Raw genomic sequence first — 138163 nt, 5'->3', positions numbered from 1 at the left:
GTTGAATTTAAGGAAAAGGTCATCACAGAATATGAATATCTCTTGAAGATGTAAAGATAATTTTCCGTTAAAATTTTACAGAAAATTTTCGAAACGCCCCATAGACAGACAGATATATTAGGCGTTAAATTATAGGTATTAGTCTTTGACCAGGAATGGGAATACTGTCCTTGCAAAAGCAGTGCTCTCTGTGACATGTTACCCACCTAATCACAAGTCTAGCAATGTTGCTAGGAGACTTTATGTCCAGACAAATGGTAGACTAATAGGCTCTGAATTATTCAGCATCAGCACTGGAGGTGATGCTGTTAAGAAACGTTATATCAGCATGGAAGGCCTATTTTCTTCCTGAGACCTTTGCAAGCATAAAAATGGGCTGCACAGCTAAGTTCAGGTGAATCCATTTATGTATAATATTTCCTCACCTTCACCCTTAGCAGTTCTCATTGGAGGGCACGCAGACAGAAGTGCTTCTGTGTTTCCTCCACTCTCCTCTCTTTTCCACACCATTGCTCAAGGTTTGCTGTACAGTATATGCATGAACCCTTCCCATTCCACTGGCACAAATTAATCTCCACCACCTGTCCACCTGCAACAGACCTCCTTCGTTACAAGGGCATATGCATTTATTTCCCCTCTCCCTGCCAGGTAAAATATATGGAGATGTAATTTGGAGCTGTCATCTTATCTGCTGCTTTTCATGCTAAACAAAATATGAATCTCAACTGAGCGGCAAGCTTTCTCTGTACTTTAACAGGATGAAGAAGTTGTTTTCAAAAGACTCTAGAACTGTGACTGTAAATCTTCAAACCATTGCAAACGTACAAATCTCTAAGGCAGGTTACGCATGTGAATGGTGCTTTATAGGCTAAGTAACACACACATGAACATGGGTAGTTCTAAAACATGGGTTTCCATTTCCTTTAAAATTAATGTACAATCAGCACAGTGTACAAAAAAAATTCACAGACACAGTCAAAGCTAAGTGTGCATGCAGCTTTTTCATTTGAACAGGACTGACCGGTCTTGGTACAGCCACAGCTACTCAGTCAAATGTAACAATGACTTCTGGACATACGAAAATGCTCCCACTATTCTGCAGAAAAGCGCATTATTCTCAAAAATGTTCCACCACCTTGAGGTCAGAACAGGTCTTGTCCATTCCACACATAAACAGTTGGAAAAGGTGTCTTTTAATGCATAATGACACAAAACATACAGAAGTTGCCTTTGGATAGACACTGAAGTGAATAAGGGGAGTATAAGAATCCCCTGAATGGAATTTCCCAAATTTTGAAGACAGTGCCAACTCACTGTCTTGCCAGCAGTCCAATGTTTGCCTTGCTGTCAATAAAAGAAAGGGTGTGTTGATAGAATTGAATTTGCTTTTAACTCGGCTATTTCTCTGAAAAATTAAATACTTTGAGTAAGTAGCATGCATACTACAAGCCTGAAACTCCCCATACACAGACCAACCGGTCAGCATTTCAGTGAATTATCATCGTCTTCTCATTTCTTACCTGAATTATTTTGTTGTTCTGTTTGTTATATCTCGTCTCTTGCATCTGCAACCCGGCAGTTTGAAAGAGATCCGTCTCCATTTGGCCCTCAGACACTCATTTTAAAAAAGTGGCAACGTTTGCAACGGAGATAATAACATCAACAAAAATGATAACGTGGCCTATTGTAAAATTGTATTTGTTTTTGTGCATTTCCACTTTTCTTTACGACGTCAGACATAGTTTCAAGTTTTAATACTGATTTTATTAGATTTTGCTATTTGGAGTATGAACAAACCAGAACTTCTGATGCAGCAATTAGCATAAAGTTGTGGAAAGCATATTTTTCCTTTCTTCACTGTGCATCATGCAGTGCATTGCAAATATTTAATTGCTGGTTTAAATGCTGTTTTCTTTCGTCTATGGTTTTGTTAGGTTTAGTTATTAAATACTATGTGGTTAGGGTACGGAAAACATCGTGGCTTGCCTTAAAGGGGAACTCCGGTAAGACAGATAATGCCTGCATCGTCAATGCCCCGTTCACTCCATTAGATGGATCTCGAGGAATATGAATATCTTCCGAAGGACGCCGACTTTCACCAAACTGTTCTCGATGAGTAGATAAACGTTTTTCATGCCAGAAATAAGGTCTAGGTTTAAAAATACCGGAGTTGCCCTTTAAAACACACCTTCTCATGATATCCACTGTGTACAGATCTCCCTTACCTGTCTGTGGGGTGACCCATCTTGTCCTCTCTGACAACATGTGGCGGCAGGAAAACTACTTGTAATTGGCAAGGCTATGGAGAAGCTTATGGGTTGGTGTCATTTGACCGCCTCTCCATTGTTTTAAATATGTGCCAATGTGAAATATGTCTGTAGGACTAGTCTGTAAAAAGTGCTCTCTTAATTTTGAGCAACATGTCTTTGATTAACCTCTTTTTGAAATATAAAAAAACCAACGTAATTGTGCATTAAAGAGGTTCAAGATCACGACATCTCCACATCACACATTTTGAAGCAGTAAAGCAATTATCCAAAACAAATAAGAATCAATAGGCAGGTGTTTACACGGCGTGGGGATGAATTGGATTGTTCGGGCTCTTTCGCAGCCAAACAAAACAAAAAAATAATGATGAATTTAAAAAAATGACTGCTGCTGAACCAACAGTTTTAGCTTTTGGCAAACTTTTCCTTTCACAGATCAACAATAGCAATAACGATATTACTATGATAGGAAAATCTGTTTAAAAGGCACTTTCATCTTTATTGTTGGCATGTAGGACAATCTCCTTAGGCTCACATAACAATGCATGAAAGGTACATACTCTTTTCTATTTGTTTAAAATATACTCCAGCTATCGCAGTACTAGACTGCACGTCTGTATCAGACTGATCATAAAAAGATAATTGGCTAAACTTGGCACAGTCTGCGTACAGAACCACTGGATATTTTAGCCTATTTTTTTATTCATTTTTCCGTCAACCAGAGGGATGACGGACACCGCTTTTTCAATGTAAATCTTTTATTAATAGCATAGTTTCACGTAGATTTATTGAATTTTACAGAAATGCTGTGTAATGGCAACCTGACCGTAACCAAGGAAAATAATCATAGTTAAATGAGTATGATGACATTTTGCCTCCTGACGTTTATAACCAGTGTACAGAGTGTCACGCCTCTGAGGAGTATATAGTGTTGGCTCTGACACCAGCTCGTCCCTTAAGGGTTGGAGGTAGCTGCAAATCTCAAAGTGGCTGCTTCAAATCGAGCGGCTCGAGTGATGGATGGCCTCCGGCATGATGTATAGCCACTGCTTTCTTCTCACAAGCCTGCATGGGTTGTGTTTGGTCAAGTGACCTCCGCTTCCTGTGCCTGTCCCTGGAGCCCCAATTTGCTGTCTGGGTGTAAATATGATCCATTGTGCTACACAGCTGATACTGAGTGATGGGCCTCATTGTCCAAAGGACGGAAATCAGATTGTCCTATGTTTGCTCCAGCAGTCTTTGTACTCCTCAGAAGAGATGGGATTCACTCTTATTGCATTTGTTGATTGAATGATAGAATTCACACACTTTAGCCTTCACAATAAAGAAAAAAAAATCAATAATATAGAGTGCCCCCATTATTCTTCATTATACTTTGTATATGTACGAACCTATATGTTTCTCCTCTGTTAAAAGATTGTGGACAGTGCCAAGGACAGTGTCAAGGACATTATTTTAGAATATTGGTGTAGTTTCTGTATGCATACTCTAATAAAAATGTTCAGCTCTACCAGAAAACAGCCCTTGAAATGAGGGTGACTCCACCAATAGAAGCCAGACACAGCTTGACCTTTTGGTGTCCAAACCATTCAACAGCTAGCCTGTGCACTGCAGGAGCCAAATATGCAAATTCGCAGTTGGCCATCAAATAGCTTTACGATTCTTACTTTTGCTGCTGTGCACAACAGTTCATACCCCGCCACTACATAATGGGTCACTGAACTTCCATAATGCAGAGAACTGCCAGGCGCTGACACAATACATTTTTCCCTTGCTATAGCTACTCTGGTAAATACACACACTGAGAAATTAGATTTGGCAGGTCACTCAACTCGCCCTCTAGGGATCTGCAACAGCAATGTCTTTTTTTCTTTTTTTTCTTAAATTCTAAGTAAACCGTTCACAACAAATGCTGATGTGAAGTATTTTACAGATTTGACCATATCCTTTAGCCTGCTCAGATGTGACAGGAGCTGACAAAAAAATCTCACCCTTATATCCAAAGATGTGTAACGGTAGCAATGTAATTTCATCCTTGACTTCAAGTTATCAGAGACAATGAATTGGCATGCCAGCTGTGCAAATTCTTTGAAGATTAAGATCTGGGATGAATTTCGAAACATGACACTTATTTTCATTTGATTTTTACCGCATCACTTTGGCTGAGATACTGAAAAGAAAATTAAAGAAAAAAAGCACGTTGAGGTGTCAAAGCAGAAATCTGTTCCCTTTCCTAATTAAGTAGTTGAGGAACTGCAGCTTTTTTTCCTCACTGTGTGAGTACATTTTCGTGGCATTAGCCCCACCTCCAACTTTGCCCAGAGCTGGAAGCACTGTTGGAGGATAAAGTACTTCACACAGCTCTTCCAGATTATTCATGTATGTCCACTGCAGCTCCCTTGGCAACAGCGGAGGGAAGGACCAAGTCATTCAACACATACTGCTTAAAGCAGAGAGGGTGTTCTATGAATGACATGCACAAGAGGAATGAGACATCATTCCATCTAAAATCTAACGGTGATGCTTTTTTCTTCAACAATTTTTGCTTGGTCCATTTATCATCAATCAATAATCAGTTCTACTCCTGTATGCTGTACCACTGTTAAGACAAAGCACAAAGAGAAGCTTTGTAATTATGATATTTTCTGCTTTCACACTCACACACACTGTGCAGCAGCAATTGAATTGCCTGCCTAAATAAGCTTCATGAGACGGTAGCTCTGGTTTTCCTTCTGATAACCTGTAATGAAAAGGTCAGGAAAGTATTTGCCCAGCTTAAACTTTAACGATCAAAGTTTGATGCATATCAGACAAGGACAATCCATTGAACCTAAAGTTTTGACTGACAGCTTCTGTCAAGTCATTCCTGCAGTTAGTCTAAATAATAATGTCATCATTAAAATCTTTATTTTTTGTCAGATCTGTCATCACTGCTTGCTTTGAATATGAAGTTAATTTCCAATATTTTTGATGATTTTTTATGACTCTGACTGGACCTTTGCCCTAGTGATGTCATTTGAACAGAGCGCCATCTTCACAAATCGGCTTCAGAAACCTCACAGACATGACTCCCTGAGTCTTTTCAGTCTGTGTACTACTAAAAAGAAATGTTTCACTGAGGTTAGTATATGCATGCCATTGGGTGAGAATGTGTTGAAATGAGTCTTATTAGATTGCTTATTGGTATCAACTGAGGGAGAATTTGACCACGGTCCACATTGCAGGCTTTTCCAAAGAATCAGTCTTATTTGTATGACATTTAGGTGAGAGTTGGTTGAACTATCCACTGGTAGCATAACCAATTTTTTTGTTAATTATTCATTTTGCAGTTCTGCATATTTGCAGTGATTCTCCCGGCTCCACTCTCTCTCAGTGTCCAAACATCTCCACTTATCCAAATAAAACTGATGAAGAAACAACATTGTCCTTCTTTTTAGACTAATCAGAGAAGGCTGCATGTATGATATCTGAGTTTTGCCAGCATATGTTTGGTAATCATGATGTTAAGTGTTTACAACTTTGCAGAGGGAAAGTTCAGCCTCAGGGCTGTACACATTAGAAGAGCTGAGAATAAATGACTAAAGTGAGAACCAGTGGAGGTTGTAAGGAGCTTATCTTCCAACCTTTCCCTCTAATCTCCAAAATATGTGTACATACTCATGCAAATGATACTCACTGCATTCAGTTTAAGTTGTTACTATTTATTTTTGCTCTTTATTAAAATCTAAAATTAAATAATCAATTTAAAAATTTTTTTTTTGTCAGTGAGCAATCTGTGATTTCTTTTAAAATAAATAAAAAAGAGATGCTTGCGCTGTTTTTAAATTGCATAAGTGGAATGCTTTGTTCATGTGTGAAAAGGTCATGCACACACTTAGACATACAATGGCGGGAATCCTGCTGTTCCACCAAAATTACCTTCTGGCAGGTGTAAAAAATTGCTCTGTGAGAGCACCTATGCAGGTTGATTGTACACCTGTTTGTCCATTATACAAGTGCCATTCACGCCAGTAAAGGCAGTGGCTTCCTCTGAGTATCTCTGCTGAGTCTCAAACCAATAAATTCTGTGCCTGTCACCATGACAGAAAGCTCATCACGTTAATTCAAAAGCTGCATTAACTGAGCTGTAGAATTTTATTCCTACAAGACAAGAAACCTTTATTAACTTATCCCAGTTCTATTGCGCCAGCAGACTTCTGACTGTCATTTAGCTTTCCCTGAAAAGCAGTAAAAAATTAAATTGGCCCTGTAAGATATTGAGTTTGGACTTCCCCAGAGATGCATAAATATTACTGTATATCAATGAGAACACAAATAGTTCCTGCAGCAACATCCACTGGCTTATTTGAAGACTTATCTTTTAAGTAGTATCACATTATCTATCTTGTATTACAGACTTGACCACCCAAATGTATTATATACAAAAGCAGGGGAATAGTCAACATTTTTTTGACGGAAGATCATTTGAATTCTTGAATTGATTAGGGACTCTCTACTCCATCTTTAATCTCTCAACAAATATAGAGAAAACAGGAGTTTTTAACCCTGTTTTATCTGCTCTATCATAAGACTATGGTACCCAGAATATGCTACAAAGCACAAGCTGTTTTGAGCAAATTTCTACATATTTTGTTATATTGTTATCAAAAATACCATGTGGAGACAAACATGTTCATCCCTACTTATTGGCTACTTGAGGAGAATTAGTTGTTCACTGTAATTCATTTAGTTTACTCTGAGAGGATTTATTTGTGCCTTTTAAAACATTTGACATGAATGAGATCCTTTTCCAGTTTACATTACATTCAAATGAATTAAATTCTTTATATAAACCATGTTCAATGTATTTGCCAAAGAATAAATAATTTAGGTTTTAATTTAAAAATGAAAATATGATTTATATTAAACTTATGCTGATAAGAAATTTCAAAACCAGCATTAAATTAATTGCAAGGATGTGATAAGTTTTTCAAATTAAACATCTTTTTAGGAAACATGTGCTGCTGCCACATCTTTCACACACTTTTACAAGTGATGCGTTTATTTTTGGATCTGTTTAAACACCACTATCTGCTGAATATTAATAGTGCTCTCAAGGTTAAACACAGGGTAATACGTGTCCTATTCTAATGAATAACTAAGGGATTATGTATAATGCATAAGACTGACTGTTTTCTGCTTGCCTTTGTTTCAGGTGGCCATGTTGAAAGTCACCCAGGAGGAATTGTTTCTTAATAAACTGTAATAGTTTGAAAAATAAGGAACGTCACATTAAATAAAATTGTGGTTAAAATCAGCCTAATCATCACAGCAATGCTATGAGATTCTGATAATTTTCTACAGTTTGCTGCTTTTTAAATATGCAAAAGATCAAATAAACTGAAAGTGAAGTCATAGCAAAGGGTTAAATTGGGATCTTTCATGTGGGCTGTTTCAGGGTTTCCATAGGTGCAAATGTGTGGGCTTATCAGCGGCAGTGACATGCAAATTCTTATAAATACAGAAGCTTACATATGAAAGAAAAGCATAGAAATGTTACATCTATGGCCTGCTATTGCAATTCGTTAAACTGTACCTGAGCAATTGAACATTCTGATCAGATAACTCGTCTCTGAATGCAGCAGTGTTCAAAACCACTTAGGGATGGCAATAAAACAGTTTTGTAAGTGCAGCACTACCACCTCAGGCAGAGAGGATCCTAATATGATTTAGATTAAAAAAGTTTCCACCGAGCATTCCAGAGAAATTAATGATGTTAAAGCTAGGAAATGACCAAGCTAACCTTTAATACCATCATCCGTCATTTGATTTTTTCTGATATACGATCCAGCTCAAGCCCTACCAGCTAGCTAAATGGTTTAATTTGAATTAGAGTTTACCTGCATTGTGCTGATTTCAAATTATTTTAATAGATTAGCAAAAGTGTGACACTATGAATGTGATTAGTGGCTACATTGATAAAATTGCCCCCTGCTCAGATGTAAAAGGAGTGCTGAATTTTGCAATTTGGGTAGAAAAGGCTTTACACATTACAAATAAAGTGAGGAGTACCTCTCTGTAGCCTGCGGACTGGATGCTACATGTGAGGTTTAGCACATTCCTGCCTGGTCCAATAAAAGGTGCCTATAAAAAGGCGTTTAATGCATGCCAATAAATGTTGTGTTGGATTTGTGTCGTTTCACGCAATGTCCTGTAAGAGGAAGGCACCGTGTCCTGTTCTTTTATCCTAACTCTAACCATTTGGCGTGTTATTCTAACGCCGTAAAATGAGACACATTACAAGCGTAAAAGGCAAATAAATGACACGCGAAAGGTGCCTGAAGTGGCGTGCTATTTAAACTCATTACCATGTTGCACACTCGTATCAGAGTTTGCTTTGGCTGATATGATCTTTCATGAGAAAAATAGGTCACTTGAACATTTATTTTAAACAGAGCAGAAAATGAACTGGGAACTGTTGGTTGAAACAAACTATATGGATTGTTATACTGATGTTATAGCTGGCTCATAATAAGTCTGCAGAATACAATGACATGTCATGTCTAATGTCAACACAGAGAAGACTAACTGATGTCTTGGTACTTTGTCACATGTTTGTGTTAATTCAAGATAGTCAAACTCATATAATGAATGTTTAGATAATTTCTGAGCAACTTTATTTTAATTTAGTTGAATTGAGTGACATTTGAAAGTGGATATTGTAGCTCAATTTAAACTCTGGTTGTAGCCATGATAACTAACACCAGAATTACAGGCATTCCCTGCACACTCCATCTCTGTCTGTACTGTACAGTGTTCATAATTTAAGTATTTTCTGTGAGCTCCAATCCATATTCAAGAGGACTCCTACAATCAAGGATATCTAAAGCCCATTTATAAACAATTTCTCAACCAACACTTTTCTCCCCATCACATCACCCAATGCCAGTCTCATCTCCAAATTGTATTTTATGAAAGAGATGGTTTCTTGAGAGGCAGGAGCTGGTGAAATAATGGAGGGAATACATGAGAATGGCTTCAGGCTCTGGGTTGTTAGCTAGCTGAGCGAAGCTGCTTTTCTGGACTAGTTTGAAGACCCCTGGGCAGCCAGTCCATGTAAACAGAATATTTATTTAATCGTCCTCTTGGCATGTGGGGCTGTTCCAACTGAAGCAAAATGTAGTGCATGGATTTATTTTACTGTCTCTACTGGCACAACTGGGCTTCCGATCATACGTAAACCTTTCCCTGCTTATCGATTGGCTGGTTTATTGATTTAAGGAACCATGTCAGTGGAAGATGCTGCGTTTAGTTGGTTGATGAAAACATTTTGCCACTCTGCTATTCAACATGGTTGAGTGATTTGAGATGTGTTCTTTGTGAATGTTGGAAAAAAAAAGCATTGTTTGTGTGTTTTTTTTGTGCTCAGTCCTATCTTGTGACAGCACATGTCTCGCCCCATGTTGTGAGTGCTCCCACTGAGCTGTAATAACACACCTCACTGCTGTCTGAAATATTCATAGCCAGGTAAGCCCATCACTGTGAGTCAGTCACATGGATTCCTTATTATCACCCCCTCCTGCTCTCATCCCATGTCGCTTTATTCCACCTGCCTTTTGCTGCACCCGACTCACCTCTCAGCTTCTAGCAACACCTTGAGCTGGAAACGCCAATGTGCTACTCTTTATTGATTTTTTTTCCCTGGCTTTCATCTGGGTAAATGTTTGCATTTGATAAGTTTTATTCTTAGAATTCATGCTTTAAGTAGAGATCTGCGAGAACCTACCCATACTGATAAGATATCAAGAGATACGATACAATTGAGAAAAAAAGCTGTATCAATCAACATATTACAAAAATGTTTTTTTTCCCAGGGTTTTGATAGAAAACACACTAGTTGCCATTACTTAAAAACTAAACAAACTTTGCTGCTGCAGCCTGGGTTGATATAGATCCCGTTGCTATGGGAGCATAGAAACCAAGATTAGACCAATGTAATGACTGACAGCTAACACAACAGCCTCCAAAAATGTGTAGACATTTAAGTCTTACAGTTTAACTCACGACTATTCTTATGAATACTTTTTTTTCCTTAAAAAACTTTTCTTATGGTTTTCATAAGCATTCTGTCATTCACTAATGTTTACCTGGGAATTGCTCTCTGATAAAAGCAGAGACCACAAATACTCAAGAGCACATGTTCAAAAGCTGACACAAGTGCAGAATAATTGCTTATTGCATTTTCCTCTGTCGCACAGCTGAATGATATTACAATGTGCAACAGAGCTGTGCAGAAGGTTTATTGGCTGCTGAAAGTTCAGAGGCAACACAAAATAAAATAAAACAAATCAAAACAAAACATAATTTCCCTAATAGTATGAAGTAACCCAATTTGAAGTCACCTGGATGACTTTGACCAATTTATACTCAGTTTCCCTCAAAACCAATATCCAGACAATGAAAGAATCTGACCAAAATCCTGCTCTCCCTGAAGCGTCACCGACAACAACAATTTGAGTTGGTTTGCATTTTATTTGGATCCACAGTTATCTGCAGTGAGACCACTCCAGGCCAGTGAGATGGTTTGTCATTAAATCCTTGGCTTTGGCATGTTGAAGTTTCCTTGAATAATAACCCAGACGTATTCCTGAGTTATAATAACTAATGTAAGGTAGACAGTACAAACAGTGGCGGCTTAGTATTCACTTTATTTATAGAGAAAAAAACAAAAGAAAGAACATTTTTAATCATACATTTGAATTAGTTTATTGGCAACAACTTTGCAGGCAAAGTGCAGCATTTTTTTAATTGCTTCTTACTGCGGTGCAAAACTGCTATCTAATTCTGTTCTTCAATAATTTACAATACACATTACTGTATGACACTATAACATTATATTACACTAGGTGGACTGCATTTAAATCCACAGTATGTATCCACTTTTCAGAGCAGAACTTGCTTAAGAAAAACGTGCACTTGGTTTGAAAATATGAACAACGATACGCTGCAGCCTCAGCTATACTTCAGCTCTGCCCCCAAAGACCCTCCCCGCATATGAAGTTGACATGTTTGTACAGGGTAGTAACCATGGTTACTGCCATGGTAAAAGTGGCAGCAACTGACTCCTCCCAGTTCTGATAGTGTTTTATTCTTTCTCTAGTAGCGCCAGAAGGACTTGTCAGCTACATTCAATGTCTCCCAATATGTTAGGACATTCACCAGATATATCGTTACAAGTCAAAGTACAATTGTTTGATTGTTTGTTAGGTTCCTTTTAAGGAGACATACAGTTGAGGGGTGTGTCAGTGCAAGAGGCAATGGGACAGAGACCCATCTAACACAAAGTTTTCCACAGTCCTCTCACTATTCTTTTGCAGTCTCTCACAAATGGTTATGTCCATGAATGGCATTATTACATTTTGTAATTGTGAACAAACTTAACCTAATACACATTTCCTTGTGAGACTGGACTGCTATTGTGATAGTACTTCTACTCCTCAGTCCAGTGGTCAATGTAGAATCGCTTATTAACCTGACATGCATGTGTTAACCTAACCTAACACGTGTTTGAACTCGTGTTTGAACACCCTGAGGAAACCCACACAGGCACAGCAGGAGCATGTAAACTCCACACAGAAAGACTCCTGACCTGCAGCTTTCTTTATCTGATCACTCATTGCTAACCAAAGAATTATGTAACAAAAAATAAAATGAAAACTGCAAAACCTAATTTTTAGCAAGAAATGAAAAAGCTCTTGATAATTTAGATAATTCACTTTACAATTGTACCTGTAAGACATGGCATTCTCTTTTAAAGGTGTATGTTTTTCTTCTGTACAGACACTATATGACTTCTGAAGCAGCATACTGTGCAGATTTTCTGAAAATTTACAGTGCCGCTTTTCTGTGTAGCTCCTGTGAGAATGAGGGAAGGATAAAAACACAGCAGCTGCTTGTAAAGCAGCCTTTTCTTGCCAGATACATAGCACTCATCATTGCTCCACACCTGAGGCCATTCAGTGAGGTCAAAGTCAACCAGATGACCTCTGCTGGGCACCATCAGTTAGATACAGGCACAAGGCAAAATGGAATTGCATTTTTTTTATTATAACTTTCAGAATGTTTTGTAAGGGATATTTTCTAGGGAAGATTTACTGAGCCCTGCTGTTATTTACCAGCACTAAGGCACATAGAAACACTTGGGAGCAGCAGTCACAGTTTTTCTGTTTTGTTGGAGTGGCTGAATATAAAATATTTTGCTTAAGGGCACATAGATAGCACTTAAGGGAGGAGTTACAATCTAGACCACTGTGTCTCCTGTAAATATTGAGCAGATCTGGCATCCTTTCTGAGCAATATTCACATAAGTAATCTGTGTAATGGGACACAGCCAGTACAGAGTCAAAGACCTCTGAGAAAATCAACAATCAAAAATTAAATCGGTCACAATAAAATGTAATGCCTCCATGTTAGTCCTGTTATCCATGTTATTTTATTCTTAGAATGGTGTTTTAAGACATACGTTTATGCTGAATGAATGAATGCAAAAGGTTAGGTATTGATCTTGCGATTTCTCGGGCAAGGGACAAGCTAAAAGAGTGTTGTTATCTCGTGTTATTGTGTGACACCAATGTTGGCTGTGTTATGTGAACTAGATTCCACACCATTAAGGGCAACTTTCACTGTGACAGCTGTAGTAGTATTCATTTGGTGAAAGTTACTTTATCTTTGTATATCATAACCTTAAATTTTCCTGCATTTCCTTTGGTCATGTTTATACAGCGGTCTTTTGTATTATACCATGTCACTGTCATAAGCGGAGCACAAAAAAGGAGCCCAAGAGTACCATTGGAGCCGACAGAGAAGTATTTTATGTTTTGAATAACAGAAGAAGAGACAAGAAGCACAAAAATACAAAAATGGGCCCAGATCATGCTTCTGTTGACTGTTCCACTGAGCGTAACACAAGGAGGCCATTAAGAACTCAAGTACTCACACAGTGAGGGAACATTAAAGGAAATAGTGAAGCATGAAACTAAGGAATGCAGCTGACAAAACCAAGCACACAGCTTCACCACACAGAATGAGATATTTTCTGCTGAGATGTCATACAGAACATTTTTCAAGAAGTTCAGATTGTAAACTCTACATCATACAACGAAAGCAGTGGTCACCGACCCTGAGATATTGCTGTGGAACTGTTGTTGAAGGGTTTTATAGTCTTGGATTCTGGGCTGACAGAAGTGAGAGTTAAGCATCCACAGTGAGATATGATCAGGAATACAGAGACAATCTTATGAGAAAAAAGCTATTAAAAATCAGGACAGGAGAGCAATGTATCTGTGAGTATGAAGGAGGTGCAGTGGAGACTGTGTGGAAAACATGAACTCAGAAGGAAAAATAATGAGAACTAAATGTGGATTCTTTGGATGAAGTTAAAGTTGCATTTAGTTGTTAGAATTTATAAAGGTGTTATTTCATATTTTACTTTAAGATGTACTATTTTGACAATGACAATAGAGCTCTGAGTCCTTTGACAGGATTTAAAATACTTTAGGCACATAAAAACAACATGTTTTTGAAGGGTGGAGGCAACAGATGGAAGACAGTTAAAAACAAATTAATGTGGGTGTGCAATCATCACACAAAATTCCACTGTGGCTAATCCCTATTTCACGAGAATCTTTGATTACCTGCACATTCCCTGTCATCAAAAAATGCTGGTTGACTGCACTGATGTGTTTTCTGGCTGTTTTTAGAAATTCAGTAATGTTTTCAAAATATCTGTAAATAATAAAATCTGCCCAACCATCCAACAGCAGCACTTTTTGAAATGATTTGTTAAACTGGCAGCTCCTGGAAAAGATGAAGAAAGGGTAATAGAGTGACCATCCATCCTCCTTGACATTTGTTATTTCAGAAACACTTCAAGGTCCTCTATTACCTCTGTGTAGCCGTCATCACAGCCTTCTGCAGGGTGCACCATGTACTTCTTCAACGAGATATATGGAAAACTGACTCCTTTCAAAACCATTACCATTACGTCAAAGTGTCCAATCTCAAGCAGGAAAATTTTTCTACAGTCACCATAAATTGTGTTCATTACAGTCAAAATAGTTCTTCATGGCAACATGCTCACTTTTGCAAAACAATGCTAAAGTGGAATTATAATTCCTATCATTCTTATAACTCCTATATGCTATCACTGTACAGAAAAGGAGATTTACTACAATTATAACTCAGATGTTGTCACAGACAGAAAAAAGTAAGATTACATCGATTAAGAAAATATATCTGTCAACATATGGTACATCAGTGTTGATAAGCTTTATGGCATAGAGTACCAAAATGTCCTTTGTGTCTTGGCAGGGTTCAGTCAGCTTGTCACATCTGTGATAAATGTGTGTGTGCGCGAAAGCAAGACGGAGAAAAGCAGAGCGAGAAGCATATTTTAGTTGGAAGGAACAAAAGACATCAAACTCTGTGTCAGTAAAGTGAAATTGCCTTTCGAGCCTTTTCATTTAAAACGTCTTTCCACGAACAATATACTTTTTAATTGTAACCGAACATGTGTTGCAATACAATAATGGTGTCTAAATTTAATTTAATGGTGACTTGAAAGAAAAAGAGAGAAAAAATTCAGTCACTAGCTTCCATTAGAACAATTGCAAATACCTTTTGAAGAGAACAACATAACTTCCCGTCATCTCAGTTGTCAGCTTGAGTCTCAGAGCACAGCAGTGATTGCGGGCTGTAGCTCTTTGGAGGCAGACAGCACCTTTATGGCTGAGAGTGGAAAAAAAGCCATTGAATTGAGGAAAGTGAGGTGAACAGTGGGCAAAGATGAAAGCTGGAGCAAAAGCGGCAAGACTTGCATTTCTGTGACTCAGGGCCTGTAGGATGTTGCTGTCAACCCCCACACACAGCACAATGGAGTGTGTGTGTGGAGGGAAAGTATGTGTATACACGTAGGCAGGGGCACATCCGCTGTCATGTGCAGCCACCCGCCTTCATCTGCACTTAACTTCTCATTAGGGGCTTGTGTGACATAAGGCGACAACCTGTGACCATCTAACCGGGGTATGTGTCTGATGCTGGTGGGAGGGGGAGATCGGGGAGGATGGAGGTGGAGTTGTTTGTGTGACTTCTTGTCACTTGTCAGGTACCATGGCCACTAGCCTTGAGATACTTGGCTGTTGTCTGAGAGTGCTTTATCATCGTGATAAATGCAGCCTTGGAGCCGTGCACTATCAGCATGCTCAGAGGCATGAGACACACTCTGACTAATGAAAAGAGAAGGTCAAGGAGAGGGAGGAGTATAAAGAGAGGGAAAGAAGAAAATGGTGAACAGAGACATGGATGTGGGGGAACTTGTCACAGTATCCATGGAAGGTTTGTGTGCGCGTGAAAGATGAAATGCCAATTTTCTAGACTTATAGTATAAAAGTTGGTGTGTGTTCCATCTGGGATAATGGAAGTTTTCTTCTTTGTATGTTGTCTTCTCAGTGAATGGTTGGATATTTAGCAGCTTAAAGCCCAAACATGCTCTTATACTTATGGACAGAAAGCCACATAACATATGTCTCTGTGGTGGCAAGTGGAAAAATGTTATCGAGGCAAATTAGTGTTTCTTCCTGCAGCAATAATTTCTTGCTTCACCCTTTTCAAAACATTCACTGCACCATATCTGTGCCACTATGGTTCTAATTACATTTGACAAGAGGCGTTACATTAATTTTCTTGTACCTGTATTACTGAGGACACTTTCCCCCTATCTTGAGTCTTATTACAGCAGGTGCGGAGAATTTATAGTGCAGTGTTAATTCTGGAGTCATCAAAGTGACAGCATTGAGCTTGGGAATCCTTTCAGGCTCATTACCATAGTCTGCTGAATCTATTGGCGCAGCCCCGCATGACTGGGCAGAGGCTGCTTCAGCCTAGCCGTCAGATAGAGGCAATGATCAGGGGGTTAACAGATGCTGCTCAGTCTTTGGGGTCACATTCACTATTCCCACCACTGGGACTCAGATTGAGCAGAGTTAACACAAGAACCATTCACAATATCCTGTGTTGACATGCGAGACTTCCCCACGGTTTATTTTAGAAAGAGTAAAATGGGCAGCCAATGAAAATAGTTCTTTTTCAGACTGCTGGACTTTTCACCGATTGTTTTTCATGAAGCAGTTAGGGAAATTCATTATTTGAGGTCAAAAGTCACGTGAAGCTTGATGTACCTTTTTCCCTTATGTGCTGCAGGAAATGGATGTGTATTGAGAGCTTTGAAAAATACTGTCTACTGCAAAGCAGAACGGCTCAGAGGGAGCTATTCTCCAATACATGGTAATGAGGAATGTGCAATTAAGTGGGCTCAGCAAGCAGGAGGAGCACAACAAAGGGGGATGGGAAAAGGAGGGAGACAGAACAATGTTGCAAACTACATTGAACTATTTATACCGCATAGGCATATGAGCTGAGGAAATTTGATATTTCCTGGGAAATTGGGTCATCAGCAAGAAATGACCAGAGTATAGCTGATTGGAGTGCAAGAAAAACAATATATTAATGACAACCACAGGCTTCTCACAGGGGGTTGCAGATCCCCAGGAAATAGCGAAGCCTCTGTTTACTGGAAATATCATCAGTTTTCCCAATATTGAGAACACTTGCAAATTTACCAAAATAGATTTTTCTAGAAATATAAAACATTATATTATGCAAAAGTAAGTGAAGGCAATTTGTCTTCATAATTGTAATGTATTTTTTTTTTGTTTTGGTTTATATGTTTTGAAATCTTTACAATTTGAAGAATGTATTTTTATTCAGTACTTGGTATTTTGTTCTTTTTGGTACCGTGGGCCCTGGAGCAACAATTTTTTAAGGGTCCCTTCCTCCTATTAACTGTGGCCCCATTCAATTGGCATATAAATTAATAAAATTTTATCTGTATAGCAGAACACATCAACAAACCCACAACTCTACAAATAAAAGTCATACCATTGGAAGATCATTACGAAACTGTTATATCGTGCAGTAATTAGGTCATCAAGAGGTAAAGTCTTTCTTATTGTTAGTCAATAGTCATATATCCCACCCATAATTATTGGATAGGCATGCTTATAAACACAAACACTTTCAAGTCCAAATCAGGGACTTCCCATTCTATGTTTAAGCCTCATAAGGTATAAAAATAAAGTATAAAATTCTGTGTGGAGGTTAATCTCATGAATGCGTGGCTTCTCTCTAGGTACTCCGGTTTCCTGCCAGAGTCCAACAACATCCATGCTTGCTTAATTGGTGATTCTGAATTGACCGTATGAGTGGTTGTTGCATGGTTGTTTGTCTTCTTTGTCTCTATGTTGTACCTGTGATGAACTGGCAGCCTGTCCACAGCGTACACTGCTTCTTGCCCAGTGAAAGCTGAGATGCACTTCAGCACTCCTGCATGATACAAAGTAGGTATGAAAAATGAATGATTTAAAGGCTCTACTGTGCACTGCTTTCAACTAGACATGTGTGTTTTGAAATGAATTATAAATGAATGACTAAATTAATAAATTAATTAATAGCAAAAAGTCAACTCATGTTTAAGCATTATGTTGTAAATGTTTCAGAAGTGCCTTTGTCTGTCATATATGTACAGTGTTTACAGTAAAATTACAGTCCTTCTATAAACTTTTATTCAAAGGATATCCAACAAATTTGCTTGCATATCATACAATACATGCAATGAATTAAAATGAGTCACATCATTACAAAAACGTATATTAATTGTTCTATTATTATAAATTTGCAACATTTTTTAATGCCAAACTGGGGTCTGGGATTAGATGACAACAGTCAGCTAATATTGATGGCTAGGCTAAACTAAAAATCATATATCGAATGATAACAGGTCTGGGCCTAGTTATCATTTGCCCCTTCGAAAATTTGCTCTGGTGGTCAACCCAGCTACGTTAACTAACAACCACAGATGGGAGAAGCTTCCCTTTAAGCTTTTCAAACAGAAATACCTGTACCAGGAAATCTCACCCCTTTCCTCCAGGAGCCAATAGATAGAACAAAACATGGGTGTGTGCTAACCTTTCGGAGCAGGTGTCCTCAAGCATCTTGTCGTTTCACTCTCTAATTCTACTACTGCTGCGGCTGGAGAGGTTTTTGGTGCTGATAAGACTTTGCAAGTAATACTTGCAGCTTGTGTACAGTTGAGACTACCCCTCTTTTTGTTCTATCGTATTGGTGTTTCCTTTTTTTAAACTAGTCTTTAACATTTCCATCTCATAAAATATGATATGAATATTTACTGAAGTCTAGGTTTAAAGATCAGCTACTCATGCACTAAACTGCAAGAACAGGGACATCACATATTTGACTGGCAGGCGAACTGACATTGATGTGTCAGTCTGACACCAATCCCAATCAGTTTTATCCCCCTCACAAGATTCCTTCACTGCATTCCCTGGATGCACACCCACACACAACAGTTGGAAGTAGGTTATCACACAAAGTCATGCATAATTTTTAATTCATACAGTGATTCTTTTAGTTGGTCCTTTATGCCATCCGGCCCTGGGGCTTGAGCCTCAGTAAGCCCGTGCATTAAAACTCTGCTGGTCCTGATGAATATGTATCAGAACTGGACATGTGTAATTTTTGCAAATGTAACAGTCATGCATAGTAATCACCTGCAATCCGCAACACATAAAGACTCTGAGCACAAGGAATTTGGTTTCTTTCCTCTTTGTCCAAACTCTTGATCTGCAGTAGTTTGTCTGTCCTCATCAGAGATATGCATAATATTCTTCAAAATGCTTATGGTGTTTGTGTTTTTTTTTAACGAACAGGTGAAGTTTTTCAAATAAAAAAATAATAAAAAAAGATTTACCAACAACAACAAAAAATATTTGCAAACAGCATATTTGTTCAGATAATCATTCCATCTTATTCTGGAGATATAATTTGTGCGATTTTGTTAGAAACACCATAAAAATTACAATTAAGTTAATCAAATGTTTCCTAATTTTGCTGTCAATTATTTCATAAAATGGAACAAACAAGAAGCTTTCAGCTTTCTCTTAAATTATTCTTTAGTCTACGAAATTGGGTACATCTCTATTTTCTTGGAAAATTAAGGCTTTGTGTTGCAGCTTAAATGAAGAGACTCAAAGTTACTTTGGTGATTCAGTCGTATAGACTCGGGGAAAAAAATCAATGTAACTATATGTTTGCATAGGTGAAAACACATGAAAACAACAACAGTGAAAAATGGGTAATCTATTCTTTTAAATTATATTGAGAATGGCATAGAAAAAAATCCCAAAAAACCCGTTCCAGCAATCATAAAAAAAAAAAAAAAACACTCAGACAAAAACTCTCATAGGGAATCAATACTTTGAGAGATTGATGTCCCCTACAATTTTGAAGACAAAATGAACAATAAACTTTTCTGTTCTTTGAATGTTATCTGTTGTTGAGTAATAGTTTATAGCTCTTCAAAAAAAGAAATATCTCACTCTGAAACTTGAAAAGAATTCAAACCCTACTAGAATTTCAACAAAATTTTTTTTAAAAAAAAGCAAGGATGAGTAATCAACTAAGGAATGGGTTGCAACAGACAAAAAAATGAGCTGTTGCTAACGGTGCTGAATCGAGAATGGATGTTAGTTTTTTTGCCCAAAAAACTCTGAACCAGGTGGTGTCCCTCAGTCTTACAATCTCTTTCATTCCCACCAGCTGATAAAACAGACTAATGTGAGAGAAATAGCAGTAAATAACGGTGAACAATGAACAGATTTCACTTGCGATAATTGTGATTGTTGGCTGAAAGGGGTCACGGTTCTGAACTTTGAATGTAATGCACAATGAATTAGTCCCACATACATTTGTGTGTAATGTTGCTGTGATATTGCTGCTGTCTGTGAGTGTGACATGGGTTGTAATTTGAAGGTTGTAATGCTGCGTGGGTAGGCATTCATTGATAGCATTTGGCACACAGCCTTGCTTGGGTGAAGCACTTATTAGCAAAGCCAGTCAATCTAAGTATTGCAGACATTGCCCTGAGTCAATGGGAGTGTGTTTGTTAGCTGAATATGCAGTATAATAAGCAGTATGTCTTAAGCAATCTAATGAACAGCCATCATAAGATGTTTTTACACAATCCTGCCATCTAAGATTACCTTAATGCTTGTAAAAGCTTGCTACCGAAGCGTGCCTCATTACCTTGGGACATTGGTCATTTCATTTCAAGGGTCTGATTTTCATTAACTGCTCTGCCCCCCTACCCATTAGCCAAATGAAAGCTCGGTTGCAACCATCTGGCTGCCAACTAGACCTCAGGGCTGCTTTATGGCTCCATCGAGCTTCACTAAAGGGAAGGTTGCACTATTAGAGCTTTTTCTGAGTCAGGCCACAGGGAGTTATAGGAGCGATGCAAGAAGTGATGTCCATACTTGGGGATGTAGGAAGGGGAGAAACTGAGATAAATTTAGAATAAAAAGAGAGATTGGTGCAGCGACAAAGAAGACAGAGAGAAGCAAAGTCAAATATAACCTGAGAGAAAAGTCGACATGAAAAATAAGAAAGGAAAGCAGAGACAGAAAAAGGGAATTCTACAAAAGGAGTCTTTGTGTAAAGAAAATGGCATTCATGACATTTCTGCTTATTTCCAGGTTGTTTAGTCCCAGAGGTGTGACAGAGAACTGAGCTGACAGATGATAACCCAGACTGTTTAGCTTATGGTGTGATAAAACAGGTGTACATTTTACTGCCTCCACTGGACACATTTTATTTTGGGAAATAGTGGTCTAGTTTTGAAGTAGCATCTGCTAACATGCACTGGTTTAGTGTCTGCAATAAATTCTGACTTTGGTTCTCTTCCAATGTTTTTATTTCCAGTCTCATCATAATAACTCGTCTTGTCTTAAAATGACTCTAATTTTGATACTGTTTTACTATGTGTTGCACAACAATCAGCCTCTGTATAAAGGTCAGCCTGCTGTATCCTCTCTTCTAAGAGCAATACAACTGCACAAAAAACCATCTTGATGGGTAATACATTAAATAATTTGTTGCTTATGTACCAATTCTGAATGCATGACTTGAACTGAAGTTACTGTCTTGATGAGTTTGTGGGCAGATAGCAATTATTTTAGTGGCTATATTAAGCTTCTTTTAATATAACAGGCTAATATGACCTAGATAACTGAAAGGGGTATAACGATAAGCATGGCATATGCGATCTTCTATCTACTCCAGGCATGAAGAGAGGTAAAAAATATTTCAACAAGCTTATCTAAGTAGTTAGTTTTCAAATAATCGTTTTTTTTGCCTTACTCAGACTAAATGATGAGATTAAGATGAGTAAAAACATGGTTTGTGGCAAATACTTTGGTGACTAAGAGTTCAGGTTGGCTTAGCGTATTCTTATTAAATGTGCTTGCAAGAACAATGATGTAATATTTTATTTACTTTTTAACTTGCAAAGACTAGGAGGTCAGAGGTCAATGTAAGTCATGCACATCCAGTCCTTAGTGCTTGTAAGAGTTGGTTTTCCTTCAGCAATTTGGTCACTTTCTGACAACGTGAGGCAGAACTAAGGTCCTGTTTTAGGATTTGTTTCAATATCCCATATTATGTGCAATTACAGGTTCACAATCCTATTTTGAGGGTTTTCTAGAACAGCACAATAATAATAAGCTTTGGTCCTCCATTAACAAGCAGTTTGCAGTTTTCCACATGCTATGCATTACTGCAGTACTTCTTACAAAGTTCTGTCCAAGATGCTTTGTTTTTGACCCCATCTTTTTAAGGCTCCCCTAAAAGGCCTACTGTGCCCAGTCTTTGTTTGAAGGGTGTCAAAGTAGTCACAAAGCAGACTTAATGAAAATGTTTTATACAGTGATGTGGTAACACATCACTAGCCAGGACTACAAATAAGGCAGTTGAGGAGCAGTGTCTGGTGTGGGAGAGAATTGCTTTCTTTGGGGCGGATTTTAGGCACATCATTTTATTAGACATTTAACATAAAAGAAAAAAACAACAACTAAAAAACAAACTAACAATAATGATAATAATGATAATATGTAATTGTTCATGATGCCTGCCTCATGCTGTTGTGGCTACACTGTCCAGACTTTGGTTTACCCACAGTCACCAATTTAGAAAGCCCACTTTATCCATTAAAGGCCTGGATAGATGTACTTCACTGACTAGCAGTTAGAGCACTGAGACACAAACTAAACAAAAGGGACAAAACACGTCACCTATGACTCAAAGCATTGCATGGTTATTTCCAGCACCCGGGGCACATCTCACCTCAGGGCCTATCATGCACAGCAGGGTCTAAGCTTTACTGAGAATTGAACTGAAAAACTCCCGTGGGCACAAATGCTACACAGAAAGGTCTATAATAAAATTTGGGATAGAAATGAAAAGCATTGCAATTTATGGCAATGGTAGTGTGAATAAGGTGATGGCATACACACATATGGGTACACTCAGTCCCCATTCCTTTTCTATGCAGAACTTCTGTGTTTAATTAAAAAAAAAATTATGACGATGTATGTTCAAAACTCCCCATTTCTTTAGCAGACAGGGATTATTATAAGCTGCAAATAGTTTGAAAAAGAAAATGTTTGATTGTCTTTGCAGATTCCATTCTCATAGTTTACTCAAGATAACTGTGTACTTACTATATACTTTTATGTGTGTGGTTGCTCTTAAAAAAAAAAAAAAACAACAACCAACAAATCGATCGATTTGACCTCACCAGACCACACGTTTCTTTGCCAGCTACGACCCTTTAGGACTGGGCTGGTGCCCGTTTTGACTGCCTTCGCTATACCTGATTGGGACGGTGTTGAAGAAAATAGATTGGTTTATGAGAAAGTAAAGAGCAAACAAAGTCATTTTAGAGACAACACAGAAAGCAGGAATCTAACCTAACTTCGTGGAGGCGGTTCCATCAGCGGACGCTAGGAGCTGTCCGCGGTGCTGAAGCCTCGGCTGCTTTTCCTCTCTATGTGCCGACAGCTCACAGAGGCAGGAATCCGCTTACGGAGCGTCCAAATTAAAGAGGGACCTCCGCATTCCTCTTGGTTATTCTCGACTGTCTTCACTCTTCGACTTACTGAAGAAGCAGCCGGTGCGCCTCTGTTTGTATTTTGCGGACGTAGAAAATTCTCGCCGTGCTTGTTTTTCTTTTCCCCATTGGAAGTATTATATTTCGAACACACGGACGTCCTCTGTTGCAACGTGAAGAGCAAACCTCGACTTTAGTAGACATGTGTTTGAGACAAGATTGCCAATTTAAGACCCTCTTCGTGGTTTTGGTTCTTGCTGCTATCGTCGACAAAATGAATGGGCAAGGTAAGAACTTGGGTCGTACGCACTTTGTGGAGATTGTTCCGTACACTTCCCTTTGTCAAACTATACAGGGCGAAGACAGAGCTCAGTGCAGGTCTGTGACATCAGGTTTACGACAGATCTACAAGTGTGGATGTGGGCCAAAATTAGATTTGATATCTTTGTTAAGTTTATAATGTGATGGTGAAAATGTGCAAAGCAATTAAAACTACATTATGACAAGGCTAAAAGTTGGAGACTTTTATACTGTATTTTCTCATGTGTTATTTTCACCTAAACATAGTGCTATCATTAAATCTAACAAGAGGGATGTGGTAAAATAAATCCCTGTACACAGGGAACATGCCCAATTACAAGTTTTAGATTCTCATATTTTGCCACTGAGTTTAAAAACCAGTTACATAAGAGTACTGTTAATCACAACTGTGAAAGCAGCCTGGTGAGAAGAAAACTTAATAAGACACTCACAAACTAAACACTATTATGATACATATTCGACCTAACAGGATCAATTATCTGGTCGTGTTTACACGTTTATTTCTCTATTGAATCCCCGGGGTAAACAGTCAGGAAGTGACTTGTTTGGGCACTGAGGTCTGCGTGACAGACGGTGCTCCTTAATAAGACTCTAATCCTCTGGAATTGCGAGAGATTATTGACCAAGCTGTTTGACACAGTTGAGTGGGAAGCGGCAACGGACTCATGCACAGTGGCCTTGTCCTAATTATTTCCCCAGTGTGGGTCTGCCCTCTCCTCATCATTATAACTATGTTTTCTGTTGGACAATCTGTGTTTTAGCTTGTAAACACTGTTTTGCTCTCACTCTTTATGGGAGGTGAAGCACGTTTTTGTCAAGTAACTGGACGGAGATAAGGACCACGATAAGGACCAGTGTAGATATTATTTGCACAGTAGATAGGGAATTAAAATGGCTCATAAATAAAGGTTAACAAGATGATGCACAAATATTGGTAGCAGTGTAGTAATAGTAGTATTTTCCACCCTTGAGCATTTTTGTATTAATGTTATATAGAATTTTTAAGAAGGACAAAATAGTAGGTAATATAATGAAGTTTGATAGATGACAGAACAATTGATTATAAATTTTTACATCTCCTTTAAGAAGCCTTTTATGAAAATTGTTTCATGATAAAAATTAGCACATCTACGAGGAAAAACTGATGACAAAGCAATTCAATAACTGATGAAATAGGTCTATGTTGCATTGACTGATTCAGTTATTATATCTCAGCCCAATGGAAACTGAGCTACAATTTTGCACTGGCCTGAAACAATATTTTACACTCCCAACAAAACAGCAGCTGACTGAATATGGAATAAGAGAGAAAGGTGCTGCATCAATGCAGGCTAGACTTTCGGAAGCTTACGTGAACAATGATTAAAATTGAGTTATATGTGGTGTAACCTAACACACCCAGAAGACATCTGAATCATTTACTTTATTAATTATCCTGTTTTAGTAAACATGCTCAGCAGTGGAACAGAGTGCAATAATGTTATGGAGATATGAGAGTGTCTTCGGAGTCACAATTGTAGAAATTCTGAGAGCACAAAAACTCAAGGGAGAGCGGAAATGCACAGCACAGTATTTTTATGGCAAAAACATTTAGCAGCTTCTTGCAGGGAAGTCTGGCGTTGCTTAGCAAGCCAACAATCACAAACTATTGTTAAACTCTCCAAGGTGGGCATGTTAATTTTTTAACCTTTAGGGTTTGATAGATTGTCATTGTCATACGGTTTGCACTCCATCACAAGAACAACTGGGGTTTCATTTTAGGAGAGATCTTACTCTCTCATTTGTGGCATTGCTTGTTGTTATGAACTTTCTTCAGTCTGCAACCCAATTGGGAATATGGACATCGATCCCATCTATTTCATTGTCAGATTCTGGGAACTGTGCTTTATTATCCAGTGTACATGCTCCATTTTCACATTATGTATTTACAGAAATCTAATTTCAAGTTAATAATTTCACTAATGTGTCGTTATGTGTAGTTATTTGTGATTTACCAAATAAATAGCTAAGCATTCTATGTTCCATAATTGCTGGTGTTGCCCTAATTTGCATACTTTCCCTTTTCCCTTCTAGTTGCAATGTAAAATGATAATTTCATCAGGAGTGTTGTGCAGGTCATACATGTTGTCACTGTACAAAATGAAATATTATGAATATGAACCTCTTTACACCCCCTTCCCCCTCTTTGATGAACATTTAAAAAACATCTGTTAATTTTTTGGGTAATCCTGAAAACAAACCCGACCAACCACATAACCCCTTTGATGGGTGTAAAATAAATAAATTGCTGACTTTAATTATATCAGAGTAATATATTGATAACCTGAGCTTTGGGAATTTTTTTCCTCATGAACTTCTGTCATATTCATGGAAAGCATCAAACAGTTAGCAACATATTTCAACAAAAACTGACAAATGGGAGTACATGCATAGAAGAAATAACTGAGTGAGTTAAACAGGAGTGACCATGTGATGAAAGACAGTTATTTGCAAATTAACTGCTATTAGCCCTCCACCTTGTGATTGTTTTCACAGCTAATTTCCAGCGAGTCAGAATGAGAATCATTATAATTCTACTTAGAATATTTCGGTTAATGTACAACGTTAATTGAAAAACATTAACAACCTGAAGTGGACAGCCCCATCCTTTGCCTTATACCAGGAATTTAAGTTTAGTGTTTCACGAAGACTTATTCATGTTGTGTGCAATTGTCAGTATGACTCAGATGTCCTGTGTAGAAGCATCATACACCTGCAGCTATTTAAATGCTGCTTCTCTTTGTCTCGAACACGCACAAGTGTAGTGATTTGTGATGCCATGTAGGTCATATGTCGATGGCTTGTATGTTATCAATTTGCTGGGTGTGTAAAATAAGTAAATTCTGCAAGATTTAATGTTATTCAACTATATATTTTAATGTAAATTAGATTTTTTATGATGTGATGATTTACAAGCAGAATGACGGATGCACAAAAACAAAGTTTTTAACACATGATTATCAGTTCAGTTACACGTCACTCCTACTGTACAAATGAACTCTCAATATTTGGACTACGATAATGAAGAAAGGAATAAATATTTACCATGATTGACATAAATAGAATATATGCTGTCATAAAGTGGAACGCATGCTATTTTAAGAAGATGTTAACACCTTTACATTTCTGGATTCTCTGGGAGAGAAGCTGGTGGAACGCACACCATACCTTGCAAGCAAACATTCCTAATTGCTTTAAAATTTTCATCTACCAATTCAACACTCATTAGAAAGTCATTACCAACATACCAGCCCAGTAATAACAGATTTGTCAAAGACTGCAAATAAATATATGTAAAATTCTAAAAAAAGAAAAGAAAAAAAAAACTATAATGAGCTATTTATGCATCCATTCTGTTCGGAAAGTTTTTGGTGACTCTGGTTCAGCACTTGAAGTTTTTATATTTAAAAAACATTGAGCTGAGACTGTTAGGCTCATGCATACATAATATATCTACCTTTTAACATGATATGGAGAGTTGGGAGTTGGAGTTAGGGCTGTTTTATGTGTCCTAGAGTTCTCCTTGGTATTGGAAGAGGTTCATATTAAAACAACGCCACTGACTGATACTGAGATACTAAACTCACAGTGAGAATGAAGCACATTTCCAGTGGTGTGCTTTTGTACCGACACCTGTTATCACTCTATCAAGCTGCTTTTATTGCAAACAAAAGTACTGTGAGTGCTTTTTCAACTCAGTGGCAATTGTCATTAATGTGACAGGTTACAGGACAAGCTTTTTATCTTCCAACATTGAGGATGTTATTCACAATAGGTGATGAACATTTCCGGGATGATGGGGATAAGACTGCAGAATTCCTTCTTTGGTTTGATTGCTTCTTTGAGCAGTCTTCTGGAAAAAATCTGAACACTCTATAATTCCATGGGAGGGAACACAAATCATGCAACACCTGTTTTTTGAATTGCCAGTTATTAACTTCATCAAGGGCTATTCAACATCTGTGAGCTGTCATAATTAGTTTAACTTTCCCAAGGCCTGTCAATGGTAAATGAGAGTCATTATGCCAGAATGCCCCTCTTCAAGGCTTGGCGCCTGCCTGCCACATCCCCTCTCTGTGCCTGTCGTGGTCTCTTTCACTGCCTCCTAGGTGGAGCTCACAGCTTGGCTGAATGCTACTCATTTTCAGCTCTTCATGTGCAAATTCTCCCTCGCTCAGTGAGAATGTTCTATGCATCCTAATTTAACTCATTGCTTCATATGTTTCCTTCCTCAAAAGTGTGCAGCTTTGTTTGTCGACGGAAAAAGACTGTTTTCAGAAGCCTCTTTTTGGATATTTTCCCTGTTTTGCTTAGAAAATAACTTCAAAAGCCAATTTTACCCCAGGGATAAGAAATCATTGCGTTCTTACAAAAATCAAGATGAACCTCAGCTAAATCTTAAAAGGAAACAACAGTTCAAATGTAAAATTACAGATGCCGATGTGCACATGCTTTATAAATACAAGATTTGGTCATTTTGTGTGAATAGTAAATAGACAAGATCAATTTATCTTATAATACTTCAAGTTTCCTGTATTCAAAGTGGCATAATGCTCGTTGGTCAGTTATGGGAAAGTGTTCAGCATTTGAATCATATATTCACACATACATTTGGCTTGAAAACTCCATCATACCACTCCAAGATTGCAGGCATAATAACCCTGAAAATATGCACTTGAATGGTAATTATAGCACTGGCTACAGCAATTAAGCAACATAATCACAATTGCTGCATTACAAAGACCAATTCCTATGCATACAAAATTACAATTCATCGATTCAAAATATTCACAGATTTACACTGTTCGTTCTGCTATTTGTTTGTAGATTTACTTGTAACGCATTTAGATCTATTTTCACCCAGCCATCCATTTTCTATACCTGCTTAATCTTGGCTGCGAGGAGGCTGCAGCCCGTCCCAGATGCCATTGGGTGGGGGGTGGGTACACCTTGGACAGGTCGCCAGTCCATCACAGGGCCAACAGAGACAAACAACCACGCACGCTCACACTCACTGCTAGGGTGAAGTTAGAATCACCAATCAACCTAACGTGGATGTTTTTAAATGGTTCTATTATTACCCAAATAATAAGAAAAAAATAGAAAAAAAATAGAAAAAAAATTGATGATAAATTGATGAAAATGATAAATTATTATCTTTGCCTTTGAGTTTGATACTGCAGATAGTCTTTTTCTTTGTACAGTTTGTGTTGTTGCTGCACTAATACTATCAGTTCTTCTTGAAATCCCTAAAGGTTTGTTCCTGGAAGGTAATTACAACACTAGCTTCAGCAATTAAGACACAAAGTTCATGACTGGTGCATTGTAAAAGATGAATAAAGCCAGTTTTTAGTTCTAGCACATAGAAGTTACAGTTCATAGGTAGAAACATTTTATTTTGTTTTGCTTTTTGTTTGTATTATTATTTTGTCGAACATTTAGATCTACAATTACCTATCTATAAATGCTCAGAAAAAGAAAAACATTGATTTCAGAGGGAATGCAAGAAAGGGTTTCCTTCCTGATAGCATTCACATGACACATCACATCCGGTTTGTTTAATCAGTCTGACAGTGTGGATAAACCAGAAATGGGTTCCTACATCTTGATAATTACATGAGAAGTTCCTCTAGCAGCTTGTGTTTTGTCTCCACACTATCATTTCGTCAAAGATTAAATGTTACAGGTTTGCAATAAAATTGTCAGGTTGTGTGTTCAGCATGGGAGAATGATTTCCTCTGGATCAGAAGGAGGCGTGAAAGCTCCCCATCAACGTAGAGAACAGGGGCAGGACAAAGAAAAAAAACTGTATCTGGCTAATTTGTTGTTGGTGCATCCTCATTTCATTTTGTCAAGTAAGGAGTACCCCTCTTGCAAAATTTTTAAATAAGAGATGTTCTACCATTTTGTCAAGGCACAACATCTCAGGTTTACTTTGTACCTGTTTTGCCTTTGTCCCTTTGCCTTATCGATCCCAGCAGTCTTCCACAGACAATTTTTTTTTAAAAAAGTCAGCGGTGTTAGCCTCTGAGAGGCCAAGCCTCCTTTCTGCACCTTTTACACTCTGCCTGGCCATGTATATACTTCCCTAATCTGGAGTGGCGGGTTTTGCGGCTGCAGTGGGTATGGCTCTCTGAAACGATTAGGCCTGGGGACAGCTCCAGCTCTCTTCCCCTCTTCTTCATGCCAGATCCCATCTAGAAAGCATTTCATCTGTGGCAGTGGAAAGGCTTATATGTAAGGTCGCAGAGTGCTGTGTGGAAAGCAGCAGGTAATAGGCTGTGTAATGTGTTTGGGGGAGTAGTTTTAGTATTCACAGTTAGCGCTGACCTCTAGCAGGCAGAGCCACCCCCACAGTAATTTCCACCGAAAAGATGTAATTGAATTCATCAGGATGAGTAAACATATTATAAGTAGCAGAGAAAGATAACAATGTTGTGGATAGATCAAGGAAGGGGATAGTGGCTCCATGAGTAATTGAAAACAGTCAAAGACAAACAAGAACGGAAAAGTGTCCAGGGTGCTGTCAAAAGTTGTTGCATGCACACTTATAATTCAAATGCTTTTCTTTATTTCTGATTTTACTCACCCAATGTATGACTATAATAACAACTGATCATAACATCATCAGAATAGTGTTGCAGTAAACAAAACATCTCATAGTCTGAGCCAACAGTTAAAAGAAAGGGAAGTATCACAGACATACATCCATTTCCAAGTCAACACTTCAGCCGCACAAAACAGAGCAGAGGCCGACATTGTGACCGCAAGCTTTGTTCTCACCACTGAGATATATTGGAGTCATGTCCCAGAGGACCTTGTGTATAATTTAGAGGTTCTAACATCGACCGCCATCTCTAAAATATAGAAGATTGTCAGTCCAAGAAACTGCTGGGTGGCCGGGCAATTGTGTGTCAGTCATACAGCATCTATCTAGGCTTCGCTTTTGGTGATCGAGAACCAGCTCATTGAGGCTGATTTCCTCTGTTAGAACAGCGAGTAGGCTTTTAGGAGGAATACTTAAGACTGAATTACTTAGCAGGAAACTGCAGCAGCTCTGTTAGACCATGTCAATGACTGTTGGACTATAGCTTTTAGTGGTAAAGGCTGATGTATGTATTGGTGACATTTCTGTGGTGTGTTAAGTGTACTACATGGTAAAGTACTCTTCAGGGGCTTCCTACTGTTGGAGGAAAAGACAATTAAACAAAACATTTGAGAAGGACACTAACTATTCTCTTGCTTGATGTTTGCAATTCTAGTTTCACTTTAAACAATGACACCTAATACACTTTAATGTCTCTAATTTTCAAATTTTATTAACGTTTAAATTTGACTCAGCGTGTAATAACGGCTAAAATAAAAAAAAAATAGCCTTGCTGATGTAAAGGTTAAGGTTTAAGTGATAGTTTTTATATCTAGACAGTGTTTTGTGCCCTATCGCTTTCCTGAATTTATCTTTAAAAACTTAAAACTATGAAGTGATTGCATTGCAAATGTGGACAATCTCCCACACTGTCTTTTTGATATTAAGAGTAGTCAAAATGTCCTTGGCTGGCTCAGAAGTTCAGCAAATGTACCCTTTTTGAATGTCCTCAAACTTGATAGTAAATAGCATCTATAGCATTCAAACAGTAGCTTTCATATGGTGGATGAATAGACAATAGATACTGACATTAGACATGAATCTCTTCCACTTAATAGCTAATAGTCCCAGCTTTGATTTTATAAAGTTTGCTTTTAATGTGAGGACATGATTTTTGCATGGAAATAGCTTTTTATTGTTCTGTAGTTGTTTCTGACTGCTTTGCAGCTGCTTTTGAGCTCCTGTTATTCAAACATTAGATTGAACTTACATCTGTTAATCACTATTTAAGAAAATAATAAGTTCACATCTCCTACTTTCCAAGATGTTTATGTATTTAGCAGACGCTTTTATCCAAAGCGACTTACAAATGAAGATATAACAAGCTATATAAAAAGTTAACAATAAACTACATAGAAGGAACCCACTAGTCTGACTATGTCAGTGGTGACAGAGATCAACTAATGTCAAAATGTCATGGTTGCCTTCAAGTTTGATCCTGTGCGTCATCTTTTCCTTTGACCAGTTGTGTCGTTATTACACTAACATTATTAGTTGTTGGTCACTTTTCTAGTTTTTGTTGTATAGAATTTATCATAAGCCTTAATAGACTTTACATTTAAGATAGAGAACAACAAACACAATCAGCACATATTCTGTTTATAATGCCTGACATTGCACACTTTGAATTAAATCAGAATTATAAAGGAAAACAAGAAAGGAAAAAGAAGGAAGGCTTTCTAACAGTAGGATATCATTCTTGCAAAGAGTGGACAAAACCTTTTGCACAGTATAAAATGAAGTACTTGAGCACTGACTGAGTGAGAATAGGCCAAGTGATTTTGTGATGATAATTGTAGTACTAACCCCTGTGGTGAGGCAAAGTGCTAACATCACTCCTCTGTCGGATATATGAGAACAGTGAACTGCCTGTTGTAAATCTGGGGTATATTTACTACAGTTCAAGTAAAGTCAAGGAAATGTAAATACTATGTTCTCATACAATAATCATGTAAAGGGGAAAAAACCTGCTTGAAAACACAAATCAAAGTGACAAATGTCTCACCAGTATGAGGATGTGTCTAGGAGGCATGTTTTATAAAATGAAATGTATAGAAAAAAGTATCAGTCCAACAAAACCTGTAAAATAACATGTACATTTTACTGTACTTAAAGGCCAAGAAATATTCTAATCAGTTCATATCCTGCATTTGATCATTGTCTTGATTTCCCAACTCCTCATGAATCCTAAATCATTCTTTACCAAGTAAGAAAATGCTGAGACTATAACTTCAACTTGTTTGTATGACTGCAAAGTCTAAGTCAGTGTTCCATTATGTAGCAGTTCTGGTTGCACATGTGAAAACTTTGACCCTCTCAGTCCTATGCTATTATCTTTCTATTGATACAAGCTCAAGTACCAAAGATGTAAATACTAGAAGGATCAGAACTACAGGGTGAAATCACTTGGCAGCTTTATGAAATCAAAAATGCATCTTGCAGCTATCAAGCGGGAGACTGACGCTGACAACTTGAAATGACAGAATCTTATACTGCAAACATGGAGGGATGAAAAAAAACAGGTAACGTTCAACAGGTAACGACAGGAATTGAACATGAAGGCAGACAGTTATGAAAAAAAGACAGATATTGTAGGACTGAAGGAGAAGTCGGAGGAAACAACTGGTGAGAGAGTCAACAGGTCAAAAATAGACATTAGGGGATGAGTTACAAGTGTGCATGTCAAGGGAGCTCAGAGGATACCTGGTGAACATATCACAGTGGGAAAAACATGTAAATAATTACATTTTTCACAGCTGGATTCCATTTAAGCAACTTCAAATGTGGGTATTCTGGCTCTCTCACTTTTCTGGCTTACTTATGTTCATGAAAAGAAAGGAACAAAGCCATTGTTACTGTTATCTGGCTCCAGTGCTTTGGGATCTTGTCATTTGTCTATTTACCACTCTGTGGCCTCAAATTTACCTCAGTATGAAATCTCTTTATTGGTTAATTTTATAAATATTTATATATGTATTTAGAGGTGAGGAATGAAGGGTCTTGCTGGAGGAGTGAGGACAGACGGCTGTAATCTTTGTGGAGGGATTTGGGCTGTTCGTCATGCACATCACACCGATGTCTGTTTAAAATGATGGCTTGGAAGCAATGATGTCTTATCCTGGGAAATGCCTGTGGCCTCTACTCCTCCACTGTCGTGTCTTTTCCTCACCACCTCTGGTTGCATCATAGGTGGGTGGGACTATGATGCAAAGAAAGGAAACAAGGAAATAATAAAAAAAAAAAGAGAAATGAGAGGATGATCTTGTGTCCTGTTATGCAGACGGTAGCCAATAACATTGCACATTTGGATAACTAAGTAAAACTAAATTTGGTGAACTGAAGTGAACACTACTGACCAATCTTTTCACTGCATAGAATGGCAGTAAACAGTAGGACCTGCATACAGTAGGACCTCTCAGTCTGTTAGCATACCCATTTGCAGAATCTGTAAAGGAAATATGCCACGTTGGAGTAGCTGTATGGCAACAATAACCAATGTGTTGTGCTGCCTATGAATAAACTGGTTTTATGATTTTTCTCTCCATCCTACATCATGAAAATAGTATAGGTTTATTGCCCATAAAACTCCATGTATCATCAGTCTGCATATTGTAAATATTGCTGACCGTAAGGTGCAGTCTAATACACACTGAAAAAAATAAAAAACACCTGAGATTTATCCTTTCTAACATGGAGCTGTTTCTCTTTTCTTTTTTTTTTCTTCAGCATTAGGAGGTGAGTTGCATCTTGAACACAAAATTCGGTGGAACCTGCCCTGCAAGAACAAAACACCCAGATGTTTATCTGCAAGTAGTCTATGGAAAAGTGAGAGAAAAGATTCTGTAAAAGATCATTTGATGGCATTTTCTAAGCAACTATCCATGCCACCCTCACATCATGGGTTTTCTCTATTTTAGTCATTGTATTGGGCATGAAAGGTTCGGCCACATCCTGTGTTTTTATCCGGACAAAAGAAGTAACATTGAATTTACAATCGCAAGGACCGCTGCTGAAATAAGGCCTGTGTTAGACTCTCTAGTACACAGTCTCAGTCTTTTATTATCTCCCAGTGTTGAAGCACATTGATTTTTTTTTTTTACATTGGTCATCATCAGAAATGTGTGTTTTCCCCTCTTCTTACACTAAAGTCAGATGAAGACGGAATAACATGTATAAAGTATAGCGCATCAGCTTCTCATTTCTCATAGCAAGCGTCAGAACATCGTCGATGATCGTAGCTAAGATTGTACGCTTTGTTTTAATGGCAAAAATTGCATCCTTGAATCCTTGATTCAACTGAGATAGTAGGTTATAAACAATTTGAGAAAACAGGCGCAAACCTGAGAGCACAGTTGCAGAGACGGTAAGAAAAATAAGGAGAAGTGGTGGGTAATCTTCTTCATTCTGTTAGATAGACATCATTTAATACGCCACTTGCTGAATGTTTTTATCTAGAGTGCCTTAACAAAACCAACAGAGCATATTGGACCCTACATAGCTCAAAACCCTGACCTGGAAAATGTTCGAATTTATCACAGTTTTCATTCAGCGCATGTTAGATGATTCCAAGCAGACAAGTGTCGTGTTATTTCATGCCTAGGTGTGCACAATGAGCAGGGCTGTTGGCAAATAGCCTGTCAATGTCAGTGACCATTCCGCCTTGAAGGTGACATGTTTGTGTTTAGCTGAACTTATTATACATCCTTGTCATAGCAGTTTCATTCGGCGAGTAAACAAATTGAGAGGGTCTGGAAGGTTTTAGCAGAGCTGGAAAAAAACTCATCACAAAAGTGCACCACTTGGCTCCAGTGCAATTACCTTCTGTAAATGAAGCCCAGTATGTCCTGTGAGTCGTTCACCCTCTGTGCAGACGGTTTGCACGAACACTGTGTCAACAAAGCAGCACGGGCCTCTGTGTGGAAGGTGCGAGACTGTTTACCTTTGTTGTGGTGTGGATTGATGAGGTAGCTGAGGCAGAGGCAGGGGCATGATGTGAATAGTTGGAGTATTACTGTGGAGAGAGGTGTTTCCCCTCCGAGGCGGCTAACTGAGTTTGACAAAGCTGTTTCTGCTGGGAGGCTGCAGGAACGCTCCCTGGCGCCGCTCCAGGAGCTCCGGCTCTGCATGTAGATGCACATTTGAGGCAGTGATGAAAGGTAACACAGAGACAGGAGGGAGGAGGCTGCTTCCAGTAATACAGTTTTCGTAGAGTAAGTCAGCCTATATTGCATTTAATATTTCATAAGCATGGAGAGAACACTGAAAGTAGATAAAACATGGTTTATCAGATGTTCTAGATCCACATCTGGGATATTTATGTGTTGTTTTTATCAATTCCACAATTGTAGATTTAGATATGATTTTAAGACTTATAAAACATCACATAAACAATAAAAAATAGTATGATATCTATGGCTTGAATTATAATCGACAGCATATGTGGCCTAAAAAAAGCATTGACAGATTTGAAAAAAAATAGTAAGAACTGTAGTGTGTACTCCTTCTAGTCCACGCTTGGATTGCCTGCTCATGTTGATTTTTATTTCTCTTATTTACTGCAATAGATTTTTTTCAAACCTGTCTTTCTCTTGTTAAATTATTGAATCATTCTGCTTTTGGGATCGCCTTTTTGGATGGCACATCCCTGTGGCTTTTACAAGGGCCAAACCACTGTGTGATTTTTGCACAGCTCTGGCTGCCAAGAAAATTGGATTAAATTTCTGCAGTGATTTTGGAGTCATTTTGTTCTGCAGTCTTTCCTTTCATTGTTCCATGTGAAATCTCTGTCTGAGCACACTTTGCTATTTGCGAGGGGGCATTAGTGGGTCATAACTGCAACCATGTACCGCCCCCCCTGCTTTAACCTCTGAAACTCTTGGAAAGTTGACTACAGACTTCATATTTACTCCACTCAGCTATAAATGAAAGCAGAGATAAGAGAAAGGTTTCAATCCAGCAGAATTTGTCACCGTGTAAACCAGTTGGATTTGTGAGTGCACATTTCATCTCACGGCAAAATCCAGTCTGTCCAAGCTGATTATGAAGGCAAATATACGAACACATTTGAAGGCACGAGTTCAAACATGTACTAAAGGTATGCAATATTTTTTCTTTGACCGTACATGTCACAATTTACAAAAAAGGGTGGCTGTACAGGGATTATGTAATCTCTAAAATGACTAAAGTATTGCAATTGATCATTATAATGCATCTTTTACCAGAGAAACAAAGTATCTTATCAATGATCCTTACTGTTGGCAAAATAATAGATTTTCAGTGTACATCACAGTATCAATTTAATCTATAATTCACTTTCGTATGTTGTAGTTGAAGTGAAGAAAACTTCAAAGATTCACTCTCTACTCTCTGCAAACAGGTAACAAAACATTTTGACGCTGAAATTCTCTCTCAAGAATGCGTTAGACTCTTGAAAGTAAAATTATTGACCTAGAGGCGCTGGAGAAAGAAGCACACAGGGGTCATGTTCACTCTTTTCATTGACTCATGAATAGATCCCTTGAATAGAGGAGTTTTAATAGATCCACAGGGAAAAAAATGATCCTGTTGTTTCCATGGCAATATGTGTGAGGACTGTTCGCTTGCAGCTAGTAATCCCACAAATAAACAATACTTGAAATATAGCAAGTACAAAATAAGGAATCCTTTGTCAATCAATTAGAACATCTAATTCAGGCTTAAATAAATACCTTAGCTGATAAAAATGTTATAGATAGAAAAATATCAGCTGTGATTGTTGGATCAGAGAAATGGAAAAAAAAGAAAGTCAATGCATACAGATCTTCCATTACGCAAATGGATATGGAAAGGCACTTCACTGTGTCTTCACTGCTCTTTGTCTCAGGCCATCTGAGGATTTGATGAGTTTGAGGACAAACAGCCCCTTGATCTGAAGGCTCAGAATCACAGAGAAGATACATCAAAGCCTGCTCCGTCTCTCTCTAAGATGCTTCCGTTAGAGTAGGGAAGATTGAGCGAAGGAAGGGAAGATAAAGGAGGAGTTCAGAGGGCAAAGTTTGTGTGTGTGAGCGTGTGTACTCTGTGTGTAATTAGTGTGATTTATTTTTTGGCCAGTGTGTTGGATGTGAAATGGATTTGCTGAAAAAGACCGCAGAAGAAAAGCATCCCATCAGTCACAAAAGCATCTTGGTCTTGTCAAACACTGTGACACAACACAGGGCCTCTTAAATGATGTGTGCAGGTTAGAAACTAAATAGTTAGAAACTAACTTGCAGCTGCTTCTTGAATCATTTGAGAGATTGTCTGATGATTTTATTCACTGCTCAGATTTGCAAGGCAGTTCAATTTCTCAGACTTACATTAAAGTTTCCAAAAAATTCTATGAGAAGGCATATCACTTTATGTCAGTTTAACCAATATTAAAGTTGCGCATTTTTGCATTTTGGCATTTTTTAAGCTCTGACAAAAACTGACACCTGCTAAATACATCTTCATCAAAGCATGTACACCTTTGCAGTTTCTTGGCTGTGTTCATTGTTCAGTTAACGATTAAGCAGAAAGCTGTCCTTGTGGCCTTTATTTGAAACACTTCCTGTGAGAGAAGCTTCTTAAATTAATTATGTTTGCCTAATGAATAATTAAGCCAGGGGAAAGATAATTTGGTGTTATGCAGCGAGCCAGGCCATTGTGCATGTAGAACTGGTGCTCTGTGTGCCTGGCTGATTTCACATTGGGAGTGTGAAATGAGAATTAGCGAGCAATTTGCCTCCTGTTTCATCCTCCACCATGACTAAAACATCACCGCTGATTATGTCTTGACAAGTGTCAGTGCTGCACGCCTTTTTGTTAACTGTACCAGAGACAGGTTGTTTACGAGGTCCCATTATCGTGGCTTTGAATTGGATATTGTTACTGATTTTCAGTTTGACTAAAAGCAGAGTATGTGCCATGCTTGTACCGACTCATACGATAAGTCTAAGAGTTGTTTTTAATAACAACAGTCATGAATTGACAGAAATGCCTTATTTTCTGTGGAGGGGTGATGCAGATAATAGAGATCAAGTCATGAGAGAAGATATTTGATTGTCTAAGTCATGTCAATTGTTACAGCTGAATAATATATGGGAGCCACTAGTTCAGGATTTAACATCAAATCCTGTCAGGTTGTAAGGTTTGTAGAGCAATTACTTTTCTTTTGAGTTGTTGTTGCTCATTAAACAAATTATTTATTTGCTTATTTGAATATATAATCCGGTAAGATCACAAAATCCCTTTACATTACTTTTCTTGCCTTCTTCCACTTGAGGACATATTTTTTCTCTTCACTCATAGTCTTCTTTTTAGAAAATGTGGCTCAAACTAATTTCCTGCAACAATTTTGATAGTTTTTAAAAGGTTATCTAATGCTTTGACAATATCTGGGCTACATTGCTTACTTTAGATAATATAGTAAATCTAGTACACAACACAGACTGCCAACTATGTTCTCTGCTTATAAGATAGACACCAAGTTTGGATACAGTTTCACAAGGCAAACACCACTGACAGTTTCAATTTGCTGCCCCCACTGATTTGAAGGCTCAATGAGTCACTCTCTGAAAGAAAAAGGAGGGATGGACAGATACACACAAACACACGCACGCACACACTCAAACCCTTTCTATCTCCTTGTCTCTTTCTCTCCTCTTTGTCCCTCCCTGATTATAAAGACTTGCCAAGAAATCATTGGCTCAACAGAGGAAGGGCAAATCCTCTTCAGCCAATTTAAATTCTCCTGAGTGTATGGAGCCGACTATTCCAAACTAATTAATAGACATGTTATGAATAAAAACACTTTGATTATGAAAAGAGGTTGCCCTTTGCCTCCTTTTAGGCTTGTCATTAGTATGAGGACACATGTGGTGAATAGCTGGAGTGTTGATACCAGCTGCCGGAGAGGGCTGCAGATGCCCCCTCTTGATTAAATTTTTTGCTCCATGTTTAATTCAGGCCCGACTGCGTGGACCTTGTGTCATTGCGTTTGATTAGCTCTACCTGTACCAACAGGAGGGCTGGGGCCAGCAAGACCAGGAGGTCAAGGCCTATTCTAAGGGCAGGACACAAAGACATGCAACTATGGAGCCCTCTCTCCTGTCGGTGCACTTCATCAGCCTCTCCCTTACTGCTCTCTCAGTCAAAGTGATATACAACACAGGTCTTCCTGTTCTATAGCTCTGCTATAACTTGCACTTGCTTTATTTACGTGACTGCCTTACTCTGTGAGCTTATAGTACATCAGATCCTCTTTTTCTTTTTGTGTACCAGTTACCAATAGTTTACATGCAAAGTAAGAGTTTAAAACAATGTTCATTGTTTAATAAGTGATGCTTTATAACAAACAACGTTTGCAGAATGAATAATTTAACAGTTAAAATGCTTAAAAAGATCTAAAAATATCTAATAACTGTGTATTACAGTAGTGACTGATCTGCTGGCATTTTAGTTTCCAGAAGGGAAACACATCAAGCATGCTCATGCAAACCCAGTCAGTTAACATTTCTTGTTGGAGCTGTTAGCTTGTTTTATTGATTGTGTGGTACTGGTGCAGCATCTCAGAGATATGTATGGTGTCCATGTTGTTCTGAATGTCTCTATGGTGCCTTATGTTATACTGCAAAGAGGTTCTGGCTGTCAACATGTGGTCCTCAGCTCGACTGACTCGTCCCAAAGGGGAAGCAGACCCCCTCCTGCAGGAGCCATCTGTATCTCGGACAAGGCTATCCATCATCCACACTGCAGCGCTCGATTTAGTTTTTTTTTTTTTTTTCTAGACAGCTTCAGGCAGCACTGAACAGCTTTACATGTACATGTTGGTAATGAGAGCCCTTGAAACCTGCCTAGTGGCTCTCAAAGCCTGCCTCAAGGGCTGAGGGGAATCAATGAGTCAATCCCAGAGGCTGCACACACACCCGTCCTCCAGGGTTTTGCCAAATGTGGGATTCAACACTACCCATCTTGTTGTGAAGACAGCAATACAAACTTAGGAGAAGATACTGATTGTTACAGTGTCCTTGCTTGAAGGTTTGGTGGTAGATTAATTCTACCCTTCCTCCATTAAGTAGATTGCTTTATTTGTTGATTTGTATACATGTGGTGTTACAAAACCCTCTCATACAACTCCAAAATCCTTTTTTTTTTTATCAATGTAGAATTTCATATGCATAAGCATATAGTGGATCATAGTGAAACAAGGACACAGAAATGTTCTTTTTGTAGAAACTCTGAACTATAACTAATATGTATCTTGAAAGTAAATGGTCTAAATGTCAATTTGAACAGATGATATTTTAATCACATTTTAACTCTCCTTGGGGGAAACCCTGCGTCATATTTGCAGCATAAAGATGGATGTAGCTGTTAAGGATTTCACAGAATATCTTACCAAGTATGCTGACATATAGCTCACATTCATGAACATATGTGGAGCAATAGTTGTCGTGAAATTAGGAGTATGTGCAGTCTGTGACATTTGTTAATTCACACTCGAGATTCTGCCATAGGAAAGTGCTTCTCATTCATTTCTACAATGCAAACTTTTACAGTTACCACAAGTTATGAGATGAAATGTCACTGGCTCATTGCTAGAAAACAAATGAATGGAAGTACTAAATACTGTCCCCGCCTTTGATCCTGTGTAGCAGACAAAAAATTCTCAGAACCTCTGAAGAACCCACAGCAGTTAAGTGTTATCTTTTATAGTCATTCCAGCCCTATTTGATGTTGCACTGGCAGTACGTTTATCACTAATGGCTGTCTGAACCACAATACAGTAGGTTGAGCAGGCAGAATCCATTTTGTGTCTGTTAATTCAATCTCCCTCAGCTGACTGCTGTATGCTGATGGTACTCCCGGGGGTCACACGGGCTTTGGAGAGTGAAGATAGAAGAAGGATCCTCTTGGCAGGGGTCGTGAAAATGTCGTAGCTCACTGCCCTGGCTAGATGAGGCTGTGTTACATGCCAGCTTGGCAGCTCAAGACAAGATAGTTGCAGCTTATCATATGTAAGCTTGGGGGAGTAGGCCAGTGGGAATCCCCACATTTTGTGTTGTTGTACTCAGTCCACATCTCTACAAAACAAATCTCATTCTTCATGGTGGTGTGTTGAGCTCTCACGCAGTTTCTCAATAATCACACAAACTGGTTGGAGACATATCTAAATCCCTCTCCCACAGGTTCCCAATTCCTCATACAACTTGTTGTAATGTTTTCTGAACCACATACAAAGTGTGAGCAGTAAACAACTCCAACAAAGCCAGCGATATTTTACCGAGTCTGTGAGTAGGTCATTGTATGGATAAGATGCAAATTTTAAAAAAGAATTGTTAAATAATCTCAGAACAATGCAAAACAATGCAAACAATTAAAGTGTTGCAGAAAAATAGCAATGAGGCAAACATTTTTTTAAAAAATCAATAAGAATAGAGTAATCAAACTGATGCAAAAACAAACCCCACCCATAGAGGAGCCTTGCCCCTCTACATGTTTGTACCCGCTTCCATAGACAGATACTACATGAACTTTTTTCTGTGCTGAGGATCAGTCTCCTAATGTTGCACATTGGTGCTCCCACAAGAGAGTTTCAACGAAGTAAACCCACACAAGAACATGTAAAATGAGGAGAACATGTAAAGTATCAGCATATATCTATAAAAATCTTTAAAGCATGCGGGTGAAGAGCTTAAATTCATTTTGCTCAACTTCTTCAATCCATCTTTTGGGTCTGAGGGAATATTTGATGAAGTAAACACAGACCTGAAGCAGTTCCTGGAAAACCCTGTGTCTTCATTTAAAAGAAGCCTTCTAAATCTTGATGGTTTTCTTGCAAAGTTAAAAAACCACAGTACAGTTAATTTTGTTTTAGCAAAAGGTACTTAGATGCAAATCTGTACAGACACAAGATGTAAAATGAGGAGTCGATAAATCATGGCTTTGTGAGGGGCAAAACATTTTTAATCTGGATTACTAGAAAGCTTTGGTTTGGTAAATACAGTAGGATGGTGGAACAGTGGGACGCTTTGAAGCCGATTCTGTTGACTTTCTATCACTGCGTCTAGTTCACATGATTTGTGAGCTGATGTGTTGTTTCTATTCTCAGACAGACACACTTCCACAGGGGCCCTTAGTTTTGTTTTGATCACACAGGAAAATATCCAGATATTTTCCCTGTAATGATCCCCATCTTCCCCATCTGTGAGATTGACAGCAAAACTCCCTGTAGACAAACAGCTAGTCGTAGTGTTTGAAATCTGTGGGAACATCATAACAATATGGACATATGGAATGCTTAACGTAAAGCATTAATCACATGTTGAGAGCTATGCTTAAGACAACAGCTCTCCCATTTAGGAAATTGATTTAAGTTTTGTGCTTAGTTGTATGTGTGTAGTTCAGTTATAACAACCCATATAATTGCTAAACACAAACCACAGTAAACTTTGGGTGCTTACTGGAACCTCCTCCTCATCAAATTCTAGCCAACAATTTTCTATGTCAGCTATGGCGAATGCACCCAGGAAGAGTAAACCTTGTGGGCGTGTGTGTTCATTCAGAGTATGTCTTTGTCTGGGGAAGTGTGTGCTTTTTTTCAAGGCGCGTGTGAGCACTTGAGCATGCGGCCAAAGCACTGGCACTAATAACACAAATTACATTTCTGTAGATAAACATATGGAGATTGCAGGCTGTGAAATTGACTCCAGGCTGTGAAATTAAAGAAAAAAATCCCAACTGAGGTGATAGCTGAGGTTGTTCAGGGGCGGAGCATATCGCACTGTGCCTGTACATTCACTGCAATTCAATTATTGCCCTTGATCATCTTCTTCAGCAAGTCTGATGTGGTGCGACTCTGCGATCCAAGACACTGACTCGATCTCAGAGAGATGTTTGATTTATTTGTTCATTAGGAACTCTCTCTGCAGGCTCAGACCTCTCATCAATCCCTGTTCACACTCAACAAGCACAATCAGCTCATGTCCTTAATAGCCAAAGAGAAATAAAAGAAAATTGCCACGCATCATAAACACTGATAAGGCCATACCCTGCCAAAATTTCCTACAAACCCATAGCATGGTAATCCCATACAAAGTGGATTGAATATTAAACAGTTTGGCATGTGGGGGGAAGGAGAGGAGGCCACTGAAATGCCAGGAGGATTAAGTCAGAGCGGATATAGTGCTGCAGTACTAGCATGCTATACTTGAGTTTCTGTTTCTCAATAATAGAAATGTCAGGAAGGGGAAAGAAAGGCAAAAGAGGGGGTGTCCTAACTGCAGGCCTTAGAAGTAAAAGCTGGTGCACAGAATTCATCATTATTTCTTCCCACTCACATCAGCTTTAAAATGGCGTTGAACTTTGATGTACATGCTAAAATGCTGTCGAGACTTTTATTCATATGGTTCACAAGAACACTGGTTAATGATTGTAGTTATGTGTGATGCTTTTTGTTTCCAAATGTAACAAAAAGCGCCCCCCCCCATGATGACAAATAAATGCATCTATTCTGACTAAATGTAATAATTTAATTCACATTTTTTTGAAAAATCCATTCTGCAAAAGAGTTGTGGAGGGAAGTGTTAGTCTTATCATTTTCATGCTTTATTTTAAAATTTTTGTATCTTTACCTGAGCGATGACTTTGTCAGCATCATTGATGCCTATAAATCCTACCATAGAGGAGATTAGTCGGTGAAAAGCGCTGCTGCCCGCAGTAATTAAAATTCTGCTGGATGGCCAGGGTTTCTCCTGCCACCATCTCTTTTGAGCATCACTTGCTTCTCTGTATTACTTACTTTCTTTGTCCCTTTGTCCTTCTCAGTGGTTTCAATCAGTTGCCATGCATTTTAGACCTGATTACAGCATTCTTTTCACATCAAGTGGATGATAAGCAGGTAGAACAAAGGGCCTTTGTCTTGAAAAATTATCATGAGTGACCGCCATCTATTTGAGCAGTTTTTAAATCTCATCTCGGGGATCATACGGGTGTAGATTATAATTTGAAAAGCAAAGAGAGATTAAAATTTCTATTCTACTGTGGCTATTCTTCAGTTCTTATTGATTGTGGGGGTTTACAGTAACAGCAGTGAGAGAATGCAGAAGATATATTTCGACCATGATAATTTCACACATAAAAACATGCAGTGAGTTTTCTTTAAATCTATGTTGTGTCAGGTTTGCACAGTATGATGTTGACGGTTTGATGTGAAATAGATGACAGCAATTTGTTTAATTTTTTCCATGTCTTAAGCTTGTCCAGCATTTCTTTTTTTTCCTTGAAAAACATGAGCCATATGGTTTGGTGCTGATGCTGTCTAGAAATGAATTTCTGCCAGAGAAACTACTGTTGTGGCAGGCTGGCTGTCTTGCTTAGTGAACATGCACTACAGCTCGTGGCTTCCCAATTGCACTCAATCACAAACAGAATAAAGTGCCGTTGTGCCTATCTTTGCTGCATCAGCAGTATGCAAAGTCAGTACAAATTCTCTTTCCTACGTCTCACAAACATGTCAATAATTCATCATTTTCACAACAAAGTTGATGCGTTCCGTTTGGACTTCACAGCAATGGAGTAACATAGGCATTAAGGATTTATGATCACCTTTCTCAATTTAACATCAGTGCAAAAGAGTGCCTTCATCTGATAAATGTTTAGTTAGCTGAAGTGTTTTTTAACATTAATGCGGGACAGCTGTCAAGTTTTGGTTTTACTAAGCGGTGTGGCAATACTTTACAGTATGATTTTGATTCTCACATGTGCAACACAATACAGTGTTGTGTGATATTACTTAATTTACATTTCTCAGAGCTTCATTTTGGACCACAGTATATATATGAACTGCAAGTCTCATGTATCTTATAAGAAACATTTCACATAAACAGAGTGTAGATCAGTGGCGATGGGAAGGCTTTTTCAGACAAATGTGTTTCTGCTGGTATTTCTCACCTCTCGGTTGGTCACATTAAGTCTTTTTCTGCCAGACAGCCTCTGGATCCATGAAAAAGACAACAACACATTAGTGTTTGACAATGGTTTGTTACAGATGTGCTTTTTATGTTCTAAAATTAACGCAATCACATGTATGAAAGACACAAAAGTCATATCAAGCAATCTGTTTTATAAGGCACTACTGCCACCTTAGCTCAGCAGTCTGCATTTTGAAAGATCTTTGAAGACACTAATCTGCACAATGTTGTGAGCTGTGCGACAGACTTTTTATTTGGACTGTACAAAATGGCACCATAATTCTCTGTCTATTTAATTTATTCTTGCCCTGTTCCTTACCACTTGTTGCCTCAACTGTCAGTAGTTTATTTGCTTTATCACCTTATCGAACTAACCTTTGTCCCGGAGTAATGCCGATAGTGTGACTGATCAATGAGCCTGTGTCTTATTTATAAGTTCTCCACAGAAATATGAGCAAAATTCTGGCATTTTAATCAACGACCCTGTCAGTTCAGCGAGAACCTGATTTTGTTTATAGCTTTGGTGACCTTTTTCAGAACCATAAAACTTTGTTGGTGCCAATCTCTGCAACATTCTGGGGTCATCGCTTCATCAGTTATCTCTCTACTATAACAGGAACATGACCTAAACTCTGTCTGTCCTCAGCTATCAGACTGAGAGAGATAGATGGTTTTATCTGTAAATGTAGCCATTGCTCTGCACATGCTGACATAAATTCCCAGCTGATAAGAGAAGCACTTTACAGGTGAGTCGGCAGGTCACGGCTGCTACTGTTCTCATCTGGTGAACATCTGGCTGCCCTGTTATATAATTGCTGAATAATGTAGTATTTGATATTAAATGAACTGCTGAGACCCTGCTGAACATCAAGTAACACACACATTTTCTTTTTACAATCATATGTTTAAATACCATCTATGTAGACCAATCAAGCAGCAATAACATTATCTATTGGTACGAAAAATAAGCCCAATTTCAAAAGCGCTATGAATATTTCAGAGGTATGTTTTATGGTAAATGCCCATTCGAGAGCTTCTCATGCTTGAAGGACCTATTCTTGCAAGAAGTGAGTTGATTATCACTCTGGTACTCTGAGGCACGTTCGCGTTCTTAGACCTCAGTTAAACAAGTCAGCTATCAGTGCTAATTACGCTAACGCTGATGAATAATGAACAGTAAAAAGTATGAGCTGAAGAACAGTGTACTTGTCTGAGCAGGAGGTTGCTTGGATTAGAGGAGTGCAACACAAAATTCAACCCCAGTACCAACAGATTTACAGTGTAAAAAAAGACCCACAGCTTCCACCTTTTACAAAAATGGAGGGTTTCTGTATGACTTGCTAAACCTATATTTCATTGAAAATAGTGCAAATGAAATGTTAGTTTTTTTTAAGAATGGATGACAATTTTTCATTTAAAATCAGAATGACAGCAAAAAAAAAGTTGAGACAGGAGCATTATAATTTTTATCATTGTCAGTATTTCTTCAAGAAATTGAAATAAAATAATGTAGTTTCGAAAGCCAAATGTTTTCCCATTCTTGCTGAATCTATAATTTAAGTCACTCAAAAGTTTGGTGTCTCCTGTTTTGTCTCATGATGGGGCAAATGTTCTCAAACATGAAAGGTTGAGAATGTCCTCCTTGAAATCTGTTAATGTGGCACTTGTTCATACTGGAAGACACAGCTGATAATTACATTTAAAAGACAACTCTCCTGTGAACTATACTGCATGTGAAGGTTACGAAATAACATCCACAACGCTGACAGTAGGCATTGTAAAAACAAATATTTTAGCCCTAACAATGGTTATTTTCTAATTTTCCAAAGTTAACCAGTGAACTTTAGCCATTAAAACTTGTTGTGTTGACATATAACGGGGAAAATGGTGTCCATAAGGGTGACAGTCAAGAATGAAAGAAAGAAAACAATTTGATTCATCAGACCATAGCACAGTCTTCTGCCTTAGTCCACCTTAATTGAGCTTGGATCCAGGAGAGGAAATGGCATCTTGTTTATGTTTTCTTGTGCATGGCAGAGTTTTAATTTGCATTAGTGTATGCATCAGTGAAGTGTGTTCACTGACCATGGTTCTCAGAAGATTTTCTGAGCCCATGCAATGATTTCAACTGGAGGATCATGTTTGTTTTCAATGCCCTGCTGTCCAAAGCCCTGACGATCATGGCCAGTCAATGTTGGCAATACTCTATTTTCCAGATTCTCATATAATTTTATGGACGTTATGATTGATGATGAAATCTCCAATTTCTTTGAAATGTTCCATTGAGAAATGTTTTTCTTTAGTTATTGATTGTTGGTCTGAGCAGTTGGTCTTAAACAACTGAGAGTGAGAAACTTCTTTAAAACTACATGAATAGAAAAAAGAGCATCTCTCTCTCTGAGATGTTCTTTTTTTCTACCAAATTATGTTACTGGTCTGTTACCAATTAAAGTAAGTAGTTAAGATGAACCTTTTCAAATTTTTCTGCTATCGAGCTGCGTTACTGTAATTTTTACATACTGTCTTGTGCTATTTTTTAATTTAGTACAAACGTCTAACCACAAAATGATAAAAATGGATTAATGTCCTTGGACAGAACTTTTACATTACTCAAGCTAACTGAGTGAGTCAGTTGACTGAAATAGATGCGACTGAAGAGATTAGACAGAAATATTGCTGGATGTCACAAAATAAATCGCACAACATTTGTCCACCTGCACGAACACAATGTTTTTACTTTTGCGCCTAGTTCATAATTAAACATGAAACCGAGGTATTGCTTATTTGGCTTACATGATCTGTAAATCATCACAACTATTTCTGTTTTGCACAAGTTGCTTCGGCTTTTAGGAAGACTGCTGCAGCTTCTGTATAAAGGAGAATGTTGATTTAGTGATATGTTAGACCTTTGGGTCATTTTCATAATTTTATCATTATGAAAAAAAAAGAAAAACAGCCTCAAGAGCAGAGGCATGTGCAAATATGTTTGTGTTTTTTGCCTCCAGAATATTGAAATATGGGAATGTATGTTTGTTGCTCTCCAAATTAGCTGAAATCTCTGTGTTATTTTCACTTTAATTTTTCTACGTAGAGAATCAATGAAGCTGTGATCAAATGCTGCTGCAAAATAAAACACTCTTTCAGTCCCTGCTGAGATCAGTATTAGCCAGCCTGTCTGTGGACAGCCATGCACGTAGGTTGTTGTCCTTTTAACCTTGTGGTTGGCACAGCTCGCAGCACTGACACTCTGATGTGTCAGAAAGCTTGAATCTACAGCTCCCTTCGGGACAAAGCAGACAGGTAGCTCGGGCTGTGTGAGGATGGCTGGCTGACTTTGTAGTGATGTCAGCCGATGCTGTAGCAAGCACTAAACAGTGACTGTTATATTATTTAAATATTAACATTACGTCACAGGCTGCTGGTGTCAAGACCTCAGGCCATTTTGAAGACTGGTTTTATACATATATATATATAAAAAATGTGTTTATTCTATTCAAATATTTTCTTATCTCAAGAATGAGTAAATAACTAATGGGAAGTGATGATTTTAATGGTTGCTGTGTTGTTGTTTTCTGTTCATTTCACCAACCAAACATTTTGTCAGCAACACTATTATTAAAGAAAGCTTTTTTTCACAGGAGGTTCAGCAAATCAGACATTAAACAATGAGAAAATGTGTTTTGCATTCACAGTAATGCTTGTTTCTTCCTTCCTGATAAATCTATCAAGATCAGAACCCGGTTAGATTTTCAATGATGCTATACACCGCTTAGCCCCGTGCTACTGTGAAAACTGCTTTCCATTCTGATTAACCATCGAATGTAAACAAGACCAGATTTACTTTGGGACTTTGCACTTACTTTTCAATTCCATGGTATTTGCACACATAGTGCCGATAAAGGTTCCTTTTATTTGTTTCTCTTAATAACCATTTGAAAATGTATAACATTTGAAGAGAAAATCGTTGACAAGTTTTGGTATCAGGACTTCCAAGCCTTGCAGTTTTCCATATCTCCAACACACACTCAGACTCAGTGATACATCCACTCATTTTAACGTGCATTGTATTGCACAGAAATAAGGAAGGAGACTGTTTGTAAGGTAGGAGAGACTTTAAATACACATCAGCCTTTCATACAGAATTTAAGTCACCCTACAAAACGAGGCACCAAAACAAATATAAGATTAATTGTTTCACACGTTTGATGGATGAAAGGTAATGGATAGTAAAACTGCTAACCAAAGGGGATTGAGGGATTTCTGATCCTCAGGATAATAGCTGTTTCATAATCTAGGCTTCTTGTACAGATCCATATTTAATTAATAGCTCATATGCCTCATTTAATGTCAGAGATAATTTCATGATACGTCATAAAAGGACTAGAAATGCTGCTTTCGTGCTATTTCAATTTCTCCTTGTTATATATTATGGGCAAGTTAAAGAAACATAATATTTTATTTGACAAATAACTTAACCTTGTGCTTAAGTTGTTAAAAGTGCTTATATGAATAGAAATGCATATAAGAATATGTATTTTGATGAAGGTTTAAAGAAAATAGAGAGAAAGTGATAAAAGATAGAATAACATTTAATTGAGCTTGAACACAATAGTTAAGAACCATATGGTAACATGCTAAACTCTTACTTAAGTAGTGGCTTTACATACTGATGTTAAGAAAACTAAAATAAACAACTACAATTTATAATTGATGGTTAGTTATGATTGGTATTGAAGCATGGCTTAATTAAGGCTGTGTATTTTGGGTTCATGTTAACAGCTTCCAAATGCTAATGTATGAATGATGAACTTGGAATCAACTCTGGTCATTTTACCTGCTTAATTCATAATGGAATAATGATGAAACGGCCAAGACCATTTTCAGTTAATCGTCAAATTACATTCCAGTCTGTAAAAAAGGCTGCTTTACATATTGTGAAGCTGTAATTCTCAATCCTTTGTACCAATTTGAAGTCGAATACACTTTAAAGCTATGAGCCTGCACCTTAAACTCACATTTATTATAAACTGAAACTTGATTAGGTGTTGATAACCGTCTGAGGACATGAAGAAAAAAAAAATGTCCACAGATGCCTGAACCATATTTATAGAAACATTATTGCTACAAGATCATGCAGACAATCATATTAATCTTTAGTTATTTTTTTTATCACCGGTAACACTTTGTTACATTGTCTTCCTCAAAATATAAACTACTCATCTACTATCAAATATGTTCCCCTTCACTGATAACTTTATCGAGACCTTTACCATAAATCTCCCTCATGTGGGGTATGTGGTGAAGCTGTGATGAAGGCTGACATTTGTGATAAATGCACTGACCATAAACTGTCAAATCATAGCAGAACCTGCCTCCCGGACGCTCCTGTAGTTATTCTCTGCACCCTTACACGCCTGTCTCGTCCACGTTACTCCCCTTCAGCCCTGCGCGTGACTGTTGTGTCGGACACACTTGGTCAGAGTTCACTTTGACAGGAGCTGAAGTGAGTCATATAGTAGCCAAAGGCTTTAGCAGCCAAAGTTAGTCACCACTAAATATCTCCTGCCCTCACTCCTCATGACCCCCTCTAAAATGGTCTCAACTACAGGAGCATTTTTGGGACATACAGGCCCAAAAGAGATAAATATATACAGTCATACCACAGAAAAGTTGAAGAAAGACATGGTACTCTTTTATTTTGTTCATCTGTTGCTCATCTGCTCGTTTTTTTATCTGTGGTTGATGAGTTGTCACTCTCCACTAGTGTTTTGTCCTTTTAGAAAATACACTGAATTATTTACTCTGCTTCATGCATGATATTGCTCCTGTCAGTCCACATCACTTTGAAAAACAGATAAGAGAGAGTTTTTGGGTCGTGTTTGTGAAACCTGCCAGAAGATACAGATAAGCGTTGATGGCTTTTTGAGAGATTTTCTTTGTCATTGTGGACCTGGAAGTTTTTGTTACTGTCTAGATGTTTGTATAAGTGTAAAGTTTTAAAAGGTTTTCTTTTTTGTGTAAAACGTCCCTGACTTTCTGGGAGATTAAGTTCCTCAGACTATACTAAAAAAGCAGTGTATTGTTATACTATAGGAGCAAGCTCACAATAATGAAACATTAGAACATATTACCATCTTGAGAAGCTACCAACATAAACAGGGAAGCTGAAAGAGCTGCTCTCGGAGACCTGACAATGAACAATGTATTTTTTTTTCCCTTTTGCAAAACCAGACCTTGTTGTCAGGCACAACAACACATTTAAAAGCAGATAGGTTTGATCTTGCATCATAACAATAGCACTACATGGATGATCACATTTTAGGAGGTGAAAGTGGGACTTGCTTGTGTGTGTGTTTATGCTAAAATCAAGAGCTGTTAACTTCCCATCCTACTGCATAGCTAGTGAATTAACAGCTTCGGTGAGTATCAGCTTTGATGTATGTCTCTCACATGTGGGATCGCACAGCAGTTTGTGCTGGTGTGGGTGTGGTGACCACCTGCTGTCTTTAAAGTACCTCGAAGAGCTGCACTAGATTGTCAAGTGGATTCAAAGAGGGGCATAAAAAAAGACATAAAAGACTCTGATAAGAGAAGACTTTTCTCATAGTTAGAGCAGTGTCAATTGTGTTTTCTACCAATTAATACTTCTCCAGGTTCTTTTAGTTCAGTATAGTTCAGAGGGAATCCAGTCATAGTCCCTTGAATCTAAAACAATACATCAGAAGACATGTACCACTGCATACCACCTGCTGTGTGACTGGATTTAGAATGCAGATAATAAGTTGATAAGTTGAGCCACAATGCTGATAGTCAGCAGGCGTTCATGCTAAGTTAGTATACGGCATTAAGGCCAGTGGAAAACCATTTCTTTTTTATTGTGAAGAAGAGATAGATTTATAGCATTGGTTGGCTTTACCATGCATTTTATCACCCTATCACATTTACATGCAAACTGTTTAAGCCCAGTTTTGTTGGGTATGTTAATAGTAATAAATTAGCATAAATACTAATACTACGAATAATAATGATAATGATAATAACAGTGATGATGATGGTTATTTTATTATAATAACACATGTACAATTTATTACAAGTTCTAAGTGTTTGTACTTAATTGACTAATTACTTCACATAACTCGAAAATGCAACATATTTGCTGAGAAAGTCTTACACTGGTGCTTTAATGTGAACCATTTAGAGTTTTCTGTAATTTGCATTAATGTAACTATAAATAAAACTAGATTTTGGTCCAAATTGTGCAACTGAGACAAAAAATGTTATATCTTGTCTTTAATTTATTGAGGGAGACTATCTAATATTACCAATCAATGACTGTCAAAAGCATGTGGCTTTTATTATGTGTTTTGACTCTGTATTGCATACAGAGCAGCTTCAACTGTGAGGTGTCCTTGAATGAACTGCTTACTTCAGGTCCTATCATATGGTCCCTATTAGACTTAGCCATACTAAAAAGCTTACTTTATTCAACTTATCCAGTCTTTAGTGCAATGACTTTGGGTGATTCTGCTATAATTCTCTTTAGATTCAGTTCAAAGACAGATCCATGTGTTGTCTTTCCCAAGTTGAACAGCAAGGTTGATTCCTGAAACCCTTTAGTTATTCAGCATTCTCCTACAAGGGAATGCATGAACACTGATATTAGCCTATTGAACAAAGGCCTATAGATTCTTAGAGGTTACATTGAATTTCTGTGGGACATTCTGGGCTTCACACACGTTTTCCTAGGACTGCTCTTTGTTGATTGTCCGCTCTATAACTACACAATCACTGGACTGGGAATTGATAGAATTCTGCATGGGCATTCTTGTGCAAATTCTTCAAGTTGTGCAACTTACACATTACAAGACATTTAGTCACAGGGAAGGAAAAACCTGATGCATTCATTTTTATTTATTGTTCTGAAAAAATTACACCATGGCTACACTCTCGGCTAACAACGTGATATCTGTTTGGAATAACCTAATACACAATATGCTCTGTCCTTGTCATTTTAGCTGATGAAGATGTGACTGCTGCCACCACTGGTTGATCAACATATTATTTCAAACTTATCATAGGAACTGCAATATTAAGAAGAACATCTATTCATCCAATGAGGCCAATTAATCAGGGTCCTGAAATGTGTGATATGTTCTTACATGAATGGTGTTACTTATGAGATATTTCTATTTTGGTTCAAAGTTGGATTGACTTAAGGGGAAAAAAATCTTAGCATCAATCAGGAATGAGATATCAGACTCATATCGAATCATTTATATTAACAGTTCTAGTATGATACTTAACATTTTAAAAATCAGGTTGTTTTAGGGACTATAAGTTTTTTGACTGACTTTTGAAGAACTATGTGTAATATTAGTTCAATAAGGTTTTTATTTTTTTTATATTGGAAATAAAGGTTGAAAAGACGGCTGCCATAACACAAGCAATGATAGAAATGCAATGACTCATGTGTTATGTGCGAAATCAGATGTGAAGATGTGCATCAAGGTTAAGAATTAGTGGCTAACTCCAAACTATTTACATCGGAGGGCGTGGAGCAAGGGCTCAGTTAGGTATCAATGCATACTTCCTCCAGCATTTCCTCCAGTGTAAAGCTTTCGACTGGTAATCAGCCTTTGCTTGCAGGGAACTATAATTAATATAATTGGATTTCTGATGCAACAATTTAATGCCACCCACATAGTAGTTCAGCTGCATGAGACGGAGTGAGAATGAAATACCCCCTGATGAAAACATTATTCATGTTGAAAGAGTAACTGGAAAAAACATTAAAAATGTATATTAACAGAGAGATGACAAAAATGAATGAATGGGCACTAAAAAAATATTTTCTGGCCCTCAAGTCCATTCAAGCTAAACCTTTAATTTTCACAGCTTTATTTTTTTTCACTCTGTGCTCTTCCACACAGATTTGCTCTTGCGCCACATGTGTTTGTAGATCCTCTTAGGGTAGCCAAGCTTGAAATCCAATTTGGTGAAGCTATAAAGCACAGAAAATAAATAAATAATGTAAAAAGTTTACCAACTGTGATGATTCTTTTCATTACCCAGAGGCCAATTGAGACCAATTTCTCAACTTTAGTTGCACGAGAGGTGGTTCAGTTATTGTTCACATGAAATCAGCAATGCAAGTTTCATTCTAAAAAATACCTGCTTCTTGGGAGACTTCATCTTCTAGGCTTTGTTTTCACATTTTGGTAGAATTCTAGTTGGAGCTGTATTGGTTTCACCTTTTCCAATTACCTGTTATGGTCATTTATAGGACTTCATAGTGACACCACATTGCCCAGCAACAGTTTATTAAAGTAACATACTGCATGAAGCAGGGATTCGAGTAGAAAGGCAAGCTCTTGCTGCTGTAACATGGGTGTTTATTTGAATTAAATAAGACGTAATTCTGAAAATGAATGATTATGAGTCTCTGGTTAGTTTTTTCCCTCTTCTTCACATATACAGAAGTGAGTGCCATTTATGAGTCTATATAACTTTTCTTCCTCATGCGAATGACAGAATGATTGCTTGTGGGAAGATACTGACTTTTAGAGCTACAGGCACAGAAGTTTAGCCATGCAGACATGAAGTCCACTTTGCATTAAAATATGGATATACAAAACTTAACAACTACATCTGAAATATGCGTACAACTGTGTGACTCTTTTAGCAACAAAAACCTGACAAAAAGGTTAAAACCTGAAGTGAAAGTAATTCTTTGTGACCTTTCCTTCTACGTGTTTGTGAGGCTGCCTCTGCCTCACAGCTTAGCAGATTTGCCTTTATCTCTTATCTGTGGCAATTTCTTGTTTCGCTTTCTCTTCTTGGACCTCATCTCCCTTTACCCTTTTGTTATGTTGTCAAAACACAGCGGCAGTAATATATATGTTGGAAGAATCGCCTTAAACTCAAATTACTCCAGTGACTGACTGGTATGTTGAATATAATTGTTGTGATGGGAAGACACAGTTTTAGCTCCAGATTGCAGTAGAGGTAGACAATATGACATATTGCTTTTGGAGAGAGAGGCTGTTAACCTTCAGTTGCTCTCCTTCTTTTTGAGACAAATAAAATAATCTAGATTTGATTTGTGTCTGGTTGTTAAACTGCAGATGTGGCATTATTGAAGAAAGAAAAGCTAAAGAGCACCATGCAGACTGATCAACACACCAATCAATGCTGCATAGCATCAGTGGACATCATTACTGAAGTCTTTGGCTGGCTTCTTATAATGGTAGATTAGCCCTGAATAAATCCAAAATTACAGTATATGTGGCAAAAAATGGCTTTTCAAGTAATCCGCTGTCCTAACCTTGAGTTCAGCTGACATAAAGAAAAATAAATAAAAAGGTCTGCAGAAGAGAGAAATTATTTGCACTGTTTAGACTTTCTGATTTTGTTGAAGAGCCTTGATCAGCTGCAGGCAGATGAGCTGAAAATAGGTAGCAATTATAAACATGTGTGAGGTATTAATCAACAGCATTAAGACAGATTAAGTGATATGCCTGAACATCAACAAGCCTATAACACATGAGCACTGGGCTAGTGGTGCAACACATGATGACAGTGCTTTTCTAACAATTACTTAAAAATAGCAGTCTAGTTACGAAATATAACTGGAAAAAGTACAGATAAAAAATAAACAATCTATACTTATGGAAAAATATAGTATATATAGTTGTTTGTGTGAAAAAGACCTGGAATTACCCCTTTAGCCTACATCATCATGCTTCAGCTTTAAAGAGTCCTGTATCTATCAGACCTCTACAGGAGGCAGCACCATCCATCACTGTCAGTGTTAATATTGTTTCCACTCACCTCCCAATAGGCAGCTTGTGTTTTGGTTTACTGCGTTTATTTTTTGAGACTTGTGTACTCACAGGCCCTCACCTAGCTTTGCTCACTGCCATCCTCCTGCCAAAACCCATAAAACTAATTTCAGCATTACATGCAGTCAGCATATCGACATGACTATTAGAAGCTTTTTTTTTTTGCAGTTTCTCTAACTCTCTAGACATGGCTGCCATGTTGTAGTACTCTGTTTCATATTCTGATTCCAGTTACAAGTTAACTTTGAAAAGTTGAAGTTGCTTAGATTTGATGCTTGCTGAATATGAAGACTTGTTCTCTAACTGATGAAAACATTCTTAAAAAAAGACTGATAGGTTCTATTGCCCACCTGATATGTTCCCATGGCAGACTGTACAATAGCTACACTGCTCCACAGTGCAAAAAACAGCAGTTTCACAATAAAGACTCAAAATTTTTCTCACTCATTCTTCAGTTTTCTACTCACCTGTCACTCACCATAGTTTAAGTAAGAATTAAGATACATGGTAAGGTTTAGATATTACAAAATACATAGTTAGGGTGAGAAAAATCCTTGGTGCTTTTACAATTCATGGGTTGCAATTCCGATCATGTCATATGGATGTTGCTCTACAAAAAATACAAGAAGTCTTCCAGGCCAAATAGAAGTCTTTCTGACCAAATAGATTGTTTGTTCCTTCTCATAAACACAACTCATAGCCATAGCCTTTAAGCTACCACCCCGCTAAGCATCAGGAAGAAAATATTTTTATGTAATTTTAAGGTTTTTGTTTAAGATGCCACAAAGTCAAACATATTGGACTTTTTGGATGTCTGATTGAGACCAACAGATGACAGATTATTTTTTCACTTTAAGTTATTCTCTGTTAATAGCATAGCATAACATCACTTTACTAAAACACGTTTCTCAGTTGCTGGTTGGATTTAGGCTATGACATGACTTGGAAATTAGAAAACAAAACTTCTTGCTATGTAAAAATACAATCATTTTACAAAACTTTTGCAAACCTTTTCCCTTCCTAAGCGTTTTCTAGACAACAAAATCATTTTTAGAAAAATTACAGAAGATTTTAGCATGATAGAAGGAACTAAAATACATTCTTTCTACTACATCTGCCACATTGATGGATGCTATGTTTACACTTCACATTGAGTTGCTCTCGTGAATACTAGAGATTTTTGGTGAGACCTTACTACTTGACCAAAATAAAAAAGCATACAAAGTTAAAGTTGACACTAATTAAACTTTAAAACTATCAAGAAAAACATGGAACACACTAGTATAGAAGAAATAACCTTGTTGTCGGTCAACCAACAAAAACATGCTGTCGAGCCTCATCTTTTGTTCAGATGAGATTTTCCAATATGTCTGTCATGTTTAAAGGGAAGTAAAAAACACCACCCTGCAAGAGTGAACATTTAATTGTAGGGGATTATATGTGAATGACTGATTTTCCCTATAAGAGTTTCAGCTGTCATGTCAAAAACACACTGTGTCTGTGCACTTTCCAGCTTTTATCTTTTCTTCTAGACCCTAAAAACAATTACACTTTATTCTGCTTGCGTGCTTCAGCGGAGTGAAAAGAAAGTACTCAAATTGTTTTGATTCTAAGTGTACAAAAACAGTAACAACATTTTGGACTTAAACTCAGTTAATCATTTTCCTTTCTTCCAGTCCAATGAAACACAAAGGTCAAGATTCACACTTGAATATGATCACCATGATCATGGAATATTCCTCTCTGAGGTGTGTACATTCTAAAGTAAGTTTTCAATAAGACAAGCCAAAGGAAATTATATGAAAAGAAAACCAAACTCTATTCTCAAAAGGTGTAAAATGTAAATAAGAACAGAGATCGATGATTTGCAAGTGGAAGAAAACGATGAATGATTTACAATAGAACATAGAAAACAGGTTAAATGTTGAAAGTGAGAAATTTTGATATTTAAATGAAAAATTTTGCTCATTTTGAATCTGAAAGCAGCAACACATCTAATCGTAAGTGGTACGATAGTGAAACAGGGAGGAACATGTTGCAACTACATTGCATTAAAACAGGCGTGATTCTGTCATTAAACTGCACTGCATGGGTATAGGGACACAGTTGTCTCCACAAAATGCAGGTTAAAGCTCTATCAAGCAAAGAAAAGGCCACGTGTGAACATGCTCTGTAAATGGGACCTTCTTCTCTGAGTCTAAATTAATCTAAAATGGAACATTTAAAATGACAATTTAAGATTACTTTGGAGATCATGGATATATTGTCATCCGGACCAAAGAGACGAGGAACAATCTGCCTTGTTATCAGTGCTCAGTTCACATGCCTGCAACATTCTTCTTCCAAAGGTTCAGTGACTTGTCTCCAGGCATTTATCAACTGCTGTTAATATAAAACAGGATGCTACATAGTGGTAAACGTGGCCATGTCCCAACTTCTTTGAGACATATTGCTGCCATCAAATTCAAGATGAGCTGATATTCTTCATGAAATAGTAAAATGTGTCACTTTCAGCATTTGATATGTTTTCTGGGTTCTGTTGTGAATAGAATATTGGTTTAGGATATTTACAGAAAATTACTGTTTATAATTTACATTTTACATAACATCCCAGCCTTTCTGGAATTGAGGTTGTATGTTTTCATACAGCTTATTCTATAGATTCGCCCACACTTGGCAGCCTTGTAACCTTATCACAAATCACTGATGAAATATAATATTCAAGTCATGACTCCCTAACAAGCTCTTCATGGCAGAGGAAATGAGCAGCATTGGCCTGAAGCAAAGGTTCAGAACACTAAAACCACAATTTGAGATATCAGACCAAATGCTCAGGCTGATTTTCAGAGAAAAGTGCCCTGAGTGCTGTCTTTATTGTCATCTTGAAACATGGCTCAGTATGACTATTATCATGGCTCGCTTTGACACTTTTGAGTTTTCACCACTGTTTGAGTAACAAGAAGCAATATCGTCTCATGTGAGAATGGTTTTGGACCTGATATGCAAGAGAAGTATGGTGGCAGCAATATAACAAGTTTGAAGTGTTTGTCAGTTTACCATGTTGGTGGGGGTGTACTGTATGTGTTTATGAGTACACAGGACTTCACATTTCACAGGAGTGACAAATAAATGTAAAACTCTAAAAGGGTAGATGAATGGAACAGCCAGGTGAGAAAAAAGGTACAAGGCTATCTAGTCTGGATTTGAAAAGACACAGATGTGCATCTGTTACAGCAGGAAGAGGACAGATTTCTACTTTTCATGAGTCTTTGGCCGTTGAATTAAAAATGTTTTCATAATAATTAAATACAAATTATATTCTACATTAGAAAACACAGTAGATCATTACAGTTGTTATCCTGATACATTCTAATAAAAAAAAGCTGCTGTGGATGAGGTTTGCTTATAATTAGCACTGAGAGAAAGTAAACTAAGATAACAGTGTAAATAGCAGAGTGCCAAGCAACACCACTTTATCGACTTTTAAACTTTCTCTTAGGCCAGGGCAAATACTGTCATAGTTGCAAAAACCACTGACTGTACAAGTGTTATTAACTTGAGCATAAGAGGATTGTGTTTGTTGCCAAAAGCCAGAGAGCTATCTTGTTGGTGCTTCAATTTTCAGATGGTCTCTGCTGTCTGATAAAAACTGAGGAAGCTCCTGAAGCTAAAATGAGTCATTCTTGTTTTTGTGTCTGGCCTGTGACTAATTCAGCATGATAACAAGAGCCTCCCTGTGAGATACAGATTATTGACAAGTCTAATGGCCAACATAACCATGTAACTTTATAGCAAGTTCACAGATAAGGTTGAAAATTGCCAACATGGGTTTTTTCAGTAGTGTTTTCCTTGAGCTGATGGATTTGTTATGGGGCTGGGAAATCATTTGAAGATTGCCAGACTGTGACATCAATCACGTTGCTTTTAAACCGAACACTAATGTCTGTGGTGTCAGGGGGGGAGCCAGATGTACAACCTGCCCCGTTAAAGACCACTGGCAATAAAACATGTACATGTGTCATATTTTTTCCTTGACATACAAATTCCGACTTTACAATAGATTTGGCAAGGATAGCACAATCACAATCACAAGTTTTATTTGTGATCATGAACTCCCATTACTTCACAAGAATCGTTAAGACACATTTAACACATTTCCCACAATTCTGTACAGTAATCCATGACAGATTTTAGAGATGTAGGTCTTATTTCACCCACAGCTCTGTTTTCACAGTAATTGACTCCACCATGGAGTAAATGGGAAAAAAATGAAAAGATGAATTACTCTAATGGAAGGAAATGAAGTGTGAAAAGAGACATTCTTCCCAGTATTTTCTAGGATGCAGAGCATTGGTAAATTGAAATACAACAAGGACTGAGCTTCTGTGTACGACAGGTCTGACACAATTACAGAAGAAGATGTCATTTTAATTTCCGTCACATGTGGAAGACACATTTATTCTGTACTTCTCAGTTAAGAAAAACAAAACATGAAATTGGAAAATGCAAAGACAAAGTCCAAATACGGATAACTGAGCGATACACAATTGAAATCACTTTCAAAATGACCAATTATAATGCATTTAACTGCTCATCAAAGAGTTCAGACTTGGTTAAGTTTGTCCTGCAGTTTGAGTGCTGCACAGTAAATCTCATGCAAATGGTAGAGCTGGTTAGCTCTGTTTTTGTTCTGCTCCAGTTTAAAGGTCAGGGCTTATGAGCGCCATTAAGGCACCGTTTGTCTAAAGCTTCTCAGAAGGACGGTGCACAATGAACCGGAACATAGACAGGCCATAATAAATGAAAGAGAAAAGTTATGGTTCCGCTCAATGAAGTCAAAGGGCAGATGGAGGATAAGAGTGTATCTCATGGTAATGGTAAATGGACTTGTACTTGTATAGCGCTTTTCTAGTCTAACTGACCACTCAAAGCGCTTCACTACATGCCTTCACCCCACTCACACACACACTCATACAGCACGTCTTAAGATACACATAACTACGTGCTTTCTAATCATTCACACACATTCATACCCCCAATGATACACTGGGGGGGCAACGTGGGGTTCAGTGTCTTGCCCAAGGACGCTTCGACATGTAGCCTGGGGAAGCCAGAGTTAAACCACTGACCTTCCGATTGGTGGGCGACTGCTCTTCCTCCTGAGCTACAGCCGCCGCTCATCTTAACATATTGTTGTCCTCCTAATTCTGATACATAGACATTAGAATCACGTCACAGTCATGGATGAGTTTTAAACTTTATTTTACTGTGTGAGGAGTCAAATTATGACTTTTTTTTCAGGACAGCTTGTACCACTACCCACTTCATTTGATTTTAATTTCCTTCCCTCAATCTCCTTATATATATATATATATATATATATATATACATACACACATATATAGCATATATCTATTCATTAATTTTACTAGTGGAATCATTTATCAGTGTCGCCCCATTATTTATCATAGACTTTTTATATGACTTTATGGAAGCAAATGCAGAATCAGGAAAGGTTGCTAGCAGAAGATTTTTCACCTTATGTGTTTAAGGCAATTTATGAGGACAAACCTCCATTGAGACCCCTAAAAGGTGTCAAGTCGAGTAATCTGAGGGCCTTGTATCTGAGCCTCGTGGAAACTGCTTATTGATTTGCGTTTCTAGTTGCTCTCTGTAATAATAGGGAAATAAAGCCCCTGGATGTTAAAAGATTGATGTCAATCAGCTGCTCCCCTGAAGTGTGGCTTGTCCTATCTTATTAGCACCTTCTCTATGCACTTAAAGTGCACAGATGACTCCATAGAAAGGCACCCACAGTGAGGAGGCTGGCGGTTGCCTCCTTGAGGAGCATTTCCTGATGATTGCTCACTCTGTGATCTTAGTCCGGGCAAACTGAGCAATTGTTATGGATCCATTCAGTATCAGGGCAAAGGACAAGCTTGTACCTTTGCTGTTATTATGCACATCATTTACAATTTATACTTTACATTATTTCCCTTTGAGTATTAATAAGATATTATTATTTTTTTATACATAGGGTGACTGGACACATTTTTATCTTGATCAGGTTCAGCAGCTATAGGACTGCAGATATGTATTATAATTTGAGTTTACTAGAAACCATGTAAGCAGACATTATTTCTTGAGAGTGGCAAAAAATTTGTCTCCAGCAACACAACGTCTGACACATTCCTGCTTAGCTGTGCACAATTTCCTGGTGCCTGTGTTATCATGATTATGCTGTTTGATCCCATAGACACTCAGCACTGAGCCAAGATAGCCTAATATTGTTGTTAGATGTACACTAGAAAAAAAAAAGTTTTCAAAACTACTCTAACCAAATTGCATAGTTAGGCTATTCTATGAGATCTCTTTTTTTGTAGCAAATGTAATGATACAAAATTAGTGTAATATATTAGTTTAACATTTCCTGAGTCTTGAAACATTTTGGAGCCCCTGTAAGAATGATATCTGTTTTCACAACAACAAAGTGCACATTACCTCAGGGGACAGAGACAAGTTTTTCTAAGCCATCCTGGTAAAATAATCCTGGTTATATTTTGATGATTTTAACTAATAAGTCTGATGTTCTAGACTTTCAAAACAATGTAAGCTTAAAATATGGGGCTATGAGTCATTTTTGCAGCATGTGATAGAGCAACTTTCCTCCTCTGAGAGCACATTAAGGCTTCTTTCCTCTCATATCCACATGGAGTTTATCCTTAGTATGTTTTACTGACTGTCCTGTACAACAGTAAATTGTGTTTCTTTGTGCCATTGTGAAGAATAAGATAACACTAATCTAGTTGTATCATAGTAATTACCCCCTTTAATTTATGAATGAGTTCTAATTAACTAGCCATAGCGTCATGCAATGTGATGCAGGCACATACATAAACCCTTGAGTGTGCAACATGGTTTCTACTTTTAGATGTTTGGGTCTGCAGCTCTAAACTAGTCTAAGAGGTGCAGAGTAACAACATTTCTCACAAAAGTTACCATCTGCCATCCCTATCTGATTTATCACAAATCCTGTCAAAAAAATGATTTGGTGCAGCCTGGTAGTGTGTCACAGGTTGTGAAAGCATGACTCCCACTCTGTGAACCTGACACAACACATCAAGATCCCTTTGTTCTGTGAGTGTATTGGTTGGGCCCACTTATGACAGTACATTATACCTTATTGGAGACATTTAAGCGCAATGACTGCAAATTGGTTGGCAGTGAGGTGTAATTTTGAAATGACAAATGCAGAAAACTGGCTTGTTGTTTTACTAATATGATCATGTACTGATACAGTACCACGTAAACATTATTTTGTCGCTGACTGTGGTGAGGCCATTTTTTAACTGTTTGGTGAAAAAACTTATGTGGCTATTGATTGCGGACATTATCTTATTCTTTTTCATTTGGAGAGAAATTATGCAAAAACCCAAAGCGACACAATCAAAACATTTATTTGGCCAATTAACAAGCAAAACTAAAACCCATGACTACTCAACAAATGACAGTTAGGTTTAATTTTGTTCTCTGAAACCTCTACTATAACTGCCCAATTACACCTCAAAGAGCAGAGCAGTATGGTGGCAGTACTTCTCTTTTCTGTAATCACCAGTGAGGTCTCCTACCTGGACATATTGATCCCGCATTGATCTGTGTATGAGAAACTCTAGCTCAGCCCAGTTCTCCATTTTCACTCTCCACTCGATATTCTAACTGAAGGACAGCAACTTGGTGGTCAAAATCTGCACCTAGAGGCAGCTAGAAAGACAGAAATAAGAAGAAAACAAAAGGCAGGCTTTAGTTTATAGTCTGATGCAGCAGTAACAATAATCTTGTTGAAAAATGATTCACCAGTTTTATTATGCTGTAGTTTGTGCTTGAGATTCCTCTGTAATTTGCTCTCATGAAGTAAGAGGGGGGCAGTCTTATATGCTTCAATCATTTATGTAGACTTTTTGCTAAACTCTTTATTCACTCTGGTAGCGGGACATGTCAAATATGCTTAGCTTGCCTTTATAGTGCTGTTTGGCTGCTCTTGTTATGACAGAATAAGGCTACAATGAGATGTTTCTACTCCATCTTAGAACATCAAAAAGTCTTTGAATTGCTTCTGCCGCCAAGAAAGATGAATGTGAGGTTGTCGCGTCTGTCAGTATTAAATGTAAAACCATGTGTCAGTTCTGTCAGCCTGGAACAGGCTTTGTAACAAAATTGTTTACTCTGCCTCTTGAATAGCCTGATCAAACTTTTATTAGTGTGCTGGATGCTGTTAAAATGACTCAGCATCAGCAAAATGTTGCAGGGGCTTACGATTACTTTAAAAGTATTACGAGCAAAACAGAGCTTCCTAGTGGCAGTTAATTTTCATTTTTATTTATACACCTCTTCCTATTTCTAACCTTAATGCATCTTTCCAGTTATGAGAATCACTGTAAAATCAATAATAACAAAGTCCATTTTGTAGGGTGAAAATGGACTTGCCAGATGCCATGTTTGTCACTGGGTAAGATGACTTAAGTATATCTTAAATGCCAAAGAAGCTATCTGAGACTTTGAGTCAGCCAACAAACTGCATGCCTTACATTTTAAAAGTAGAAATTAAATAGGCATTGAAAACAGGATAACTACACCATCACCCCAGAAACATTTATGAGGAAAAGCCAATTAAGTTTACTGAGAAATGCATTAAAGATACTATTGATGCGTTGCCTTTGCCCATACTTGTTACCGTTTTGCTATTCAAATTACCTTTGCAGAATATTTCTAATTTCATCAGTCATCAGACTGGGGCTCCTTCATCTGTGCTCATGGAGTGTTGTTACAAAAACATTCTCATTGGGATATCTCACTCATTTGCTGCCAGTGTCAACAACATCCTTTCATCTATAAAGGTCGGCTGGCAGCTATTCTGCCTCATTAAGACAAACCGTCACCCCAAATGCAAGCTAATTAAGGCGTCAAAGCAGAGAGCATTGTTTTATGTAGACATATGTTAATGGACACATAAAAGGATGATATCAAATCCCTTGTTGTTTTCATAAAAAAAAAAAATATTTTAGCAGTTGTATTCTAAACACTTTGTTTTATATAATTATTGTTGGCTTTAGGTAAATTTTTACAGCATATTAAGTATAAGATGAACTGTGAAAATACATAACAGAAAAACTTGCTAGAGGAAGATGAATTTATACCGACATTAAAGTAAGATTTAAACATTGTGTTGCTGAGTAGTCATGGTCAGGTTTATTTCTTCGCACCCATCTTAAAAAACTGACTGAATTCCCACTGACACACACCTGAATGGTTAGTTGGCTCTAGAATTTGAAAACCTTAGAAAAACCTTCAACTTCAACGTTCATAAATAAGTCAAAATTCTTTAAATAAAATACAGTGTCGAATATTCGAGGACTTGGAGTGGTAAGAGCAACTCATTTGTAAGATTTCTCCTAACAGCAACTGTGAGAAAACTGGAACAGATAGTAAAACGTTTGTCTTTTTGGATGCACAAGAAAAACAATTTGGCCACAGAAAATGCACAACATAAACTGATCATTTTGTCCTTCTGCAGCCGATAAAAAGCTCTGTTGAACTTTGAAATGATAATTTTACTTTTCCATACTTTTATTGATCTATTTTTTTAGGCATTCTACCCCAACATAATCTCTTAGATGCCGCAAGGGACAGTGTAGTTGATTTGAGCATTTTAAATCTCTCAGTTTTTTAAAAGAATAATCTTTGAATAATCTGGTTTGTGTTGTTTGTCTCTTCCTAATTTATCAAGGGCATGCTGTGTTTTTTTTGTTTCATTCATTGAACCTAGAACTAAATATGTTTTTTGTATTTTTTTTGTTCTTTTGTTTGTGTCAAATTGGCAAAAAACATCTGCACTTATTATTAGAACTTTTACTGTTCATTTGATGCTTAAATGTCCTCTTTACAAGTGCCATTGTAACAACAGTGTGTGAATGGGTGACACAAGAGGACTGCTTCTCACCTTATTAAGCAGATTTTGGCAGATTATAGGTTACGATAGTAGTTCATTGGACTGTAACATGTTTGCTTGATAAAGACGTTACTATTTTCTCTTATTCTTAGGTCCAAGGGAAAGTAACGGCATCAGTAAGAGGACACTGGACCGAGACAGGGACCTCTTCACGCACTTATCAACACAGGACACAGAAAGCGAAGTCCATTCAGTCACAACTGTTTCGCCAGTGAACATGCCCAACCACCATCCTGTCTTCAAGGGCCTGCTGCTTCCTGAGCACCTACTTACAAGGGACTTCCAAGGGGACCAGCATTTCTTTAGGATGGATGGCTCTGTAGCTGCATATCCCACCATGCCAGGCTCTGTGTCTGCTCCAAATGCAGGGGATGCTGTCACTCAAATCGTGCCCCATGAGGATGCTCCAGCCTTCTCAGATGTCGCCCCTACTGCCACTGCAGCTGCCACTGCAGCTGCCACTTCCCCACTGACCACATTTTCTCTCACAACACCAGCACCACCAATGTCTCTCCCACAGAAGAAGTCAACTAAGGAGAAGATCAAGGGGTCAGACAAGGTGGAGCCAACAACAGACTCCATCACTACTCAAATGACACCTAACAGTGGAGGCACAGGCAGTGAAAACAAGCCGATGGCTTCCTTATCCTCACAGGAAAGAAACTTTCCCAGGGAGACCACCGAAGCACCCATCTCAGTAATGATGGAGAAAGGGGAGATAGGGGACACAACACTAAAAAACAAAACCAGGCCTGATGATCTTATTCCCAAGATGACTTCATCCTCTCAAGAAGAGGGTACCACCATGGTATCCACAACTGTAATCACAACTACCACTATCACCACCATGCAAACATCAGGTAGGCATGTTCGTATTTCCTTGACTTTAAAAGATTTACTGCAAGCAGAGAATTCAAATTACGTTATGAAACAAATAGCATTAAAAATCCGATTTTTCACTTAAGTAAATTCATAAGTGGAGAGAGAATTAACACATGCATCCTGGAGGACAAGACAGGAAAATTTAGCAACTGATCATCAACGTCACTTCTGTTCCTTTCACATTCTGCACACAGCTCGTCATCCCTCCACTTGGGATTACAGAGTTGCTCATGTGTCAAAAACAATCTGATTTTTTCCTGATGTGTCCCGCCTGCCCTTTCCACTGGTCATAGAGGGCTGCAGGCTGAGATAAGCATTATCAGAGAGGATATCTGTCGAGATAGTTGGAGGGTTGTGGGGGCAGAGAGACACAGGTGGGCTGTCAGAAAGATCAGTGGTCTGGGAAAAAGGGAATCACTTTTCTTTTTACTGTCTCCCACAGAGCCATGCAGCATGAATTTCACTGACCCTGAGGGTAACATCGAAATCTTACAGCAACTTGACGCTGGCGTGGAGTGCAACTACTTGATTACTGTCTACCTGGGATATGGCATTGAGGTTCAGGTCAGTGTTAAAGGTTCACTCTTCTATTAGCAATTCAAAATAATGATTTCTTATTATCTTTTTTTTTTCGAGAACTTCTAAAAACCTCAGAGTATTCCTGTCCATTTGAAGTTATAATTTGTGCATATGCTTTAATTTGAGCAAGTGGGTCTCACAGATAGTGTCTGAGAGACTGTTAATTTTCCTATGATTTTGAAATCTAATTTTATCTACTTTAAGATTGTTTAAATCATTTAGGTTTGGGTAAGTGGTTATCACCACATTAGACTGTGTTGTGACAAAATCTAAAAGCAGATTTATTTCTCCTGTACTCGGACTTTAAAAAAGCTGTAATCACAACCCTGAGGTTAAATAGTATCTGAGAATTTGAATTTGCAAATTAGACATTTTTGGTCTCCACTAGCCCAGAGGGCATCATCTGAAAGCACCACTAATAAATTGCAAACTTGTTCAGCTGTTTGAGGTTGGGCAGGTAGGGAACAGTGCTTTATCAGAGCCTCTTTTAACTCAAAACAAACTGTCAGTACAGGGAAATGCAACAGACTGAAAGCTGAGATGGACTGAAAATGAAAAAATAAACATGAAAATAAACCTGCAGGCTGTTAAACCAAAATAGCAGACAAAGCTGGGAGAAAGCTGGGAGGACGTGCATCATTATCCATGCCAGAGTGACTAAAAAATAAAAAATAAATGATTCATCTTTAATATAAGAATATTAATGATGGTAATTTTAACCGGAACTGTGTTGTGTGGTTGCTTTTATACGACACATATCGAATTAACATGAAGTCAGAATAGAACATTTTACTTATAGAGTGAGTGGCTCTGACATATTTTTGTTTAGTTTCAGCTGAGGCATTATTTGCTGGTCTTGTGTGGGTTGATAGAGATAGACAGGCAAAGAATTATTGGGGTGAGTGGGGAGATGAGGGCACAAGAGATGGGGTCTGTCTCAGGTTGAATGTTTGCTCGGTGAATTTCTTTACAAAAGGTTATAAAAATTAACTGTCAGCGTGTAGTGTGTTCCCCGGCATCTGCAATTCCTCAAACGCCTCATTTACCACTGGAGACTTAAAATGTGCAAGCTTTGTCTTGCTGCCTCTGGAGGGCTAAGATAAGTCTTGACAGAGTATATGTTTGAGAGTGTGCTTTTCTCCGAAGGCGTCCTCAGGGTAACTTAAGTAAATCTTGAACCACTTATAAGAAGACACACACTTACCTGCATGCACACTTAAGTAGTCACGTGTTTGATGTAACAGCACTTAGCTTTCACAGCTTCTCCAGCGCAGTTGGCAGCAAGTTTCTTTGGTGACTTTAAAAACTGCAACCAAGTGGGATATGGAACCTTGAAGTAAGAGGTAAGAACCTTTCAGTAAGACCATGTGAAGATTTCTGCTTGGTCTGAAGCTCTGCTTGGTCTGAAGGAAACACGTGATGCGAGTACAACTTCTGGAGACATTACAGGGTGGAGGGACATAGCTTGTAAAAATCATATTGCGGCAACGTAAAAAGTGACACCTTTCTCATTTACTGACAGCAGCGTGTAAAGACGTTGTGTTCCTGTCACATTATGAGCCCTGCTAACACAGCTCATGTGAAATGATTGAAGAAGCATTATTTGAGAGGAGAACTGAAATAGATGTGTTCTTTTTCACATTCCAGGTCATACCAGGCTGCCCAAACCATATATATTTTCCTGTCACTTTTGCCTAAATTTTAAGCAACCTGTGAATCGGAGAGGAAAAAATTTAAACTAAAGCTGAGATCTTTTGGTTGAGAGTCTTGCATTGACTCCACAAGTTCAGCCAAATGGCTTGGTATTGATTGATGCAATTCACTGTGCCGACCACAGGCTCAAAGACCAGAGACCCCTCTGAGTTTGATCAAAAACATGAGCAAGAAATAAGCACCATCAGACCCTCTCTGTACTTAGTCAATACTATTTTTAGCTGTCTGGCAGTTTGCAAGCGAAGGAGGGTGAAAAATGTATCAGGAGAATTTACTGCCCTCAGCTTTACTGTTCAACCCCTTTAACAGCATATAATGCATTGCCCCAGCTGGTGATTCTGACCATATTATGATTTATTTGCAGGATAACTGTGAGAATATTAAGAGGTTGATATAGTACAACTTTCAGCACAGAAATAAATAATTGAAATAACACTAGGAGCATTTTTATTAAGGACTTTTTGCTCTTTTTCTTATACAGTAATTAGGTGCTGTGTATCTGTCATGTACAGTATTAGATACTTATATGTATAGTGTGCAAAGCATTTACTATAGAGTGTAAACTGTTGATTTTTTTCTGACATTTCCCAGATGTTAATATTAAGGTTAGCAGTGATGAATAGCTTTAAAGGCAGGATTGATAACTTTATCAAAGGAAAACTAGGTTTATTTAAGCCTCAATGTTGATTTTAATTTCCTTGAAACTGTAGGTACATCTAAACAGAAATATAAATAGTTATCCTTTGCATTTGCTGATATTGGTTTGGGAAGTTTAACTGCTAATAATAGAAACATTAGGTTAACGTGTTGTTATAATATTTTATCATTCAATAAAAAACATTTTAACCCACCATATCCACCTGTATATTGGTGGGATTTAGATTTTGGAAGTGGTGGTGTGGAAAATGGAAGTTATTTGACCAGTGAATTGTTAAACCACATCATACTTCTATACCCTTCTCCTCTTCTTCACCAAAGTCATTTTTCCAATAAATTCTTAGCACAGGACAGATGGAGGTTTTCTGTTGCTGGGCTGTGGCATTAAAGTACTTAAAATCTGTTTTAGAGCTGTTTTATTTGATCAAATAAATCTGGGTGGGTGAGCTAGCTATCAACTCTTTCCAGGCCATCTGTCTTTCTCTGATTTCTTCATCTTCTCTGCTCTCTGATCTACCTACCTGGGTCTTGAGGAGTTACTATCCGAAGCTCTGTGCAGTACCTGACTGGTCTGTTTCATGGAACATCCTGCACTCTTGCTGAAAGAGAATGCAATGTTAAAAAAGCACAGGGGATAGAAGTCCATGAAGATTTCTCCACCTGCCAAAAAGCTGATGACAGCAGTGTTCCAATCTGCTGACAGGCTTAAACCAACATATTTCAAGGGAATCAATACTCTATATTTCCTAATTTTCTTCCTCTACCTTTTCCCATGACTTTTTCTATTTTCTCTAATCCCTAGGTCATATTTCTTTACTTTACTGGTTTTCTGTTTGTTTGTTTTTTCTTCAGTTCTGTCTCAGTCAATTAATTAATTATATCAAATTAACATTAATTTACGGGCCTGGTGTTTTTGACCTTTCTAATTAACTGTTCAACTCTAATAAATTCTAATAGTAATTTGCTGATTACACTGTTCAAGAAAAGTCGATGCGATATTAGGATTTAAATAACTATACATATCACAAAGCTTCTGGACAACAAATCTGTAAGTACACATTCCAAGCAAGACATTCATCAGTGCTTTTTGAGTCAAGCCAGTGTTATGAATTTTAAATATGAAATGTGTGAGCAGCCACAAAAAGTTTTGTTTGGTCTGTTAATTAAAATATATAACATATAATAAAATAATGGCCATGAGTCTCAATGGAGAAAATTATAGCGTCCGAGATTTTCAAACTGAGATGAGTGAAATTTGTTTCACACAATTCAAAACAAATTGGAATAAAAGTTGAGAGCGTATAATGAGCTCAAGGCTAGATGTGCAAATGAATTACACCTAAGGTGAGGCTTTTCGAGGGGGGATCATCAATGAAGCGCCTCTCTAAGGATTGAGACGTTACAGAGCATGCCAAGTGTTTACAGCTAATCCTGACTTGAGGGTTAACGATTGGTATTTGATGCTGCCTCTACGACCACGCTCCTCTGACTCCAATCAATAGTCATGTTAATAAGCGGCACCAATACTTGACACACAGGCCCCTCTCAGTGCCAGTTGAATTGCTGTATTGATCCTTGCACTCTCATTTTAATTCCAGTATTTCTTACAAAAGAAGCAAAATGCTCAAGGCATTGACCCTGGCAGAGGGTGGCTGATGAGCGAGGGAATTAAATTTGTTTTGTTGGTGTTCAGTGGCTGCCAGTGCTCTCATCATATGAAAGGACCACAAAAAAGTGTTATATTTCCAACAAAAGCAAGTGTCGACACTTTTGTAAAACCAAAAGTCTCTTTAAAATTCGCTGATGAATGTAATCCCTCTTTTTCACCTTTGACACCCAGTGACTCTGTTTGTCTGCAGCACAAACGAAACAGGACATAGCAGATATGTCACAGAGAAACTGGGCCTGACTGAGTAATGAAAAGCAGGACAGGCTTGCTGCCTTTAATCAACCTGAGATGAGGCAAAGGGAAACCTTCATCATGCTGTGCTGTGGGCGAGTAAGCCAGGACATAAAGATGGCCGGTTTCATCTTGATGAGCTCTTTAGGGTGTCGGGGCTTTGCTGAGATGAGTTTTCATGGGGCCCAGCCATCCCGAGAGAAATGCTTTCAGGTGACACTAATTGCTCCTCCACCCAGCTAGCTGTCATAGAAGAAGAAATCTGCCTGGCAGAAGACTAAGTTCTCTCCAGCTCTTTCAGCATCGCAATGAAGATGGGAGTTAAGATGCATGTTATGCAAAGATGCACACTGCAATAAATAAACTGAGCTGCCAAGGCCCGGGGGATACCACAGAGAGAGGGCCTGATTTATCAGAAAGCAAGAACCTCATCTCAGAGTGTTTTATGTGTGCTTCACTAAAGGTGTCTGGAAGAAACCAAATTAGAAAAGATGATCGCTATAAGGTTGTTGAATATGGTGATATCAGCGGCGTAAAATGGTCCCCAGCTCAGATGGGACATAAGTGACAATGGGCAAGTTAATTTTGTGTTCATCTGCTGGCTCCAGCATGTTGCTATTAACATCCAGCTTTTGCTGATTGGTTGGAATCCATTGTTTTAGACATTGGATACAACAGGATATGGCCTTGGCTTTTTAAATTTTGTTTTTTACAGAGGTGAATGTTCAATTAAGATAACATTTCTCTCATAATGAATACTGTAAGAGCATTTTTTTTTTCTTTGTAGAAATTTATTTGGAAATACACAAAAACACCACCTCACTGTGGTGCACCAAGATTATTTAAATGCAAGCCAGAGATAGAGGGGCGAGGAGGAAGGCCCATTACCAGTATGTTCCACAGTATAATCCAGTGGGTTTTATCATGGTAATGATGACATTGCAGCTGGTGAGTCCAGTGGCTGTTGATTCATAGCCCCCAGCAGCTGGGTCATTTATTTCCCTTGTATTGTGTTACTGTATCATTTTGATTACACTTGGCTCGTTTCTGCCTCAGCAATAGCTCCTGTGAGTCAGTGCAAATGTTCATTGCAGAGCACCACCAGATGTTTTCAACAATAAAACATCAGTCAGAGCAGGTCTTGGTGGATAGTTCAAGCATCTTGCATATAGCACTAGTAGATACGTTAATACATAAGCAGATAAAGATGGCAAGTCATGTGTAAAAATTAGTAAACATTTTTGACTGATTTTTGTCAGTTTGAGAGCCGAGCCCATGGAGAAAGATTTGCATTATTACTCATTTAATAGTGGATTAGTAACTAGTTCATAGTAATTATTTGGTTTACAGTATCTCTCATGTGAGACTAACTGTGTGATACAAGGGCTGATTCTAGCCACAGATTAAACACCAGGTCAGGCAGCTGTCTGTTTGGATGTGATAGGATGGATCTTTATCTCCACTCACCGTTCAGTCCAATAGTTTAGCACAGCAGCTTACTAGAAGCTCTCTGTTGGATAAAGGTCATGGTCAGCAAGATCAAGCTATTCAATCCCACAAATACCATTATCCTTTCAAACTGTATTTGAGTTTTTTATTTATCTATCTTTTTACTGTTTGTACTCGATGTGCAGTTCTCGCACTACTAAATTGTACTTTGGCCTTGCAGGATCTGTGTTCATTACATTGGTTTGATTGAAAAGACGGTGGCTTCAGAGATGACCTTCTCTCTTCTGGTCCTTTCGTTTTGATTAGTGAAAGGGAAATGAATTATTCGAGGAGCTGCTGGAAAAAAAGATCACCTGAAGTGAAAGTGTGCCATGTCGAAAAAAACGTGTTGCATTTCCCCCACTGTTTAGAGTTTTTTTTCCATCTGCCGGGAAAATAAAAAATAAATACAATAAAAGCTAAAAAGTCATTCTCTCTTCCCTGAAAATAATTCTGAAAATGGAACAGCATACTGTATAGATCCTCTGATAATGTTGTGGTTGGTGCAGAAGTGTGCTTGGTCAGCCAAATCCTCAGTCCCACAAATGTGTCTGCTGAAGCAGAAATTCCAGCTACGACTTACAATAAGACTGCTCTCATTACAGTCTGGAGCAACATGCATGTGTATACCTGCAAGCACACACGTATATAGATGTACATGTACAAGTGTGTGTGTGGTTGTGGGTGTGTGTGCGTGTGTGTGTGTGTGTGTGTGTGTGTGAGAGAGAGAGAGAATGTGTAAGAGAGAGACATTGAGTAAAAAGTCCCTCTGGGCATTTGGCAGCAGCACTGGTGAAGATAAGGTAGTTTGAGGCCTCCTGACATGGCCAATGATTCATAATTGAGGCAGGACAGCTGTTGCTGGCTGCACTGACAGGTCCCAGGGTGGTTGACAGATGATAGGGCCCTCCGGGGCTGAACTATCTATCAGTCCAAATGTTCGCTGTCCACTATCTGCTCACCTATCCTTCATAAACCTCCTTGCTATATGTAAACGATGTTGTCACAGACCCACAATCTAGTTGAGTTTACTGAATATGGGAAGCTGTTGTACCAACGCTCCCTGCATATGAGTGAGGTGGTGTTTAACTGTGAAAAAAAATATAAATAAATATCATTTATTTTTAATTTTTTTCTACAATCTACATCTAATTGAAATCAATGTCTCATTAAGAAATATTGCCAGTCTATGATGTGTAAAGATCATCTGCCAGTATAGCACTTTTTGAACCATGTAAATATCTGATCTAGGTGTATATTAAATACACTTAAGCAAAGATAAGCAATTTTGAAGCATCACTTTCCATAACCTCAATAAATAATGTTAAAAGTAAACGGATACATAAAACTACGAAGGCAAAGAATGATAACATTTTTATACAGCATATTTAAAAAGATTTTCAAACCAAAGCACTTTATTACAGTAAGAGAAAAAGAATGCATAAACATATCATATTAACAAGTAAAGAGGCTTACTACAATTACATTGAACACACAGTGTATTCACAGAGAATATTCATATGAAAGAAATAGCAGATCTGAGGGAAATTAATATTAGATTAGATTAGATTAGATTTCCCTTTATTGTCCTACAACAGGGAAATTCACATTATTATAGCAGCAAGAAAGATCCTAAGCCCAGAAGAAAGATAAAGATAAAGAAAAACAGTAGAAACACACAACAGCAGATAGTAGCAACAACAGCAGCAGTTGTACATGGGCTGGTGAATTGCACAGTGGAATATATTATTATTGCTATTAATATTACTACACTATATTATTGTTAAATACTACAATATAAAAACATGTAAACATCAACAATATACATGGTCTATTTTTTGTGCGAAACTGAATCTTTGAAAGACACTTTAATTTGAAGTTTGATTTTATTGGTTTTTAAACTGAATGCTGAATAAATCATGTGAATATCTTTATGGTTTTAAATACATTCAAGACACGTCAACATTTACTTTAGAATCACAAACTTGTACACACCATTGCAAATGATTTTGAATGTACAAATTGTACAACATCGATGGCTTATGATTTACTTTGCCATTGGTTAAGAACAAATGTAGAAAACTGAACCAGAAGTGCAAATAACTAAAATGATACAAGTGTTTAAGTTAAGATTTAACCGGTTTACTGTGGCTGCTTATGAAGATAATATATATGCTATATGTATTGATATAAATTTTAAAGTGACCAACAACTCGTCAGATTTTTATCCGAATAATAAAACTCACAGCAATGAAAGACTTGCTTGTGTGTTTGGATGAGTGTGCTAACAGCAGTCTACAAACTTCAGCTTTTTTCCTTTTACTTACCATTGGGAGATGACTCTGTTTTTTTAAACAGTGGAAGAGGTTTGCTGTGTTTCCCGGCTCTGTTGGCACAGGTCACCTGGATATCTTGCAGCGGATATTGCTCTCCTGCTTATCCAGCTTTAGAAATCTGACCCATTTCTAAAGCACAGATGTTGTATGACCTTCTTCACCACAATTTCCTCACCTTTGGGAGATGTTTGACTCTCCTCACTGTCTTTTTGTGTGAATGGAAATTTATTTGGCGCTGAATGTGTGAGCCATTGTACATGATCCATTAAAAGGGGGGTGCTGAAGATGAGCAGATGAGGACTGACAAAAAAGTGAAATCTCAATTTATCCTCGTTGTTTTTGGTGTGATTTATTTGTCATAAGTGTTAATCAAATGTTTCATTGTCCTGCTCTAGTGACACATTTGGAAGAAATACGACCTACTTAGACATTTAATTTCTAATTAAGTGAAGAAGCCAATTTACATTTACTAGTACGGCGATAAATATGTTCATGTGTCTTCATACAAGTTCAAGCTGCAGATTTCCTCACCAACTGGAACCAGAGAAGCGAAACCAACACCAGTGCTTGACAGGTGTTCAGACAAGAAAAATAAAGGTTTTCACTGTTTTATCACAGCAGGAGTCATGAATTTTGACAGAAACATCTTTATTTTGAAAACGTGTGCCTCCTCTGTTTTGTCTGAAGGATTGTTTGCTGTTGAAACAGCTTGTAGAAATTCTAGTTTTCATGAATATAATGCAAGATTTTACAATCAAGTTGTTTTCTGAAATGTATTTCTGAACTCTTTATTAGAGATGGAAAATAAGTGTAGACTAAAATAACTGTTTCATTACACATGAAGCATCATCATAGCATTGGAAATTGTGGCTTAATGTACATATTCAAATACGTACATGGTTTACTAGTGGGTTTTGCAAGGACAAACATTCCTGAGGGAAAGTGTCTGAGAAAACCAAAGACCTCCAAAAATATACAAAGATAGCTCAACTGGTCAAGCAAGCACCCCGTGTACAGAAGCTGCAGTCCCTCACTGCAACCGGTCTGGGTTCCAGTTCCAGTTTTGGCCCTTTTGGCCGCATGTCATCCCCCTTCTCTCTCGCTCTTCCCCCATTTTTAGGCAAAATTTTTAATAAAGGCCGCTAGTGCCAGAATATACTTCAAAACCAATTAAATTTAGACCAGCTAAAAATGTAATCAAATGTAATTTAATGTAATTTTTAATCATGAACAGACAACACAGAGCAACTGGCTGCAGGGGAGAGTGGACTGTTCAGGAGGATAATGGACTTTCCACAACTTTGGAATAGCTGAGCAATTATGGAATAGCAGCCAACATTCACTGACCATCAGTCAGTGCCCAGTGGTGTAGGCTACAGAGACATGTGACAGTATAGTTAATGGTTTCAAATATGTATACATATACAGATATGTTTAGCTGTACTTACATGGTTACACTACATGCTTATGCTTTACACTATACTATACACTCACTATACATGCACTACTTGCTAATAAGTAGAGAATCCACTTCAAATAATTAACTCCAGCGATACAGAATTTGTTGCAACAGAAATGAAGCACAACAAATGCTGCATCAATGTAAGTCTCGACCTTTTTACGGAAAATTTCATACATGCTCTCCGTCCCTGGTCATCACAGGCACACCTGGGGTAAAAAAGGGTTAATTATTCCACACAAATAAAAATAACACTATTCAGTTTTTTTTTTCTTTTTCGCAGGGCTTAAATAATAAGATTACCTGTCTTTCAGCTTTGTTCTTTGAGTATTCCATTATGAATGTTAAAATTAAAAAATAATTGCTCTGCAGTTCATAAGGAAGAATGATGAAATTATAAGCTGGGCAAATAACCAAAGGAACCCGATTTGCACAACTTTCAAGTCGTCTATGTTAACTCAGATAATATGGTAAGTATTTGCTATTGTCGTTGCTCCTGAGAGAATTTGAAATTTGACATCTAAAATAATCTGATATTACATTTTTCATTTTAGAATAGGAAAAAAAGACACAGACCAAACATACAACTATTAGCTATTTATAGCTCTTGGTATTCTCATTTTGAAAGAAAACCATAAAACTAATGTTGTGATTAAGTCTGGAAATTGAAAAAAAAAAATGAAAATTTAAATTAATAATAATAATAATAATAATTATTATCATTGTTCAAATCACAGCTTGACCCTGAGCTGGATTAGGCGGGTATAGAAAATGGATAGATGGATTATCATTATTATTACAATTATTATAGAATTGATAATATTAATAAATTATAATATAGATAATAATAATAATCCATCAAAGTGGCTGATCTCATGGATTGTTACAGAAGAAGTCACCTCTAAACTGTCCATTAACCTCTCAGTACTCAGTGGCTGTTCCTGTTCGACTGAGTGACAGTTACGTGACCAAATTCATTTAGTTCCCACTATTGTGCTCGTCCTGCCCACTGTCTCAGCTTTTCCAGGCTGATTCCCTAACACTCCTGCCCATATATCACCTCAGGGACACCAGCCTATGGAGGGCAACCCTTTTTCTGCCTCACAGCATACCTGAGACCCCTGCCTATAATAGTATTGGCTTTGAAAGTATGTCAAGAATTCCACTACAAGATTATATAGATTTGTCTGCCCTGTTTCTGATGGGGCACTTGTCTGTCAGATTACTTTTCCACCTGTTTCAAAGTTGGTTTAAAATAATAAATTCCCACAAATCCTAAACTTTGCATGCATCCACTTTATAGCATGTTTCAGCTCATTGTTTCACGGGCCATCTCACAGCTTCCTGTACTCCCTCGACTCATAGTGTTTCTTTTGGCTGTAGCAGGCAGCTGCTATCAGAGCATGGAGGACTCTAAAGTCCCACTGTTCTCAAAATAATGCAGCTTCAAACTAGCTAAACACAAATGAGCATCTAGCAGCTAAATTACACCTGAAATCCTTAAGAGGTATGCAAAATAGTGAATTTACACATTGACTATGACAGAAACATGAGGCCGATGTGTGATAACTGTTTCTCAATTACTACATAATATGCAACTCAAGCAGGGTTATTGTATTGGCTTAAAAAAAAAATTACATAAGTTGTTTTCTAACATGGGCTGAAGCTCTGAAATGGTTAAGAGATGTTTCAAAGGGATGATGTGTGACTGCAAATATCTGCTGCAGTTACTCTGAACTTCTAGCTGTGACGTTCCACCCAGTCCCCTGTAAAATTTCCAAAAGATCAACTGGTGAGAAAGAGTTTTGCAGCCATTGTAGCAGTTAATCTTCCAGAGCAATTACTGTGAGTGCGTGATGATAAGAGCTGCTGTATACTCTTTTCTGCTGACTTGTATACTGCTTTCCATTCGCTTCTCGCTATTAGAGGACTAGATAAGTTCAGATACATGTGGTATTGATATAGACACAAAAATGGTCACCAGGGAGCCTCAGCCACCATTGTGAACGTGTTGTAAAGAAAACAGAGATTTCCGTAGCGTACGTTTTGCATCATGTCCTGCCTCCTGTGTGCTCTCGACAGATGCTCCCCAGCATTCCCTCTTTCACGTTTCCAGCTGAGAGACCTCATTTTCAAGAGAAAATCTCGCTTGCTGTGAAATGCTTGTATGAACAGCAACTGTGGAAAAAGTCTGGGCAAAATTGTCCGCACATTCTCCTGAATATCTCTGGTGTTAGTGTGTGTATTCGTGTGTTTGTGGGCAATAGTGAGGGAAACAGTTACAACTATGTAAAAAAGAAGAAGAAGATAAGAAGAACCAAGGCCGGATTACATTTACAAACTCAAGGTGAAATCCTTTTTCTTATTTGTCAAATAGAAAAATAATCACGAGCTGCTGTTGGACTACCAGCCCTATTTCATAGTTCTACAGGGAGTGAATCAAATGTTGCTCCAACTGATGTCAGTACTCTATTATCCAGGCAGTTTAACTACATGCAGTACTCCTGAGATTCCCTCACCAGATTTAGCTGCAGATGCTGCTCAAACTGTTGAAAACATAAAGCACTGCTGACAAAGTTGCTTACTGGCATAATGAGAACACAGCAAGAGGATGAATCATTTGAGTAACAAACCATAAGTAGAATGACCCACACGGATTCCACAATTACTCAAAAACATATCTGCAGTCTGCAGTTTAAAAAAACATGGCTAAAACGAATAAATCACCAAGTGAGCTAAGTAACACAGCAGGTGACCCTATTTTTCAGAGCAACATTATTAGATTAAACTTTGTCTTGGAGACACAGCAGTGCTGGTGCTAAATTAAGATCCCATCTTGTGTGAACTCAAGCGTCTTGCTGCAAACAAACGTGTGTAATGTGGTTTTTCTATGGTAAGAGTTTCAAAGGATTAAAATATACTAGTGATAGCTGTTCGTATTTTGAAATTGGAAGCAGTAAGAGATAATAAATGTGCTAAAAGATGTGCCAAAAGTATGCATTCAGTATGTCCTTGAATAAATCATTGTGGGTCTAAAAAAAAATCTTTGAAGTTGCAAAGAATACGTTTGTTAGTCGACACTGTTACCATTACATTGCACTGTAAAAAATGCCTCTGTTTAATCCTATTGCACTGTCCCCTCTTTAGGTGCAAAATGTGAGTGTGCTGGAGGGGGAACAGGTGACAGTGGAGGATACAGGTGGCCAAGAACCCTTCATTCTTGCTAATGAGTCAGTTTTGATGAGGGGCCTTGTTCTACGCAGCTGGAGCAACCAGATCTCGATCCGTCTACGTAGCGATCAACGGCTCAATTCAGGATTCCTTCTGCTGCATTACCAAGGTGAGCCAGCATTCATTCAAACCTTTATAAGTCTAGAAACTATTTGCGTAGTCTTACCTACAATAGACCAGAGGACAACCTTTGAAGTTATGTTAATTCCTTTTTGAGAAAACCTTTATTTCAATGCAGACACAGAGATCTTAATGAACCTATCACAAACCATGCTCAAAGACACACATTTATGTCTCACTTTTTTTCTTTTTGTGCTTGTGAAAAAGAGTCCAGTCTCCAGGCATCTTGTAACACTGTCACAATATAAATAATCTGCAGCTTTAAAGGGTGGAAAACCCTGCTTTTGGAGTTTGTATCTTAACTATCCACTTTCCAGACTTTACTTTCAAACTTCATTTTTGCTTTCAGATGCTCTTTACTTCAGCACTGATAAGTTGCCTTTTGGATAGGTTTAAGAATGGAAAAGTTGGAAAAAGCATTTTCTGTGTTCATCAAACACTTTAGTTTTAACCAATCTTTGCTGTGAGACTGGATTGTTCCCTCACAGACGTGCAAGCAAGAATGAGAAGGACATGCAAAGGAAAAATAGGAGTGACAATGATTAATTTGTTACATCAGGCTCTGTTCACAAAACATTGACTGTTGACCATACTATAATTCACAGTAATTACTGTATCTAAACTGTAGTTCATAATGATGTGGCCAATGACGTGTACAACCGTTCTCCATTTACATTTTTCATAAAGTCATTCAACCTAATACTGTGAAGACTGAATTCCATTCACCACTGCAAAGATTAAATCTCTAAAGACTATTTAATTAATTCTGATCAAAGAGTACATGACAACTGTGTGTCAGTGGCAAAGCCTGTGGAAAGAAATATTACCATGTTTTTGGTGAGTATGATGGGCCATAATTTCTCCCCTTCCCGTTTCTCGTTTTCTGCATGACATTGATCTTCCATGCCCCTAAGAATGTCTGTTTATCTTAGCAATAACACAAAGCAGCCACCAATTACATGCCCCATCGATTTTAGCTGATGGTGGAAGTTGGTGGACAAAACATTCATTCCACCACATTACTGGGGCCCTTTGGTCAGCTAGAAAATGAAAAGGACCATCAAAACAATGCTTCTGATATGAAATAAACAGCGCCTCTGTGTCACATATATATGAATATCACACAATGGTCAGGCTGAATGATGGATCTTTACAGATTATACATAGTGATGCGGTGTTGCCCGACACGCATGGTGGTAATTGTTATTTCACTGTTAATATTTTAGCATAATATATTACATAAGTAGATGTATTGTTCTGCTTCATTTCTCCAGTTTGCCTTGCGATAAACCCTATTTATGGTATTTATATTTAGCAAAGGAGAAACTCCAGAAAAAGTTAAATTACAACATCTCTGGGTTTTATGTCCAAAAACAGATTTTACTACCATTCTGAATCTTTAAACTATGATTATTTTTAAACCATAAAATCACAATATTATGTCAAGAGGGAGAAAAACTAAGTTACTGGTTATTGTTATTGCATCTTGGATACATAGCTTTACGTGGAATGCTAACTGTATAACCCTCTTTTTTAGGTTGTGAAAATCGATCACTTAAAACCAACATTTTTACCAAACGAAAAAAGAAAACAATATCTGGATCTGCTCTAGCTTTTTCAGTCCAATTTACTGTGGCACAAGCCTTAATTATGGTGAAATGAAAACTAGTTGAAACTATAAGCTAACACAGCAAATATTGGTGGAAAATTTATTGCAACCTCAACCATCAAGAAACAGCAAATTACAGCCATGAATCAATATTTCCAGGGACTCATTAATTATGAACTAGGAAACAGTTTCACATAAACAACTGTCTGTGATGTTATACTTGTCAGAAATTTGGCATTTGACAAAAAATTGAATTTCTGCTTGGTGAAATAGATTTAGCTGCCATAAGAAAAAAAAAAGGAATTAATAGTTTATTTGTTGAGGAAAGAGACACATTGGAGACACAGAGGATATTTCAATTTGTGTTCCCCTGCTTCGTAAGCCGAGTATCACCTTGTCCTTTATAATGGGTTGTGAGTAATGTGACCGGACAAGCGTGAAGAAGGAGACAGAACTGTGGAGAGACGCATCTTAACTCAGGGTAATTAATATCTGCTACAGCGCTAGCTCTTCCTGTGATGGCAGACTGATGGATGCCTCTATAACATCACTTCTGTGCCTGAAACTTGGGACATGATTAAAGGTGTGTTTTACATTTCATGCAATGGATGGGCCTCACCACTTTCATTCTATTTTCCAGTTCTTATCTTTTTTCTCAGTACACACACATATCTACATGTCTTCATCTGGAACTGAAGCATTTATTGTCTGTAGTGTCTTTTCAAAAAGAACTCCGACTCTCTGAAGCTATAATACATACATGTACTTTTAAAAAAAAGACATATGCAACTCAATCTTCTGAGAATTATGTTGCCATTTTATGTTTTGAGAAACCAGGATTAGGCATTATAGGCACACTTCTCAGCCAAAGGAATCAAGTGTCTCAGCAATCACATATACAGTTGTGACATATTTGTGCTTAAGGGCTTTTTTGAAGGACAAAATATGTTTTGAACAGGTATATTCTTTATTCTAAACAGGTTTTCAAATACATACAGCTGACCAAGAGGCTTTGGTTTGAGCTCTAAAGCTCAGCAAGTCCATGTGTATATAATAACAGAACCCGAACAGTTATACACCAGTGAGTATGTGCAAATTACAATAAATTTTCACATCAAGAATGATTTCTGTGCATGTTTTTAATAATTTGTTTCTATGTTCTAGGCATTTCGTTAATACATTTTTGTTCATTTGTGTACTTAGAGGGATTTTTTGTGTTTTTTGAAGCGGGGTTGTGTGACGTACTGTTAGAGCACTCTCTGTTTGGAGAAGCTGGGAGCAATTCTCTTGGGGGAGTCTAGTTAACAGTCACTGAGAGTGAGGACAAAAGAAAAATGAATTTTCTTCACAAAACAATATTCGTTTCTTCACAGCACTGCATGCACTGCAGCTGCCTATCGTATCCTGCTGCTGATCAGCTAAATCCACCAGAAGCTATAAAAAAACTTGTTGGATATCTTCCTCCTGGGCTTTACTTCTGTAAAGGTTTAGAAGATGTCCATTTTTACTGTCTTGTAATTGTTGTTTTGGGATTTGAATGGCGACCGGCAGTAGGATACTCTAGGTAGCTGCTGTGCACGCAGTGATGCAGAGATGTTCAAGATAGCAAAAATTCTTCTTATGTCCCTCCTCTCAGTAGCCGTTAGGTTGGCTCCCCCACGGGAACTCTTCCCTACTTCTCCCAACAGAGAGTACTCTGCCTGTAAGTAAGGTGCTAACTAGTCATAAGTAAGTAGCACAACCACACTTTGAAAACCCAAACTATCCCTTTCAAATAAGCACAGGCTGCACAAGGTCAGCACAGCTAACCAACTTTTCATTTTAAATTCACGGTGAGGCAGCTTGGCTCCTCTTAAAAGTCACGAGCTCCCCTAAAAACATGATTTTTGAAATATTGGTGGATCTCTGAAATATTTACAATATGATTTCTTCATGCATGTCTATTTTTATGGATCGTGTGTGAAATTAGAAATAAAGAGTGCTACAGAAAAAAAACAGCCTCCCCCTCTCTACTCCCCAAAACCAACATCTCCCCTACTTCAATTTTTTTAGATATTCTTACCCAGCGCTTAATATCTTCCACAAATAAAAAGTAAAGACAGCAAAAATATGGAAAGTAAAGAGACACCTGAACTTTACAGTACTTGACAGCTGATTTTACAGAATACATGGCAAAACAAGCATACTGTCAACGCTTTCCTGGTTTGTATTTGTTTGTTTCATACATGAAGGAATATGTTTGTCCTCATAGTTCACTTGTTTTGATAAGAAACAATCATAACAGAGATGTTATGATGGATAGTTACTGTGTACATCTTTCTCCTTTTCCCAATCTGGAAAGTGATATACAACTAACCCTTTTTTGGTTCTACCTCAGAAGTTCCAAGTGAACCAAATCTAATACTACACACTGACATGGATACTGCAGACTGCTGACTTATTAGAGTGAAATACCGGTGGGGGTACCCAATAAAGTCTCTGCAGAAGCCCACACACACAGATACTCTTCCTTAATCTATGAAGTTATTTGCAAGTCTGGCAAATAACTTACAATATAGATCACAGCATTCTACTTATCAATTCTAACACTTATCAACTCATGAAAATACCAGCAATCCCAGGTCCACTTTACTCCCAGCTTAACTATGATAGGATTCACAACTTCAGTTCAAGCTATAACATATCATAATGGCTTTTCCAGTCCAGTGATGCTTAACAAGAATTATTGATTGACATTAACTAATACGCTACATCGACAAGTGGGAAGACCAGAAGATCCCTACTACCGGCAGCTATTCACCATTTGCCACAAGTTCTGAGTGGCATTGATTAGATTCTGCCTTTAATCCAAAGTTATTTCTCTTTAATAGCCTTTATTGAGTAAATGACCATTAGAATCGAGGATTTAACCCAACCACATAAATATCAATAGGCCATATCAGGGTAGAGCTATGGTGCGGCTTTCCACAACTGAATCACTTTCCCTGAGACAACACTATTGATCTTTCTGTAAAAGGCAATGCTTTGATGCACCAGCCTGGACATGAGGCTTGGATACAATGACAGTCACATCCTCCCACATTTCACCTACCAAGGGACTGCTGTTATATCTGTATATCAAAACAATAACTGACAAGAGATGTCTGGTCATTGGAACACGATTCCATCTCCCTGGAAACACGTTTTACTTTAAATGTCAATGTAACACAGAATAAATAATATCCCTCAAATAAACCACTATTAAATATAATGCCAATCTACACTATGTTCATTGTTTGTGTGGTTCTCTGTCACCCCATTTCATTATGTTCTTCCCTTGCCCTTCCAGATTTGATTGAATTGCAGCTATTTACCTGAAGGGATTCATTCCGGCAACACTCACACACACAGTTACACAATCACAACATTAGCCTGCAACAGTTATTAGAGCTAAAATGGAATGCATTATATTTGTTTGTCCAAATACATTGGGTAACTCACTATTACTAGCTCCCTCAGCTATTCTATTCTGCCATACTCAACAACATTTATCCTTTATTGGTTCAAGAGAAGCATTCTCGATTTTAACTACTCTAGCAAATGAAGCATGCATACAGCTAAATAAACATAATTAAAGGGAGGAAATGGGTGAATGCAGGTGTCACTCCAAGTGTTTTTCTTAATATCATTGCCAAAGTTTGTTGCTTACGATTGGGTCCTTAATTTTAGATTTGTTGACAGCATACATTTTTCACACATAGGTCAGTCTTATTCTTACTGTACGACCTGAAACTTTTTATTAAAAAAAAGAAATAGATATTAGATTTTTAAAAATCCCCCCGTGTTGAGATGCCCCCCAAAAAAAGCATATATAAACAGAGACAGATTCAAAGCACGTAAGAGCAAAAAAGAAACCTACTCATCAAAATCTACTAAAATGACTTAATTAAAACATAAGAAGTAAAACAGTGAAAATACTAAGAGTGTTAAATGTAGTTAAAGCTTAAGGAGAGCAAATATGTCTTCAGCTGTAGCTGTCAATAGAAAGGGCACGTAATTGACAGTAGAGGGTTGTCTTACAGCTATGGAGCTGCTGCTGTGAAGGCACAATCCTCCCAGTTAACTAATAATGACCTTCAAACATTGGAACATGACTTTTGATGCTTTGGGAGTCATATCATCTTATTCAGTAACAGCAAGTTGTTCAAAGAGCCTAAATAGGGATGTTTTACAACTGATTTGTAAAAATAAGAGTGAAAGAAAATGCACACTATTTAAGAATTCATGAAATATATTTAAATATATTTCTGTATTTATTGTCTTTTTGTAAAATCTTCAATAATATCTGAAATATTTATTCATGCTTGTTGAAGTACAAGAATTTCACCTGAATGTTACAGATTTGACTGTTTCCTCTCTTCGGGACCTCTAAAGGATGCAATAACACAAGGCATAAGATTCACATCTGTTTCCTGTGGCTCTACAGTACCAGCAGCTAATCTTCCTGGCTGTCTGCACTGTGGATCTATTATTTCTAATGGCAAAACAATCAGACTTTATGGCCCAGCACCACATCTACTGGAATGAAAGCAGCACGTAATTTAATACTTCAGGAATTGGCTCCACAATTTTTGCCTCTGGCTCCCCCATTGTATGCTCAATAGGGATTTAAATGCTGCTATGATAATGGCAATAACTAGGTTCATTGGAGCTAGTGATAAACTATGAATGGAATAGATGACCCAGGGGCAGTGTGCCTTGTCCCTGTGGCTCACTGATTTACTGCAAAGTAAAGGTCTGTTTCGTTATGGCAGAGACCTGTGGTTTGTCAAAAAAAAAAAACATAAGTCAGTAGTTTCGCAAACCTCTACTGCCATTATGCATTGAGGACTGTTTTCCCCTCATGTCAAGTTCAAAGACAGGTAAAATGACATCTTTGAATAGTTTCAAGGTAAAGGCACAAAACTTTGCCAAAGTGTTGTTTTTCATCTGCAAATGTCTGGCTGAAATGAAAGCACTTCAAAGCCAACCTACTGCACATTGTCAGATTTCTTTTTTTGTTGTGCTGTTTAACTTTCAATAACCCAGCATCAATACATGCAACCCATTTTCATCCTAAAGCCTCAAATACTGCCATGATGTCAAGGCCCATGATATTTCTAGTGTCCTTTGGCAACTGCCAAAGGTCACCCACTGCGGCAGTATTAGAAGCTTGGAGGAAAGGCTCAAATGACATTCAGGAGTATTTACTTCTGAATAAATGAAAGCGGTTGTAAGGTGTATGAAGAGGGGTTGGGGAAAATTACAGGATTCATAATGATACATTTTTTGTCTCTGTTTTCCTTTTTTAATAATTCCAATTTAATTTTTCATTCAATCAGTGTTTGGTAAGGTTAATGCATCTAAACCACTTTAAAGTTGATTCAATGGCAGTGTTAATACAGTGGAATACCAGTGCTTAAGGTGTGCTCTTACATCGATCTTAATTCTAGACTGTAGGTGTTGCTACTCATAGAAAATGACAGGAACATTACTGGATGTGGTGATCATTCAGCTACACTATGTCAACCGCTCTGTTTGGTGGTGTTTGTTCGTTTTTAGGTTATGATGGTTCCACATTCTGTCTTTAAAGAGGGGCAGCTACCTCCAGCTTGACCAGTGTTTTTTAATGTGCCACTCATGCAGCACATGGCTATTTACAAAAAGTGCAGACAAACCGAAAATAGCGTGAATCTGCCTGATATGACACGCAACTGAAATTCAACTTAGGTGATTATTGCTGTTCGTGAGGTCAAGCGCAAAAAACATAAATTAGCATATTGGCTGATTGTTCTTTTGCAGTGCTATCTGGACCAAGATTTACTTTCATGTAACAATGCCAGACTCCACCATGTGGACAAACCCTCTATTTTAATGTCCTGTTTTAAATAACCAAAACTGTGGGAGACAGAATACTTGTGATGTCGCAGTGCAACGCCGTCTTATTCCAGAACAAATATAATTACACTCCTCCACTGCAGGAAAGTTTCATTGACATAACATTTTATAATCATGATTGTTTCAAGGCTCCAAATTTGTTCCATGCTTCCATTTCCCTTTACAAATCAGAGCATATCTAAATTTTGCATCACACGATGTTGTCAAAAAATACATTTTTGCCACTTTTAAGATCGGCAAAACACTTGAAAGGGGTTTGTAGGACATAGCCATCGCCCCTATTCCACAGACTGTCACAAAAAAAGACCCGAGTTAGAGCGTGATTCAGCCCAACGTTTCCTAAAGTTCTGTCACTCGTTCAACTTTGATGGTTAGGCTTACATATTAGACATGGTTAGGGTGAAATATTTGAGTATGAGAGTTAGGGTTAGGGTTAAACATTGTGTAAACCTGGCTGCACTTTAAACATTGCACCACATAAAACATTATCATCTCACAAATTTAGAGCCTTAATTGTAACCATAATGGTTTTTTTGCACAGTGGACAAACGCAGCTGTTAGAAAATCTGAAATGACACTGAGCTGTGACTGTGCCGATGTTTTATGCACAGCTCAGTGTTAATTAGAAGTCCAAACAGTGATGATTTATGATCCAGCTCTCCTTGAAAACAACAACCTTACCTGCCCCGAACCTTAACATAATTCTATAAATACCAAGCTACCTTAATGAAATTTGCATAAGTATATTGAGTAATTAATACAATGTGGCCATAACCAGTTATTACAACAATAACTGCTACTTACAATGATAGAGCAGAAGCCTTGTTTCCTTTTAGCAATTGCCATGGTGTGTAAGCTGATCGATGCAGAGAAACAAAAATCATCCTTTCAGTGTAACCAATAATTTCACTGTCCACTGTTTTAGGACATTTTGTGTTAGATTTGCTTTGTCTGAATGAAACTTTTAGTTTCCTTGATAGTTTTCATTGAACCAACTGCCCTTATAACTTTGCAATATTGAATCACAGACACAAATCAACCATCCATGACACTTAAGTGGCACTTCAGTACATAGAAGGTAGAGCTTTTAGAAAAAAGAGAAATGTTCTGTGTCAATTTAGATGTCTTAAAAGTGGGTAAACCTTTGACACATCTTGGAACAAAAGCTAGCCAATCACTAACTTTGCTAACACAACCAAAAATCAAGCAAGTATGGGCAGTGTCAGGGACCGGCAGGGTTTCAAAATAAGTCAGTTTATTAATATAAACAGCTTATGGATCTCCAGAACAGAGCAAAACAAGAGGCTGTGAAAACCTAATACACTTTCTTCAATATCTATACTTGAGGTTAGTGTAACTATAAAACTTATCAAAACAAAACTTACTCCACTCCAGGAGGAAAACAGAAAGGCTGTGAAATGGTAACAAATAAACTTTACAGGCTCTCCTAGAGAGGCGTAATAAACAAAAGACGCTCTCTCAATTAGCGGAGGCACAATTACTAATAACACAAAAACTCTCCACAAAGGGAGGTACTATGAAACTTAACACGTAACACTAGGCTCTCCTTTAACGGAGGCACTATGAAACATTATCAAAAAAAAAAAAAAACGCAACACTCTATCGTCTATGAAAGGTTCTATGAAACTTTAACGAGGATGAAAAAACACTCCTTAATGGAGGATATAAAACAGACAATGAAACTTACGTGATCTAAACTATGACTATGGGTGAAAACTTTAACAAACAAAAGTCACTCTGTAGGAGAACCGCTCGACTACAGGGACATGGATTCTATGGCTATGGATTTCAAGAACACTAGGATGAAGAACACTGAAAGGTTGTGACACACTGGCCCAGGACAAGGGAGACGCAGACTATTTGAATACACGAGGGACCACGGGGAACAGGTGGAAACACTTTGGAATCAGGGAAGACAATCAGACACTTGACACAAACCTGAAACGAGAGGGAAGTTAGTATTTCAAAGCAAAACAGGAAATGACGAGACAAGACATGGTTCAAAACATAAAACGTGACAGGCAGATTGACATAACTATGAGGTATTTGTCAGCCGCTCAACAACTGTATCCATATAATCTATTTTTCACCACCTGGAAGTCTTAATATGCTCAGTGAAGAGGAATCAAGTCGAAATGCTAAGTCCAGCAGGAAGTTATTGAAATACGTTTGAGTCAGAGTAGACATTTCCAAAAATACTTTGGTATGCTCAGCCAAATTTACTGTCCAGCAAGCAAAAGTTAAGTAGAAAAAGTGAAGGAATTGAAACTTGGATGTCCTTAGCCTTTAGCTTAGTAATCAGCTAGATCTGCAGGTCCTCCTTCGCACACTGCTTCCTCCTGACTTAATACTGCTTGAACTTGTTCGACCAGTGTCTTTCTGCAGAGCCTTGCCTTCTCAGTGGTGGTAATATGCTATGCTATACTCCCCAGTCATTGCATTGCCGCACTTTCTCTGGATGATTGAAGTTAAGCTGTATGATACCAGAGTAGGCATTACATTGGGAGAGAGGGGAGTTAAAGAGATGTAATTAGCCATACTACAAACCAGTGAACAATCAAAATGATTTTAAATCTATTGATTTCATGAACATTTTATATATGTTTGCTTTCAGACGGGAAAACCTATTTTTACACACCTTCTTTTTGTTATTTTCTTCATGTTTAGCCTTTGTTTAGCCTTTGTATTTACTCAGGTGAGGCATGACATACAAAAAGATTTTTTTTCTAACACAGCTCCACAATCATGCTGTTATTGTAGCACAAGTCATAGTGGGTCCAATTACGTGCTAGTTCTGTTGTTCACACAAGAAGTTTAAAAGTTTTGGTCTGGTCATTAAAGTGCTCACTAATGAGGTAGAACAGTACTGTTATTAGACAGAGGGAGAAGGTTGTTTAATGGCTTCCATTAAAGACCTTCTTAGCGTACTTCATTATCTATGTGAACTCCATCCCATCCTACACCATTTATTTTGAAAAACAGGGACCGAACAACAATGCAAAGCAAGTCCAGAAACATTGATCTTACCTTAAAGCAATCGTGACTCTTTGACAACCACTAGAGAGGCTATTATTTCTCCAGCTATCACATTACAGACCCACCTTGATGTTCATCTGATCAGCAAAACGTCAGTTTGTCAATGTTTTTGTGGAAGCACCACTCTGAACAAAAGAGCATTGCTAATTACTGTTGCGCTACAAACATCTCTGAATGTTTGCGTTCTGAATGTATAGGCAAACCATAATTAACAGATGGAGACTTAAATGGAGTTTAAGGTTTCTTATATATCATCTCTAATTGTGTATGTGTGCTTGAGAGGGAGACTGAGGAAGATAAATGAAGCACTGTACTTGATTTATATGCAGAAATAGATGAAAAACAATTTGCCCCCCTACATTATATCCAAATATTCGTGTGTGTTCAGCAGTGGTTTGGAGGATAGACAACATGGTCAACAATGTGGCTGAACAGCAATAGTTACACACTGTGCAGAACACATAGGATTATGTTCTGCCGTCAGTTAACATTGCTGACGCTTTTGGCCAGAATCTGGCTTTCGACAACATGCTGAATTGTCCATACACTAATAATTCAATAAGCTCTTGGAAATTATGTATCTACAAAGATGATTACAATGAATAAAGACCTCACCATTCCATTTATTAATTTTAGAACATGCAATTAATTTATTTGCACATTGATAGAACTCATGATTATCACATTATCTGACAAGGTTCAGATGTAAATTCATTGCATTACTCAACTTGTCAGTTTTTTAACTGACAAGTTTAGGCATTGATAATAGGAACAAAACAAATCATAGCAGAAATTACTACATTACTAACAAAACCAGACTGGCACATTTGCTTTATATTCAAGTAACTCTCTTCATATTCAAGCATGGCAATTTCTGGTGATTTAAGGGTAGTCCAGAATGTAACGAAAATCTTACTCTATGATCACTTTATGTTAGAAGAGCAGATCATGTCATTTGGTTTGTGTCTATATCAATTTATTTTGTGAGTAGTTTAACTTGAGTCCACCTGTTTGTGGCCATTTTGTGACTGTCACAGTCAGGCTTTGTCCCGATGACGTCCCCTTGTGGCTATTTTTTGTCCTTTTGCTATACTAGTATTTCATTCTGCATCTAATACATTCATTGGTCATTTTGTCCATATTTGTCATATTTTGTGTACACTTATATGATAATTTTGTATGTCTTTTGCAATAATTTGGTGCCATTTCTGTCTCTTTCTGGTCAATCTGTGCTTTTGAGAAGCAGAAATTTGCACTGGCCCGAGGGGTTAGGAGGCCCGCTGAACTTATTGGTCTGCAGGCCTGTCTGGTCTGTCTGTTTTGTCAGCTCATAGATTCTCCCATGACTGTATTTTATTAAAGTTGCCTCTTTTGTTTCTCTCTTTCTCCCAATTTCTGATCCTCTGCTCTCCAGCCTTTGTCCTCAGCTGTACATTCCCCAAAGAGCCTGCTGGTGGTGAAGTTTCAGTGACTCACCTCCATGCTGGTGGAGAAGCTTACTTCAAATGTTTCACTGGATACAAGCTGCAAGGTCCCAAAATGCTCACGTGTCGCAATGCAACCACACCTTACTGGAGTGGAAAAGAACCCCGATGTGTGGGTAAGACAAATCAGTTCTTTGGCGAGACCCATTTATTATTGCTAATTTTGCAATAACAAAACAGGTCAGACTATTTATACAACATGAAATATCTAGCGGTGGGTTAGTGGAGCACACCTTCAAAATGTGGGCTAATATTATATACCTTAGAGCGGTTGATAACTGTGTTAACTACGTTTCTGAAGAAAACACATATTTAGATTTTGTAATTATTTATGATGTTAATTATAATGTTTTCCAAGAATTTCTATATTTGAGAAATATTCAAATCAGTTTTTACAATTAAAATCATGAGAAAAATAATTAATTTAAGAAGCTAAGTAAATAAAATTAATTGAGTCTTATTCTCATCAGCCTTTCTCGAGAAAACAGGTAACTTTGATTAACGAAGGCTTTCACCAGTTTGTCTCCCACTGAGTTGATTTAGGAGGCCAACTGAGTGTGTTTACATGTGATTAGCAGCACAGGGAGCTATTCTTTGGAGATGGGGCAAAACAAGGCCATTGGTCCTGGCTGCCTTAATTAGAACTGGGCCACATTGCTGTCCATCTCCTGCTGGTAAAGGCTCATCTGTCTGTTCCGGCCTTTCACTTTTCCTGCCTGCAGCTGCTCTGAACTGATAGCGTTACTGCTGCCATTTTGCTGTGCTCTTCTCAAACAATCACACACCCTTAGACCCAGGAGAGCCGCCTAGTGTAGCCCAGCCACAGTCCACTGAATATCGATGCAATCTGTGCTCAGACAGTGACTTTTCTCTAAAATCCCAGTTCCATAGTTGGTTTCATTACTTTTCTCATCTAGTTTTACCCTCCAACTCTTTGTCCTCTTTCTCCCTTTACTTACTCTGTTTCTTCTCATATAGCATCCTGTGGGGGAATGATAAAGAATGCCACCTATGGTCGCATCGTCTCTCCTGGTTTCCCTGGCAACTACAGTAACAATCTGACTTGCCACTGGGTACTGGAAGCTCCTGAAGGCCATCGGCTTCATATTCACTTTGAGAAGGTTGCTCTGGCGGAGGATGATGACAGGTGGTGTATTCGTGTTTAGAAACTCTAACATGCATTAGGATGAATGCTACACACAATAAGAGTGTGTTGGAATTTGTGAATCTCCACCTAATAGAATACGGTATGAAGCTTTAAACCCACTTTCTGAATAACAGCATCCCTGTGAATAGAGCATTAAACTCTCAAGCGCTATAAATGACAAATTTCTTAGAAGAGTAAGGTCAATTTCAAAGAATCTTTTATCATTCAGATTTTTTTTAAAAGGGGATAGAGTGGATCAAATTAATTGAGGGGACTAGTAGTGAAACAGTGAGATGTTAGAGACAGAAATTGCATTGCGTTTTCTATTAAATCTACTAATCCACACGGCTTTTGTAATGCACGGTCGGTCACCTCATTACAGAGTGGTGTAAAGCATTATCACAAATGATTTCAACCACAAGTACAACATAGATTTAGATCTTTTGTATCTTTCCCCTACCCCCTACATAAGTTGCACTGACGTCTTTTCAAATGTGTTTTTCTTCTCTTTTTCTTCTTATTTAGGTTGCTGATAAAAAATGGCAACAACATAGACTCTCCCCCTGTGTATGACTCCTATGAGGTGGAATACTTGCCCAATGAGGGTGTGCTCAGCACTGGACGCTACCTGTTTGTAGAATTCACCACAGACGGGACGATGACTTCCACTGGTGCAGCCATCAGATATGAAGGCAGGCAGATGGCGAAGATTGTAGAGTTTTCTAAAAGTATCCTTGTTATTCGTGCTTGATTTAATTTGCTTTGTGTCCACAGCTTTTGCAAAGGGGATGTGCTATGAGCCCTTTGTGAAGTACGGCAACTTCAGCAGCAGCGACTCCACCTATAATGTGGGAGCAGTGGTTGAATTCTCTTGTGACCCTGGCTACACACTGGAGCAAGGTTCCGTAGTGATTGAATGTGTGGATGCACAAAACCCACAGTGGAATGAAACAGAGCCAGCTTGTCGGGGTGAGTCCGCAAATTGCATGTGCTAAAGATAACTGCAGGGCATTAAGTCTGCACTTAAAGCTTCCACTGGAGAGCTTGGTCAGATATGACTGACCTAAGAACCCAAGGCTTTCATTTTGTTGATTATTTTAGGAGTTAGTGTCTTTTTGTTCAAATATTAAATACTACTGGCAGTTAACTATATCTTCCAAAGCTGCTTTTCTCTGATCCATGATAAAGCTCCTCTAAAAATTCTAACAATGAATTACTTTGATATATGTGCTTGCAGGGCAGATTTTAGAAGTGCTCAAGATTAAAGTCAAACAATAGCATCCCTCATTTGAACACTTTCATTGCACAGACTCTACACAGTATTTAATAACAGCCTGCAAAATCTTCTCCTCTCTAGCACACTGCATAGAGATGAAACACAACACGCTGACCTTACATCCAGTCTTTAGTGCCTGTGTGGTCATTCTATCTTAGAGTGAAATTGAAAAGCTTCTTTCTTTCTTATTTTAGATCTAGGAAAATTACATTTTTGCTCTTGAGTGTCATTGTCACCAAATGCCTCATTTTTAGTGTAAAGTTTTAAAAGGATCATGTCAAGGAGCTAGCACATTTAATTCCTCTGTCCTATAAAGCCATGGTTCATTTAATCAAGTCTCAAAGTAGCTCCTGTATACTTCTTAAGAGTTGTTTGATCTTTAAACAGATTTAAAACTAAAACAGTTTATTTCTCAGTGTTGACTTGTGGTTTCTGTTTGTTACAGCTGTGTGCAGTGGGGAGATCACAGACTCTGCTGGTGTGGTGTTGTCCCCTAATTGGCCTGAGGCTTACGACAAGGGGCAGGACTGCATCTGGGGTATCCATGTGGAAGAGGACAAAAGGATCATGCTTGACATCCAAGTGTAAGAGACTAAACCCGTGTGTAAAACTAAGAGCCACACACGGAAGTCATGGAGTAGATCAGGTTGACCTGGCAATGCTCAACACTCCATCTCTAGATATAAACTCACATGCTGTTACTTTCTTATTTGTTCTTATACCATCACAGACACATATACACACGGGGAAGTGTTTCAGTGGTGGCAGTCGTTAATTAGATTTTTTTTTTCCTATTTTACATCCGCTACATTAAGAATTCTGTGCTGCTTCCAGCTCACTCTCTGACCAGATTAGCCAGTAAGCCTCCCTGCTCTCACTTCCCTGGTGTCTGCCTCAGAGTTGGCTTTGAAATGAATATGCTCTGGCAGTGAACTACTCTGAGCCACTTATCCAGTCTACCCAACTGTAATTCAGCACACATGCACACATGTCAAAATGTTTCACCTTCCCTCATCACTCCTACATGACTGTCCCCTGTACTACACACACACCTACATGCACCTGTCTTCTCATGTCTGCTCCAATTATTGCTCTTAAATGAGGTGAAAATGATCACATCATCTCGTTTCCTTATGGTATATGGAACATTTTGCTGTGAACAAAGCAAAAGTGTGTGTAGGAAAATCTATATCATTGCCTTGTTATCTTATATGGATTTATCTGTTTACCTCGGTTGAATGATTCTTACAATATTACCATGCACATCCATCCTAAAGTGAGTGCAAAAACAATACAGCATAAGTGATTTGTGTTGTTGCCTGAGGCGAGTACAGACGAGAGGGCACCGGGAGGGTAAAATTAAACCAGGGGGAATACTGCCTGAGGTTGTAACAAACAGAGCCACTGAAAAGTCTCAAACAGAGGCGGCTGTAATCTACTGGTCACATTGGTCATTTATTTTTACAGAAATTTTCTTCCGTCAGGTTTGTATATATATATATACATTCTATCTGGATAGTCTAATTAAATTTCAATGATGACATGCAGTGCAGACAGTTGACAGACAGTTAATTAACTAAACAAATGCAATCATCACCACCTTCATTACCACGCATCTCTTGTGGACCAGAGCATGTAGAGGTAGGCATGATGAATCATCTAATTTGAATCACTTTATTAGTTCAAAGATTCATATGTCCAATACACTTCAGTACAGATAGCATCAATGTTCGCAAGGCCCAACATTAACAAGGCTCTGATTTAGTGTCAATACTGTATTCGCTCTGTTATTAGTCCACTCTCTTCCCTTCAGTGTTGAATTATGCTCATATAAACGTTAAGGAACATACTGTAGTTCAGCACCGCACTATTTATGAGCAAGACTGTTTCTGTGTCTATGGGTTATTTATAATATTTACGACAAAAGTTTTGCGAGTTAAAGGAGACGCTTCAGTTTATTAAGTGCGCAGGCGACTTCACGGCTCTCGACACGTTGTATTTTTATTTCTGGATATTTCTATCGCATTTTTGTGTCTGTATCATTGAAGTGCCTTGAGATGACAGTTGTTGTGTTTTGGCGTTATATAAATAAACTGAATTTAATTGAATTGAACTTTAAAAGAAAGTAATAAAATATAAATCATAGCTGAGCTTAGATTGGACCTCTAAATCAAAGTGAGGAGAGATTATTGAGAGGTTCTGATTCCAGTCAGTGATGGCAGTGATTCAGAGTAACCTTTTCAATTTAAAAATTCATTGGTTTATTCTTAGATGCACCTCAGTGAATCACTATGACAGTCTAAACTGTATTTTTGTTGTTTTTTATTAATATTTTGTGCTATGGTATTTTTTTTACTCCCCACTAGTATTTGGATATCAACTGGGCTTTACCTTCTTGAGTGTATTTTCCTTAAAAATAATGAAATTACTAAAGGAATTCTATGCAATTATACACCTGAACTACAATACAATAGATTTTTTAAAGGATTACAGTGTGAGTGATATATTTCACTAAGATTGTCTTTCATTTTTTCATGTTTCTGAATTAAACATAACATACACAGCATGATTTCCACAGTTGTAACACACAAACGTTTTTTTTAACTTTGTTGGTGGATGGTTTGTACACATGCCCAGTTTTAAATGCCATGCCATTGTTGAAGTCCACATAGTTTCCCAAACTTTATCTCTTAGGCTTACAGGACCTGATATATGAGCCGGCCATGATTCGGACAGATCCACAAACCAAAAAGAATAACAGTGCCAGAGGATACAAAAAAAAACACAATGTCTGAATGCAACACAGGGCTTTATGTGACCCTGCAAGCCTCTTTGTTCTTTGAATGCAGATTAAGATTTAGTGATTAATGTCTGATGTTGAAAGTCAACCAGTGCATCTAGGGTAGAAAAAGATCAGAGGAGATTTTTCCTTGTTGAAGTAAACAAGTTTGATTTGAGGTAATCTGATTTTCATTCAGAGATTTGCTTTGAAATTGTACAAGACTTAGATTTGTTTTAATCCCAGCCACATGAGGCTGCTGACTGTAAATTAAAGGTACTGTGGCCGACTTTAGATTATCTCACAGTTGGTCAGTCGTGGCTGTCATGGCAGTTGAAACAGCCTACTGATCCCTGCAGACCCTACCATTACCTTTGTGTCTGTTCCGTTTAGTTTGTGAATAGCATTCCTGAAGGCTTGGTCAACATGTAATTTGTGTCAAAATGTGTTTGTGCGCAAAAGGCTCTTGTGGATAAGAGCTGTCTCATTATAAGGGTGGGAACACACTTTTCCACATTAATGAGAATGTTTTCTGTGTTATCATTCATCACTGTGCCTGTGCTGGCAATTACAGAGGAGCAGTGTGCATAATGAGGACTGATTAATTAATTTAGGCCAAACAGGAGGGCTGGCTCTTTGCTAATTAGCATGGAGCATGGCTCGAGCAAGAGCCAGAAACAAGAGGTTACAGCTGATATCCCCACCTGTGGAACACACCTTGTAAAATAGTTCACATGTGGATTTTCATTCAAAGTGTACTGTGTATGTTTCATAGTGTGAAAACACAATAAGGATGTCTTCTCTATAGTGTTTGTTTATGTTTATTGATCAGAATGGAAGACTGTTTAGTTTGGATTTATAGAGTCCTCTGGTGGACAATCGGAGAAATACACACTATCCACAAGACAATATGTGCTTGGGTTAAATACCTAGAATTTATTTCAACCTAGAAGAACAAATCAAATGACAAATAAGTGTATGAGCAGATTTAGTATATTGCCTTTGAGAGCATGATGCATAAAGCAATTTCTATTCAGTTTGAGTAACTAGAGATTAACTGTGGCTTCTTTAAACTTGTCAGGTCAGTGAAGGAGACAAAATGCCTTGAGGCTTGTAAAAAAAACAAAAACAATTGTCTTCCCCTCATCTGCTGAATAAAGCCAGTGCATTTAGTATTCAAAAGAGTCCATGGAAATTCTTTCAACGTTCTTCTTGAACTTTGCAAATAGCCAAACTATGCAGGTAAAGGAAATGTTTAATCAAATGAGACCACACTAATCAAACATTGTCATCATTATTAATATTATTATTTTGTTGCTTAACTGTGTTCAACCATTTTTGCCTCTGGCAAGCAGCAAGCCATGACGTGTATTCAGTGAGAATTGCCGTTCTCAGCACTGTAATATTTCAACAGTTAACGTTAATGTTACTCTAAATTAGAACAGAAACACAAAGTGATTAAATAGCTTACTGATTTTGGCAACACAGAATGGGAGATGACTGCTTTACAAGCCTTGTTGGAGAAACTATCATAAAGAGGACAGGTGGGGTGACATTTGGGCGGTGTTATTGCCAGGTGACGGCAGAGAAGGCAGCTGTGTAGCCTGTGGTGACCCACCCATTAGTGCCATGAAAATGTGGACCAAAGGTGCTGTGCAGTCGGTATTCTTATGTGGTGTCACAAGGGCTTTGAGTACAAAGATAGATGGGTAGCTTGGGTCGATTAATCCATGTTTGACTGCTTAATTCTTGATCATTTACTGTGCACAAATTCTATATCTTCTTGTTGAGGATGGTAAAAATCAGCAAATGGAGTTAATAACATTGTATTATTAACTGACAGAAACACATCCTTTAGTCATTGGATATTTGAAGGCAGGAGACCTTTAGAGAGAGGAAACAGTGAAATACAATACAGTACAAAGCCTTGAAACATAATCACCGGGTGGAGGATAACTTGAACAGAAGGGAAGTATGAAATACAGAGAAAGGCAAATAAAGATTGGCTCTACTGTTCCCCTATAGACTTCCTAGATAAAAACCATTAAAGTTTAATTGAAATTTAATAATATGAATCAGTCCAGTTTTTTTTTTTTGCACAACCACTCATAAGAAAAAAAGAAATACATCACAATTGCCAGTCAGTCCATGCAGTTGCGAAGTGTTTACAGGATGATCCTTTTTTTTTTTTAAGAAATACACAAATACACAAATTCACAAGGATAAGCCATTAGTTTGAAGACCTATCCATATTCAGCCAGGACTGTATGTGCATGAGTGTTTTCATTGAGGTTTATGAGTGGAAACTGTAATTATCATCCCTGTCACTTCAATCCACAGCCACTGATCAACTGAGACGGTCAAAGGTACACATTTTCCCTGTAGTGGTCTATTGAACTACCATGTCATTCAGGACCTCATTGCACTCAAATTCATGCAGCTGTCATAAATGAATTGTCTCCAGCAGTAAAACCTTGTCCAACTCTCCCCAAAAGTAAAACCGATTCATTCTGGTGATTTTGGTCTGTTAGAATTCCACCTTTCTGCTTTATGAACCAACTGCTGCTCCTCCCCATGGGTGCCGATGATGACTCTGGGGATCATATTATCATAGCTATACAAAATATTTTTACTTTATAAAATGTATGCTGTGAATATTTCCCTCCACGTATGACTCAGGTTATATTTGGCAAGACTGCACCGTGTTTGAGCATAGCATTACAAATGTGTTTGTCACTGACTTAATGATTAAGTGACTCGAGATGTCAGCCAGTTGAGTTTTGGGAATTTTCCGGCTGGTTGTTCTTATTTCAAAATGTTTTGGCACAACTTCTTTCTCAGAGCCTGCGTCTTAGCACACACAGATGACAGATTGAATTATGATGAGAGAACTGAATGCTCAAAAGTGTGGGTCTGATTCACAACATTCGATGCTAACAATGCTCAGTGTCCATTCAGTGAAATTTAAGGAGAGCAATGCAACCAGTGTCACATAGTTGACATTTTTTAGGTAAAATTTTCCCTTTACAAAACAAACAAACAAAAAAAAAAGCTTGAAGCATAAGAAATACTAGACAGTGTTTTGACAGACATGGTACAGCAGGAAAGCACAACAGTGTGTTTTTCAGACCAATCAGAGAGAAAGTTAGAAATGTATTTAAAATTATTCCTGTGCATACCGCTCAGAGGAATCTCCGTCAGTCAGTTTTGTGGCACCAGCACAAGCTCTTCTTCTTCTCTGCCAAGTGCAGGCAAGAGTTATATGGTAACAGGAATGCTCTTGTGTTTTTGTCACTCTGAATCTTTCTCACCCTTTCTCTGGTTGTACAATTTCTTTCCTCCAAAAAGTTGGTACTTGGCTGCAAATGGAATTTGAAGTTGACATTGTGAATAATGAGAATAGTAGTTAGTTTGGTTAAATTTGGTTTAATTGTTTAAGTCATGTTTTTATGTATTGTAAAGGTTTTTCGTTTATTCTTCTTTGTTTGTCTTTTATTGTTGTTCTAATAAGCAAAGTTTAGTGAATGTTACCCCAAACCCCACACAGTCATACGGCCAATCATCATAGCTGTTTTGACACCTGCGTTAAGTAATGTAAAAGCACGTTCACAACAGTTACTGTTTTTAAATCTGCCGGGAATTACAGCTTTTGTGGATTATATGATTTTCCCTTTCTTCTGAATAGTAAATACCAAGCTTTACTGTTGCTGTATAAAGAGACAAAGGATATAGGTAAAAGGTTAATGTATTCTCAAGTTAATCAGTGACAGCAGAGATTATGTCAGATTGTAGCATCATATATTATATTTATTCATATGCAAAAAGAAGAGTGTACTAGAAAATATGTGGATGTTGAGAGAAATCATACCTTTAAGTAGGTTTTTAAGACCTTTTACATTTATGTAATTTTAGTTTCCATTGTGGCCTTTTGCGAGATAAAGCATTATCAAACCTAGTTAATCCTTTGAATTCGTCTTAATATGATCATTTGCCCATATATGCACATTAGTGCATATTCATGAGGGCAATCGGGGCTAGGAGACATGAATTATTTAGTGTTTACTTCACATAATTTCCGTCCAATATAAACAGAATAAAAAATTTCAAAGTACTGCTGACATTGCCTTATACAATCAGCTTTTGCTTTCATCAGCTAAGAAGATACCACACATTTGAAAGAGCGGCCTCTTAGCAACATACAAAACAAATAGACCACAGAGCCATACATCATTCTGTATGTAGGTAGGTAATATCTATCCTTTGTATTCATGTGTGTGTCTGTGTGTGTGTGTGCCAGCCTTAACTTAGGTAAGAATGACCAGTTGACCTTCTATGATGGTGATGACCTGACAGCCAACATCCTGGGCCAATACAGTGGCACACGGCCACACTTCAAGCTCTACACCTCCATGGCAGATGTCACTATTCAGTTTCAGTCTGACCCTGCTACCAACATCTATGGCTACAACAATGGCTTTGTGGTTCACTTCTTTGGTAAGACTGTAATAGCCATGATTATTATCATTATTGTATTTTCTTCTTTTTATCATTAATCTATCATTTGTTTCTCATTAATAGCAATCTATGATACTGTCTTTTGACTAAATTTACCTAAGTGTATTTAAGTGAAACTAACGTAAACCTGTGATAAGAAACAGATGAGAGACAAAGAAATGGGAAACACTAAGTAATATTCTTACCTTGTAAAGAACCAAGCAAATTTTTTTGCCGTCTCTTTTCCTCTTGCTTTCCTCCCTTACTATGCTTCTGTTAGTCATCTGGTTTATCCCAGGTGCATGGGATTAGGTAACAAAAAGCAAAGAACAAAATAATTGGGTACATATCAACATCAGCTGGTTTAGCCCAATAGTATGTGTTGCTAATGCTGGCCATGTATGCTGCAGTTAGGAAGACACAGACTGAATGGTGCCAAAGCACATGCCGAGTTCCTCTCAGCAGCCGTCACAAGCCTTTATTTACATTTCCTCTCCAACTGTGGCTGTTCAGAGTACAAAGAACACACAGTTGTGCAGTTGTATTAATTCACAGAGGGTGTTACATGTTAATGCTTGGATTTATCTTCAGAGTCTTTAACAAAACATTTACAGTCTAGATGCTATAAGAATGGCAGTTTAATTGCTCCATCATGCAGGAAAAATGTAATATTACGGAAATATTTTTGTTTCTCTAGAGTCTTTCATTAATATGTGCACATTCCTGCATTTCTTAATTTTCCATTTGCAATTTTGTCTCCTACCAACACAATGCCACCGCTCCATTGTCATCAGAGGTGGCAAGGAATGACACTTGTCCAGAGCTGCCTGAGATCGCCAATGGCTGGAAGAGCACGTCCCACCCTGACCTCATCCACGGCACTGTTGTTACCTATCAGTGCTACCCGGGCTACACACTGGTAGGCTCTGAGATCCTCATGTGTCAATGGGATCTCACTTGGAGTGGTGATGTGCCAAGATGTGAGGAAGGTAAGAGGAAGTGAAGAAGTATTTCTTAAAATTTGTTCATACACTGCGTGCGAGCAAGAGTAACACCTCATCATGCCAGCATAATTAATAGGTTTCATGGTGGGGCAAAAAGATTTGGCCCAGTTATGTGGGCAAGTTATGTAGAAATAAAATAAATAGCTTGTAAGGCTGTTGGTCACTATTTTCAAAAATCAAGTTTGGAAAAATGTATTAGAAACCTTTGTACATAAACAAGTCAGTCAGACAATGCTGAAGGATGATGAGACGCCACATGAAGCACTGACTCATTAACATGTGATGCTTCTGCTGCCTCACATGGGTTGCAAACAAGCATGTGAGCTGGCAAATTTGTTGTTGTGGAGTAAGACAGTTGCTTTGTACAAAGTTGACCAACAGACTTATCTATATCCCTTACTTTATCATCAATGGTACAAAATGTAGCTCAAATTTTCATAGGTCAGCTTTGCTTGCTAGTTTATCCCTTTGTTGTAGCAATATAGTGAAAATCATGCAGATCAAACAGACACCACCGTGCCCTTAGCTGGATCACTGGCTGGACTGCTAACAGTCGAATGCATCCATTGATACAGTCTATGCTTTTAGAGACTTAAAGATTGTATTTTTATAAGTTAAATGATTTTCTGATGTTTGAAGCTAGTGTGAGATATAGCCGTAGCTACTGGTTACAGTTTATCTGCTGAAATCTCTGAACAAATGCTCATTGGGCAGGCTGCACTGTGGATGATTTAGACATTAAGTTTGAACAAGAACTGTAGATATTTTGCAACTAAAGCGTTGTTGCTGAATGTTTAAAAGTAATCAAACTAATAACCCTGAATAAAGTTCTACATGTCAGGATTTTCAAAATCTTCCTGAATTTGTCTTTTTCCACTCATATTCACACACCTGCAACTAAATGTTGCTTCTATGAAGCTCTTATTTAGTATGTAACCAACTGCAACACCTTAAGTAAAAATATAGCTTCTGAGCTGAAAGTGGGAAAATGGAAAAGTCATACTATTGCTTGCCTTTATCTATAACAAATGATCATATTATTCAATCACTTATTTTTATTCTATTACTGTTTTCATTAATATTATTGTCTTGTCTTTACAGCTCATTCTTTGCTAGCTGCAGTATTAGATTAATTGGTTTTATGAAACTGATAATTATTTGCGCTACAATGACATTAAAGTTTTTCTTATCTTTGTGCGATGCATTCACTGGCCCTTTAATTTGTAACATATGTGAAATAAATACATTTTGCTTTTAAAAAGCTTCTACATTTTAGTTTTTTGTTGACAGCAGAAAGTAGATATTTGAATTTTATATTTATTTAGGTCCACTCTCTTAACATACAGCTCATGATGTACATTTGAGGAAGAATTAAATCTAATGCAGTCCTAAACATCCCGTCCTGTCACAATAAAGACAAGTTAGATAAATTAGCTGCCTTTAAAAAATCTATTTACAATAAAATAATTTATTAATATTTTATCTTTATTTGAAAGATATTGTATATAATCAAAATACTTCTGAAATTGTTTAAACTCTAGAAATGATATATATATATATATATATATATATGTATATGAAATAACATTCATATGACATGACTATATCAGTTCCAATCAGAATTAATGTTTGTTTGAGTCAACAAACTTAAGTATCGACGTTAAATATTCAGCAGCAACGACTGTAATTTATTAAAAAAATTTCGTACTGTGTCATAGATGTTAAATCTTGACAAAGTCCAGAGAAAAATAGACCAGTTGGTGAGGATTGCAAAGCTTAGCTCTGTGGCCCACTCTTCTTAAATTCACAACCAAAACAGTAATGACAGTAGTGTTTTAGGATTTCACAAGCTTTTGAAAGTTAAGTTGGTTAAATACTCCTTTAAACCTCTTTTTGGTACTTTAAGTGGCCTCAAGTGGCATTACAATAGGCCCTTTAGGTGTTACAGATTTACTCTTCTGTTTTTCAAGAGCATAAATATGAAAATTCAGCAAACAGTTATTTTCTCTGTCTGAAACACAGTCACTCTGCTACTATCAATATCATAAGCTGTGATAAAATCTTTAGATGTTCTTTTTTTTGTACCATATCAGTTCTGACGTGTCAGGATCCTGGGAATGTGGAGCACAGTCGTAAAGTGATCACTGGCAGCCGATTCGCCGTTGGATCAACTGTGCAGTTTAACTGTAATAAAGGCTACATCCTGTCTGGCTCCAGTCTCCTCACCTGCTATAACCGAGATTCAGCCATGCCCAAGTGGAGTGACAGGCTGCCCAAGTGTGTCCGTAAGTCACACAAGTCTGAAATACTGAATAATATATATTCACTAAAAGGCATACATGCAATTACAAACACCCACATTGTGTGAATATTTGATAAATCATCATTTTAAGCTCAACCATGTTTTATTATGTAGAGTTATATTAAATATATAGAGTAAAATTACAAAATCGGACAATGTTGCCTGTGTTTTTGATGTTAAAACTAACGTGAGACATTGTACTTGAAATACTTTCCTGTTCCCCAGCTGAAAAGTATGAGCCATGCAGGAACCCTGGTGCCGCTTCCACCAGCGTGCAGAGCTCTGAAAAGGCCTTTTATCAAGCAGGAGAGACACTGACCTTCTCCTGCCACACTGGCTATGAGCTGCAGGGGGGAGCCACCATCTACTGTGTCCCTGGACACCCGTCTCAGTGGAATAGCACTCCTCCTGCCTGCAGAGGTGAAAAATACCAAAGCAAGCTTCCTTTTTTAAAATACAAAGCAGCCTGAACAATAATGTCTGACACTGTTTGAGTAATTTTATAGTTAAGTATCATATTTACACTGTGCTCTGTGATAAACAGTTCTCTGACCAAACTGCAATTGTGTCTTTGTAGCATCTTCATCACAGTATGTGAATGAACGCAGGCTTGATGGTGAGACATATTTAAAAAATATTACTAAATCATATTGATATTTTTTGTTGTGAACATTTCACAGAAATAATGCAAGTTTTTGTCCTTTTTCCTTCTCAGTCGTCAACATGGATTATGGCATGGAGGGAACCAATGTTGCCCTTGCAGTTTTTATTCCGACAGCAGTCGTTTTGGTGGTTGTTTTGGCGATTTATGTCTACTTTGCAAAGTAAGTAATAACTATAAGCTTTGAATATTTAATTTGTGATCAGAGGAGGCTTTACAGGATGTTCCCTGTTTCTGCACTCTTTGCTCAGACTCCAAGGGAAGACTATCAGAATGCCGACATCTTCACCGCCGTATGACAACATGACTGAAGAGTCAGCGTTTGACAACCCTATATATGAGAGCGGAGTAAGTACAGATGTCATGAGCATGCAAGACGTGGATTCACAGAACACCAGTGTGCTGTCCTGATCCTCTACCATCTGGCTGTCATCCTGTCGTCATCTCACGTTTCACCAGCAGAGAGCACTCTCCACCTCCTCCTCCATTACCATACTAATCATCAGTAAGAGCAGCTGGTCTTAACTGATGATGATGCTCATAAAGGTGTGACAAAGGGACTATTTCCATTTCCCTTCTGTGATGTAAGAAGTCATTTGCATGCTTGATTTCCATAATTCACCCATTTGGAGGACAGAGAATTAAATGTCGAGCTTACATTAACCATTATCATTTTCCTCACTCAAACCTGATTTATACCTATTATTGTATGCTGCAATCCACAGGTGTGTGAATATACATTTGGATCTAAATTATTCTGTAGAGATACATTTGTAATGGAATGTTGTTTATTTTATACTCTAACTTGCTGTGTTTAGTGTTTCCTATTGACTCACGAGTCACAAAGATAGACAATATATACACAGTAGCACCAACTATCACATTCCCATGGCAGATGTGTGAATAGCGACACTTTCCAAATAGGTTTTCTCTGTTTATTATTCTTTTTCCTCTGCTTCTTCAGCATTGGCAGACCCGTTGTAGATACTAAACCTTGTCAGTATTTCCACTTTGGCTCTACTACAGAACAATTTTGAGGTGAGGTCTACCTTTAACATTTGGAGCACCTTATGTTTACTGCCTTCTTTTTTTGGCTACCTCTCTTGACATTCCACAAATTGTGTTTCAGTTTTTATCTAAAACCACATTTATGAATTTATAGACTACTAGTAAGTATATATATTTTAAAAAAAAGTTTGGGAAATCTTAACAGAAGGCAAAAAGCCTGTTTGTTTTTTCTCAATTCTTAACACTTTTAAGCTTTTTTTCCCTTTTGGTTGACTTAATGACAGCCTAAACATAGCCTGCTATTCATAGGTTTCAGTTAAGCTCTTGTGCTGTCATAACGTTCCACAGTTGTGTATGTGACTGTTGCATTTGTGACACAAACTGGTTTACCATCTAAACTCGTATTGCTCATTCTGCTTATATGTCAAGTCAGAAAGACATTTCTGATGTTTGCTGTATTAATAATGAATTATTTATTTGTAAATGAGGAGTAGATGCAGTTGATTTTTAATGAAAAAATGTATTTGCACTTTTCAAACTGTAACACTCTCAATTACTATAATTCCATTTCTGATTGATTGTCTGTCTGGACTTTACAGGACAAATGAAAAAGATTAAGGGGAGTCCATTTAAAGACAAGAATTTCTCAAGTTTTGCCTTTTGGGACCCTCTCTGCACTGCTCATCTTTTCCCACAACCTGGTTTTGTTCCCATTTTATTTTTGGTTTAATCTCCTCTTTTGTTTGTGTTAATGTAAATATGTCTTTCTTTCCACGGACAAATCTGTGAATCTGTGTAACACCGTGGTGATATTTTTATAAAGTAAGTTGTTGATGACCATTGGTGATTGTATGTTTTGAGTACTTTTTTGATGGCCTAAGCAAGTGGGAGTTAGAGACTGACAGAAATGATGTTTTGATTTTTGAGACCAGTTGGATAAATTCCCCATCACCCAACATTCTTTGGAAAATTCTCCATCACTCCTTTCATTTCTTTGTGGGTGTATGGGGCTGCTATTTGTAAATAAACTGCCTGTCTAATATGAGTGCCTCATGACTGACTATAACCTGAAAAATCACATGTGAAAATGTTTGTAAAATGGAATCTTTGGTTTCAACTATAATTCTATGTTTCTTAGCTGTACACAGCACTCAACTCTATGTTCAGGTATTTCCATCATGTAGTGTGTCTTTAAGATATTTAACAAATGATTTTTCCACCAGCTGATGCGTGGTTCCAACTACATATAGGCTCAGAGGATTTCTCAGATATCTGTTTTCATTTGGGACATTTTCATTTATGATATTATTCACTTTAAAGCCTGCTTCATAGGATAAGTAGCAACATGTCCATTTGTTCCAGACTGTGGTTGCACCTCAGCATTAGCAGACCCCAAGATAATACATGAGAAATCCAGTGACGCTGTAACACTGGACTCAACGTACTGATTCGGGTAAACATCAAATTGAAAATGTCACAAAGTGATTTGAATAATGCAGTATGCTGAATAAATACAAACATCTGAAACAGATGAGTGTTTTCTTGAGATGAACTTGTGTTGCACTTGCTTGTGATGGAATAGTAGGTAGAACTCACTCCTCTGTGCTTATACTTTCTACTTTAATTCCTCTGTCAGCATCACAGCTGCTGCAGTCACACCCAGAAAACCAAATCATCTCTAGAATTCCCTGGATGCTAATAAAGAGAAAAATTGTTTAAATTATTGGTACTGACTTATTAATGACCATTTTTGTGTACAGCTGCAACAAACATTTAAAAATAACTGCTGCCACAGAACAGAACAATTTTCAACATCTTAATTAACAAGTACACTTTTCATGCTTTGATGAGTGAAAATGTTTGCTGTGAAAAGAAATCCATCTAATGCAATTGATATTAATCGTAGTTGCAGATAAAATGGCCAAGTACAAGAGGCAGTACCATTTTTCATTCTTATCTGCATGACTGGAGCGCGCATGCTTATGCCCAAGTGAAACCAATGAAATACTGTGTGAACAAGCACAGGCAGTTATTTACCTCTAGATGGCAGCAAGAATCCAGGTGTGCACGTGATGTACAGTTTATGTTCTCAAACCTTGTACTGATCACGATCAGCTAATATGAATAAATCATGTCTTACAGACACATAACTGTTTAATGTCTCGCAACAATTTTCTTTCTTAAAAACCCGACAAGAAAAGCTGAAAGTCTAATCACATCATGGAGAAGAGGAAGATAAAGAAATGGCTGCTATGGTGGGAGTAAACTTTTAATGGAACTGAATGTAGGCGGCAGCTGAAAGTAAAAATTCTCCAATAGTTTTAAATGAATGAGGTGCATCAGGAGATAAGCATCGAACTCACTTCATTTATAGTGGGAGTTATATTAGGAAAAGACCACAAAGATACAAACTGAAACAAGTTACTGAAAGCCAAATTCATACACAGTTTAACATGATTCACGATGGCTGACTTTGAGCTCTTGACAACAAATTGTATGGATGATAAAGTCACATTAGGCGATGATTTCTCTTATCTTTAAACAGTTCCTATTATTTGTAGCCACGAGTAGCTTTGCCAATGTTTTGTTTTTTGTCCTGTTTGTTTTCTCTTAATGTAATTTTCCAAAAGTCCTCTTATTTGATGAGGATTTTTGCTTTTTTTTTGTGGATTTGCGTGGGGGAGGAACAGTATCAGCAGGTGATTTCACAGTTTCAGATGATCAGATTTCATGTCATGGTATATCAGGGATGAGGACTTTTTACATCATGAACGACCGAAATAGCAGATGAATAAAAATGAAAATTAATCAGTGGATTTAACGTGTATTTTTTGCTGCTTGGTACAAAAATAACAAAGTATTCTCTTGTGATAATTCACAAGGGTTAACTTTACTCTGTCCTATCAGATTGTTCTTAGATTCCGCTCCTCTTTGTGAATTTGCATTAAGATGAATTATATACGATAAAATGATTTGCTGTATATGAGGTGCATCCAGCAGGTTTTATGACCATGTCCTGGTTTTTTTGTTTTTGTGTTAGTGTTTATGTGGGAGCTGGTTTGTCTCAGCGGATTATTTGGAGGCAGTCACCCATGATTTCAGCTGAGCTTTCACTCTGATGCAGGGGACAGCGAGCAGCTTGAGCCATTAAAATGCAAATTTCTTGTGCAGTTTGAAAAAAGGGGCTGCAACTGGGGATCTACTCATGTATTAGCTTGTACTCTGTAATTCACATGTTTATCACTAACAGAGCAGCCCAATGTCCGCTGTCACAGGCTTGAAGATTGCCAGTGTGGAGGGAATTAAATATATAATAAAGCACAATAGAGAGAAAGTAAAACATTGTTTCATGGCTCTCTGTTAATTACTGCTGTTCAAACCCCTTTGTGTGTGTCTGTGTGTGTGTTGAGTTAAAGAAAAGACTAAATTAGAAATACGTTTGAACTGAAAGGCTTGATTTATCTTGATGGTTAAGTGAAAACAACAGGCAAATTATGCAGTCGGTCATGAACCACTGTGGTACATCTTTTTGCTATTAAACTAAAACATAGGTGAAACTGCATTAACTATGTTATTATGTAGCTCAGACTTTATCTATAATGCTTACAGTGGTATCGCACATTAACTCTGTGGCTCAACACTGAAACCAAGTTGGGTGTTTACACTAGTTTTTGTCCCCTGAGTACAGATAGAGGAAGGCTTGCTGTAGGAGTGCAGGTGAATATCCATCCATCCATCCATTTTCTATACCCGCTTAATCCGTCGGTCGGGTCGCGGGGGGCTGGAGCCTATCCCAGCAGTCATCGGGCGAGAGGCGGGGTACACCCTGGACAGGTTGCCAGTCTGCAGGTGAATATACTGTCACAAAAAGTAAAGAAAAGAAAAGAAAAAGAAAAAGAAGGGAAGGCCCTTTGTGTGAGCTCCATTGTCTTCAAATGTGAGTTAGTTTTACATCATGACCAGCAGGTGGCAGCGTAGTACAAAGTAAGCCCTCTCAGGAGGATCAGCTATGTATCAAGTGCATCGTGAAGACCATCTCCAACACTTAATACTCCCACAGTGCACCAGTCGCTGGCTGTGGAGGGCTCACAATTAAACTGAAATGCTCTGCTCACAATCCAATGGAGACTAGGACATAGCAATTAACCCACTAATACAGCAGACCATTAGACCTCCCTCTCTGTGACGGCAGCTCCAGGGCATACAGTGCGCTTACCACTGGGCTGAGGAGTAAATGTGGTTTAAAGTAATGACCCATTACAAGAGTCTTGTGTACAGTATTCGCAGAACGTGGTGGTAAAATTTAGGCGGCAAAAACATAAGAGTGAATATAGTCGTGTTATATGTTTCAATATAAGCCTAATTTTATGCATTCAATTTTTACCTGCTGCGAGGGTCCAGATACACCAAAACAATGATTAACACATGGAAGTGTTTGATAGCTATTTCCCTCAACTGAACTCGCCATATAACAGATTAGTCAAGGTTCTTTCATCGCATTTCGTTTTAGAAAAAAGTAAAATTTTCCTCTCTGTTGGTTGCTGTTTTACATTTGTAGTTTAATCAGATTTATCATGACTTTGATGGTTCACCCAGGGGCTTTTCTTTATTTTTTATTTTTTATCAACCTCTGTGTTTCTAGATGAGACTGACAGACAGCTCTCCCTCCCTGGGGTTTAATTTTTTTAATCCATCTTTTTATCTGATTAATAAGCTATTGTGACTGTGTAGGAGAAACAGCAACCCAGCAGTATAACCAGGCCATGTTTAAGCTGTCTCACCTTTAAGCTGTCATTTGCAGGAGAAATGAAGGTTGGTGCGAGGGATGGTTGCTCCATCAAGTCAGCCCTCACAAAACTGACCTTTGTTCATATTCAGCTACAGTGTATGGATCACTTCTTTTTATAGAGTCCTTGACTATGCACAAAAAGCCATTCAGAAGACTACTGTTGTGTTTTTAATGACTTGTTTTTATACCTACAAAGCTTGTTTAGCCTTCCATTGCATTTCATAAAATAATGTTCATTAGAAGTATTTTATTGGTCTAAGATTGTGCTAATTTTTATTTTTCAGCTGATGTGGAAGTGTAGAAATACAACATGAATAATTTAAACATTAAGTTTATTTGTGCTTTGCATATTCAATATGGGTTGATAGTTTATGCTGAGACTATGTACATTGGTTTCTTTTTTTTTACGCAATACATTAACTGTAAAACCTTTTTCGTGAAAGAAAATTCTCCAGTTTTCGGCTGTACAATTCTTGTGACAGTCCCTTGGAAGCAGCGGTTAGAGAAGCAGGCAGCCATGTCATATCACAGACAGACTCAGTGTTATTTTTATTAACTGCTGCCTCAGGAAGCCATTTCGCACAAAACAAAGGGTAAACCCTTGGCACGCCTCTGGTGGTGCTTGATGTGGCAAGATGCCAGATCTCACTCTTCAGCATGTGTAGGGGGTCTGGGCTTTTCTTATGCAACGAGTCACTGAAACTCATGTAAACAAAAAGCTGCTTGAATTGGATGCCATGTTCATCCTCTCGATTCACTAATGACTTACATTTCTCTTCCAAGAAAAGACCGAATAGAAATTCCACACAAACATGTAAGACATGAGCCAGGACAGAAAAAAAAGAAAGAAAACAGGCCACGCTGATTAACACGTTTTGTTGAAATATTCAATTGCACGTGTTGTATTGTTCTTCGTAATCTTTTTGTTATGCTGCAAATCATTTTTATGCCGATAAGTATCACTCACTGCCACCCATTCTGAAAGGCGTTTTCAGATTGATCTATAAAGTTTAAATGTTCATCCACAGCTGACTGAGCATGTTTGACAGCTCAGCCTTACTCAACATGAACTATCTTCTGTTTCAGAGTGGCTTTAATGTTGTGGCTTTTCTGCACGTCTTCCTATAGTACTTCTGGTGAGACACTGCCAGAGACTTGACCAGCTGAATGTTAAATGCAAATGCAACACATTTCTCCATTTCAATGTAAAATGGAAGTGAGTTTTATTTACAAAGACCTGATGATTAAACTTAATAATGTAATGCAAGCACTAATGGTCCTGGTGATGAGAAGGTGTACATTGATGATAAACGATGACAGACAAAGGCGGAAAGCAGCACTGATAATGGCAAATAATTTAGGAAAGGTAGTTGCTCTATACTGGTGATATCTTTAGGTATTTACAGCTGTCTTCTTGTGGCTCATGATGATATAAAGCACGCAGAATGAAAAGGTATGCACAAAACTGAGTGTAAGAATAGATGAGAATATAAATGCATGCCTGGATGGATGTCTACTTTAAAAGCTGATGATAATGAATGTAGAGGTAGTTTGAGACAACCAACACATGGTGGTTGCCTTGGTTGGTCTTTTTGAATCAAGGGGTGGATATGTGTTGGTGCCCAAGCAGATGTTCTTTAGTGTGTCTGCTGTATAATCTGCATGCAGTATGTGTACAAGAGCAAATGCCTGTGTGCACGTGAGGCAGAGAAATCACATCAGTGTATTATCTGAGCTATAGCAAGATAGGAGATGTTTTCCTTTCAGGATGCTGGGCAGGATTGAGATTGAGGGATCTGAACAGAGAAGGGACAAAGACGTGCAAGCCAGAGGGCGGAGGGGAGTGGATGAGCTGGTGAGATGATAATGCAGCATGACACCTCTGAAATGAATCTCTGGTTACCATGGCAAAAAAGAGGGACAGGACAGTCTCCCAGGAGCCTCAAATAAAGCCAGCTGTAAATGATGTTTGATTAGTATTTAGATCATGTTCCTGCTGCAGAAACATTTTGTCAGCTGTTTGTGCATCAGTGCCACTGTTTTTGCTCTGTCTTCCCCAGTGTACATGATTCTCTGCAAGAACTATACAATCACTACCGCAAAATTAACTCCAAAAATTCTCTAGTTATAGGAAGGGCCACTTATCAACCTCCCTGAAAAATAGCAATTGCTGTATCACATTTGTATTTTTTCTTGCTTTAAACACAGTGCATATAAGCATTGTCCTATCGTAGTTTATCTATTCCATATGCAAATAAGCAGCTCACAATCCTGTTTAATAGAAGCTTAAAAAAGAGAGGTGTTGGTGTGCCACAAAACAAATGTGTCGCAGGGTTGCTGTCTTTACTCATGCAACTCAGCATGTTAAGTAGTTCATTCAGTTTATTTTAACAGGCATCTGGCTCATTTTATATGTAAACACAATGATGTGAAAAGCAAAGCCACACTTTCTAAATGTATTGAATATATAAAATAGTTACACGTTAAAGTCGGTGCAAGAGGTAATATCACCAATGTCAACATAAAATGTGGAGCAGAAAATATGGCAAGTGCAAACTAATGTGAAGTAAAGCTGTGAAAAAGTCAGGTCTGTTTGGCCTTTGCCCCGAGAGCAATCCACAATGTCTGAATTACTGACCTGTATAAAAATGAGAAAAGTCCACTGTATCAAATTTCCAGATTGTTTGCTCCATGATCAAGCAGCTGGAGTGGTCTTTTTACTGCTGTCTTTGCATCTCTCTGTTCTCTTCTGTCAGCCACCCCAACAATGGACTGCTTACTAAGCTGGAACTAATCACATCTGACTGCTATCTGTCTCCATCAATTACGCACTACCTGCTACCATACAGTGAAAAAGATCCAATGACCAGTCTGTGTGAGCAGTAAGTACAGTTATTCTTAAGATGTACCAGTGATTATTATTCCCAAACTAAACATGCTCATTGCTTTTTAATGATGTTAATAAGGAAAGGATGAAGGCGGAGAGGTGGCGAGGTCTGCCTCAGCAGGTGCTGGTGGGGGAGTCAAACACAAAGCTAATGCTGACTGGCAATCAGTCACTCACACTTCAGTCATTCTGTGCAACAGTTATCAGCTTTCCTGACTTGCTTTTGACTGCTGGAAGGAACGTAAACAAAGGCCGGAGTGCACTGCACAATCAGAGAGGATTACTATTGATGATGTACGTCAATAAATCAATAATTTAATGCTAATTTTCAATGACAACCAATAAAGCTGTTATCTGTAGCTGACTTTGTTAACTGAAGAAAACGATACTGACTAAAGTCAAATAAAATTATTACCACACACATCAGAAACACTGAAATTTTAAGTATTGTCATAAAAAAGACTTTTCTTATTCACAGTTTTCTTTTTTTTCTTTCTTTCTTTCTTTTTTCTTTCTTTTTTCTTTTTTTCTTTCTTTCTTTCTTTTTTCTTTCTTTCTTTTTTTCCTTTCTTTCTTTTTTTTCTTTTTTTTCTTTCTTTCTTTTTTCTTTTTTTCTTTCTTTTATTCTTTTTCTTTTTTTTCTTTCTTTCTTTCTTTTTTCTTTCTTTCTTTATTTCTTTTTTCTTTCTTTCTTTCTTTCTTTCTTTCTTTCTTTTTTCTTTCTTTTTTTCTTTCTTTTATTCTTTTTCTTTCTTTCTTTCTTTCTTTCTTTCTTTCTTTCTTTCTTTCTTTCTTTCTTTTTTCTTTCTTTTTTTCTTTCTTTTTTTCTTTTTCTTTCTTTCTTTCTTTCTTTCTTTCTTTCTTTTTTCTTTTTTTCTTTCTTTTCTTCTTTTTTTTTCTTTCTTTTTGTTTCTTTCTTTTTTCTTTTTTCTCTTTTTCTTCTTTTTTTTCTTTCTTTCTTTCTTTTTGTTTCTTTCTTTTTTTCTTTTTTTTCAATTTTTCTTTTTTCTCTTTTTCTTCTTTTTTTTCTTTTTTTCTTTTTTTCTTTCTTTCTTTCTTTTTCTTTTTTTCTTTCTTTTTTCTTTCTTTCTTTCTTTTTTCTTTTTTTTCTTTTTTTGTTTCTTTCTTTTTTTTCTTTCTTTTTTCTTTTTTTCTTTCTTTTTTTCCTTTCTTTTTTTTCTTTTTTCTTTTTTTTTTCTTCCTTCCTTCCTTCCCTTCCCTGTACATCAAAGACCATTGACAGTCATATTCTTCATCGCCTTATGTTCTACTAATTCACTGTCTGACCCTTGTTGCATGTATGGGAGATGTCTGACAAAGACAGATTACACAGCCACAACTTAAAGGTGACTGCCTTAGTCTGTGTTCCCTAAAGCGCTGGGTCATTGGAATCCATCATGGGCAGTAGCACCGATCTCCACATAGACAAATCACACAGAAAAGACTGCAGCAGATGGGCGATGCAACTGAGAAGAGACAACTGCATCTGATAAGATGACAAAAGGAGACATGGACGGGACGAAGGTGTCATTTTGAAACTCTGCTGGGAACTAACGCGGTGATGGGACACAGAGAAGAGGGATGCAGTGGGGTGCTGAAGCTATGGTCACACAGGCATGTGTGTGGGGGGAGGAGCTGGGTGGACATGCATGAGGGCATTCATCATTATTGGCTTGTACTTCCATCCCCTGCTCAGCCTGACATAAATCATGATTTCACTGTAATAGATCCCCTCACTGCGATGGAATTGAAGACTGTGTGGTTTATAGCAATTTCACTCTCTCATCCCTCATCCTACCAACATTTCAGTAAAGTACAGTGATGCATAATCATTATTAGCCATTATTTATTTTGAAATTTGTGGGATGCCAGGTAAAGCGTGATTTTAGATGATTTAATCTAGAGCTATGAGGTGCTAAGAGATGTAAACAATCTTGAGCATGCAAAGTTTGTGTTTAACAAGGAATTGTGTATTAAAAGAAAAAAGATTAAAGCTTAACTTAACAAAAAGAACAAAAAAGGAAGGATCACACTAACTTGACTGAGCAGAGCAGGTAATTAAACATTAATAGCTACACTGTTGATTTGAAGTTCAAATTCATTTGTCAAGTTCTCCACATTTAAACCATTAGCATACAGTAGAGACTGCTCTGCACTTGTGCTATGACAAGGAGTCCTCTAAAAGTGACATTTCATGGGATAGAATCTAAGTATCAGTGTTTTTTTCTTTTCTTCTATTTCACAGCTCTTAAAATACCAAAAAAAGATAGTTGTTTTTCAAAAGTACCCAAAATAAAATCAGCACCTTGATCATTAAAAGTCATGAATAATTGATCAGAGATCTTTTTTATAATTAAGCATTAAACTTTAATACATTCTTTAATATGTTAACCAGAGGGGACCACAGACTGTTAGGTGAGTGCTATGATTAATCACTAAGCAGGAAATGCTCTTAAAATTATACTGTTATTAGTCATTTCATATTATAGTTGTAGTACGATATATATCAGCAAGAGCAAAATTAATTTTAGACAGATGTTGAAAAAATATGATTCTTTATTAACAAGAATGCTTCAATAAAAAATACATTACTCTCATTGGATGGCTGTAATTATACAATGGTCAGTCTTTGTACTTTTACATCAACTTAGTGCTACAATGGTATCTCAAGCTTCAATGGGTTTTACAAGATGTCCTCATTTCACTATATATATATATATATATATATATATATATATATATATATATATATATATATATATATATATATATATATATATGTATATGTATATGTATATGTAATAGCATTTCAACCCTTCACTAAAGTATTTTTGAATGAATCAATATTACTTTTTACAAATGTTTAAAAGAAAATGGAAACAAGCATTCTCATAAAAAAATCCTTTGTTGTATTAAAACAAAAACTGTTATAAACCATCTAAATGACTTGTCTGTGCTTACAAGGCCCAACAAAATGAAGTGTTTGAGTTAAATGCATCTTTAATGATGTTAGCAGATCTCTGTATTCTGCTTTTATTTACATTGGATGCTGTTTCTTATCCCTATCAAGTATCATGACAGTATAAACAATAATGAATGCTATTCAAAGTGCAAATTGTCTGCAGCGGTGATGAACTTCAGCTGACTAAATGAAATGACTGCAAAGAGATGGGGGTCAAGAAGATGAAGCAGACTAACTTCTTGCCAGGCTTAGTTGATGAAGCTCCTGGATTAACAACATATGAGGGGATTAATTATGAGGCCCGTACATAGAGAGTCTAAATAAATGATTGCAGGGTTAATTGCAGTGTTCTAAGCTTTGGGTAATGGACTGTACTGCTTTAATGATAAAGCATGAGCCCTTATTGAGTTCACTTCGAGTCTTTTTTGTCTTCAGTTTTACATCCAAGATTGCCACACTGCTATTGATATCAGTGTTTTCCAAGATAACCCAATCAAAGGAAAATGCTCTCTTTTCTTTGATAATTAGCATAGTTATTAGATATCTTGCTATGAATATCATTATGACTGAGAAGTGTATGCTTTGGGTAAACCCAACTGAGGAATAGTGCTGCAGGGAGTCCATCATCATGACTGCAGTTTAACTACAGAAGTAAAACCATGACAAGGAAAAAAAGACTGTTTCCAAATATATAGTGCTGCTTCTGAGTCCTTGAGGTATTTTCTTCTCCATTAACGGCAGCTCATACTCTGACAACCAGTTCTCAACCAGAGCACGTAACACATGTAAAGTCATTATCTCCCTGTTAAAGATGGATGAAATAAAGACAATATACAGTACTGTATATTTCCTATGTGATGCAAAGAAAGCAGCCAAAGTTGGGCTGGAAACTGTTTTTGTTGCCGACACATCAATATTCTGAATTTAAGAAATGCATCATTTATAGCCAAAGATGCTGGAAGCTTGCAGATGTAGACTATTGCCTCTACTGACATGATAGATCTATGAGATAATAAATCATCAAGCAAAGAATATATGCTCTCACAGAATTGTAGAAAGCACATTGCTACAGACACTCTCTAAGTCAGAAAAAGTAAAGCCACTTTAGTACGGTGTATGACATTGTATGTTGTGGCACTGTCAAAAATTTGAGTGCTCTCAAATTTTGAGTCAGTGCACCTTAAAGAAAATGTTTGGTCCACCTGTCCAACCAATGCAAAAAGTTAGTCAGGAGCCCTGTTATTGAGCCACATACATGTGAAAAAGGGTTACTTTAGTTTTCTGATAATGATGCTGGAATAACTTAAATTTAAACTTAAAAAAAATCATTTTAACCCACCTTTAATCATATACTTCAGCCTGGTCTTAGAATAAAATGTGAAATAGTCACAAAACAGAAATGATTATATGGCACTTAATTACCTAAAGTGTGTGTGTTTTTTTCTATGATACTCAACTGTAAAGGTAAGTTTTTTTTTTAAGTGAAATGGATACATGTCCTGTACTCGGTTGTGAATTAATTATTGGATTAAAAGATTTGCGATCTGCAACTTTTTTTTTAATTGTGTTATAATAATGATGAAAGGAAGTCACTTATTACAGAGGGAAGGGAAATCAGAGATATGATGGTAAATGTGCAAGAGTTGGAAAGAGATATAGTGCCATATTTCTTTTGAAAAAACACTGAGGTGTGGTTATGCATTTCCTGTGAGGAAACCTGTGTATCAGGCAGATCTTTCTCATTTACCCCCAGAACAACTCACTTATGCTTAAATATTTTTTGTCCCGGAAAACAAACATTTTTTGACACAAAATTCTTTGTGAGGAGATATTAGAAACCAGCCATGTTCAGAATGTGAAACAAATCTGTGTCAAGATGAAGGCCACTCGAGGAAGACAAGTTGAGTTAAAGCCCTGAGATGATGAATGCTTTCAAAAGCTGGTGGGCAGCATATCTCACACAGACACACACTGACAACAGAGTGATCCAATGCATTTGCAGATGCTTTTCACATAGATAAAACACATTGGACATGTTGTCACATATCATTTGCACTGCTTAAAACGTCAAATAAAATGATTCTATATAGACCCCTTTGGAGTGTCCTCTTTAAAGTCCCACCTGTGAAAGCAGGAGCATTTATACATGCATTTGTTTCATGTGATGATTAAGAAAAGGGCTTCCATGAATTATGTACGTGGATCATTATCACATCACCGAACATCAGAAGTCCAGCTAGAGTTCATAACCTCAGGAAACCCAACACTCCACTCTCCAGATGGATGTGGTGTTTAGTGGAATATGCTAATCAGCCAGAAGGCAACATCACATACTTTCTCTCAATCAGGACAGAGTGCCACTTTGCTTTTGTAATTGTACCAAACCCAAGATGAGTAACCACAGCTGTAAAAGACTCTTAAGATGAAGAGCTCTTACTATTGATTAAGTAGAAATTCACCTTATAACTTTGTACACCACATGTGCACAGAAATTGATCTTTGATTAAACAAATTTCTCTCCTTTCGTTAAACTGTTTGAATGGAAGTAAAATGTCATTTTAATTAATTTCATTGTACTTCTGTGCAATGACAATAAAGCTTTCTATTCTGTACCCCAAAACATTAAACACACTTTTGGTTGAACAAGGATACAATTTAGAATCCTGGAAAACATTGTTACTAAAAATCACCTCAATTGATTTAACAACTTAACATGATGTTTTTTTATTTATTATTTTTATCATTTTATAACAAGGAGTTGTTTAAAAAGCATTTATAATGCTGCACAGTTAAGTTTAAACACAAATAATGTCCCAGACATAAGAAGGTAAGTAGACTGAAAGTGTAAAAGTACCTCAATCACACAGAATAATGGGTGATGGAAGGTGTTGTGTAGTAAATGGAGGGGTTATTATGGCAGATTGCAGAGGCCAAAGCTTGTTGCATTTCCAGCTGCTCACTGAGCTTCTTTTTATAGTGTGCAGAAAGCCTCCTCACCTCTAATGGTAATTTACGGAGCATTTACCCACCACTGCAAGTGTCATAATTTGCTCTAACCACTACAATTATGGCCCTTTTTTAAAAAAAAAAGACATACAGTATTTTAAAGGGAGTAACAATATCTCTCATTACAAGTTGTAATGGTTGTTGAACAAAAGATACAGCTGAATTGTTGTTCAACTTGGCTTTAAGCCTAAGATGACCTCAATATTGTGTGTGTGCAAACAACGAGCCGGACAAATGTTTCCCTCCAGATAAAAGCTTGAGAACAACAGGCAGAAATATTAACTGATTATCACATTAGGGTCGACAGTTTTGCAAAAGTCAGTTTTCGAAGTGATTACTAAAGGGTTAAAGTCGCAGCTGCTTGTTTGGCCAAGGTCGGAGTTACTTGTCATGTGACTCTTTTCTACTTAATATTTAAGTGTTTCAGTCCAAATTCATTTCTAAAACATGGGTGCAAATGAATTATTCTGTCCCATGTGGCTTATAGAGTACTTTTGATTGCCCTGGTTCTTATTCACAGGACAGTCTGCCTCTTGCTGTGGGTAAACAAACAGCCGAGACAAACCTGATGTGTGTCAGTTCATAATTTAATTACATCCTGATGATGAGTGGCGAGCTTGGGAATAACCAAGAGATTGCTGTCAGTGTCACACACTTGTGTGGTATATTAGCAGAGAGCAGATATTGAATTGAATTCAATTTAATGAGTACTCCGATGCTGTTGAGGTTTTTTTTACTCTTCATTAATTTAGTTTTAATTCTAAATGTTTCACTATTTGAGCAATTCATTATGTGGACTGGATAGTGTAGTGGTAAGATTGCCACCTTTCTTGTGGGAGACCTGAGTTCAAATCCTCTGTATGAAAGGTACTGTCTTCAATGGGGGTCCTTGGGCAAGACCCCCTTACCCTACCTGTAAGTTGCTTTGGATAAAAGCGTCTGCTAAATGCATAAACATTTTACAAGATTAGTATTTATGACATAGACTGCAAGTCACAGGTTGAGATGTATCAATAAAGCTGATGTCTCTAATCTATTTTCAGAATAGCACGGCCTGTAGAGTCCAAATTCTTTCTTAATTTTCATCTCACTCTCTAATTCATGTATACTTTAGGTATCTTTTCTGATCTTTGCTTTGATTATTTTTTTTAAACTTTCTCTCCATTTTATGAAAATGGACATTTTCGGAAACCACGAATAAAAAAGCTGAGGCAGGATCATCTCATAGCTTACAAATTTTATAATTGATTTGCATGATTTTTTTCACAAAGTCACAAACAGATTAAGACATCGATCTGAAATTTGAGACACATTTTTCTTTCTTCCAGCTAAAGCGAGTTGTTTTAAACTCTCAGGGCACCACAAATATGAAAATGTTATATTTTGTTTATGGCTGAGATTATTGACTTAAAATCTGGTTCATAAAGATTCATGAAAAAGGTTTACCTCACACCAACAGATGGTCAATTTTGAAGTCCATCATTTTTAGAAAAATCAAAACACTATTAACACCTATATCCTTTCCGTAAATGCAACCTCACTTGACATTGGAAGAGGAGATATTACATGTGTTTAATGGTGTTTATATATGTGATATGCTGAGCTCATAATGACATTTGTTGTCTTACTGATCATCATTATACCTTCTTAGCATTATGAAGAATTAGATAAGCAGACCTTCACGGTGATAGAGCATAAATTACTTTTGGTCTATTCAGCTCTCTTTGAATTAGCACTGATGTTGACCCCTGGGTTGTGAATACAACTGTGACATGCTCTCTGTGCAATGCAATGAATTGGCAACCTTGAGCTGCTCTGGGAGGCATGTTTCTGATAAATTAGGTGTCTCACAAAGGCATTTGATTTGAGCAAGGCTTCATTTACATGTTAGCATGCTGGGGTCAAACCGGTGCACTTTTATATTAGATGGGAGCCCATGGTGGGGCTGGTGGTATTTGGGAGAATGTGGCTAATCATGTAGAGACATAATCCGCAGCAAAATACTTTAACACAGAGAAAAAAAAAAAAGATTTTCTTACAAAAAAGACCACATGGGTGATTTGTTCTGAAAGCAGAAATTGTGACATATATCTATCTTTCAAGGCTTTACAGTAAATTTGTGATAAACACTGTAATTCAACCATTAAACTATTTTTTTATTTCCCTTGCATGGACAATTCTGCAGGGGAATTCCAAGAGGAGTAAAATGTTTATTACAGTAAATACAATTTTGGAAAAACTAGACAAACATTTAGAAGCTTGGAAAACATCCATCCATCTATTTTCTATATCCGTTTAATCCGTCAGTCAAGTTGTGGGGGGGCTGGAGTCAATCCCAGCGGTCATTGGGCGAGACAGGTTGCCAGTCCATCACGGAGAGGAAGCCGGAGTACCCGGATACGCATACATGGGGAGAACATGCAAACTACTTAGAAAACATAAATACTATAAATACTTCAAGTAATGCAAATCTGGCAATTTGTTGTTCTTTGCTGGCCTGACAGTCGACGGAAATAAAACCACTGTCATAAAAACAAATTTCCATCTGAACCCTGCACATGCACAGTCATAAGCTGACAAAGACACCGCCATAAGCCTTCAAAAATGTCAAGTAACAAGGAAGAGTAATGTTACAGGACCAAACAATAAATGTTGAAATTGAATGCGTTTAGATTATGATATTTGTGATAAACAAGCACAAAATAAAATGAGATAGAATTAAATATTTCAGTTCTGCTTTTTCTGATTTGGGCAACATATTTTGAATTGTTTACATTACAGTGCCATGTGCTACAAGTTAGCAGAGAACCTTTTGAAAAACAACAAGCTCCCAAGACTTTGGTGTGGAATATGTAAGAAGGACTTATATGAGAGCGAGTATGAATAGGGACTGAGGTGCTCTTCGAGCTCCATCTGTGAGGCAAGGATAGTAATGATAAGGTTATAACTTTTGTTTCAGTATGTCACAAACAAAACATGCATGAATAGAATAGACAGATAATGTTGTTCATGTCCCATTACCATAATACAGAAGTCTAATAAACTATCTATAAACACATTTCATTGGTTTAATTACAGGAATCAACAACTGCTTCAAACCTGATTTACAGCCTATTCAGAGCAAAGGAAGACATGATGTTGATCCCATTCTTTTCATAATTATAAAAACACTCATAAGAAACTTTACCAACAGAGCAGAGCAAAGCAAATGCAACACATCACTGAACAAGAGAGATAATCAGTTATTAATTACAACAACAAAGCTATGTGATCCCGTTTGAGTTATCCAGCAGTAAAATCCCATCTGATGTTTATTCTTGTCCTGGGTACACTTTAATTCGTTTTCCTCCCTCCAGTACAGTTGTTTTGGTGCTCTTCGCTGCATCTGCCACAGCATTTTTTTTGAAAGGGTCCTTTTTTTCCAACTGTAATTACTATGGTAAAAATACTGTTATTTAGTTGTAGGTGCATAATGTGGTACTGTAAAAGGAAACGGCTTGGTGCCAGACTGGAAACCAACAATGTTAACTGTGGCATCTCCGTGCAGTTTCCTGCCTAAAACCCACATATACACGTATATATGAATATACCTATGTTTATATTGTCTAAACAAAATCAGAAGCTGTTTTTAAAGTCTACAAACTGTTCATGTGGGGGCTGCTGATCTGTTGGAACAAAAATTATTCTGATGAGTGAAATCAGTGTTCTCTTGTGACTGATTTACTGATGTTTCAATAGTGCTTTCAACTCTTCCATTGTGGGCCTGCATGTAATTTTCAAATTTGTGTGTGAATACATATCAGATATACTTCATGTGCACATGCTGGGAGCCGATGACTGTTCTCTGCACTTCATACTATAGAGGATCATAACCCAGCCTGACTAACGCCCATAAAAAGCAGGGGTGCTTTATGCATTTTCTTGATCCCTTATTCTCTTTCCATTTGCTTTCCCCTCCTCCTGCCATGACAGCACAATTAGCCATCAGACACACAATGGGGGCACATGTCCCCTTAGCCACAGCCAGCTCCCTCAGACCTGGACATCCTAATAGGGATTAGGCTAGAAGTTAACAATGAATGAAGAAGTCCTCAGGAGCCTCTAATTCTATTCTGTTCTGTGTCACTTTTCATCTAAGTCCATTCACAACCTTGTGTTTGAGCATAAGGTATAATCCTCTTAAATATCAAAGTTGGACAAATCATATTAATTTAGACATAGCTTCCCAAGGCCCAAGGGCACATTATGCACTCGACACAGAGCCTCAACGTCACCATCTGCTCCCTTTTCTAACCTGCCTGCTGTGACTGACAAAAACCATTGCTCCTTGACTATTCCTGTTTTATTCCTTCAGTTTTATAACATTGTATTTAGTGTTTAGCAGAGGTTGGAAATAATGTGAAAAAAAATTATATATATATATAAATATATACATATATATATTTTTTTCTATTTATTTATTTTTTCTGCAAAATAGAAAGTATCCATCTATGTAAACTTTTAAAAAAAATTGTCTTTCACAAGCACAAAGGTAGAAATATGGTCATGATAAGTTTCAACATCAACTGAATATGAATGAGCACCACAGCACCGGCATAGTACCAGTTCTCATCACTGGTACTGTATCTGTCCACTTATGCAAACAACTTAAATTCCACTTGAATTGTATCAACCTTCTGCTGGCCTCTTAAGGAGATAGCATACACGATCTGACATGAATTAGCCCCAGATTGACCGATACTGCTTTACCCTGGGGAATTTATGCTCAGAGGAGTCCCAGGCTTTTCTTATCCTTCAGTCTTTTTTCTCTTCCTCCTTCCTTTCCACTGCTGCCTCTGGTGGGTTTCCTCATCCTTGCCGTTCAGCTGCCTGTGAGACATCAAGTTTTCCCCTTGTTGGACAGACAGGTGCTGGCAATGCCTGATTTATTTATTTTTTTAGATTTGCAACAAATGTGGAAAATATGACTGATGAGAAAAAATGTCATCCAAGGTAGAGTGCCAATAATAGAGAAGAGAGGTCCATTTCATTCATCACAACTACTGACAGATGGTCCCAACTCTCATTTTCCATTTTTCTGTACCATGTCCCTCAGCTCATTAATGCTCTACCTCCTCCACAGGTTGATTTATTCTCTACTTGAAGTCAGTGTTTACCACCTCTTGAGGAAAAAAAATGTTCTCTTGAAAGAGTTCAACCAAATTTAAAGTGTAATTAGAGAGGAAACTCTATAGTCTGCGATATCAACTGTTTCTTAAACATAACAAAATGTACAAGCTTCATTATAACAGAGAGTGAATATACTCTGCTGTAAACCACTTGATGGTTAGCTAACTAAAGATAAAAGCATAAACTGCCTAACAATCAGCAGTGAAAGCCATGAGTTGTTGGTTCATTCCAGTTGAATCATTTGGGAATGAAACGCGATCTGTTTGTTTGACAGCAGTGAGTTGCACTGTCATGCTCACAAAAATGACCAGAATATAATACCAGTGGCACTATAAATATTAGTGCTAAAGTACAATTAAGTAGAATTCTGGGGACTGCTTGAACATTTCAATTATGTGTTCATTTTTACCTTCACTCAACTGAATCACCTTCACTTCAATGGCTCTCCATTAAATACAGAATTGATTTCAAAACTCTACTCTTACTCTAATTCCAGACCTTAGATACTCTGACTTGTATTGCGCTTTTCTAGTCTAGCTGACCACTCAAAGCGCTTTAACACTACATGCCACATTCACCTTCATGTTCACTCACACACTCATACAGCACGTCTGAAAAGTCCAGAGAGCTACACAACGCTTTACTACATTCACACACTGATGGGTGTATCGATAGGCAACATGGGGTTCAGTGTCTTTCCCAAGGATGTCTTTTCTTCTGCATTTCTTTTCGAGGCGACTGTGGTTTGGAAAATATTTGTCCCCTGCTCAGAGGACCAGTCCAGCTTCTCCAGTTTGCATCTTCACTAAGGTGTCCTTGGTGAAGTTACTGAATGCCAACATTGGTTTTGATGTGTCATCTGCATGACATTTTTTTGTGTGACAGGAGAAAAAAGATGGATATATAAAAGTAGTCTAAACTAGCTCCAAGCTTAGAAGCCTTAAAAGCATCATGCTGCTGACATACTCAGGTACCAATATTAACGATTTAATGACGTCACTGTGTCTGCCACAAGTGTGAAATTAATTTTCTTTTGATGTGACATTTCAAATGTGGTTCACACATTTATCAAAACTGCCTCTGGAACAATAGTATTTATCAACGAGGAGGTTGGATTTGCATTCAAACTTCATCAACCTGTCTGATCCATTGCTTGTCAATGTTTTAGCATTTATGAGCGACATTAATAGCTCAAATTAATCACATTAACTGTACAATCAAAAAAGATACAATATAATACAAAAGCTCTCCATAAACACTTTAAATGATCACATCGTGCCACAGATGGATTATGTGGGGTTTGAAAAAAGAAGACTTGAGTGTTTGTAACATTGTTCTCAGTAATCAGATGTTAATCAGGAAGAAGAGTATCAAATCAAATAAAACAGAGGCATAAAAATAGCTCCTTAATCCTCTGGACAAAAAACATATTTAAGAATTTTAATTATTGTCAGTATTCAAAAGGTAAAATTTGAAGCATAAAATACAAATCGTATATTCATCATGACAATCATAGTCAAACTGATTGATAGATTAGATCAGTTGGCTGATTCATTTACACAATGGCAATCCTTACTGTGCATAACAGGGGGCATTCAGTTCAGATTTTTCTAAATTTCTAGGCTTTTCAACATGATGTTTAATTTTTTGTCACCAGGAATGTACTTTAGACGCAGAGAAAAGTAACATCTATACACAACACTGAGAAGCAAACACCCCAACCAAAGGTTTTCTTTTCCAAATCTGCTGTGAGCCGACACAGGCATGGAAATGTCTTCACCAACAGGTGATAATCATTGCTCCTCCTGCTTCTTATCAAAAAAAGAAAAAACACCACAGTGAATATGTCCTCCTTTTCTCCCACGCATGGAGAATCCAAAACAATTGTAGGAGAATGTTAAGAAATGCTTGATCTTGACCAGGATTACAAAGGGATATAATCCCAAGTATTGCTGTTCTGAGAGAAAATGTCAGTCCATCAACCCAATTTATGACAGAATCATAATCTTCTTTTATGTCTCAACTTTTCCAGGGAAACAAGCCATGGTGCAGCAAGGTGCTGAGGAGCTGATCACAGGTCTCTGCACAGATGTGAGGAGCTGATTCTCGCTCCATCTTCCTGTCTCTCCTTTAAATTCTCACTCATTCCTCACGGGAACCTGGAGGCTCCAACTGATCAATTGCCTGCGGATAGCAGTATTGACAAGGCAGATGTTACATCTGTACTGATGAGACCAAGGCTTGAAATATTCATTGGAAGCCATACAACTGTGAAATCACTATGATGAAAGCATATTATTATTATTATGTTGCTTGCCAAGGGAAGATGTTTTATTCAAACATCTGGTGATCTTTTACTGACTGAAATGAATTAACTCACGTTTATGATATTTAACAGATAACAGAACTGAGTTATTGTGAAGTGCTTTGCCTCAATACGTTCCTTAGATACAGCTAATGTTCCAGAGATAAATTATTTTAAAGAACAACTAAGCATGAAGCTGTGTGTGCATAGGCCTAAATAAATGCAAGTTTCTATTTAATGAGTAGAATATAACCCTTAAGTTACAGGTTGAATTACCTCATAGGTGAATTCTACAGTGTAAGTGAGGACTGTAGAACTGTAAGGAAATTAACGGATAGCCATGTTGTGTTTTGAACTACGGACCAAAATGTAAATCAAGAATGGAATAGCTTCTGATTCCCATTTTTAACAAAAAACAGATTTTATCAAAGCATGTGTGCAGGTGTGTATGAAACAGAATGAGATCTAACAGGCTACACATCTAATCATTTCAAGAGATTTTTAAGAGGTGGGATGCTGACACTTTTGTGTTCAGCCAGGCTGTCTCCAGCCGGGAGGGAACAATAGATCCCTGTGCTGCCCTCCACCATCTCCTGCTTATAGGTGCGGCATTGGCAGGATGAAGTGTGTCGTGGGTGTGTGGGGTTGGGCTTGGAGACTATTCGTGGTTTGGGTAAATAGCCTCGAGGGCATCAGAGCTGAGTTTCAGATGAGCATATGTTATAGTCAAGAGGCATGAAGCACAGAGCTGGGCTGACACTCAGAGATGGGATCAGCTGTTCTACCAAGTAAGTCCATTAACACTTTTCTCTGTGCACTCCTCTGACTCCCACCGTCTACAGCCCCTCTGTGGCCCTCATTCTGGCCAAAGAGAGCGAGTGTGACACAACTAATATATCATAATATATACTGCTGTCTGAGACACTATAGATCTCTAATAGATCTCTAATTTAGCATCTCTTCTTTTCATGTCTTTTCATTTTCATGTCATGTTAATTCATCTGAGTAAAGCACTATTTTGTGGCATTTTTTTGTGTAAAACCCAAGCACATATTGGAAGAGGATAGATTAGCCATTAGCACCATAGAGGGTGAATGAGGACATCTGGCTTTCTGGCTTTAACCATGCATAATAACTGGTCACTTACCACTGTGCAGAATCCCCTCTTTTTTAAACAACAGTTAGTAAAAGTCATGGAACTGAGGAGACCAGTTGCTGGACCTCTAGGAGAGGAATTTTCCATCAGAAAAAGCAGGATTTGGAACTTATCACTGATAAGACGCTGGATGGTAACTGATGATGTTAATGATTTACAAAAAGAGTTTCAAATTTTGAATTGTCCGACCACAGAATTTTGGCCAAGAGAAGACAAAAGCATGGCTTTATTGTGTTCACATGCATCATGCATGTGACTCATTATTATTTATCATATATCATATACAGACGCACACACACACACGTATATAGATATATAGATATATCTATATATAGATATATATATATATAGATAGATATATATAGATATATATCTATATATATATGTGTATATTTCACACATCCATAAAATAACTCTCTCTTCCTTGCTCTCCAGGGATATTGACCTTGCCAGTTTTGTTCTGGTTGGCTGCACTGAGATGTTGGGACTGTCAGAGGAAATATACAGTTCTTGTCTGGAACCCAGGTGTGCTGAAGCAAACTGTTAAATTTGGTCATTACTCTCGTAATAGTGCTTTTATGGTTGCTGATAAGGGTCATGTCTGCAACCGCCACAACAGGGCTTAACTCTGAGGTCCACAGACAGCGATGGAGACATCAGCTCTCAGGGGATCACATTAAAACAGCTTCCTGCATTACTGTCAGGTGGACATCAACAGAGTCTGTTGCAAAGCTGAACAACTTGAAGGAATGCAGATGAAAGACAGTGGTTCAAAAAGGCTTCTGGCTTTAGAAATAAGATGATAAAGAAGGAATAAATAAAGTCAATGAATTGAGTTCATTTGAAGCACTGAGCTATAACTAAGACAGTCTAATTCACCTGTACATGTAACAAATCTTAGTTTCCTAAAGGCTAAGCTATTCAGAATTTGGCAAGCTCATCTAAAGTAATCACACAGTTAAGCTCTTTTGGACTGGTTCATCAAGAGACAAACATTACAACACTCATATTTCAGGACAGCTGTGTTAGGCTGCATTGTTTTTCTTAAACATATCTGGCAAAGAGTGTTCATATTCCTGTCTTGATTTGTATCGGCCGACGGGGCTGAAGGCAGGGCCAGTGGGAGGAGAGGGCAAATTTAACGGCTTTTTGATGTAGATAAATGGATTACAGATGGCCCACTCAATATATTCAAATGAGATATAAACATACAGGAGGGGCTATCAGTAAAGGGATGGTGGCAATTGCATCATCATGTGACTACAATGCACTGATCAGCCCAGCAGTCACACACATTTTGAATGTCGCATATATCGAAAATGTCCATATTAAGAATATCATTTTTATGACGTCTGCAATTACTCAAAGCAAATCTTTCTCAAACCTGAAATCTTTAAGACTGCATAAGTGGAATGACACAGAATTTCACCACTGTAGTCACTGCTGGTTTTACCTTATCAACCCAGACCTTATGGACTAATGTTGAATGTAAGATTTCATGGAAATTTTAAGCATCCTGCTGTTTAGATACCTACTCAAAAAAGAAAAAAGGATTGAACAATTATCAGAATGCAGTTTCTTGTTGTTTAATACCTCTAACGTCTGATCTAACATCTAAGGTTCTTGCAAAAATATGATGAAAGGAAATATTCAACGTTCAAATTTCATTTCTTGGACAAAAATAAAGTTGATCTCCTGTCATAATTGGGGATTTTATACTGTTACACTGTAAGAGATCAGTAGAACCCTTAATCCACAAATGAATATAAACCCAACAAAACACAAAGGGTAATACAAGGATATCAACCATTGAAAACAGCCTTGGGTGGTGGCATTACAACTCTCTAAGATCCAGCAGCCCAGACAGTTTATGACGGAGGAGATAATCCTTCTCATTCAGCCATCCCCGTCTGCAGATAATGTCCTGGAGGTAAGAGCTGCCAACCCGTTCCAAACAATAATGTTCGACCACAGTAAATTGTATTTACCCACATTTCACCTTTAACATTGCGCGGGAAAAGAAGCCCAAATGCGATTATGCACATGAAGAATTAATCCAGAGATGAGCACAGGGTAATGCATGGTAATTATCCAACAGGATATTCTTACATAGTGATTAGCATATCTGGGAGGCCAGACAGGGATGGGAGGGCAGTCTGAGAGGAAGGAAAGGACACAGCTGCTGATAAGAACCCCAGATTTTTATATATTTAATTTTTTTTTATGTCGATGAAATGTATGTACAGTCTGGCTACAGGCATGTAGTCTTTCTCATCTCTCTGTTCCTCTATCTCTTGTGTACAGCATTAGATGAGAATGGATGCAAATACACACACACACTTCGGGAACACTCCTATCTCAAAGAGGGAAACTTACTTGTGCTTAGCCTCTGTTGGGAATCAGGCACCTATGTGTATTTTTGTGGCTAGGCAATGTACTTTCATATAAAATAAAGATTTTTGTTTCCTATCAGAACAAAGGGTTTTCTGCTAAATAGATCAATTTGCATTAACAAATCAAGGAACATTACATTTACTCTTATTTTATTCATGCAATAATTTAGCAAATGTGACATGAAAGATGTACTGTAAATGAATTAATACCAAGGAGAGTTAAAGCAGTGGTGATGTCACTTCTGCTAATGTGATGCTGAATGGCAGATTATTTGTGCTGACACTTGGATTTAACTTTATATTGTATGAAAATGCTGATTTCACTTTTCTTTTTTTCTATTTGCCATTACCACATCTCTCTATAGCTTCTTGAATTTCTTTCTTCCCATAAACACATATAACTTAATTAAATATATAACACTTAGAAATAACAATGTGTCCTTCCTATTCTATTATTAATGTTGATTCTGATTTGTTCTTTGTTTTTTGTTTTTGCAAATTGCATATAATGTGCCCATATTAGTAAATGATACATAGAGGTTTCAACCTGAATTGTTTTTTAATTTTCTTCGATTGTCTGTTGTCCACACCTATTGCATAATGTGACCATGGGCCACTGTATCAATTATGGGTTTGGTATTTAGGTGTAATCAGCCATGTAGTACACCAGCTTGCAAAGAAACACAGCCCATTGTGAGACTCCCATCTGTTTAGTGCATTGGGACGATCCCAGTCACACAGAGCTGCAGGAATGAAAGGGGCAAGCATGAGAAGGCCCAGCTGAGAAGACAAGGGTGGGCGGCTGCATCAGGCCTCTGAGGCACTCCTGCAGTCTACTCTTATTCTAATGCAGCATCCATGACTCCCCTGCTTGCATACAACACAGAGATCAGAGGATGACAGATGCACCAAGGGAAGCAGACTGGGGTGTCTGACACAAGATCCATCCTTTTATGCATGTGGTGTCTGTGTTCTTTCTCTCTCTTTTAAGCTGTTTAGCTAATATTTTCCTATTGACTTGACAGTGTACATATTACCCCATCCTTGGTGTCCCCTTAGCGGGACATATCTGCGTGAGCGCTCATCGATTCACACAGTGGACTCCCCCATTCTTGTTTTCAGTATTCACAGGCTGGCCTGGGCAGCGTGGGAGCAGGTGATAAGCTGCTATAGGCCAGTCAACTCATTCCAGCGAGAGTCGTGACCCAACTGCAGAAGGGCTGATTATATCTTACCCAGGGCTGCTCAGTCTGGGAATCAAACCTCTACAGCGCAGCCTGAAATATATCACCCCTGACTGACATCAGCGCAGCCACGTACAAGATTATATTGACTGAAGCACAAACAGTAGTAATGAAAGTGCTGTGTTTCAGATTTGTCTTTAGTATAAAAGAAATGAGTGATGGGTTTCATTTCAATCCCTCCAACTCTGTTTCTCTTTCATTAGCATTAGTGTTGTTATGATGAACCTGTAAGGTTCATCATCTTGAACAATTAAATTTTTTAGTGTTTGTGTGACTTTCAAGAGTCTTTTATATCTTGATATAAAAGACTCTTAGCAAACAAATAAATAGTGAAAAACACTATGTGGGCCATTTATTTTTTTGTTCATTTAGTTCATTCTGAGAATTGAAAAATATCAAAATGTAAAGAAGCTATTTGTGAGAAGGGTCTGCATGATAAAGTGTCACTTCGACAAAGCACACAATCTTTGTGTGTGATTTTATGGTGATTCAATTGATCGTTATCTCTCTTATTTGATATTTGCATTTTGGTATTATATGTTTCTATTTTTAGAACCTTTTAACAAAATAACAATGGGGCACATGCAGAAACTGTTTCCTCTGAGCAGAGGAGATATAAAGGAGGTGACCGGCCTGTGAGAGACTTGGCGTGTGTTGCCTGGAAAAGAGCCTTTTCCTTAGGTAGGCCCATATGCCTCCAAGCTCCAACAGCCCCCATTAACTTCCTCTAAACTTACACAGAGGCACACTCCTTTCTGTCCAAGCAGCGTTCACCCCCACACTCATGATAACTGACAGCAGCTGCATTGATGAGCACAATGCATGGGCCAGGCAGCTCAGCTGGCCTCACTCCCCACTTGACACTGGTTTGACCTCAGGCATGTGCGTTGTCCTCCCTGAAGGCTGCTCAGCCTGTAGCCTGACACAGTTTGTCTATCTCCTTTCCTCACACACACTGCTCCCAGGCAGGACAAACGCCCAAAGATGAGTGCATCCTGAGGTCAGCCAGGTTAATTACATTCAAAGTGAGGATGAATGATTTGTAAATCATGTACAAATAAGGAACTAATGCACAAAAGAAGAAGTGTTATATCTCTTATATCTCTTTTACTAGTTCCTTTTCAGGAAATTCTACATATTCATGTCCACTAATACTGCTACATAACTTTCTTCTATTGATCCAAAGTAGCTGAGCTATAGAACATGTTAATTCTATTTGACTTCCAGAAGCAGAATTGTATGGTGCATCACACACACACAGAAAATAAAGTACAGTGAAAAAAAGAAAGAAAGTATTTTCAGGGAGAGATAAATATGGTGGAAAAAATTCCCAATATAAAACACAACATACTGTACAGCTCATACTATCCATGCCAAAGAGTTAAGCATTAGTTTTAAGGAGTGGTCATTTATCCTTATGTCACACTCTCCCATATGTGCACATGCAGTATCAGCAATGTATCCAGTATGAGTGAACGCAAAAGGCTTGTGATAGCTCTCCTCCCCAGGGGACTGATGACACAGAGGAAACCAAACAGAAGCTGATGGTATGACAGAAGAGTGTAGGGGGTGTGGTGCAGGCTCACCGCTTCCCTCTGCCATCTCGCTCCTTTACAACTTCACAAAATAGCCTTTTAATTTGCTGCAGCGTCTGGGCTGTCTGAATTGTGCCTGCATCAATCACCATCATCACCAGGGCCGTGGGCACCCTGTCCCCTGGGTCCTCTCACCGAGCCGCCCCTCAGGCTGATCACCCTTTCTCTCCATTGATATGGGGTAGAGTTCCCACTCTAAATGCTCGCTATCTCACAGTTGTACGCATGCATGCAAACAATGTGACACTGCTGTAACCACGCTATTCACTAAATGCGACACTACTGTCATTCTTACCGGCTTTTAATGAGAAAATATTGAGCTGGAAATAACCATTTTGGCATGGCAACACAGGTTCTACCTATTCAAGAATGGTTTTCATTGTGGCATGTATTATAGCAGAAAAGCCTATCAGTACAAGTGAAAAGCTGTTTAGATGAAAGTTTTCACTTCAACTTAATGTATGATACTGTGTAAAATAATGTTACCTTCAGGTTTAAGTATGCAGTTTGGTGGATACCCTCTGTGTGTGTCATCACTGTTACAATGAGCATGATGCCAGTGAAACACATCTGTTGTTAGAGTGATAAAGAGACATTTGAGTAAATTAAAATTACTAATATGATTTGTCATATGTTCTATCCTTTATTGGTTTTTATCCTCCCATATTGTGTATTTTCATAGAAGCACAAAGAGAGAGAATGTGTATATTTTGTATTATGCTGCCAATGTCATGCTAAGCTGTTCCACTTTTCATTTTAGGCAAATATCAAGGCTGTGAGATCAGATGGCCCAGAGCAGAGAAGGTACAGATGGTGTACTCCTGTGCCAGAAATGGATAGCCTAATAAACTTGGTTACAGGTAGCAGCATTTTACCACTCATACCAATTTAAACAGATTTTATTTTTAGCTTATTAGATAAAGCTTAATATATTCTGATAAAAACAACCCTGCAACAAAAACCTCTCTTCATCAAAATTAGGTTTACGGCAAACTATGTCAAAGTGGTGCCATTTTTCATGCTATTTCATAGAATGTAGACTGTGCTGCTGTTTAATCATACTATGTTGTGCGTGCTGAGAAGCTATATATAAGCTTTTTGCTAAGGTTTACACCAATTATCCATAACATTTTGACCACCTTCCTAATATAGAATGGGCTCTCTTCTTCCTGCCAAAAGAGCTCTGACCAGTCAAGGCGTGGTCAAAAAGCATCTGAAAGTGACCTGGAGTGTCTTGGACCTTAGCAAAGGATCCTTTGGACCTTGTTTGTTGTATTGAGGGTCTTTGTGTGTTGGGCTTTCTTCCCACAGATGCTATCAGATCCCATCTGATTGGTATCTGGAGAGTGTGGAGGTCAGGGGAACACCTCGGGCTCTTTGACATGCTTTTTAGCCTTTCCTAAGCTCTTTTTGGAGGGCTCAGTGCTATTACTCTGCGGAAAGCTGCTCGTCTGGGGAGTGGTGTTGACATGCTTTACTGTATTTTCCCAGCAGAACATAGCATTGGATCAAGATGAGAAATGTTGCTCATCTTACCTGTCAGTGGTTTTAATGTTATGGCTGAGCGAGAGAGAGAGAGAGAAAGAGAGAGAGAGAGAGAGAGAGAGTAAACAGAAACAAACAATGTACAAATTATTTTAGGCTATTTTAACGTATCTGTGTAACTCTTCATTGCGTTCCATGAAACAACATCAACTGAAAGAAAATTAAACTGAGAGCAAATTGTGTTTTTAATTGAACCATAATCAGATATTGGAAAATACTGAAAGGTTTGACTTGTCTTCACAGCAATAATGACAAATTAACTTGTCTTTAGGCAAAAACTGAAGAGGTGAAATCATCCGCCTTGAGAGCAAATAGAGCTATAAGCTGACAGACCTACAGTCACGACACATTTTATGCTGCCAGGTGTTTCTCTACTGTCTATAACTTTCCCATTCCACTGCTGTTGAATCAGTTTTAATTGACTTTAATTAGCATCTACCAATTAATTTTGTTTTCCACAAATTATTTGTGTGACTGCTCCCACTGGGTGGTCTTGTTCATCTCGTTAGTGCCAATTAGCTGCAATTAACAAACACTAATGACCTGCTTTTTTTCTTTCCAAAACAAACAGTGCGCACCCTGCCAGATTCCAGTGCTGCACAGAGACCTCTTGTGTGTGAGAGTGGTGCCGGGGGCCAACACACTGGGCTTATAGTCAACCCTCAGTGAGAAAGACAAACTTACTAAAGAGACACATGCACAACTTGCATTCACTATTACCTATAGCGGTAAGCACGACCCCTGTGGCTTTTTCATTCTCATCTAGTATTACATTAAAACATCCGAGATCAGGCTCACAAAGACAACAGAGGGAAGATCAGCTACTCTGATTGTTATTAGTCATCTGGACTCAGAGGGTTTTTGTTGAGAGTAGTATATTTATTGCTGGATTTCTGATTCTACTGGGTTTTTCACTCATCAAATTACCCCCCTACCATCCCAGTGGTAAACAAAAAGCATACAAAAAGGCTAAAAAGCATTTGTAATTTACTTATTTGCCTTAAAAATGCCTAAAATTTTACATTGTATCTCCAGTCCAGTGCTGAACGAGGAGTATTAGAAAATTTTAGGTGTGTCAGCTTCCTTAAGCTTAAGACCAATGAAATATATAAATTAATAAAAATTTCAGCTGACTCATTAGTCTGCCAGAAATAACTTCCCAGCAGTTAATTCTGATTATCTAAAACAAACATGAACCACTGAGTTTTCTAAAAATAGGAGCCATTTTTCCCATGACAGCGCATTGTTAATGTGACATTCAGAAAGTTGACTGGCTGTGGTGTGACTGCAAAACCTTCATCGCTATTTAAAGTTCACGTAATCAGTAGCGTCCCCAAAGTTAAACCATTAACAACGCGATGCTTTATTGATGTTGGAAAAGCCAGAGTGCACGTGGTACACATCGTGCTTTAAGAACACAGTTAGATGTCAGACAGCACTGTCATAGGGAGGACTTCCGAGTGCTACACTTTCACATAAAAACAAATGACACATTTATTTGCGAGCAAACCCTTTTGCTTTTTCTGATTTTTTTATTTAGTTATTGATAAGCAAACTTTTATCTAACGTGGTCATGCTCAAATTCACAAGGTAAATAACCCGTTTATATTTCGATGGCATACATCTTCTACGATAAATACACAATTTTTGAAAATGTTTGGATAGGAGGCTAAATGAATCAGTAATGTCTTAAATCCCTTCCACTCTCCTGTTTGATGGATTGTGAATAACTGAGATCAGATTTTACATTTTTAAAACTAAAATCCACAGTAAAAAAGCTGCGTCAAAAACTGAGAGAGGAGGGAATTTGATGAAAAATGTCAATCAACATAGCCTACTCTTCTTTAATCTAGAAAATATCAG

The 138163-nt window shown here is 37.7% G+C and overlaps 1 protein-coding gene across 2 annotated transcripts; it reads left to right on the top strand.

Annotated features, from left to right (window-relative positions):
• The first annotated feature begins 23273 nt into the window (after positions 1-23273).
• LOC140280087 (seizure protein 6 homolog) lies at positions 23274-110572 on the top strand. Of its 2 annotated transcripts, XM_072375356.1 has the most exons (18): positions 23274-23609; positions 66240-67007; positions 67472-67593; positions 80309-80501; positions 92509-92694; positions 93557-93725; positions 94251-94417; positions 94500-94694; positions 95447-95585; positions 102078-102274; positions 103069-103263; positions 105372-105563; positions 105806-106000; positions 106158-106196; positions 106296-106404; positions 106493-106589; positions 107206-107279; positions 107849-110572. In XM_072375356.1, exons 1-17 carry the CDS (start codon positions 23525-23527, stop codon positions 107230-107232), a joined length of 3075 nt encoding a protein of 1024 aa, XP_072231457.1. In that variant the 5' UTR covers positions 23274-23524; the 3' UTR covers positions 107233-107279; positions 107849-110572. The 2 variants fall into 2 exon arrangements, with proteins under 2 accessions (XP_072231457.1, XP_072231456.1); XM_072375355.1 differs by lacking the exons at positions 107206-107279; positions 107849-110572 and having other exon boundaries at positions 106493-107199.
• Positions 110573-138163: the final 27591 nt, after the last annotated feature.

Source organism: Leuresthes tenuis, unplaced genomic scaffold (assembly GCF_036924035.1).
Source record: "Leuresthes tenuis unplaced genomic scaffold, fLeuTen1.0.hap1 SCAF_21, whole genome shotgun sequence".
NCBI classification, from domain to species: domain Eukaryota; kingdom Metazoa; phylum Chordata; class Actinopteri; order Atheriniformes; family Atherinopsidae; genus Leuresthes; species Leuresthes tenuis.
Note: the sequence above shows the minus strand (reverse complement) of the source record. Positions and strands in the feature narration are given on the sequence as shown.

What these genes read in the sequence shown, in the direction of transcription:
- LOC140280087 (XM_072375355.1), top strand. Translation starts at nt 23,525, where the DNA reads ATGTGTTTGAGACAAGATTGCCAATTTAAGACCCTCTTCGTGGTTTTG. An exon ending in CCTTCTGCTGCATTACCAAG is followed by an intron (nt 80,502 to 92,508) that starts GTGAGCCAGCAT and finishes TCTGCTCTCCAG; the next exon opens with CCTTTGTCCTCAGCTGTACA. An exon ending in CACTCCTCCTGCCTGCAGAG is followed by an intron (nt 106,001 to 106,157) that starts GTGAAAAATACC and finishes GTGTCTTTGTAG; the next exon opens with CATCTTCATCACAGTATGTG.